This window comes from Bos javanicus, chromosome 21 (assembly GCF_032452875.1).
Source record: "Bos javanicus breed banteng chromosome 21, ARS-OSU_banteng_1.0, whole genome shotgun sequence".
Classification (NCBI taxonomy): domain Eukaryota; kingdom Metazoa; phylum Chordata; class Mammalia; order Artiodactyla; family Bovidae; genus Bos; species Bos javanicus.
Genome location: NC_083888.1, coordinates 56,182,445 through 56,326,623, shown reverse-complemented (window position 1 = coordinate 56,326,623; position 144,179 = coordinate 56,182,445). Strand labels below are relative to the sequence as shown.

At 41.1% G+C, this 144,179-nt stretch overlaps 3 protein-coding genes and 1 long non-coding RNA gene across 12 annotated transcripts; 2 read left to right on the top strand and 2 right to left on the bottom strand.

The window, feature by feature from the left end:
- Nucleotides 1–50,091: 50,091 nt before the first annotated feature.
- Nucleotides 50,092–82,216, bottom strand: CPSF2 (cleavage and polyadenylation specific factor 2). Of its 2 annotated transcripts, XM_061395125.1 has the most exons (17): nt 82,038–82,216; nt 81,126–81,244; nt 78,694–78,755; nt 73,999–74,181; nt 72,754–72,913; nt 72,564–72,669; nt 71,426–71,555; nt 69,107–69,222; nt 67,514–67,701; nt 66,559–66,849; nt 57,756–57,856; nt 57,207–57,407; nt 54,620–54,772; nt 53,684–53,909; nt 52,960–53,259; nt 51,660–51,794; nt 50,092–51,271 (listed from the first exon to the last, which is right to left on the bottom strand). In XM_061395125.1, the coding sequence occupies exons 4-17, from the start codon at nt 74,145–74,147 to the stop codon at nt 51,179–51,181; spliced, it is 2,349 nt and encodes a 782-aa protein (XP_061251109.1). In that variant the 5' UTR covers nt 74,148–74,181; nt 78,694–78,755; nt 81,126–81,244; nt 82,038–82,216; the 3' UTR covers nt 50,092–51,178. The 2 variants fall into 2 exon arrangements, with proteins under 2 accessions (XP_061251109.1, XP_061251108.1); XM_061395124.1 differs by lacking the exon at nt 81,126–81,244.
- A 206-nt stretch (nt 82,217–82,422) lies between these two features.
- Nucleotides 82,423–89,456, top strand: NDUFB1 (NADH:ubiquinone oxidoreductase subunit B1). Its single transcript, XM_061395135.1, has 3 exons — nt 82,423–82,530; nt 88,254–88,398; nt 89,340–89,456. The coding sequence occupies exons 2-3, from the start codon at nt 88,259–88,261 to the stop codon at nt 89,374–89,376; spliced, it is 177 nt and encodes a 58-aa protein (XP_061251119.1). The 5' UTR covers nt 82,423–82,530; nt 88,254–88,258; the 3' UTR covers nt 89,377–89,456.
- Nucleotides 89,457–96,596: 7,140 nt separating this feature from the next.
- ATXN3 (ataxin 3) lies at nt 96,597–134,247 on the top strand. Of its 8 annotated transcripts, none has more exons than XM_061395126.1 (11): nt 96,597–96,754; nt 101,614–101,778; nt 102,007–102,051; nt 103,556–103,641; nt 104,063–104,129; nt 106,787–106,874; nt 114,351–114,483; nt 114,832–114,998; nt 116,638–116,734; nt 124,787–124,884; nt 130,020–134,247. In XM_061395126.1, exons 1-11 carry the CDS (start codon nt 96,692–96,694, stop codon nt 130,106–130,108), a joined length of 1,098 nt encoding a protein of 365 aa, XP_061251110.1. In that variant the 5' UTR covers nt 96,597–96,691; the 3' UTR covers nt 130,109–134,247. The 8 variants fall into 8 exon arrangements, with proteins under 8 accessions (XP_061251110.1, XP_061251113.1, XP_061251115.1 ...); XM_061395129.1 differs by lacking the exon at nt 130,020–134,247 and adding an exon at nt 117,957–118,010 and having other exon boundaries at nt 124,787–124,876; XM_061395131.1 differs by lacking the exons at nt 124,787–124,884; nt 130,020–134,247 and adding exons at nt 117,271–117,327; nt 117,957–118,010 and having other exon boundaries at nt 96,598–96,754.
- LOC133234504 (uncharacterized) lies at nt 123,560–135,531 on the bottom strand. Its single transcript, XR_009732158.1, has 3 exons — nt 135,412–135,531; nt 129,958–130,076; nt 123,560–123,788 (listed from the first exon to the last, which is right to left on the bottom strand). It is a non-coding gene; the product is annotated as an uncharacterized LOC133234504 (long non-coding RNA).
- Between the last annotated feature and the right edge of the window lie 8,648 nt (nt 135,532–144,179).

Genomic DNA, 144,179 nt, shown 5'->3' with positions numbered 1-144,179 from the left:
CTCTTTTCAAGTCTTTGCTCAACAATGGCATGGTAAGGGAGACCCACCCCGAATCCTCCTCCTTACAGTTCCAACACCCACCTACACCCCCCTCCCCAGCACTTTCAAGCCTCTTAGCTTTCTTTGTATTTTTCAGGTACATAACCCCTTCTAGGATGCTCTACAGTGTCTATATTTGGTATTTTATTGTCTGTTTCCCCTGCCTGTAAAATGGAGATTCCACAGGGAATGTCTGACTGTTTTGGTTTTTGTTCATGGATATACAGGGCTTCCCATGTGGTCCAGTGATAAAGAATCCGCCTGCCACTGCAGGAGATGCAAGAGACACAGGTTCAATCCCTGGGTTGGGAAGACCCCCTGGAGTAGGAAGTGGCAACCCACTCCAGTATTCTTGCCCGAAAAATTCCACGGACAGAGGAGTCTGGCAGGCCACAGTTCATAGGGTCACAAAGAGTCAGACGCGACTGAGCACACAGCACACACACACACATGAATATATCCCCATACCTAGAACAGTTCCTGACCCGTTAGTCATTCATTCATTCAACAAAAATTTACTGCGTGTCTACAATGTTGGCAGGCACTGTCTAAGCACACAAGCACACACTTCATCCACATTCCTTGCCTTTTTTCCCCTCTCCCTTACCTAGCCTCTGGCTCACAGCTGCCCAAACCCCCTGGGCTCTTGACGCCCTGCACTGCCACCCCAGAGTGCCAGCCTTCCAGCCCTGGCAGGAGCTCTGCTCTTTATTGTGGCTGGGATGACGGCGAGGGCCGGTGAACCCCTTCCGTGTGGCATGATCACAGAGGAGCCTCTCCTGACCGCTTCCCGCCACTGTATGAAGCTGGGCTCTTTGAAGCCAGAGTTTGCGGGTTGGCTCATTTTTAAACAATGATACGGTTTACACATTCAGCACTTCTACATGGGGCCCTGAGCAGCTGCTCCAGCCAGCTTCCTTCCAGCTCTCTCTGATAAATCAACTACTAAGCCAACAACTTCTTTCGGTTCACCAAGAACTTAGGCTAATCTCACCTCGGAGACACGCTTCATCAGAACGTGACAAGACCATGACGGCAGACGTTTGAGAGAGTTTCTCTGCATTATCTCTGAGGCACGATGGATTACGGAGTTGACCAGAGAGTCTCCTGTAACTTTCCCTCAGGCTCCTGGAAATGTAGCTGGACATAAGTCAAAAAGAAAAAAGATAAATCTCTACATGCAAACTACCCTGGTTCTAGCAGGCATGTTGCATCTGTCACTTTTTAAAAGCAGGGGAGCTGCTCATAGAGATGTGGGGCTTGTGTTTGCTAAACCCTGAAGGCAGCAAGTGCTCCCAAAGGGGATTGAGATAATAGGTTCTGGGCCTTGTCTCATCTGAAGCTTTATTGAAGTGAGTTGGAAACCCTGTGGGTCAGTACAGCACAGGTGTTAAAACTATGGTGAGTCATGGACATTTCTAGTGCCTTTCTGGGTGGGACGAGACACCCAAGGTTTGGTATCCTCATTCTTCTCTGCTTCCAAGATACGGAGGGAAGAACAATGGCATGGGGTATTCTGGGAGGCCCCATTGCATCTATGGATGAAAGATACTGCTTCAATTAGCACATGGAGGTTTGGGATTCTCCTTAGTCAGGAGGCAAGAAGACAAAAGGAAAGGAAAGGTGTGGCTGGAGAGAACGAGGGGGTGTGGGGTGCCGCCCACTGCCCTCAGAGTACAGAGGGCCCCCACCTGAGGTGCCCCCGTGCTGATGATGTGTCTTCCATAGGACCTCAGAGAGCAAGAGACAGAGCCTGGGGGAGCTTCTGGGATCTGGGAGTGCAGCCCCCAATGTTGGGTGCAACGCAACTGTTACGATTGTCAACTACAAATTGGCACCTGCCAAGAGCATTGCCAACAACTGAACAACAAGGGCATTTTGCTGTCCGCCTCTATGGAGATTGAACCCCACACTGTGGGAGTTCAGGGTGGAGTGAGGCACTCTGTGCTCCAGAGAATCTGGTGGGACAGGTCTTGAGCTAGTTGGATATTTTGGGGGACGGATTTTATGATCCAAATCCTTGCATCTCTTCATACCTAGAGAAGCACTAAATCCCTTCATGGTGACATCAGATCCTCCTGACTAGGAGAGAACCTCTTGTAAAGTAAGAGTTTGACTGCACTGAATTCCCCCTTCACCAAAATCTTATATATTGACCTCCCCTCGCTGCCTCTTTGGAGCACTCTCTCTCTTGCAGTTATCTGAGATTCTGCCTCCCAGGCTACAGCCCTCAGTTCAGTTCAGTCGCTCAGCCGTGTCCAACTCTTTGCAACCCCGTGGACTGCAGCACATCAGGCCTCCCTGTCTGTCACCAACTCCTGGAGCTTGCTCAAACACATGTCCATCGGGTCAGTGATGCCATCCAACCTGTTGTCCCCTTCTCCTCCTGCCTTCAATCTTTCCCAGCATCAGGGTCTTTTCCAATGAGTCAGTTCTTTGCATCAGGTGGCCAAAGTATTGGCGTTTCAGCTTCAGCATCAGTCCTTCCAGTGACCTCATTTTGCCCCAAATAAAACTCGACCCTCAACTCTCAAGTGGTGCATCTTTTTTCAGTTGACATGATAATTTGTGACAGAAATCTCTCCAAGGCGCCCCCCCTCCCCCCGTCTAACCACCACAAGTATGATGTGGAAGGACCCTTGACAGGTTGAGGTTTGCCGTCAGGAGTCAGCTGCAAGCTTCAGGTTTCAAACCAATAGTATCTGAGGTTTCCTCCGCCAGTCAGAACACAGCTCAAGTAAGGGCCCTCCCCCACTCTCCCCGCTCAAAGGCACCTGCACTTTCATGAGCCCTCTTCTAGGGTTTGGCCACTCCCAGGTCCCTCTGCTGAAGCTGAAACTCCAACACTTTGGCCACCTGATGCGAAGAACTGACTCATTTGAAAAGACCCTGATGCTGGGAAAGATTGAAGGCGGGAGGAGAAGGGGATGACAGAGAATGAGACGGTTGGATGGCATCACTGATTCACTGGACATGAGTTCTAACAAGCTCCGGGAGATGGTGAAGGACAGGGAAGCCTGGTGCGCTGCAGTCCATGGGGTCGCAGAGTCGAATACGACTGAGCGATTGAACTGAGGTCCCTCTGGGGCCTGTGAAACTAGTCTTCCCTGACGGCAGGGGGGAGGGAGTGCAGCGCTTCCTCGCGCAGCAGAGCCCTGCAGGATTCCACCCGCAGTGGGGCAGCGAGCGGCCCTCTCCTAGGCTCACCGCAGGCATCTAACTAGCACCGCTGATGCCCTTCGGCTCTGCTGCTCTGCGGCTCCCTCTAGCTCTCAGCCCCGCGGGGTCAGGCCAAGGAGTCCCTCAGAGAGACTCCAACCCTGTGTCCTTTTCTGCTCAGGAGCCCCGTGCAAGAAATCCTCCAGCTGCAAAGCTTCGTATTTGTCATTCTTGATTCCGCCCACTGGTTCACTGCTCTAGCTGAGAGGTAGCTTAGCCACAGCCACAGGCACACAGATTTTCAGCTTCTTGGTCTCTTAAGCCAGTCGTTCTGTCATTGGGTTAGAAGTGCCTGCAAAGTGTGGGGAGCGAGGGAGGTGGCCCAGAGCTCTAGGGCTATGTGTGGCCTTGGGCTGTGTCCTGTACACCTGTACCCTCACCCTGGCCTACCCTTGCTGATCCTGGCTAAGGGCCCTGGGCTATGTGTCCTGTGCTTCCATCGTCTTTGTCTCTTGTCCTTGGCACTGCCTTTCTGGCTTTGACCTTGGCTTCCCCTTGAGAGTTTTCTGGCTTCCACCCAACACACTGTGGGTGTGCTGTGTTCAGCAGATGCTCCTCCCGGCTCAGCCTGGTCCCAACACCCTCTAATTCCTCCACCCTTCACTTGCTGTGGGTGGTGCTCGGGCTGGGCACCACAAGTAGGAAAAGAAAATGTTCTTAAACTTAGCAACCTGGGCTCGAGCAGAAGGGGAAGAACTGAAACAGGTGTTATATAAATCTTAGCTACATCTCCTGGGGCAGAAAGGTATGGAGAAAAAAAAAATGGGTGGATGCATGGTTTATATGGATGTAGCTTTAATGTAATCTAGAATGCAAACGCCTCAGGAGAGATGTTCATAAGTAAGTAAGTGTTAGTCACTCTGTCGTGTCTGACTCTGCAATCGCATGGACCGTAGCCAAGCTCCTCTGTCCGTGGAATTCTCCAGGCAAGAGTACTGGAGTGGGTTGCCATTCCCTTCTCCAGGGGATCTTACCGACACAGAGATCAAACCCAGGTCTCTCACATTGCAGGCAGATTCTTTACCATCTGAGCCACAGGGAAGCTTTAATGTAATGTACAATGCAAACATCTCAGGAGAGATGTTCATGGTCCAGTTTAATTGGATAAATGGACTGGGCGGGGATAAGGGCTGGGTCTAGACCTGCCCATGGTGGGGTGGTGAGAACAAAGACTGGGGCTAGGCTAGGAGAAGGAATCCGTAGTGAGTGTTAGGAAAAAAAGCTCTCTTATACTCAACAAAGCCAATGATACTTGATGGGAACAGTGATTAGCAGTCAATAGTAGTCCAGATAAAGAGAGGGTGGAAGGATCAGTGTGATGTTAATGGAGAATCCAGGTACAGGGAATAGCTAACAACCCAACAGGTGGGGTGGGTGATATAATCTGGTGATCGTTCCTAAGGGTTGAGATTGAGTTAAGGTATGGTGAGTTTCCTGGAGAAGGAAATGGCAACCCACTCCAGTATTCTTGCCTGGAGAATTCCATAGACAGAGAAACCAGGGGGGCTACAGTCCACGAAGCCACAAAGAACTTGACCAGACTAAGCAACTAATACACACATGATGGGTTTCACCGAGTTGGGCATGGGATGCTTCAAGTTCTGCTCAAAGGTCAGCATTTGAAACAGACTAGGCATCACCGACTCAATGGACATGAGTTTCAGCAAACTCTGGGAGATAGTGAAGGACAGGAAACCCTGGCGTGCTGCCGCCCATGGGGTTGCAGAGTCAGACATGACTTAGCAACTGAACAACAACAATTAACATAAATGCATGGGCTTCCCTGGTAGCTCAGCTGGTAAAGAATCTGCCTGCAATGCAGGAGACCCTGGTTCAATTCCTGGGTCAGGAAGATCCGATGGAGAAGGGATAGTCTGTCCACTCCATTATTCTTGGGCTTCCTTGATGCTTCAGCTGGTAAAGAATCTGCCTGCAATATGTTAGACAATAGGAAGTGAAGATCATGCCTACCACAGAGGGCACATCTGTGGTCATCATTAGAGCTGTTCCCCATTAGTGCTGACCTGCTTTCCAGGCACTTGGTAGGATTTCACATCCCCACTTCCTCTGGGGTCAGGAGAGTCGTGTGGGTTGCTCATGCCGATGAAACCCACAGGGCGTGTGTCCTTCCAGGAGGAAGCTTTAAGAACAGGTGAGCTGTTCACTCCACCCTCTTCCCTTCACGGCTGCAGTGTCCCATAAGCACATGTCAAGATGGAGCCTCCACCAGCCTGAGTCCCTGAGTGGACACATAAGCAGAACCCTCTGCTGACACATGACCAGAAATAAATTTCATCTGTGTTAAACCACTCAGATTTGGGGGTTGCTACTGCAGTACAATGTAACCTAGCCCACCCATTGGACACTCTGTGCGTGAATCAGTGTGATGATGACTAACGAGTTTTCCCTCATTAGCAAGGGAATTTTGAAATTCCCCTCAGAATTTCAAGAATTTCTGAGTCCTTTGCCAGCCTTATGTGGTTAAAGGAAGAACCACCAAGAAGCAACTCCCCATGCCTGAGTTTTCCCACTTCATTGAAAAATAAGTGAAAGTGTTAGTCCTTCAGTCATGTCTGACTCTTTGTGACCCCATAGCCTATGTCGCCCACCAGGCACCTCTGTCCATGGAATTCTCCAGGCAGGAATACTGGGGTAGGTAGCCATTCCCTTCTCCAGGGGATCTTCCTGACCCAGGGATCAAAGCCAGGTCTCCTGAATTGCAGGCAGATTCTTTACCATTTGAGCCACCAGGGAAAGCCCCCACTTCATCGAGGAATCATACAGTCTCCATTAGCCTCATCAAGACAGCATTCAGTGGTGGCCACCTAGTTACTCATGGTCCGAGGAATGGAGAGCAGCCTGGTTCAGGCAGAAGCATGGATGGAAAGAGCTTTGGCTGCATGCCTGGTCCTAGGGCTAGACACAGCCAATACACCACTCTTAAAGGGGGACAATGACACTGGTTGATTCCAGTTGGTGTCACCCTCTTAGAAGAGAGGTCATCCCAAGAGGATCTGTCAGGTCAGGAAGCAGTGTTGGGGTTTAGAGGGTTCATGGAGCAGAACTGGGAAGCAATCTCCCTGCGTTCCTGTTTCCTCACCTGGAAAATGGCACGGTGCTGATCCACTGGGTCCTCCTCCACACTGAACACTGCGCCAGGCCCTGGGGATACAGACAGACATGTCACAGCGTCTGTCCTCAAGGATCTCACGTCTAGCACGCCACTGCACAAGATGCATGGCAAATGGTTACCGGTCTGCAAGAAGACACACTGCCTAGATCAGCTGACTTTTTTTATAGTAAGACTTTCTCAATAAAGGAAGCTGGGGGTTGATATACAAATTCTTCGTTGTGAATGGTAATGGTTTGTGACGCTGATTCATTGGCTGCGCCTTGAACACGACTGTCTAGAAGTTGTGAGACTCACTCTAAAAGGTAAGCAGCAGTGAAAGCATACTGCTGGTTTAGCGATGGCAGATCTGTGGGTGTCCCTCCCCCATCCCCTCGGCACTGGCCATTCTAGAGGCCATGCTGACGATTCCTTCCTTTGAGCACTTATGATGTTCCACCTGAGGGATTTCTTTGAGGGCCAGTGTGAAGGGAAGACACAGGTGCTGAGAGCTGATGCCCCTGGGAGCAACCCTTGGTCAGTGAAAGGGATTTGGAGTAGAAGAACCCAGCTTTTTGTCCCTTGAATGGGACAATTCTGTCGCATGCTCTATACTCTCAGAGGTCCCCAGCCAGACTACACTCCAGTTGCCCATGGTGGTAACCTACTGGTTACAAACTGCATCTTCTCTCCTTCCCCTCCTTCTCCCCATCCAGATTCTGCTTGCAGCGCTGCCTGAGATCACCTTCCAGTTAACTATGTGCCTTCACAATTCTTATCTCAGGATCTGCTTCTGCCGGAGCCTTAGGAGACACCGTGCTAAGTTAATGATCCCAGGAAACAAATGTGCTTTAGAAGCACTTTGGAGGAAGCAAGAAAATGCTCTTAGAGCTTCTGCTGTCTCCTGGAGTCCTTTCCTGCTTCCCATCACTCACCACTCAGAGGTGCCCACAGGCAGTAATAATTCTTCGGGTAAAGTTTGTATTTTATTAACTTTAAGGAGGCAGTGGAGTAGGATGGAAAGAATATCAGCTCTGGACTCCAGAACAGAACTCCAAACCTCTTCCTCTCCCCTGAGATGTCACCACTTCCCCAGTTGCCCAAGCCCCAGCCCTGAGGCCAACCCTGATTTATCCCTTTTCCACACCCTGCGCATATAATCCCTTAGTAAGTCCTGTTGCTTGTGGCTTGGGAACCTGGTTGGAATCTGTTCAGCCTTCTCCAGGCCACCCCCTAATTCTAAGCCTAAGGCTGCACCAATGGCCTCCCAACTTGTCTTGCTGCCTCCACTGCTATCCCTTACTATCCAATTCTCAGACAACATCCAGAGAGACCTAGCAAAAATGTAAATCAAAGGGACTCCCCCACTGGTCCAGTGGTTAAGACTGCCTGCCAATGCAGGGGGCTTGAGTTCAATCCCTGGTCGGGAAACTAGGGTCCCACATGCCTCAGGGTGTGGCCCAAGAAATTTTTTTATGTAAATCAGATAACGTTTTCCCATGCTTGAACTCTTTCAGTGACTCCTCATCTCAATCAGAATAATATCCAAACTCTTTGTAAGGCCCTACAAGACCCTACAGTAGCTGATTCCTGCTTCTCTCCAAAGTTAGCCTCCTCCATTCCTTCTGGAGCTCCAGTCACAGAGGTCTCCTTTCAGCTTCTCAAATGTCCCCAGCTCTTTGCTGCCTCAGGGCCTTTGCACATGTTGCTCCCTCTGCCTGGAGGCCCCTCCCTGGGTCCCCACATGGCAACAGCAGCTCTTTCCTGTCTGTCAAGGTTTAGTTCAAATGTGACTCCTCTAAAAAGCACTCCCCAGTTACCCTATCTCAGATGTTCACTCCCCCTCCAACACACACCAGGAACCCAATTACTTTCTACCATATCACCCTGTTTATGACCTTTTTAGTAATCATCACTAATACAAAATAACATTCCTTGGGACTTCCCTGATGGTCCAGTAGGTAAGACTGTGTGCTCCCAGTGCAGGGGGCCTGGGGTCTGACCCCTGGTTGGGGAACTAGATCCCAGTCCCACAACTAAGAGTCTGCATGCCACATGGAAGAAGTCCACGTGCCACAGTGAAAATCCCACAAGCACAACTGAGACTCACCACGAACAAAATAAATAAAATAACCTTGCTTATTGGTTCACTTCTTTAAGGCCAGCCTCCCCTACTGGAATGGAACTTTCATGAAAGCCCAGATTTGTCTGTCTCCTCTGCACTGCCTTCCCAGTCCCTGGAGAGACTGGGAAGAGTGCTCTATAAATTTTCTGAATTCACAACAGACTAGACTTCTGCCTCTGTTACTTAGTATGTGACTTTGTGCACATAACCCTAACCCTCTAAGCCTCAGTATCTCTTCACAGATCACAGCCACGTCGTGGCAAAGGGGCTTGTGTAACTCAGTGAAGCTATGAGCTATGCCGTGCAGGGCTGCCCAAGATGGACAGGTCATAGCGAAGAGTTCTGACAGAACATGGTCCACTGGACAGGGGAATGGCAAACCACTCCAGTATTCTTGCCATGAGAACCCCAAGAACAGTATGAAAAGGCAAAAATATATGACACCGGAAGATGACCCCCCCAGGTTGGTAGGTGTCCAGTATGCTACTGGGAAAGAGTGGAGGGCAATTACTAATAGCTCCAGAAAGAATGAAGTGGCTGGGCCAACGCAGAAATGACACTCAGTTGTGAATGTGTCTGGTGGTGAAAGTCTGATGCTGCAAAGAACAACATTGCATAGGCTGAGCAAACTCTGAGAGAGAGTGAGGGACAGGGAAGCCTGGCATGCTGCACTCCCTGGGGTCACAAAGAGTTGGACATGACTTAGTGACTGAACACCACCACCAACAAAAACAAAAAGCTTCAGTTTCCTCAAATGTATGATGGAGATAAAATGGTAATGACCTTTAAAAGGCTCCTAACACAGGTTTACACACTGGAGAATTTGGAAAATGCTGGTTTATTTGTTTCTGCCAGAATACTTTGAGTTGTACACAGCAAAAGTTCCAACTATGAGAGGAGTAAACAGCAGGAAAGGAAAGTGGAAAGTGTTAATCGCTCAGTCGTGTCTGACTCTGCAACCCTGTGGACTGTAGCCCGCCAGGCTCCTCTGTCCAAGGGATTTTCCAGGCAAGAATACTGGCAGGTTGCCATTTCCTTCTCCATGGGATCTTCCCGACCCAGGGATCAAACCCAGGTCTCCTGAATTGCAGGCAGATTCTTTACCATCTGAGCCACCTGGGAAGCCTGTAAACAGTAGGGGTTTCGTTATTTCACATAATTCACCTACTTGAGGGAAAGTTCAGTGTTGGTTCTCAGTGACATCATCAAGGACCCAGACCCTTTTTTCATCTTTCCTCAGCATATAGCTTGGCCCTAGGCTTGGCCTTATGGTTACGATTGGCTGCCACACTTCCAACATCACATTTAGATGTGACAACAGCTGGCTAGAGGAGAAGAGCATTCCCATCCATGAATCTCCTTTCATTAGGAAAGAATACCTTCATTTCAGCTCAGTTCAGTCTCTCAATCGTGTCCGACTCTTTGGGACCCCATGAATCGCAGCACGCCAGGCCTCCCTGTCCATCACCAACTCCTGGAGTTCACTCAGATTCACGGCCATCGAGTCAGTGATGCCATCCAGCCATCTCATCCTCTGTCGTCCCCTTCTCCTCCTGTCCCCAATCTCTCCCAGCATCAGAGTCTTTTCCAATGAGTCAACTCTTCGCATGAGGTGGCCAAAGTACTGGAGTTTCAGCTTCAGCATCATTCCCTCCAAAAAAAATCCCAGGGCTGATCTCCTTCAGGATGGACTGGTTGGATCTCCTTGCAGTCCAAGGGACTCTCAAGAGTCTTCTCCAACACCACAGTTCAAAAGCATCAATTCTTCGGCGCTCAGCCTTCTTCACAGTCCAACTCTCACATCCATATGTGACCACAGGAAAAACCATAGCCTTGACTAGATGGATCTTTGTTGGCAAAGTAACGTCTCTGCTCTTCAATATGCTGTCTAGGTTGGTCATAACTTTTCTTCCAAGGAGTAAGCGTCTTTTAATCTCATGGCTGCAGTCACCATCTGCAGTGATTTTGGAGCCCCAAAAAATAAAGTCTGACACTGTTTTCACTGTTTCCCCATCTATTTCCCATGAAGTGATGGGACCGGATGCCATGATCTTTGTTTTCTGAATGTTGAGCTTTAAGCCAACTTTTTCACTCTCCTCTTTCACTTTCATCAAGAGGCTTTTTAATTCCTCTTCTTAGAAAACACCAAAAAAGTCCTCTTGATGGTCCTGTTGGCCAGAACTGGAGCAGACGCCCTACTCTCACACGTCTGGCCATTTCATCCTCTTTGTGGGAGGAGAGGAAGCAGGGTGGAGAGTGGTTGGTGGGCTGATATGCATCCCAGAGGGCTCCTGTCCCTCCCTTCTCTTTCCTCTCAGCTCTGCAGGTGTTTTCTTTTCCCAAGGTGCCCTCCCAGGCTTGGATGGTTTTGATTTAGGGAGTCCATACCTCTCAGCTGTGTTATTCTCTGTTAGAAAAGAATGGCCGGCAGGTGGTGTTTCTAGGCGTGTGGCTGTTTCGAGGCAGAGATCCAGGATGTGCTGAGGGTTTGTAAGAAGTAGATAGAAAGATATCCAGAGATTGCTGGAAGTGGGAGGAAGACGAGGTGCTGAGCAGCCTGGGAGGGTCAGCAAAGGCTGAGGCCAAGGGAATAGGGCAAGAGGACAGAGGGGAAGTAAAGGCTTCTATTTCAAAACCTCAACTTGACCTCTACTCTTCTTCCTCAGCCCACTCTGACCCCCCCACCTCCTCCTTCCTGTTCTGTCAGGACACTGACGCTACTCAGAACTCCAGAGCACACATTCTGGGCACACAGAACTTCCCATCTGTGTGCCCAGGATGGGGGTGTTCCCATGCCCCGCCTCCAGTTCTCTGGGGATCTGGCTGCTCCTTAGCCAAAAAAGACACTCCTGGCTGAAATCGCTCATGGTGCCCAAGGGCCCAGATGGCATCCCAGTGTGGGCAGGGCTGAGAATGGCTGGAGCCAAGGGGAAACCCAGAGCTCCCCACTCTCATGGTGGAGAGGACACAATTGTCGGGCGCAGTTATTGACCCACCCCAGACCGCCTGGCTCTGGATCCTGGGGGCAGTGTTCAGGCACCACCTCAAGAGCTGCCACGTTGTGATGAAGACTTTGTCCCTGGTCGATCAGGGCTCGAAACCCTATTTTCATATTTACTAGCTACGTTGGACATGACTGAAGCGACTTAGCAGCAGCAGCAGCAGCTAGGTGGACATTTGTCATTCCTTTTGGCCCCGAGCATCTGGACTCCCTCAGTTGATGGTGAATCCACACCTGAAATGCTGAATGTGCCAGAGATTCCCAGACCCCCCTGCCTCCCTTGCTGCTAAGGTACAGGCACATGACCTGGGCCCCATGTATTCCATCCATTCAGCTTATGGATTAAGTCATGTTTTGCTTGAAAGCCTGAGGTGCTTTCTATTTTTTTTTTAACTGGACACTCACTGGGGCTAAGCTCAGAGTCCAGTCTGAATCTAGGCATTTCTCATGGCATGCAGTCTCAAAGCTAGATCCTCTGGCCTTCCCAATGATCCCCCGCTTTTATCAGATTTATTGCAGTACATTTTTTGCAGCTTTATTGAGACATCAGTTGATGTCTATCAGTGTGTAGACTTCAAGTGTACAATGTGATGATTTGATACACACGAATATATTGCAAAACATTTACTACAATAAGGTTAATTAATCCTTCACCTCACATAATTACCTGTTTTTTGCCATTGTTGTTATTATGGTGGGAACTTTAAAGCTTTACTCTCATAGCAGTTTTGAAGTACACAGTATAGTATTATTAACGTAATCACCACACTGCACTTTAGACCCCCAGAATTTTTTCACCTTACACCTGGAGGTTTGTAACCTGTGACCTACATCTCCTCATTTTCCCCACCCCTCAGTGGTCGGCAATCCCCTTCCTACTCTCTGTTTCTATAGGCTGATGTTTTTAAATTCCACGTACAAATGAGATCATACAGTATTTGTCTTTCTCTGACTTTCACTTAGCAAAATGCAGTCACATCCCATCCATGTTGTCATAAATAGCAGAATTCCCTTCCTTTTTATGGCTGAATAATACACCACTGTGTGTGTGTCTTCTTTATCTAGTCTTCCGTCTGTGGACATTTAGGTTGTTTCCAGGTCTTGGTTACTATAACTAATGCTGCTGTGAACAGGAGGCTACAGATATCTCTTAGAGATAGTGATTTCATTTTCTTCAGATATATACCCAGAAGAGGGTTGGGTACCACAGACCATATGGGAGTTCTATTTTTAATTTTCTGAGCAACCTCCATACTGTTTTCCACAGTGGCTGCACCAAGTCACCTTCCCACCAACTCTGTACAAGGGTTCTCTTTTCTCCACATCCTTGCCAGCATTTGTTAGCTCTCATCTTTTTGAAAATAGCCACTGTAACATGTGTGAGGTGATATCTCACTGTGGTTTTGACTTGCATTTCCCTTGCAGATGGTGACTGCAGCCATGACATTAAAAGACGCTTACTCCTTGGAAGGAAAGTTATGACCAACCTAGACAGCATATTCAAAAGCAGAGACATTACTTTGCCAACAAAGGTCCGTCTAGGTTTTTCCAGTAGGCTATGGTTTTTCCAGTAGTCATGTATGGATGTGAGAGTTGGACTGTGAAGAAAGCTGAGCACCGAAGAACTGATGCTTTTGAACTGTGGTGTTGGAGAAGACTCTTGAGAGTCCCTTGGACTGCAAGGAGATCCAACCAGTCCATTCTGAAGGAGATCAGCCCAGGGATTTCTTTGGAAGGAATGATGCTAAAGCTGAAACTCCAGTGCTTTGGCCACCTCATGCGAAGGGTTGACTCATTGGAAAAGACTCTGATGCTGGGAGGGATTGGGGGCAGGAAGAGAAGGGGATGACAGAGGATGAGATGGCTGGATGGCATCACCGACTTGATGGACATGATTTTGAGTGAACTCTGGGAGTTGGTGATGGACAGGGAGGCCTGGTGTGCTGTGATTCATGGGGTTGCAAAGAGTCAGACACGACTGAGCGACTGAACTGAACTGAACTGAATGATTAGTAATGTTGAGCACCTTTTTACGTGCTTGTTGGCAGTTTATATTGGGGTATATTTCATATACCTTATTCACACAGTTCTATGAATTTTGGCAAAAGTATACATTTGCATAACCATTTCCTTAATCAAGATAGAGAATATTTCCTTTATGCTCCAAAATTCACATGTGCCCCCCAGTTTGGCCAGTCCCTTCGCCTACCTTCACACCCTACCAATGACTGACCTGATTTATTTTCCCTGTTGTTTGGCCATTTCTAGAATGTCATATAAATGGAATCCTAGCATATGCTGCCTTTTAAATCTGGCTTCTTTTACGGGGCATAAGTCATCCATGTTGCTGCATATAAAGGAGTTTGTTGCTTTCTACTGCTGTGGAAAAAAAAAAGTGTTAGTCACTCAGTCATGTCTGACTCTTTCAACCCCGTGGACTGTAGCCTGCCAGGCTCTTTTGTCCATGGAATTCCCCAGACAAGAATACTGGAGTGGGTTGCCATTCCCTTCTCCAGGGGATCTTCCTGACCCAGGGATTGAACCCAGGGTTCCTACATTGCAGGCAGATTCTTTACCATCTGAGCCACAAGGATCATATTCTATTTTACGGATGCATCAGAAGTTGTTAGTTGATTCACCAGTTAACGGATATTTGGGCTGTTTTCTGTTTGGGGTGGTTATGAATCAAGCTGCTATAAACTTTCACATAAAGATTTTTGTGTGGACATATCTCCTTTTCCTTTGGATAAACACAAAGGAGCTGAATTGCCAAGTCATATGGTACCTATTTGTTTCATTTTATAAAAGACTGCCAAAACTATTTTACGAAGTGGCAGTACCAGTTTGCATTACCAGCAGCTTCTACCAGCAACACATAAAGGTTCTGCTTGCGCCACATCCTCACCAGCATTTGATATTGTCAGGTTTTTCAAACTTGAGACATTTCAATAGGTGTTTAGTGGTATTTTGGAGAAGGAAATGGCAACCCACTCCAGTATTCTTGCCTGGAGAATCCCATGGATGGAGAAGCCTGGTAGGCTACAGTCCATGGGTTGCAAAGAGTCGGACACAACTGAGCGACTTCACTTACTTACTTACTTACTTAGTGGTATTTAGTTGTGGTTTGAATTTCCATTTACTTAATTATAAGTGTGTGCTTGTTCATACTGTTCATGGGGTTCTCAAGGCAAGAATACTGAAGTGGTTTGCCATTGCCTTCTCCAGTGGAAGAAAAGTATGAACAGTATGAAAAGGCAAAAAGATACGACACTGAAAGAGGAACTTATGTGCCCAATATGCTACTGGAGAAGAGTGGAGAAATAACCCCAAAAAGAAGGAAGAGACGGAGCCAAAGTGAAAACAATGCCCAGTTGTGGATGTGACTGGTGACAGAAGCAAGGTCCGATGCTATAAAGAGCAATATTGCATAGGAACCTGGAATGTTAGGTCCACGAATCAAGGTAAATTGAAGTGGTCAAACAGGAGTTGGCAAGAGTGACCATCAACACTTTTGGAATCAGGGAACTAAAATGGACTGGAATGGGTGAATTTAACTCAGATGACCATTATATCTACTACTGTGGTCAGGAATCCCTTAGAAGAAATGGAGTAGCCATCAGAGTCAACAAGAGTCTGAAATGTAGTACTTGGCTGCAATCTCAAAAATGACAGAATAATCTCTGTTTGTTTCCAAGGCAAACAATTCTATATCACAATAATCCGAGTCTATGCTCCAACCAGTAATGCTGAGGAAGCTGAACAGTTCTATGAAGACCTATAAGACCTTCCAGAACTGACACACAAAAAAGATGTCCTTTTCATTATAGAAGACTGGAATGCAAAAGTAGGAAATCAAGACATACCTGGAGTAACAGGCAAATTTGGCCTTTGAGTACAGAATGAAGCAGGGCAAAGGCTAATAGACTTTTGCCAAGAGAATGCACTGGTCATAGCAAACACCCTCTTCCAACAACACAAGACTCTACACATGGACATCACCAGATGGTTAGTATTGAAATCACATTGATTATATTCTTTGCAGCCAAACATGGAGAAGCTCTATACAGTCAGCAAAAACAAGACCAGGAGCTGACTGTGGCTCAGATCATGAACTCCTTATTGCCAAATTTAGACTTAAATTGAAGAAAGTAGGGAAAACCACTAGGCCATTCAGGTATGACCTAAATCAAATCCCTTACAATTATACAGTGGAAATGAGAAATAGATTCAAGGCATTAGATCTGACAGAGTGCCTGAAGAACTATGGACAGAGGTTCATGACATTGTACAGGAGGCAGTGATCAAGGCCATCCCCAAGAAAAAGAAATGCAAAATGTCAAAATGGTTGTCTGAGGAGGCCTTACAAATAGCTGAGAAAAGAAGAGAAGCTAAAGGCAAAGGAGAAAATGAAAGATATACCCATCTGAATGCAGAGTTCCAGAGAATAGCAAGGAGAGATAAGAAAGCCTTCCTCAATGATCAATGCAAAGAAATAGAGGAAAACTATAGAATGGGAAAGACTAGAGATCTCTTCAAGAAAATCAGAGATACCAAGGGAACATTTCATGCAAAGATGGGCACAATAAAGGACAGAAATGGTATGGACCTAACAGAAGCAGAAGATATTAAGAAGAGGTGGCAAGAATACACAGAAGAACTGTACAAAGAAGATCTCAGTGACCCAGATAACCATGATGGTGTGACCACTCACCTAGAGCCAGACATCCTGGAATGTGGAGTCAAGTGAGCCTTAGGAAGCATCACTACGAACAAAGCTAGTGGAGGTGATGGAATTCCAGTTGATGTATTTCAAATTCTAAAAGATGGTGCTGTAAAAGTGCTGCACTCAATATGCCAGCAAATTTGGAAAACTCAGCAGTGGCCACAGGACTGGAAAAAGTCAGTTTTCATTCCAATCCCAAAGAAGGGCAATGCCAAAGAATGTTCAAACTACTGCACAATTGCACTCATCTCACACGCTAGCAAAGTAATGCTCAAAATTCTCCAAGCCAGGCTTCAACAGTTCGTGAACCATGAACTTCCAGATGTTCAAGCTGAATTTAGGCAGAGAAACCAGAGATCAAATTGCCAACATCTGTTGGATCATTGAAAAAGCAAGAGAGTTCCAGAAAAACACCTACTTCTGGTTTATTGATTATGCCAAATACTTTGTGTGGATCACAACAAATTGTGGAAAATACTTAAAGAAACGGGAATACCAGATCACCTGACCTGCCTCCTGAGAAATCTGTATGCAGGTCAGGAAGCAGCAGTTAGAACTGGACAAGGAACAATAGACCGGTTCCAAGTCGGGAAAGGAATATGTCTAGGCTGTATATTGTCACCTTGCTTATTTAACCTATATGCAGTGTACATGATGCGAAATGCCAGGCTGGATGAAGCACAAGCTGGAATCAAGAATGCCAAGAGAAATATCAATAACTTCAGATATGCAGATGACACCATCCTTTTGGCAGAAAGTGAAGAACCAAAGAACTTCTTGATGAAAGTGAAAGAGGAGAATGAAAAATTTGGCTTAAAACTCAACATTCAGAAAACTAAGATCATGACATCTGGTCCCATCACTTCATGGCAAATAGATGGGGAAACAATGGAAACAGCAAGAGGCTTTATTTTCAGGGTCTCCAAAATCACTGCTGATGGTGACACACCCGTGAAATTAAAAGACACTTGCTCCTTGGAAGAAAAGCTATGACCAACCTAGACAGCATATTAAATAGCAAAGACATTACTTTGCCAACAAAGGTCTATCTAGTCAAAGCTGTAGTTTTTCCAGTAGTCATGTTTGGATGTGAGAGTTGGACTATAAAGAAAGCTGAGCACTGAAGAATTGATGCTCTTGAACTGTGGAGAAGAGTTGGAGAAGACTCTTGCAAGACTACAAGGAGATCAAACCAGTCAATCCTAAAGGAAATCAATCCTGAATATTCATTGGAAGGAGTGAAGCTGAAGCTGAAACTCCAATACTTTGGCCACCTGATGCAAAGAACTGACTCCTTGGAAAAGACCCTGATGCTGGGGAAGATTGAAGGCAGCAGGAGAAGGGGACGACAGAGAATGAGACGGTTGGATGGCATCACCGACTTGATGGACGTGAGTTTTCACAAGCTCTGGGAGTTGGTGATGGACAGGGAAGCCTGGCGTGCCACAGTCCATGGGTCACAAGAGTCCGACATGACTGAGTGACTGAACTGAACTGAAGTGCATGCTAAGTCACTTCAGTCATGTCCGACTCTTTGTGACCCCATGGACTGTAGCCCGCCAGGCTCCTCTGTTCATGTGATTCTCCAGTCAAGAATACTGGAGTGAGTTGTCGTGCCCTCCTCCAGGGGATATCTTCCCAACCCAGGAATTGAACCCATGCGTCTCATGTCTCCTGCCCTGGCAGGCAGGTTCTTTACTGCTAGCACCACTGGGAAGCCAATTATAACTACTATTAAGCATCTTTCCATGTGATTATTTGTCATTCATATATTTCTTTGGTGAAGTGTTCAGATAATTTGCTAATTTTTTAAATTGGCTTATTTTCTTATTGTGTTTTAAGAGTTTTTAAAATGTAGTCCAGTTACTAGTCCTTTATTAGATTTATGTTCTGCAAATATTTTCTCCCAGTCTGTGGCTTGTCTTTTCACTTCTTAAGTGTTTTTCAAAGAGCAGAAGTTTTTAACTTGGATGAAGGTCATGTTATTTTTTCTTTTACAATTTATACTTTTGCGTCCTATGAAATATTTCCTTTACCCAAAGTAGCAAAGACTTTCTTCTGTTTCTGTTTTCTTCTAGAAGTTTTATATTAGCTTTTACACTTAGGGCTACAACTCATGTCAAATTACTTTTTGTATATGCTATAGATTGAGGGTTTGGGGGGTTTGGTTTTGTTTTTGTATATAGATATCCAATAGCCCCATTTGTTAAAAAGACAATCTTTCTCCAATGAATTGCTATGGTATCTGTATAAAAAATCAATTGATTTATGTATGGGCCTATATCTGGATTCTGTTTTCTGTCCTGTTTATCTATCATCCTTTCATGAATAGCACACTGTATTGATTACTATAATAAAGCTTGAAATCAGGTAGTATGAGCCCTACAGTATTATTCTTTATCAAAATTGTTTTGACCAATTTAAGTCCTTTATTTTTCCATATAAATATTAGAATCAGCTTGTCAATTTCTCAAAGGAGCCTGCTGGGAGTTTGATTGGGATTGCATTGAATCTGGAGATCAATTTATGGAGAACTGGCATCTTGACAATATTGAGTCTTTTCATCCAGGAACAAAATATATCTCATTTATCTAAGTTTTCTTAGATTTCTCTCATCAATATTTTATAGTTTTCAGCTTAGAAACCTTACATGTTACTTATCCCTAAGTATTTCATGGTTTTGGTGCTACTGTATTTAAAAATTAATTTTCATTTCCCTTTGGGCCTTCCTATCACACAAAGATGCAATGAATAAATAGATAATTGATAGTAATTGACCTTGTAGCCTGCTTTCTTGCTAAACTCATTGCTAGATCTAACAGTGTCTTTATAAATTTTTTGGGCTTTTCTATGTGGGCCGTACTGCCTACAGTTTTATTTCTTCCTTATCCTTATGCCTTTTATTTCTTTTCCTGGCCTTGTTGTGCTGACTAATATGTTGACTAGGAGTGAAGAGAGCAGATATCCTTGACTTTTCCCCTAGACTTTGGGGGAAAGTGTTCAATCTCTCACCATTAAATATAATGTTAGCTGTAGATTTTTTGTAGATGCTCTTTGTTAAGGTGAGAAAGGTCCCATTTATTCCTAGTTTGCTGAGAGTTTTTACCAAGAACAGGTGCCCAATGACCTTTTAATAAATTTCTTTTCTGCTTAAATCAGCTTGCATTGGTTTATGTTGCAAATAGCAGCCCTGACATATACTAGCCTTGCAACCTTGGGCAAATTCCTTAACATCATCTGACCCAGAATTTTAATAAAATCCTGATGATGAAAACATAAGTCTTTTTAACTTTACCTCCTAAAGAAAATAGCCATGATAATCTTCAAGGCTATCTACTGTGTTGTAGAAAAACCTTGAGGTTAAGTTTTTGTTTTTCACTAACTCCACCCTCAATAACCTTGCTTATTATATGAAATGATATAAATAACATATACTCATTGTAAAGATCCTGAGCAACTTATTCAAATATAGAGTCAAGGTGACATGGAAGTCACCGTTCTGAGAAAACCACCATTATTCATGACGCTACATAAATAAGACCAGAACATACATGCTATGTTTTCATGGGCATGGGTATCCTCCAGAATGCCAGAACCACCCTTCTCCTCTTCACCATCTCTCGGTACTTGGATTGACTGGGCTCTGCTGGCCTGTTCTCTCACGGGCCTCTTGTCCAGCTGCAATCACACATTTGCTCACTAGAGCTGAGGCCATCTGAACGCTCCTCTGGGCTGGATGTCCACACTGGCTCACTACTGTGACCTGAAGCAGATGCTGTCCGTCAGCTAGGAGCTCAGGTGGGGCTACTGACTAGGGCACCTACATGTGGCCTCATCATGTGCTCGGAGTTCTCAATGCAAGAACAACAGGCTCCAAGAAAAAGCATTCCACGAGCAGTTCCAAAACCCCAGGTTAAACCTGTAAAGCTTCTTACAGCTGAGCTACAGAAGTCCCAGGGCATCACTCTGCCATATTCTAGCACATCATTAAACACAGCCCAGATGCAAAGTGAGGAGAAATAGACCCTCTCACCCCATTTCAATGGGAAGATTAGCAAAGAATTTATGGCCACCATTTTTAATTTACCACATTTATTAAACAATAAATATATATTGAGCACCTACTGCCAGCCAAGGGCTAAAGTACTGCGGATACAGGAGGGATGGGACAGAGCTCTTGTTCTTCTGAAACTTACTTTCTAGTGTGGGGACACAGACAATAGACAAGCCATCAAAGAAGTAAAGCTAAACAAAAAATGTTCAAATTAATTACATCAATACAGTAAATGATAGCCCTCTTTCTCTAAAGTCCTGGGAGCTTTATCAGTCCTTGGCTTTAGGCACACTCGCTGTCTCACTGTATCTCACTGTGTGTACTGTTTGCCGAACCCATGGTAGGCAAGACACAAGCTAAGAGGCTGGAAGAAAACTCAAGGAGCCGTAGGAACTGCAGATGCATTTATTCTCTCCTGGCTGGCGCAACAGCAGACCTGAACTGACCTGACCTCAAGGGTTTTCCAGGTGGAATTTATATATGCTTACAAAACAAAAGTAGCCCGTGGCCAAGCGAGTACCTCGTGACGCACAAACACAGAGCTATAAGTGATTCTCAGCTGTTCAGTCACGCAGTTGTGTCCAACTCTTTGCAACCCCATGGACTGCAGCACCCCAGCCTTCCCTGTCCATCACCAACTCCCGGAGTTTGCTCAAAGTCATGTCCATCATGTCGGTGATGCCATCCAACAATCTCATCCTCTGTCGTCCCCTTCTCCTGCCTTCAATCTTTCCCAGCGTCAGGGTCTTTTCTAATGAGTCAGTTCTTTGCATCAGGTGGCCAAAGTATTGGAGCTTCAGCTTCAGCAATCAGTCCTTCCAATGGATATTTAGGACTGAATATTCTCAGCTGTTACATAATCATTATTCAAAAAACATGGGGCGAGGGCAAGAGGGCATGGGGCAAGAGAGCCTGACCACGCAATCTTGACTAATTTGCTCTTTCCCTACACTTGCCTTTGTGCTTTGGGTTTCAGGTGTTACTTTTTTTTTTTTTAATATGTATTTATTTAACCAACTGCACCAGGTCTTAGCTGCAGCATGTGAACCCTAGTTGCAGGATGTGGGGTCTTAGTTCCCCAAGCATGGATCGAACCCAGGCCCCCTGTGTTGGGAGTGTGGAGCCTTAGCCACTGGATCACCAGGGAGGTTCTAGGTGTTACTATTACAGTGAAGGGCCAGGCTGTTTCCATCTTAACCATCTCTGAGGGTTGCGTGTGGAGCAACATTCAAAAGTGACTATACAGCAGGTGGTTAAGAACGTGGGGGCTTTCAAGCTGGATGTTGTGGGTTCAGATCTCACCTCTACCAACCCTCTCACTGTGCAGCCTCAGCAAATAACTGAATTTCTCTATCCTCTGTCTTGCACATCACTAAACTGAGGAACCAGGGCCGGTAATGGAACCTACCTCCTCGAGTTGCTATGAGGACTAACACTTGAGAGCCTTGCATAACAGTGGCACATAGTAGGTGCTTTATCAGCATATGTTGCATGAATGGACATCTCAGGCCTCTGATGGTCCAGCCACTCTCCCACCCACAGAGGAGCAGGCTCCACGGTGCTTGTTCATACAGAGGCTGTGAGTGGTGGTGGTGAGAGGTCCTGGCACTTCAGGACACCCAAGCAGACATTCCCCTCAGGGGCTGCTCTCTCACCCCTTAGGTCAGCGCCAGGAAGGCCTCCGGGTATGCACTTAGCCCTCTTTGTTCTCCATGGCCACTGTGTGGCCTGTGACGGGCCCTTACCCTCGTGGGCCTCAGCATCCCGGCCTTTGAACCGAGGTACCAGCACCCCCTGCCTTCCAGGGCTCATGACATGCTGTGTTCCTGAACCCGGCCACTCTGTGGTTAAGCTGGGTGGCTTACCTCGTGTGCTTTCCAGCCCAGGCTAAGTAGGCTAATGCCAGCCTGGGAAGATTATTTGCGGGGAATTAGAGCAGGAGAGAGTAGGATTAGGACACACTTCTGACCAATGGCTCATCTATCGCCGCCATCTGCAATGGGCTGGTGCCGCCTCTAGCTGAGAGCCGGCACTGATGGGCGAAGGGTCTCTTATGAGCTGGAGAAGCAGCTCGAGGAAACACCAGAGCCTTTGGGGGTGATGCCCTACTCCCACCGCCCCCTCACAGGGGACCTGCTGCACCGGTTCTACAGGGGGTGGCTGGGAACAAGGACCCCGAGTAGATGCCTGTCCTGTCACTCACCGTGCGACCCAGGTGAGCCACCTGGCCTTCCTGGGCCTCTGTTTCCTCACCTGTAAGATGAGAGTGGGCTTCCCCGGTGGCTCAGCAGTAAAGAATTGGCCTGAAATGCAGGAGCCGCAGGAGATGCAGGTTCCATCCCTGGGTAGGGAAGATCCCCTAGAGGAGGGCATGGCAATCCATTCCAATATACTCACCTGGAGAATCCCATGGACAGAGGTGCCTGGCGGGCTACCGTCCACGGGGTCGCACAGAGTCGCATACAACTGAAGCGACTGAGCACGCTTGCACACAAGATGCGAGTGCGGGGCCTACAACCACTCAGCCGTCCTTATTCTCAGCCACCAACTGCCCATCCTCTGCAGAACTGATGCACCTGGTCTCCTACCTGCCTCTAATGCTTGAGAAAGCATTCAAATTGGAAGAGAGGGGGTGTGAGGAGGGAAAAGCAACTAGGGGCTCCCAGGGGGTCTGAAGGCAACAACAGCAGAGAAGAAGGTGAAACTGACCCTCACAGGGAGACAGAACTCAATGCGGAATGAATGAATAAGGAACGAATGAGTGAAACGGTAACTGTGATTCATATACAGGACAATTAAAGGGCAACAGTTTCCTCCAAAGGACACGGAAATTATATGACTCAATTTGCTTCTGCAGGCCAATTATCCCCATAAAATGGATACAATCAGAATTATTCATATACTAAATATGAACAGTAGCCCTTATTGAGCAGTTACCAGACATTGCTCTTTGTGTTTTACAACTATAACCTCATTTAATCCTCCCAACAATACAAAGTAGATAATATCATAACCCCCAATCTACAGATGGGGAAACTGAGGCACAGAAACGTCCAAGGCTAACCCAGCTGTCTTGCTTCAGAGCCCGTGGGCTAACATTCCCCAGGTTCACCTCGTAGCAGCCAGAAGGGCTCTTAGGTCAGAGCAAGCCTTGGCCACATGTCCCTGAGGTATGTACTGTTTACCTGAGACCCGCCCCGGTCACCCCTTCTGGGGAAAGAGTTCTCCACACTGAGTAAGACAGAAGGGCTAAGCTTCGGACTCCCCAGCTTGTCCAGTTAGAAACCCTCGGGTTCCCCCGTGTCCTGCACCAGCTCTGCCAGGCACCAGGTTCGTAATCCAACTGCTCGCTGCCTGAAACCCAGGCCACGATGCTCCCTCCCAGTCACCAGCGGAGTCAGGGCTGTGGGGCAGGGCGGCCTGCCCCATCCCTTCCCCGACCCTTCCTGGTCTGGGCCACACACAGGCCTGGACTTACGCAAGGATCCTTACGCCACCTCCTGCAGAACATTTCCTCAAGATGAAGTCACTTCGCTTAACAACTGAAGTGACCTAGCACACACAAAATGTGGGAAAACGTGCTTCTTGGAATTGATGAAATATGATATAATCCTCATTTAATAGATTAAAAAATCAGTACCTTGGTTGGTTATGCATTCAAGGTCACATGGAAAGTGAGGACGAGTGGTTTTCAAGACCTGTTCTGACAACAGATCCTACTTGTTTCCAATCCACTATGTGACCCACCCCACCGAGAGGTCGTGGAAGGACAGAAGATGAAAGGACCAGCCTTGCAGAGAGAGACGCACATGGATCAGCAACAGATAGCTCATGGGATCAAACTTAGCCTCGTGCCCCTTAAGGATGCTCTAATTGCAGTGAACACAGAACGTCACAGGAAGGCCTGTCCCTGTGCAGAGGGCAGGGCAGGGCAGGGAAAGGGCAGGTGAGCCCCAGCGAAGGGAGTGAAGAAGGAGGGTGAAGACCCCGAATCTCAGCCCTCCTGCTCATCACCTGGGTGGTCGCTGCCCTGAATCCATTAACAGAAGAGGAAACCATTTCTGAGGCAGACTGTCAACAAAATAGGTGTTGAATAACAATCGCACTTTGAAAATTGTGAAGCACTCTATGAATTAAATTTCCTAATACTACAAGTCAAAATACATACGCCCAGGCTGCTGGGCAGTCTCATCTCAGCATCCTACCTTCAAAAGAAACCTCAATAGGAACTGGAAAGCAATTTAAATCTTCATTTATGCTAATCCCTGGTAAAATTCTGAAAAGAGATTCAACATCTCTCTTGCTTATTCTGTGTGATACAATGTGAATCTCTTATAGCATGGCCTTAGTAGCTGCCTGGAAACAGAATTCAGACTTCAAATTCAGTCTGTCTTCCTCCCTCCCCTTTTCCTCCCTGAGGGGGGCGGTGTGGTGGTGGGCGGGGGTGGGGGTGGGGGTGGAGAGAGAAAGCCTAGCCCACAATGGCCTTTCTCTTTTCTTCAATTCCTCCTATTTCAGTGGCGGTAGTTTAGTCACTAAGTTGTATCCGACTCTTGCAACCCCATGGACTATATCCTGCCAGGCTCCTCTGTCCATGGGATTCTCCAGGCAACAAAACTGGAGTGGGTTTCCATTTCCTTCTCCAGGGGATCTTTCTGACCCAGGAATCAAACCCAGGTCTCCTGCATTGCAGACAGATTCTTTACCGACTGAGCTACAAGGGAAGCTCCATATTTCAGTATCTACCCCTTTTCTCTTGTATGCCTGTTTGGAAATAACTCAGTCTACATGTTCTTTGCCCTTCAAAATTCTGCACCCCATCATCATTAGCACACCAACTCCCCCAGACCCAGAAGCTGCCCATATAGCAAAGGATGGGTTCCTCTTGTGGGTGAGGGTATGAGGAACATGGTAATATTTTTTCTGGCATATAATAACCATCAGTGACCTCTCTGGGGCTTCCCTGGTGACTCAGCAGTACAGAATCTGCCTGCAAGGCAGGAGCCGCAGGAGATGTGGGTTCGATCTCTGACCCCTGGGTTGGGAACATCCCCTGGAGGAGGGCATGGCAACCCACTTCATATTCTTACGTGGAGAATTCCATGGACAGAGGAGCCTGGCAAGCTACAGTCCATAGGGTCACAAAAAGACACAACTGCTGTGACTTAATACACACGCATGCGTGACCTCTTCACCTATCACATAGCAGCTATTGGATTCGTGATTGGCAAGTAAATATATTGCAAAGGATAAGTTCTCCTGATGACTAAGCTATTAGAATATATGCACAAATATGTGTCAAGATTCTCTCCCCCAATTATCCATCAAAAAAAGGAGTTGCCTTAGGTCCTTACAAAATGTAGCATGTTACAGGAAGCTCTCTTCTTTAAAACATTAAAATACTGTTTTGAGAAGACATATTGGTCTGGAAAAATAAAAATCAGTCAGAGCTAATTAGGGACGCCTCTAAAGATCCTGATAGAAACACCTTCTGATCACCTGACAGAAGCAATAAAAAAGGAGAGAGACACTTACCGCAGATTTGTGAGGGGAAGGCCGTCACAGTTATGAAATGTGGTTCTTAAAAAAGCTTTTTTAAAGCTGCTAAAGAGCAGTGCATCCAGCAGGGCTGGGCGCCAGCCGGGTCCCCACCAGTGTGGCATCCTGGATGCTCTGTGCACTTCTCTTGGGCTTTCACACCTGACTCAGCATGGTCCTGGGGGAATGAGCTCACCAGAGAGCCTCCCCTGAGGTCTTTTTTAAGATATTTTTGATGTGGACCATTTTTAAAGTCTATATTGAATATATTATAATATTTCTTCTGTTTTATGTTTTGGTTTTTTGACCACTAGGCATGTGGGATCTTGCCTCCCTGACTGAGGATTGAACCTGCTCCCAAGGCATTAGAACGGGAAGTCTTAACCACTGGACTGCTAGAGAAGTCCCATCTGCTGACGTCTGGCAGCCCCCGCACTCCCTCTCTGTGGGGGGCAGAACAACAGCTTTGAGATGTCCACCTCCTAATCCCCAGAATCCATGAATATGGTACCTGACATGGCAAAAGGGTCATTGCAGGTGTGATGAAGGGTTCTGAGATGGGGAGATTATCCAAGTGGACCCGATGTCATCATAAGGGGCCTTACAAGGGAGAGGCAGGAAAAGAAGATGCGGCAGCAAAACTGAGGTTGGTGTGATGCAACGTAGCTGTAGACCATGGGCCCAGAATGCAGCAACTTCTAGAAGCCAGGAAAGGCAAGGAAACAGACTGTCCCCCTCAAGCCTCTAGAAGGAATACAGCCCTGCCAGCTCCTTGACAGTGAGAGAGACCCTGTCAAATTTTGACCTCTAGAACACTAAAATAATAAACTTGTTATTTGAAGGGGGAAAAAGGCAATGCATTTAGTACTTACGATGCAGAGGTTATGCATATATGTCCACAGGAGGAATTGTTTCCTGTGTTTCCAATGACAGCATCACATATAGTTTCAAAAGAGGTTGCATCTCTACTGACATGGGCTGAGGTGGTAAACTGGAGGAAGACTCAGACGAATGAGGATAGAGATCCAGATGCCAACCAACCTCCAGCAGAGCTTGGATGAAATTGCTCCATGAAACACGAGAGTGGAAAAGAGCCAATTTCTAAATTCATATATCCTTTTATATAATGTGTGACTTTTAGATAGGAGGTTACATTAAAACGTTGAATCTTATAAATACTCGACTGTTTTCTTTCTTTCTCTAAAAGTTTACATATTCAAGTTGGCCAAAAAGATTGGCCTTTGTTCATTTCTTTGGTTGGTTGGTTGGCTGACTGGTTTTCTTTGAGGATGTTTTAAATATTTTCATTGGGAAAATGGGAAATTGCTTTCTATTTAGAGTTCCATATATGAATTGGGCATATATGGGCATAATAAGGAACAGAATGAATGAGCCTAGAGACTATATTTTAGTGTGAAGGGAACTGAAACCTGCACTTACCTACAGTTTCGGGATAACGGCTCCATATTCGTGACTTGAAGAGCAGTCGCTGAAACATTTGAGACACACAACAGCCAGGTGAGCCTCTTACCTTTGTCAGTGGAAGCATGAGGCTGGGAATTCCTTCTCTTTGCAAGACCTACAGGAGACTTTATTGGAGGGGGAGGGAAAGGTAAATTCAACTAGTGATCTTTTCTCATTAGGTCTTTTTTTTTTTTTTAATATAAGAATGTTGTTATTGCTTAATACTTGGATGAGTTCTAGGTATTTGCAGGTATTAGTAACCAAGACACTTTTTAAAATTTTTATTGGAATAGAGTTGGTTTACAATGTTGTGTTAGTTTCCTGTGTACAGCAAAGTGACTCAGTTATACACAGACATGTATCTGCTCTTTCTTCAGATTCTTTTCCCATATGGGCCACTGCAGAGTATTGAGTAGGGTTCCTTGTGCTGTACAGTAGGTCCTTGTTAGTCATCTGTTTTAGGTACAGTAATGTGTGTGTGTCAATCCCGATCTTTCAATTTATCCCTCACTCATGCCTTGGAAACAATGGTTTGTTTGCTGTATCTGTAACTCTATTTCTGTTTTGCGGATAAGTTCATTTGTACTTGTACTTTAGATTTCACACATAAGCAGTATCTATGATATTTGTCTTTCTCTGACTTACTTCACTCTGTATGACAGTCTCCAGGCCCATCCATGTTGCTGCAGGTGCCATTATTTCATTCTTTTCCATGGCTGAGTAATACTCCCTTGTGTATATACGCTATATCTTCTTTATCCCTTCATCTGTCGATGGATATTTAGGTTGCGTCCATGTCTTGGCTATCATAAACAGTGCTGCAGTGAACATCAGGGTGCACGTATCTTTTCAGATATTAGGAGCAGGATTGTTGGACCACTGGTTTGGTTTCGTTGCTGAGCCATGTCTGACTCTTGCAACTCCATGGACTGTAGCCTGCAGGCTCCTCTGTCCAGGGGATTTCCCAGGCAAGAATACTGGAGTGGGTTGCATTTCCTTATCCAGGGGATCTTCCCAACCCAGGGATCAAAACTGGGTCTCCCACATTGCATGTGGTCTCCTGCATTGCAGGCAGATTCTTTACCGACTGAGCCACCAGGGAAGCCAGGATTTTTGGATCATATGGGAGCTCTATTTTTAGTTTTTTAGGGAACCTTCATACTGTTCTCCATAATGGATGTACCAGTTTACATTCCCACCAACAGTGTGGCAGGGTTCCCTCATCAGAGATTGATTCTAAAGAGAAAATGTCCCAGCTGTGACATGAAAGCCCTGGCTTTCCCAGAGTTCTTCAGAGAAGAGTGGGACAGAGCAGAAAGAAGAGAGTAATGACCCCCTCCAGTGGAGGCCTGAGATCCCTGTTTGCCTTCAAAGATGTAACTAATGACAATTTACCCCTTTCAGTTCAATGTCTAAAGAATTTTCCAGATCAAGCATTAGCAAATTCTAATCCAACCTACCCCTTACCTCTTTCCAGCAATTCATCATTTTCCTTATCATTAAGGAACTTTTAGAAATCCAAACCCAATTTGCTTTCCTCTCCACAGGGACTGGTTAGTGCTTCTCTGGATGACAAGAAGCAAAAAAGAAAAAAATTTGAAGGGAAATTGTGGTCCTGTTTTGAAAAACTAAAATAAGAAAAATCAAGGAAAATCTCAGATTTAGCAACATTTCCACTCAGAATTCCCTAAAGAATCTTGATTCAAGGGAAGAGTTAACTAAAAATTAGTTAGTGGCACAGTTGTGTAGTGTTGTGATTTTCTTTGATCCCCCCAGCAGCCCTTTGAAGTAAGCAGGGCAAGTATTATCTCCAGTTTGGAGATCAGAGAAGATTTAGGTTTAGAGAAAGATGAGACCTAACAAGTATTTGTGCAGTTCTCACAGTTGTTTGGTCCTATGGGGTATGCCCTCTTTAATTAAAACCCTTCTCATGCAAGTTTCAGAAAAGCCAGCTCAAACCAGTTTAAACAAATGAACAAAGCCAAGAAAGGGAATCCATTGGTTCATATAAGAAGTTCAAGGGGTTTTCAGCTCTCTCCACCCCCACCCCCACTTGAGCCTGCTCAGACCCTGTGGTCTCTTCCCTCGATATCCTCTGTCTGCCTTTTGTCTGTGGCAAAACTTTAGCCAAACAATAAGTTCAGAGAAGTGAGAAAATGCAGAAATAAAGGAAAATAGTTAAATAAGACCAAATATAATGATGATAGTTTAGTCATTAAAGCAAAGTAAGTCTAGGACATTCAGTTCCTCCTCAAGGGCTATAGATGATATTCTGAGCCATATCCTGTGAGCTGCCTTATACTGAAACCCCCACCAGTGGAAGAAGTTAGCTACATGGTGATCAGACTGTAGCCATGACATGTTCTATTGCTAAGTTGTGTCCAACTCTTTGCAGCATGCCAGGCTTCCCTATCCTTCACTAATATCCATGACATAAGCTGTCACAGTTCTAAGAACTGGCCTCAAAGAAATGGGAATTAACCAACCCTGGAACTAAAGGTTAACTGTACTTAAAAGAATCAAGATAATGCTGACTAGCCCACCACATGACTAATTTCAAGATGACAGTCAGAGCTGAATGTGAACACACACCCCAGGTTACTGGCCTCTGAAATAAAGCAAATTTTCCTTTCCACCAACCTTGCCTCTTTGATGGCTTTAGAGCAGCCAGGAGCCAGACTCCATTTTTTGTTTCTCTCTCTCTCTCCCTCTCCAACCCCAGAAGGAGTGAGCTCCTTCTGTTTCCAACTTTATCGTTCTTTTGTATTGGCTTCATTCGCAGGCAGGCTGTTCCCCAAGGAGCAGAGATGACCATCCCCAGGGTCAGATGTTGCCAGTTTAGCAGTCCAGTGGGAAGTAAGGTCCTTTCCCATCACTGTTTCAGTAAGTCTGGTGCTGGACCTCTTTGGCCTGGCCAAGTCCCATTTGCAACTGGGGCTCTGCGTTGCACCAGTTGCTCCTTGGGGTGTGGTCATCCCCCTTCCAGTCACATGACAGGAGCCAAGGAGAGGATACATTTCTTACAGGCAAACCCGGTGCTGTAACCAGCAGGACGGGGGGTGGCTGCTGGGTAGACAGAGCCTACAGAAGTCTGTTCCATTCAGCAGTCTCATCATTCGGCTGAGAAAATCAAGTACCGAGGCATTGTCTTGACTTGTAGCCAGATCCCAGACTCCAGACGCCATGACCTCTTTGCATATTGGTGGAGACAAATCCATCAACATGCCTTTAAGTGGGTGAACTAATACTGGAACTTGGTCCATCTGCTGTTTGGCGCAAAGCTCATGTTCATGGCCAGAAATACGAGCTTATATCCATCCTACTATTCTTCATATTGTTAGCTCATCTTCCACCACCCAGTAAAGCAACCAGCCATTTAGAGAGAATATATTCTCAGGTCCAGACTAAGTCAATGGTCAAACTTTTTCATGCTCTTCCCTTAGATCTGCTAGGAGACAACAGGAAAGCCAGCCAGGTCCCAGCCTCCATTTCTTCCTGGAGTTGGCCCTGCCTGACTCCTGCTCCCCAGCTAGTAGGAGGAGTTCAGTAGTGTTTATCCTAATCCTCCTGCTTATCTCCTTGTCTCCATCACTCTGCTTGTGGGTATCTATTCAATAAGTGTGTGTGCTAAGTTGCTTCAGTCATGACTCTTTGTGACCCTATGGATTGTAACCCACCAAGCAAGGGATTCTCCAGGTAAGAATACTGGAGTGGGTTGTTTTGCCCTCCTCAAGGGGATCTTCCTGACCCAGGGGTCGAACCAGTATCTCTGATGTCTCTTGCATCAGCATGCAGGTGAGTTCTTTACCACTAGTGCCACCTGGGGGGCCCAGATCTACTCAATACATCTCTGATCTATTTAAGGGATTGTTGTGCATGTGTTCTTAAACATACAACCATTTAATGAGCACCAGAGAATTGATGCTTTCAAATTGTGGTATTGGAGAAGACTCTCAAGAGTCCCTTGGACTGCAAGGAGATCAAACCCCTCAATCCTAAAGGAAATCAACCCTGAGTATTCATTGGAAGGACTTATGCTGAAGGTGAAGCTCCAAAACTTTGGCTCACCTGATGGGAAGAGCCAATTCCCCAATGCTGGGAAAGACTGAAGGCAAAAGGAGAAGGGGGCAGCAGAGGATGACATGATTGGATGGCATTACCGACCCAATAGACATGAATCTGAGCAAACTCCAGGAGACAGTGGAGGACAGGAAAGCCTGGCTGGAATGCTGTAGTCTATGGGATCACAAAGAGTTGGACATGACTTAGCAATGGAACAACAGCAATTTAATGCCAGGAATGGCACCTTATTTCTTTTTTCCTGAGTGACTAGTCCAGCACCCTGCATGTGGTTGGCTTTTCATAAATGATTCTGACTTGCACTAGCCCTACTTCGGGGGTATCTTAAAGATGAACAGTCAATAGACTAAGAGAAGAAGTTAATGATAGGCATTACTCATTTCTCTAAATTTTCTGACCACAGATTTTTCCAGAAGCCACAGATCGCTCCAGAGTGGATGGGAACAATTCCATAAGCATTATATGGGGTATGAATTGCTCCTAGGGTTATTTTTCTAATCAAAGCACCTTTCAGTTGCATTACAGTGTATTTTTTAGAAAAATAATTTCTCCAAATCATGTCCTTTCTTAGCCTAATTCCTCCCAATAAAAAGCCCCTCTTTCATATTTCTTTCCATTCTTTGAGGCCCTCATTTTTTTCTATAGATAGATATAGATGAATTAAATATATTTCATTTCCCTCAAATTTTAATGTGTCTCCTTTAGATTCTGTCCCCTAGTTCAGGCTGAGAATAGGGAGTTAGAATATCCAGAGCATTAAAGATTTATCACCTCCATCGTTCTTTATGGGACTTCTCTTATTTCTAAGGAATATCTCATTTGCTTAGGTTATTTTGCAAAGGAAAAAGGAATTAATATTTTCTGAAGCTCTGCATGAGTTTTCAAAAATCTGTTGGATGGTGAGTTTTTAATAACTCCAACTAATTACCCTTTTTAAGATTAGATGTTAGGTAGAAGATTTTAGGTTTCCCTCCATTGAAAACTACTAATAAAACCAATTTATTATGAACAAAATGTGGTTTCAATATGAACATACCTCCAGGGGATAGCCATTTGTACAAGAAAGATTTTCTGCAATTCAGGTTTGAGGAGATCTACAGTAAATCCTTTCAACAAAGGGATGTCGGTCGGAAGTACTAAAATTACGTGAGTTTTCCCCTTGGCTGAGAGCAATGAGCTGAATTAATGTGATATTTGTTTTCTACCCACTGGGTTCTAATGGTAATGAGAATGAGCGGGGCGGGGGGGGGGGGGGGTTGCTGGTGGACGATGAGAGCTATGGGGATCAGAAGGGCTTCGTTTGCCAGGTCTTGCTTTTATTACCTCTTCCCCACAGTGCCCTGGATCTAAAAAACCCCAGAATCTCACACCCTAAGCACCATACTATGCTTACTTGAGTGGTAAAATCACCATGTAGGCAGGGTCTTGTAAATTATCCTGACTAATTCCACCCCAGGTCCATTTTACAATAAACTGAGGATCACAGAGGACCAGAGACTTGGTCAGGGTCCCCGAGAAAGTGACAATACCCATCTTTCCAAATCTCTAGTTAGTGTTCTTCCTGCACTGAGACTCATTGGTCCTCACTCATCATGCTTTGTCATCCATTCTGGGAGGCCAAGCCGAGGACAAGACCCAAAATACTCACACCAAACCAAATGTACCTGTTTTTAAACATGTTGCCTGAAACCACACTTGACATCAGAACTAGTCCAGCCTGTAGCATTGTTCAAGGGCAGTGAATCATATGGTGGAAATGAAGTGGGCCTCGATGGATGGACAGGGGTCCATGCACTGCAAAAGTGGACAAAGGAAGGGCAATGGAAAGCAAGGGCAGTGATGTTTCAGGAGAGACACTTCCACACAGCCTCTCTCCTTCCTGCTCTTCCTCCTCCTCCCCTATCCCCTCCCCTGCTGCCTCTCTGCAGCTCCTGTGTATAGTGCCCTGAGGATTGCTGATGAAAGGGGAGGTGGGAATTTTCCTGTGACATCCACAAAACTGTCCTTTTGGACTGAGTACTCACTGAGGCAAAAGAAACAAGTTAGTGAAATTATAAGCTGAAAACTGGGAAATTTTTCATCTTCAGTGCAGACCGGGGATAGAATCTTCCCTCAGCCATCTGCATAAATGATTTCACAAAAATGTAGTCATATATTATTCTGCAACTTATTTTTGCCATTTTAATTAATGTGAACATCTTTCCAGATCAGTAGGTATATCAGTGTTGTTGTTGTTCAGTCGCTAAGTCATGTCTGACTCTTTGCGACCCCATGGACTGCAGCATGCCAGGCTACCCTGTCCTTCACTATCTCCTGGAGTTTGCTCAAATTCATGTCCATTGAGTCCAACCATCTCATCCTCTGTTGCCCCCTTCTTCTCCTGCTCCCTCATTGATACATATCAGTCAAAATTATTTTTTTAAATGGTGCTAAATATTCCCTGGTGGCTCAAATGGTAAAGAATCCGCCTGCAATGTGGGCAACCTGGGTTCGATCCCTGAGTTGGGAAGATCCCCTGGAAAAGGGAACAGCTACCCACTCCAGTATTCTGGCCTGGAGAATGCCATGGACAGAGGAGTCTGGCTGGCTATAGTCCATGGGGTTGCAAAGAATGGAACACAACTGAGCCACACACACATACACACACACATTCCACAAGCTTCCCTAGTGGTTCAGTGGTAAAGAACCTGCCTGCTAATGCAGGAGAATCGGGTTTGATCCCTGGGTCAGGAAAGATCCTCTGGAGAATGAAATGGCAACCCACCCCAGTATTATTGCCTAGAAAATCCCAGACAGAGGAACCTGACCAGCTATAGTCCACGGGGTTGCAAAAGAGTCAGACACAACTTGGCAACTAAGCAACGGCAAAAAAAAACATGCCATGGTGTGGGGACCTCCCTGGTGGTCCAGTGGTCCAGAAGGGGAAACGGGTTCGATTCCTGGTTGGGAACCAAGATCCCACAGGCCACAGGGTAGCTGAGCTCTTGCGCTGCAACTGCGGAGCCTGTAGGTTCTGGAGCCAGCGCCACAACTAGAGAGTCCGTGAGCCACAACAAAAGATCCGGCATGACACAACTAAGACCCCACGTACTGAAACTAAGACCCGATGCAGCCAAATAAATAAATTTTTTAAAAAATTTCACAGTGTGGATACATGGTGATCAACTCAATCTCTCCCTTTTCATGGATGTTCAGTGTTAATCAGATTTGCTATTGCAAAAAACAAAGAATGCAGTGATAAAGCGCTTAGGCCTGTGCCTGTGGTAGACACACCAAATGTCAGGCTCCCTGGCTTCCTTGGCTATTGGTGACTTCGCAACCAGAAATGGAATTAGAATGGGAGTCCAAGTTAACAACTCCAAAAACCCACTAATCATTTTGTACAACTTTGCTTCCTGAGTTTGTGGGTATGTCTTACTTTTTGAATTTGCGTTTGACACTAGTCCTTTCCCTAATTTATTTCACAGGACATCTTGGGAACAACTCTAACAGCAGCAGAAAAATGCTTCAAAAGTGCTGTGGAAATATTTAGAACAGGGGGAACATCACATGATCACAGATTAAATGTCAAATTTAAGACGACCACTGCTTCTATTTTGAAATAGTGATGAGGAAAGACAGCTGAAGTCCTGGGAATAAACGGATCCTGAAGTTTCAACCCAAGGGACAGAGAAACATGGAGGTTTTCTACTCTGAAAGACAGGAAATACCCTTGCCTTGTTTTATTAGTATCTTCACATCCCTTCAGTCCGTACTACTCTTTCCTTCTTTCACGAATATCTGTTTTTTGCCACATTGATCGGATAGGCCTACAATTTTAAGTCAACCTTTTGAAGCTCTAATCCTAAGTGTAGACTTTGGAATACTTAAAAAATATAGATCCACATCCTGGCCGCAGTTGTTTACAAGTGATTGATACCTGGGAAATTCTTAGCCTGAGTCTTCACTTTGTCATTTGTAAAGTGGGGATAACTTAGATCTGACACCGGCTGCTGCAAGAGTTAAGTAGAAGTAATGATGAGCAAGTGTGTGGTACACAGTAAGAGTTAATAATAGTCCTCTTCATTCTGGGTCAGCAGCTCAATGGAAACACAGATCGTTTCTTTCCCTAGTGTATTAAACAGCGTACTATGTACTTTATTGTTATAGCTTATAATTTATTTCTGTTGTCCATCAGTTTTGTAGGATTGCCAAAAGGAGTTAATCCTTTCTGAGCACTTGGGAGCTAAATACTTATATCAACCCCATTTTTCAGGAAACCAAAGTCATGAGATGAAGAACTCACCCAAGACTAAAGCATTGCTGCTTCTAGGAGTGGCTGCTAGACGCTGATGTCTGTGGACAAGTTTTGTACAATTGCTCATGTGCTCTTTTTCCCACTGTGACACATATTTTTAATAATTATTAGTTTATAATACGGTAATGAAGAGAATAAAAGTTTTTAACAAATCTTTTAAAAATTTCCTTCTGTCTACCCCAGAATGATCAAGGTCAAATGTGATCTATAAGTTTTGAGAGTGAAACCTTGAGGGTGAAAAAAGCAGCAAGAGAAGGAAAGATTGACATAGATAATTACAGGGAAGACGCTGGCACTGGAAGCGAATTCTTCGAACAGTTACGTTTGAGGGTTGGTGGTGGGTATATTACTGACACTCTCACTTAGTTGTGAAATGTTGAAGACTTATTTTGCTTCTCCAAAGAAAGAGAGCTGGATATAAAGCTACCCTCCTCTGGGCCTCATTCAGATATCAGTGTCTTTTAAAAGTGATACTTAGGCTGTTTGTAATTATGTGCTAGTATGAATATCACCATGAAGCATGACTTGATGAATAAATCTGTTTGCATTTCAGATTATGGAGAAAAATTGGAAACCATCCAAAAACTGGGAAGAGCTAAGTAAATAATGATACAGCCGTATGATGGAATATTTGCAGCCATGAAAATATGTTTACAAACATAGGAAATTTTTCTCTAGAGACAAATGCAAAATTGTACACATAATTACATAAACATTGTTGAGAAGGATGGAAAGGGGCCAAAATGATAAAAGTACTACATTTAGTATGGGCCTTCTTGTTTCTTTATGCTTTTCTATACTCTCTAAATTTCCTATAATGTGCATTTATTACTTATTAGAGGGGAAAGTTTAAAAGGGGGAAGAGGGAAAATGTTTACTGAACTAGGTGTGATTTCAGCAGTAGAATGACATACCAGGCATATCAGAATCTTTATAGCTCAGCTGGTAAAGAATCCGCCTGCAAGGCAGGAGACCCCGGTTCAATTCCTAGGTCAGGAAGATCCCCTGGAAAAGGGAAAGGCTACCCACTCCAGTACTCTGGCCTGGAGAATTCCATGGACTGTAATAGTCCATGGGGTCACAAAGAGTCAGACACAACTGAGCCACTTTCACTTTCACTTCTCTCAAAGAGTGTCTTAGTAATTAAAAAGTTCATGAGTCTATTAATAGTATGGCCCTTAGTCATTACTTTTTCTGGCAGCTATCTTTATACTCAGCTTACTGTCCAGTGAAATCTAGCATTCTAGGCTAGGCTTTTTCTCTCCATTACATATTTGTGCCATTGCTTTGGAAAGACAGATGGAATTTCATTTTCTCAGGTTCTACCATAGTCCAAACTTACCAGGATGCTTTCGGGTATCAATGTTGTCTTCTCATTCAAGAGTTATTTCGTTGGGTGGCAGGTTATTTGCAATTGTCTTAACCTACCACCAATATCCTCAACCAGAAAATTTATAAAAATGTCATGTAAGGTAAGATGGGGATATGCACGTGTGCTTAAGTGGATTAGTCACATCTGACTCTTTTCGACCCCAAGGACTGTTTTGCTACCCCAGGCTCCTCTGTTCACAGAATTTTTCAGGCAAGAATACTGGAGTGGGTTGCCAATTCCTACTTCAGGGGATCTTCCCCACCCAGGGATCTTCCCCACCGGTGCTTCTGGCATCTCCTACATTGACAGGTGGACTCTTTACCACTGTGCTACCTGGGAAGGCCACCTGGCAAGACGAGGACAGAGCCTGCCAATTCAGACCTCCATGAGTCCATCAATGGCCAGCCTTTAGAAATGACCTCGGACAAACCCACTTGACTAAACCTAAACCCAACCCCCATTTCTCTGTCTTATCCATAAAGATCTTATGGGAAAGTGTTAGATGGCTTTTTGAAATCAGTATATGCCGGGAGCCGGCATATTGCATATTGAGTGCATATTGCATATTGAGTGCAGCACTTTCCACAGCATCATCTTTCAGGACCTGGAATAGCTCAACTGGAATTCTATCACTGCCGGGAGGCAGCGTGAGGAACTCCGCCCATGACAAAGGTCGTGAGGAAGGAGGCTCGGCATACGCAAAGGCGGGATCGAGCTTCAGGAGTCCCCCTGGAAATTCTCACCGAGCATCTAGCCCCAAAACCAGAGTCTGCCTACTTTCTGCTTTGTGCTTTCACCTACACCTATGACTTTACGGGGGGCTGTCCCCCACTACCTCTCTCTGAAAAAAGAGTTAGCTTACAGTTCCAGTTAATAATTCCTGGGTGTGACAGTGTTTAACCTACAAACTCCTTTGGAAATCCTCTAGCCTGCCTGAATAGGTTTTTCTGGCCACATGTGATTGTTCCTAGCCTCCCAACTGTGAGAGGCAGGAGATGTTCTAAACTGTCTAAACACAGATTCTTTTGAGTAGTTAAAAGATTGATTAGAAATTGTATTGGTGAAGGGATTTTCACTTGTTGGGCCAATGTTTGCTGCTAAGTTTCCATATCCCTTACCTGCTGTGTCCCTGGCAGTGTATTGATTAATATAATTGGTGTAAGTAGTAGCTTTAATGTTTGTAACCTGGGACCCTTGAGTTAATTCTTTTTCTTGTTATAGCCCACCACACCTTTGCTCTGTAGGAATGCAACTTTATCTAATGTTTTTGGAGGGTGGCGCTTGACTTATCACCTTTACAGAAAAATAAGTTTTCTGAAGAAAGGGTCTTAAAAATGTTAACAGGCCTCCGGGCCAGAAGGTGATGCAAATCACCTAAGCTTTTGCATATGACAAGTTTGCAGGAAGAAAGCCTGGCTTGCTGCATGACTCTACCCCTTCCCCCGTTATCCTCTATGCATAACTTAAGGTATAAAAACTACTTTGGAAAATAAAGTGCGGGCCTTGTTCACCGAAGCTTGGTCTCACCATGTCGTTCTTTCTCTTACCTTCTGGCTGAATTTTTCAGCCTCTTTTCTCCACTGAATTTCCTCACTTAGCTATCCTTATTCTATTACTCTTTATATCCTTAATTAACATTTAATTAAGCAGTTGTTTCCTGATCTTCGCCTACGCCATCTCTCCTTCGAATACCCTGGATCAGCCGGGGCTGGACCCCGGCAAGTATATAAGCATTTCTAGAAAAATATGTTCCAAGATTCTCAAGCAGCCTGTGGATTTTCTCATTTTGACCCAGAGAAGACTTTTCTGTAATTCTATGGGGAATAGCATAAAGTCAGCAGTAAAGACAAAAGATTCCGTATTTAGATCAATGCATTATCACTTTGATCAAATCAGAAAATCTGCTGCATTTAAACTGTCTTAGAAAAGTCTGAAGATAAAAATGTCTTTGATCTACATTAGGTCATATGGTGAAAATTCCACTGTTATTTAAAGTAAACTGTAATACATTCAAAGTTACTTTAAAGGACCCTTATCTAGAAGCTAAAAGGATAAATATTAGAGCACTTTTATAGATCGAGTGGTAAAAGCACCCAGTTCACTATTGATCAGCCATGTGGCTTTGAATAAACCACTTAGACCCCCGAGAGTCAGTTTCTTTTTGTGAAGATGAGGTGATACCCAGCCTTTGCTGCTGCTGCTAAGTCGCTTCAGTCGTGTCTGACTCTGTGCGACCCCAGAGACAGCAGCCCACCAGGCTCCCCTGTCCCTGGGATTCTCCAGGCAAGAATACTGGAGTGGGTTGTCATTTCCTTCTCCAATACAGGAAAGTGAAAAGTGAAAGTGAAGTTGCTCAGTCTTGTCCTGACTCCTAGCGACCCCATGGACTGCAGCCTACCAGGCTCCTCCTTCCATAGCATTCTCCAGCCAAGAGTACTGGAGTAGGGTTCCACTGCCCTCTCCAATCTTGGGCTAACTGAATACTAATCAACCGGAGTCAGATGACTGTGTGTGTGAAGTTGTTCCGTCATGTCCGACTCTTTGCGATCCTGTGGACTGTAGCCTACCAGGCTCCTCCATCCATGGAATTTTCCAGGCAAGAGTACTGGAGTAGGGTACCATTTCCTTCTCCAACCCAGCCTTTAGGGTTATAATAAAGATTGAATGAGGCGATGGATGTAAAAGTGGCACTGAATAATTATGTAGTGAGGTGCTTACCATGTGCCAGACACTCCATGTGCTTTCAAGGTTCACATCATTTAATCCTCATGCAACCCTAGGTGATGGTACTTTTACCATCCCCATATATTTGAAGTGCTAAGATTTAAAGGACAGCAAGGAGATCAACTAAAGGAAATCAACTCTGAATATTCATTAGAACTGATGCTGAAGCTGAAGCTCCAATACTTTGGCCATCTGATGTGAAGAGCTGATTCATTGGAAAACACCCTGATGCTAGAAAAGACTGAGGGAAGAAAAAGGGGGAGACAAAGGATTAGATGGTTGGATGGCATCACCAACTCAATGAGCATGAGTTTGAGCAAATTCCAGGAGATAGTGAAGGACAGGGAAGCCTGGTGTTCCAGTCCATGGGGTTTCAAAGAGTCAGAGATGACTCAGCAATTGAACAAGACTTAAAGGAACAGGCCCAATCCACACAGAGGTACCCCAAAACTAAAGAACTCTAATGATGTGTCAAAACTAGTATACACTGTAACGCCTATTACATGTGAAAATTGGGAGCCTGACAACAGGCCATAAGCTTCAGTTTCCACATCTGTAAAATGGGGTTAATAACAGTATCTGTTCTGCCCATGGTAATTGGGATTGAATGAGACATGCACGCAAAGTAGTACGTTGGCCAAAATGTTCATTTGGCTTTTCCCATAACATCTTATGGCAAAACCCACTTTTTTGCCAAAAAACGAACTTTTTGCCCAACCCAATACTTGGTACAATACTTGGTACAGAGAAAATACTGAGTATCAGCTACTAGGCAGAGGCTCAGTTATTATTATTATTATTTTTAGTGAAACAGCACCTGAGCAATGATTCCCATTAGGTGAACCAAATCTCTAAAATAGAAATAATTATGGCCATAATCTCCATTTTCCATGGGTAGGATTAAGTTCTCATAAGTATTATACAGGTTCCCACACTTGTTATGGAACTGCTGGACTCCATCTTGAACCTACTAAGAAATCACTTGTCCAGGGGCATGATATTATTCCTCCCACTCCAAGCTGTTAAGAAGGAAGAATAACTGACTGTTTAATAAAAGAACATCTCGGCACTCAATAGAGTGAACTTGGTCCTGACACTCCTAAAGCTTAAGAGTTAAGGGGGTGGATGATCCAAATGATGAACTGACAGGCAAAGTTTTTTGCAAGGACAGTTATAAAATAATATTAACACAAAACTTAAGATCTTTAACGGCTGTGTTTAGATCAGACGGCACTTTGGATGGTGATCACCACTGTGTGTATCGTCCCGCCATACCTGTCACTCCCTTGAGACTGGGTTTCCACCTTCTTTGTTTTCATATTCTCCCCTAACCCCACTCCACAGTGATCATTACTTTGACTTAATCCTAGAAAATAATGAGGAAAATATTGTAGCAAAATAACAAAGACAAACACCCAAAGACTATCAAGTTCCGTGCAAAGTAGAAACCTTTGGAAACTGTGCCATTTCACCATTGCTGGACCATCACGTGAACTGGGACAGAACACCAGTTGAGGCACTGCCATCTGAGCCAATGGGGTTCAGTTGGCAGGGGTTGCCACGGATCGAGGAATGGAAAGAATCCCCCTCGTTTTGACAGCCGTGTGCAGGGGGCTTCAAGCAAAGCAGCCAGCTGTGTGGTCAAAAATTGATTAATCACAGGGATGTGAACAAGTAAGTGACTGTACAGAAGATTAGGGCTTCCCTGGTAGCTTAGCTGGTAAAGAATCCACCTGCAATGCAGGAGACCCTGGTTCGATTGCCGTGTTGGGAAGATCCCCTGGAGAAGGGATAGGCTACCCACTCCAGTATTCTTGGGCTTCGCTGGTGGCTCAGATGATAAAGAATCCTCCTGCAATGCGGGAGACCTGGGTTTGATCCCTGGGTCAGGAAGATCCTCTGGAGAAGGGTATGGCAACCCAGTCCAATATTCTTGCCTGGAGAACTCCATGGACAGAGGAGCCTGGCAGGCTACAGTCCATGGGGTCACAAAGAGTCAAACACAACTGAAGCAACTGAGCACAAAGGAGGTACAAATGCAAAGAGAGGGAAAGCTAGAATAAATCTCGTGGAGTAGAAGTGGAACTGGATGTAGATCAGTGTGAACTTGTGGTCTTTAACACAGAGAGATGAATGATGAGGAAACAGGCAGAGAGGGAGGTATTTCCTAACTGTACACTGAGAGGATTTGCAGGAGTGATGGCACCGTGACAACACATCGCCCAAATCTTGGCTCTAAATGACATTCTCCACGGGAGTGAACCAGGACTCCAGAAAAACGGCGATGCCAGGACTGCAGTAATGAAAATTCAAGATGGAGCCTGAAACATCGTAATAAAGTGCTCAAAGAGCCATGGGGATGTGCAGCCATTAAGGAAGGAAGTATAGAAACTCCTCAAAAAATTAGAAACACGATTACCACATGACCCAGCAACCTCCCTGGATATCTATCCGAGACTTGAAAGCAGGATCTCAAAAGAGGTATCTGTACACCCACGTTCATGCCAGCATGATTCACAAGAACCCAGGGGTGGAAGCAACCCAAATGTTCAAAGACAAATGAATGAATGCAGAACATGTGGCAAAGCCATACAATGAAATATTATGCGGCCTTTAAAAGGATGGAAATCCTGTCACATGCTACATGGATGAAACTTGAGGATAGTGTGCTGAGTCAAATAAGGACAAAAGGACAAATACTGTATGGTTCCACTCATTAAGTACCTAGAGCAATCAAAATCATAGAAACAGGAAGTAGGGAAGTGATTGCCAAAGGCTGGGGGATTGGCAGGGGGAGGCAGGAAACGAAATTAGTGTTCAGTGGGTACAGAGTTTCAGTGTTGCAGGATGAAAATGGTCAGTATCTACTGCACAATCATGTGAATGCACTCAACACTACTGAACCTGAAACTTAAAAAAGGTCAACATACTGAATTTAATGTTTTTTTAACCACCAAAAAAAAAAAGAACCCGAGACTATGTCAAAAGAGCACAGAAGCCAGCTTGAAAATTAGTGAGAGCACTGTGTAGAATCAAAATGAATCATGATCGTTTATAGATTACAAAAGAGAATCCGTGTTCCACAATGACATAAACAAAGAATAAACAAATGGAGGTGAAGAGAAAGTGCTTACACTAGAATGCCAAGTAAACACAGAAGCCACAGTTTAATTAGAAAATCACCATTTTGGCAAGAACGTATTCAGATAAGAATCATCCATAGATGCTAAAGCTAGAGGACAAATATTTATAAAGAACAGGATATTGACAGAGTCTCAAAGTAGCTCCCCACAAAACACTGACTGTGGAGAAACCTTGGAAACATACCCAACTGTGAAAAGTTAACATCACCAGTACTGGGAAAAACTGACTCTTATGTGCTTTCTTATATTATACAGAGAACACAGCCTCATTTACTTCTCTGGTATTCCCGTCAAAAACCTGTACCCTGAATCTAGTCATGAAGAAACATCAGACAAATTCAAAGGAAGGGCTATTTACAAAGCAACCGGCCAGCACTCTTCAGATATGTCAAGGTCATAAAACAAAACAAATTTATGAAAAGGAAAAACTGAGGAAGTCCTCCAGATCTGAGGAAGATTGAAGGGAAAACATAACTAAACACATGTATCATCCTGGACTGGGCCCTAGACCATAAAGGAAAGGATTATTATAAAGACATTTTGGACCAATTCGTGACATGTGAATGGGGTCTGCAGATTAAATGGTAGAATTTTATCAATACTGTTTTCCTGACTTTGATTTGAAGTACTGTAGTTAGGTAGAAGAGTCCTTGCCTTAAAGGAAAAGACTTACTATCAAGCGGTTCAAAAAATAGTATATATGTGTGGGGTTTTCCACAAGTCATGTAGGGATGTGACAGTTGGACCATAAAGAAGGCTGAGCATCAAAAAATTGATGTTTTTGAACTGTGGCATTGGAGAAGACTCTTGAGAGTCTGTCCCTTGGACTGCAAGGAAATCAAACCAGTCAATCCTAAAGGAAATCAATCCAGAATACTCATTGTAAGGACTGATGCTGAAGTCGAAACTCCAATACTTTGGCCACCAGGTGCGAACAGCTGATTCATTAGAAAAAGACTCTGATGCTGGGAAAGACAGAAGGCAGGAGAAGGGGGCAACAGAGGATGAGATGGCATCATTGACTCGATGGACACGAGTTTGAGCAATTTCTGGGAGATAGTGATGGACAGGGAAGCCTTGTGTGCTGCAGTCCATGGGGTTGCAGAGTCAGACACAACTGAACAACTATACATATGTGTGTGTGTGTAGAAAGATAAATAAATATGGCAAAAATGTTAACAGGGGATACTAGCAGAAGGCTATAAAGGATCTTTTAAACTATCTGTGTAATTTTTCAGTCAGTTTAAAATTATTTCAAAATAATAAGTGAAAAAATAAGACACACACAAGTGGTCTTTGACCTACTGGGAATTTATTACTCTGGTTTTTATACTACAAAAATCTCTGCTTAATGAGTAAAAAAAAACTATTCAAAAGAATAGTTGAAATAAATGTGAAGGAAGCTTTTCTTAATGGGCAATAATGTAGATATAAGATTCTGCTTAATAGTTAAAAATGCACAATGTTCTGAATCTTTCAAATTGCCAACATCCTCTGGATCACTGAAAAAGCAAGAGAGTTCCAGAAAAACATCTATTTCTGCTTTATTGACTATGCCAAAGCCTTTGACTGTGTGGATCACAATAAACTGTGGAAAATTCTGAAAGAGATGGGAATACCAGACCACCTGACCTGCCTCTTGAGAAACCTGTATGTAGGTCAGGAAGCAACAGTTAGAACTGGACATGGAACAACAGACTGGTTCCAAATAGGAAAAGGAGTACGTCAAGGCTGTATATTGTCACCCTGCTTATTTAACTTCTATGCAGAGTACATCATGAGAAACGCTGGGCTGGATAAAGCACAAGCTGGAATCAAGATTGCTGGGAGAAATATCAATAACCTCAGATATACAGATGACACCACCCTTATGGCAGAAAGTGAAGAACTAAAGAGACTCTTGATGAAAGTGAAAGAGGAGAGTTGAAAAAGTTGGCTTAAAGCTCAACATTCAGAAAACAAAGATCATGGCATCCAGTCCCATCACTTCATGGCAAATAGATGGGGAAATAGTATCAGACTTTATTTTGGGGGGCTCCCAAATCACAGCAGATGGTGACTGCAGCCATGAAATTAAAAGAGTCCTACTCCTTGGAAGGAATGTTATGACCAACCTAGACAGCATATTAAAAAGCAAAGACATTCCTTTGCCAACAAAGGTCCATCTAGTCAAAACTACGGTTTTTCCAGTGGTCATGTATGGATGTGAGAGTTGGACTATAAAGAAAGCTGAGTGCCGAAGAATTGATGCTTTTGAACCGTGGTGTTGGAGAAGACTCTTGAGAGTCCCTTGGACTGCACGGAGATCCAACCAGTCCATCCTAAAGGTAATCAGTCCTGAATGTTCATTGGAAGGACTGATGTTGAAGCTGAAACTCCAATATTTTGGCCACGTGATGCGAAGAGCTGATTCATCTGAAAAGACCCTGATGCTGGGAAAGATTGAGGGAGGGAGGAGAAGGGGATGACAGAGGATGAGATGGTTGGATGGCATCACCGACTCAGTGGGCATGAGTTTGAGTAAACTCCAGGAGTTGGTGATGGACAGGGAAGCTTGGTGTGCTGCAGTCCATGGGGTTGCAGAGTTGGACACAACAGAGCGACTGAACTGAACTGAACTGAATTTTTCTCATTAGACATATTCTTTCTTCCTACAATATGTCTGTCTCCTTAAAAAAAAATTACATATGGGAGATATTGAGAAACCTTGAGAATTTAAATCTTGTACATCTAGGTTAAAGTAATATTTTTCTTATAACAAGATTTCCATAATCTCATCAGAGACATACATCCTTTGATACTTAAGTATGAAATTTAACCCAAATCATGAGTATCTTTATGATTTGTGGTATATTTCCCTACTTTTATTTCAATTATAATTTGGTATTTAATAGCTAACTCTTTAATATAAAAAATCTTCTATGATAGCAAATGTCTGTCTATAAAAGAAAGGTTTAAATATTTGCAGGGGTGGGGATCATTTAGAGTCAAATGGTAATGGCATATGTTGGGCCAAGGCCACCGTGTGTTTCTGAAATAAATCACATCTCTCATAAGCTCGGTACACGAATCTGAAGAGAAATGAGAGGTCCAAAAATAAACAAGGACCGCAGCAGCACCCTTAGAATAAAACCAGCTTCCCAGAGAGACTTGTTTCCAATGAACAATTAATAGTGCCTTTTGCTAGTGGTGAAGAACCCGCCTGCCAAAGCAGGAGAGATGTAAGAGACGCAGGTTCGATCCCTGGGTCGGGAAGATTCCCCTGGAGGAGGGCATGGCAACTCACTCTAGTACTCTTGCCTGGAGAATCCCATGGACAGAGGAGCCTGGTGGGCTACAATCCATGGGGTCCCAAAGAGTCGGACACGACTGAGTGACTTTCACTTTCAAAAAAAATTACAATTGTGACAGGGAGGAAAAAAGGAAATACATATGATAAATTGGATACTGAACATTAAAAATAACTTCAGAAAGTGATGTAGTATATCCTTATGAATCCTTTGTATATTCTCCACTTGAAATTATCACTCAGTATCAAGTCTGAGTAGGATCCACGGAATCTAGTAACAATTTCACAAAAGAAGCACATATACTTGCGGTTCTCTTCAACAATGAGGAGAGATGCAAAACTCTCCAAACTTGTACTATTTTGCTCCTCGAAATCACATTTTAACTTCAAGAACTAAAATGAAATGGGCTTGAGTAATGAAGGAAAAAGCACCAAAAAACTAGAGCTGTGTGGGTGTGTGTGTGGGATGGGGGAGGTAGGCATAGAGATGGATGGGAGAGAGAAACAAAGATACCCTCAATTTCAGCAAAGTCCTCCATGTTTATTTTGACAATCTGGGGTATTTTCTCATAAACACAATTAAGGTGGTTAGAGTGAGAAAGAGCACAAGAAGGAGAAAAACCTTCCCTTGATCCTCACCCAGGCAGCAGATCTGAAGGTTCCTTCTCTAGTTCCATGTATACATATCCATCCACTCTGTAGATGCCACATGGCTGGATAAACAAGGGATTGGGGTGGTGGGGAGCAACCACCACCCAAACAAACAAGCAAACAATCGACCTCTCAATCACCAACCACTATTTACACCCTTTGACTTAAGTGGTAATGAGTTCATCAGTATTTAAAGGACAATAACCTTATTTTATCTAAACCTCTAGAACCTTAAAACCAAAGAAAAGTACAGGATGTGACATTTACCCTTTCTGTCCCCACCCTATCTGCACCCCCACACACCCCCCCTCACCCCACCTTTACTGGCCATCACACAGGATGGAAGCAGTCCTCTCTGAGCAGACTATTGTTCATGCTGTTCTTACAGCAAATAAAGTGAACATATTCCCCCCAAGCAAAGTGAATATAACTAAGGAACCAGAGCAGTACAGCAGTGCAGGAAAAAAAAAAGTAGTTGAAATTTACAGCTTGAAATCTCAGACTGCAGAATTCATCTAGTTCAACACAATTATTTTAGTATTGAATTAGTGGATTCTATAAGGATTGTAGATTCATTTAGTATCAAATGAATAAACTCTATGAAGGCTAGGTTCCAATTCCACCTCTGTCTCTGACTAGCTACCTATCTTAAGCAAATCCCTTCCCTTCCACAGGCCCATTCATTCAACATTGAAATAAGTGTGTCGAACTAGATGAATTCTACAGTCCCACTCAGGCTTAATGTTCTAAGACTTTAAGTTACAAATTCCAACTACCTTTTTTCCCTTTTAAAAGTGAGAGGGCTTTTTTTGCAGAGATTGATAAGCTGATTCTAAAATCCATATGAAAATGCTAGGGAACCAGAATAGCCCAAATGATCTTGAAAGAGAAAAAAGTTGGAGGATGTACACTTGCTGACTTAAAACCCTGATACAGTTACAGTATTGAAAACAGTGTGGTACTGGCATACAGATAGATGTGGGTAGAGGAACAGATCAGTGAAACAGAACTAAGACTCTAGGAAGAAAGTCATACATTCATGGGCAGCTGACTTCCAACAAAGATGGCAAGAAAAGTTAATGAGGAAATAGTCTTTCAACAAATGACGCCAGCACTACTGGGTATTCAAGTGCAAAAGAATGAAATCGGACCCTTAGCTCACATCATATGTAAAAGTTAACTCAAAATGAATCAAAGACTTAAATATAAGAACTATATTTAACCACAAAACTCTCAGGAAAGAAATAGGCATAAATTTTTGTGACAATGGATGAAGCAATGGCTTTCTAAGATACAACACCAATAGTACAAGGAACTAAAAAGTAAAAAGATACATTAGACTTCATCAAAATTTAAAAGTTTTGTGTTTCAAAGGACACCATCAAGAGAGGGGAAAAAATGTCTACAAATGGGAAAAAATATTTGCAAGTCACATATGTTAAGGATTTAGTATCCAGAATACATTTAAAAAAATAAAAAACTCTTTACCTCAACAATAAAAAGATAAATAACCCAATTTAAAAATAGGCAAAGGATCTGAACAGATACATACCTACAAAAGATAAATGGCCAATAAGAACAAGAAAAGAAGCTCAAAATCATCAGTCATTAGAGAAATGGAAATCAAAACCACAATGAGATACCTCTTCATACACAGTAAAATTGCTAAAGTAAGATAATGGTTCATCAGTGCTGCCAAGGTCATGGAGAAACTGGAATCCTCATACACTGCTGGGAGGAATGGAAAATGGTGCAGCCACTGTGGAGAATAGTCTGGCAATTTTTCAAATGGTTACACAGAGTTACCATATGATCCAGCCCTTCTACTTTTAGGTATATGCCTCTCTAGACTGAAAACATGTGCCCATACAAGAACTTGTACACAAATATTCATTCAGAGCAGCATTATTCATTATAGCCAAAAAGTAGAAACAAACCAAATGCCTCTCAACGGATGAATGGACTAAAGCAAAATGTGGTGCATCCACATGGAGTATTATTCAGCCACAAAAAGCATATTGACACATGCTACACCACTGATGAATCCTAAAAGTTATGCCAAGAGTCAGACACAGAAAAACACACACTGTATGATTCCATTTTTTTGAACTATCAAGAATAAGTAAATTCACAAAGACAGAAAACAGATTAATGGTTGCCCAGAGTTGAGACGTGAGAATGGGGAGTGACTGCTAACGAATATGACCTTTCTTTTTGGGGTGATGAAGTGTTCTGGAATTAAGACAGTGGCAATGGTTGCATAACTCTGTAAATACACTAAAAAAAAAACCCCAATGAATGTAACTTTAAAAAAGTGAATTTTAAAGTGAATTGTTATCTAAGAAAAATTTTTACAGGCAAAGGCCCTCCTTAGAAAATTGATTTCCTCACTTCTGTTTCAGGCCACCTACTGGTTCATGAAAATAAAAAAATCTGTAATATTTGACATTTATAATCCCATTGACACGAATTACAGAATAAAATTTCTTTTTAACCAAATTATTTATAGATATCAACTGACGGTCCACTGTATTTAGTCTTCTTCTGAAAAATGATAATCTGAAAGTTCTCTGAGCTCATGATTTATCTCAGAGTCCTTTTTAAAATTTACATTCTTCTTAAGCAACTGAGACTGAACAAATATCTTCATTTTAGAGATTTTAGTAATACTGTCATCTAGAAACAGGTGAAAACCTTGCTCCTGCATTGACACTAGTTAGCACAGCAATCTTCAAGCAGTGCTTTAACATTTAATTCCCATTCACAGGACAATAGAAAGGCAAAGCAAGAAATGATTTTTCAATACCAGTACTGCAATGTAATATGTATAACCTGATGCTTTAAGCCATCAAACAAGTGCAGACTTTCTTTTCCCTGGAATATAAATAGAATTCTAGGCTTACTCTATTCAGCAGTAAGAGCTGAAGTGATTTTTTTTCAGAGCTCTACAAAAAAAAATACCCTTTATCTTTACCACCTGTAACATTATTTTGTATATCTGGTTTTCAGTACCAGAAGGCTATAAACTTTGCATGAGCAATCTAACCCACAGTAAGAGCTCTCTAAGCCTTAGAAATAGAATGAACTATTAATTCTTGTCTAATATCAGTGGGTTGTACTATGCATAGTTCCATATAAGTTAAACAAGAAGACTGATTCTTCTAAAAATGCTGAAGTGTACAGAGAGGAGGGGTTAAATAATTAAGAAGTAAAGATCAAGGTCTGTCATGATTAAGCTACATTCTAAAAAAAGCACCAACAGATTACAACAGGGTGACATGATTTTCATTTTTAAGTTCAATGGAAATTGCATGTACTGTTTTTACTCTTAAGCACAAGTGGTTTACACTGTATCGAGGCTGCTGGCCCCAAGAAAGACATGAACATAGAAAGGATGGTCTTGTCCAACTTCAGTATTATTTTTGTAGCAATATGTATAAAACTCAACCACTGTTTGGGCAACCTTAGGAGAAAGCAAGCCTAAGAGATGAACACATTTACACCTCTTAATTATACTGTTACCTTATAAAAATGTAAAGTTCAACATTTGCTCCTCTGAAAGCAAAGCACTGAACAGTCTCCAATACAGTAACCAAGCTGTGAGTTAAGATGTGTTTAAACGTAGGCAAGACCTTTAAGACTAAGAGTTTTCTTCAATTACATATATCCAAATGACAGTGTTATAATTCAAATTGAACAACAATAACAGGAACAAAATCTTGATAAAGTAAGAAATGGGGGAAATAAAAACTGACTTCTGAACCAAATGTATCCCATCTCATGGAAGAGTGAATCACTGGGAAGCATGCCACGGAGAAGAGAAGCTCCATGTGAAGAAAATGCATACAGGAATTTAAGTTACAGCACGTACTCTTGGTTTTTCTGTTTTTTAAATACATAGGCTTCAAAAAACTGATTTATCAGTTTGTTTTTTTTATAGCACATCTTTTTAAAAGAAATTCCTACTTTTCATTCCAGAAAATATAAGAAACAGTTTGCAAGAATTCATGCAAACATGCTTCTCTAAGGCCATGAACAGGTTTGCTAAGTTGCATTGTTTAATTCAAGTAAAAGCCCTTCTAAAATAAGGGGTCTGTAAAGGAAGCCAGTTACCTTCAACTCCAAGGCCTGTGCACTTGTAAGGATCTCTGACACTCTGAAAGCCAAAAGGCAGCATGCTCATTTGAGCATTAGCAATATGGTTTCTATTTACACTTTTAAAAATCAAGTGGATGTTAAGTTTTTCTGGCAGATTCTTTTTATATGTTACAAAACAAAAAAGCAAAAGCTTAGAATAAGAATCCTTTTTTCTTAGAAAGGTCAAACAGATACGTTTTGACATCATGTCCTTTACACAATGGCATACTGTTCATATAAAAGGTCTCTTATCCTATAAAAGTCTTGACAAAGGCAGCCTTCTAATCCAATGCGTCCAGTTTCCGTCTAGAAACCAAGTAGAAAAAAAAAGTTCTTTAGTACATCTTCTACCCGTTAATATGCAGACATGATAACCAAAACATATTAACTAGGTTACTTTATGATTGATTAGGAAGTGACTGTTCTGATTCACAGAATATGAACATAATATTCTAGTCATGAATTTTACATAGACACATAAATGTCAGAAGATTCAAATAATAAAAATCTACAATAAAATTATATACCACATCTTTGACAGTCCCTTTTAAAAGCCTTCAAGGTCATCATGATAAATTTAATTTACTGAGCTCCAGTTTGTAAAATTAACTCAATCAAGAATTACAGAATTCAAAATAACAAAATACCAGAAGTATTTGTTCACTCAGTCCTTCCTTACTAAAAACACACTTACTCTACGGACTGCCACTTGATTGTTGCAAACGAGCACGCCTCCTACGAATTCAGCTTGGATCCCCTCCCGTAAAAGAACTTGTTTGAAGTCTGACAGTCTTGGTTCATTCATAAAAACCGACTGATGTCCAGGAACCTGAAGTAAGGTTAAAGGGAAAAGAATTTCAAACAGAACACTAGACACAGAGTTGTACTGAATAAAGGGAAGTAACACATGATCTCAAAGCTACTTTCTATTATCCCCTGAATTCCTTTGACAGATCATTTCAAGTCTATAAATCACATTCCCAGTTGTTATTCTGAGTTTTACCTCCTTATTTAACATTACAAAGCCCTTCACATTTTCTGGATGTTTCACAATCAAGTTTATTAGTCATGCCTCATAATAACAGAAAGACGTTTGATAATGTTATGCTCTTCACTCACCCACTTGCCAAAGGGGGTCAACAAGAGTGCCAGTAGGCAGAACTGAACTGAAATTTCATTTTCCAGATCCCAGTCCTTTGTATATAGTTCAGAGGATAACTGTCCCTGACCCCGCTTCCACTGTCCTTCCCCCTCACTGTGGATGCGGTGGACACCGTGGGTTTTAGAATCAAAGGCAAGTGGTTCAACGTAATGCCGCTGCTTTGACGTTGTTTTGGAGAGTGCCAGCTTTGGCACAGAGAGGAAAGTTCCTAATTCCTTCCTGCAATTTCAAGAGTTGTGCTAGAGGGGATCTGATGAAAGAGGCCATCTCTTCATTCCTTATTGCATAGAAGGGCTAAAGACATCACGGGACAGTCGTTTAAGACTCTGATCATGTGCTTTTAATATTACCATACGTTAAACTATTTTACAGCTCTGCCAGTTAACTAGATATCTCTTGAGAACACGTGAACAAAATACCAAACTAAAACTATATCTCTACTAAATAAAACATTTCTAACTATATCAAAAACAAAAGTGGTTCAACTGAAGAGGCAACATAGAAAAATGGAATTATAAATCTCCTAACTATAATAGAAGTAGACAGGTGACACTCCCAACCATCAAACTTAACATTTAAAAATCTATTCTGGAAAAAGCAAATCATGGAACAATTATGTGTCTTAGAAGATTTGCTGAAGGGTTCTCTACTATCGCTATTCTCTAGCCGTGGAGGACACACGAGCACAAGCACAGGAACGTTATCTTTAGTAATTTTTTTAAAACTTCAAAATGAGTCTACATATGACACATTTTAAATGGTTCAAAACATAGAAGGAAAATTCAAAGGGTAAATTAAGGGAGAGAGAAGAAGCAGCACATGCTTTTTTTACCTCATGAGGTGGTAAGGGTTCCAGAGTAGGAATGATCTCACTTTCTTCACCTGTTTCTTTCTCATCGTCTCCGAACAGACTTTTCATGGCCTTCTGCTGTGCTATGACACTAGAATCTGAAGGCGCATCCACCTGCATTTCAGAGTCTTCTCCATCATCCTTTAGTTCGCCTTCTTCTAAAATAACTCCTGTGTCCACTTTGGAAACTCTCATGTCTAAGACACCGTCTATCCAAGCTAGTTCAGCATCTTTTGCCTTACAAAACTGAAGGGAGCTGACAAGTGAATCTTTTAATCTCACCTAGATATGATGCAAAGGGGAAAAAGAGAAATAAAGCCCACAGAGTATAACTTGACAATTAAATATGACCTATTATTATAATTTTCTAACTTTAGTACTGTGTATTAAAGTTTAAAAATCTCTCACTCATCTGATCTTCACTGTAACTGGTAATGACCCAATGACCCATAAGATCATTAGGGCCCCGTCTACTTTCCAAAGTAAAGGTTCTTAACTTCGACTGCACACTGGGACCACATGGCTAATTTTCTTTTCTACTGATGCCAGGGTCCTACCTCCAGTGATTCTAATGTAACTGGTGAGACTAAGATGAAAACATTGAACCCCCTTGACTCCCCAGAGCTCTCCTGATGTGGAGCTGAGGTTGGAAACCACCAATAATCTCGGCCCCTAGGACTTGCTGCTTGAAGGCCAGCATGCTTACCTGGTAGATGTGAGTTTCACTAGTGGCATCGACTGTCTCGTGCAGCTTTGGCATGTATACTTTAATATCTTTCCCACCAAATGCACGACAGCACTCTGCAAGATCCTGACTGGCTTCTGGTGGTCCATGGACAATGATTAACTGGCGTGGTTTCATCTGATTGATGATTTTTTTAATGGAATCCCCATCAGAGCGTCCTTCATAGTCTATGTAAGTAACCCTGGCCCTGTAATTAAATGATTATTCAAGTTTCCTTTTCTGGTAAGTTCATTCTAAAATTAGGTTTTTAATAGCTTTTATCATCAGGAAAGAAATGTATCAACATGTAGCATGAGGATTTGAGGAATATACCGTGTTATATTGTTAACATGTATTATTAAGCTCTTAGCTATATTCAAGAATGTATACTAAATGATACTACTAGACAAATAAGCCACTCTGCTCTCTGATAACTTAAAAAATATATATATTCCAAAATGATAATTTGCTGCTGTTAACTGCACTAGCAGAAAGGGGGAAAAAAGGTTCACAATGGGTATTTTTAAGACACAGTGGTGTTTTTAAGATATTAGTGCCCTAGAGGTAATTGAGTTAAGGTGTTTATTTTACTGAACAAGCTCTTAGAAAAATTAAACTTGTGAATTACACAAGTTCACCTGCTACTCAACTTACTAAAAACACCAGAAAGAATGTTTCTTCATATAAATGTACAATGTGAAGTTTAACCCCCTCCTCACCACCAATTCACTTTGGCATTCCAGTATCATTAATAAAGGGAAAAACTCCCATATATCACAAGAAGAAAAAAATTAACTAAGCACAAACTTGCTAGTGAACATTCAGAAATATAACCTCTGAAACAATGTCAATTATATAATTCAAGTACTTGAAATTTTACTTTGTAATCCATTTGCAAAATGCAATAAAAGCACTTACTTTATTTCAATAGATTCTGTTGTAGAAATACACTTAGTAGGAACATCAGATAAATCCTGATCCATGGGTTCATCTCCATTTGTCAGGCCAGACTCTAATTTGCTTTTTTCTTCTTCAGTAGCTTGAAGTTCTGGCACTAAGAAATCCTCTGGTCTAAATAATAAGCCTCTAATTAGAAGTAGTAACAAGCAAGCTAGTATTATTTAATATATACAACCAATTAGTAGATGGCACAATTTTTAGACTCCTCACATATCTCAAGATTCAAATATACATTTGATCCAAAGTCAGTGCAACTTCACAATTTCAGTAATCGAATGACAGCATGTATTAGGTTCTTTAAGTACACTTTAAAACACACCATGTGAGGAGCGAAAAGGCCCTACCTAGACAGGCCATTCAGAGACCTTAGTGGCTGCCGCAAGTACTACTGCAACCTGGCCTTCCTTTGTTCCAGTAATTCATTTTCTCAATTTCTGTGGTTTCTCTTGCCAATTTCCAGTCTCACAAATCTCAGGTCTCCTTTAGTTTCCCTAAGATGCCCCCTCACCCATTATTCCTTCCCTGCCTGATGAAAGCAGAGGACTCTCCATTTTTGCTTATTACAGAGAAGACCAAGACACAAATCATTAGCTCCCTCAAAAGCCCTCACTTTTATTTCAACAAACTACTAGCACATTTATTTTTGAGTATCAGAGAGAGTTCTATGTTAAAATTAAAAGGCAAACTTTTTTTTTTAAAACATTCTGTCTAATCTCAGTATTTATCATGCCCTAGCCCCAAATCCCCTCACACTCCTCTCTGACAATCCAGGCCTCTACCACCAGCACCCAGACTGCTGCAGGAGCCCAGTATCTTTGACTGTAACCCACAGAGCAACTGTAGCGCATTGCCAACTGTAATCCACACAACGATGGCAGGCAGCAACCACCTAACATGCATTTACTGCGAGTCAGGTGCTATGCTCAGTGCCTTAAACGCACAACCTATTTTATTCTTGCCTCCATTTTTAAGATAAGAAAATTGAAGCTAAAGAGCCCTGTCCATATGCTAAACAGACTGGCACTAATTAAGTGAAGCGGTGAGCAAACTCTCCAACACTGTTTAGATTGTCAGCTTTTTTCCCTACTACTTTAGAGGGCCAAATAAACAGTAGAATTTTCCTAATTAAACCCAAGGATGACCTAAGACCATATGCTCAAGATACCATTAAAGGAGAACAAAGAAGGTACAAGAGAGGGAGGTAACTGTGTTGGGGTGGCGGGGGAGAAGAGGGAAGCTTTCCAGGAGTTTGTGAGGCCAGACTCAGCAGCCTGAAAGCCTGGGGTGGGACGGTGGAGCACGGCTGAAGGAAAGAAATGTGTAAATGCATGACATGAAAAAGCTGAGTAGCCATGAAGACCAAGATGGGTGGGGTTGAGGGGCAGTCAGAGGGAGGCCAGGAGGGAGGGGATATATGTTTACATGTAGCAGACTCGCTTAATTATACTGCAGAAACTAACAGAACATTGTAAAGCAATTATACTCCAATTAAGAAAAAAAGAAAAGGCTGAGCAGAAGGAAACTGAGAGAAGGCTGGTACCACCAGAATGGAGAACACACACTGCTGCTGCTGCTGCTAAGTCGCTTCAGTCGTGTCCGACTCTTAGCGACCCCATGGACTGCAGCCCACCAGGCTCCTCCATCCATGGGATTTTCCAGGCAAGAGTACTGGAGTGGGGTGCCATTGCCTTCTCCGAACACACACTAGTGTAACAGAAATATAGAGAAATATAATAGGAAAGTAGGGAGAGACCAAACTGTGAAAGACGTTGTGCACTATGCTAAGGCAATCTGACATTTACTGATCTTTATTCAGGACAACAGTGTTTTTAAGTTTGTGATTCGAACATGTGATTTCAGTTGTTTTTCTAACGGTGTAGATAGATTTTTCCACGGTTCCACTCATGGTATCTCCTATTCCTCTTATAACTAAAACAGGTATGCAATACTTGAAACATAACCCATTTCCGCAACTTAACATAACTCCAGCTGTCAGAAGCTCCTCCTGTCATACGTCTTTTTCCAACGCATGTCCCTTGTGCACGTGCTGAATCACTTCGGTCATATCCAGCTCTTTGCAACCCTATGGATCACAGCCTGCCAGGCTCCTCTGTCCATAGGATTCTCCAGGCAAGAATACCGCAGTGAGTTGCCATGCCCTCCTCCAGGGGATCTTTCCACCCAGGGATCGTACGCACATCTCTTGGGTCTCCTGCATTGGTGTTCTTTGCCACCAGCGCCACCTGGGAAGCCCTGCATGTCCCTTACCTCTCTTTTTAAGTGGGGAGAGGGGAAAGAGTAGTGGTCATCTTTTTAAAACATTTCACATACCTAAGTAATAAAATTATCAGTTCTCCTTTAATGGTAACTTTCTAGATGTTCCTCAACCTTACATTTTAAATTAAAAGTCTTCTGTATCTTTCAAGCTGAGATACTCAGAAACTACATACATGATAACCAGAAGGACCAAATTCATTGAGCTCAAATGACAACACAGTTACTACCTCCAATCTAGAAGCAAGAAAAGCTTGTTTTGCTCACGTACTTGATGATTTCTCCATATTCATCCCATTTAATTCTTTCTTCTGGGGCAGGAAACATAGGATAAGACTTTTTAGCCTGTTTGAAGAAACTTCCTTTACGACTGCCTTCGCCTTTCATCATCAGGTCATGCTTGGTCTTATGCGCTGATGGCTGGTCAATGTCTTCCTCAGCGTCACTCTCATCACTGGAATCTATGTCCGCCCTAAGGGAGTTTGTGAAAAGGTAGAGATCAGCAAGTCCCCAAATGATTTTTAATTAATATTTATAAAATTATTCTTAAATTAAAAGTCAATGTTAATTCAATGCTAATGACAGTATTATTGGACTGCTATTTTGTGAAATATAGTGTAAACTGCCAATTGATTACAGGCCAACTAATAAATACATGCTAACATTAGCGCTGAAAAGAATTTAGAATTTAGCACCACTGGAAAGATGTATTAAAAGCAATAAAGTCAAAAGAAAATTTAAATATTTTCAATTAAACATTTTTGTGTAGAAACACGTTCTCAAATTATAAAAACTTCTAATCTGCCTGAAAACAACTTACTCTTTTGACTGCTCGAGCTTTTTAGCAGCTTCTTTCTTTAGTTTCTCTTTTTCCAAGTATTCTTCAAGTTCTTTCCCTTCAAGTTTCACACGTTTCCGCAACTACAGAAAAATAGCAGATGAAAGGAAGTATTAATACGAGGAGGTTAAGGCGGTGGGGTGTGAGAAATACATTACATCTCTAAATTGCTTCATCATCTTTAAACTAAATTTTCCTCTGAAATATTCAAGTTTCTATTATGTGCAATCACAGGTCCTATTTAGATTAGTACTAAAATTGAGCTGTCACATTTCTAGGATGGGTTTAATTTAAATCAAACTGGTTAAAAATCACCAATCAGGCAAAGAAAATACAGAAAAGTATTTTTATAACTTGGTGTAGGTGAGAGCTACAAATGACACAAAACTGAAAAGAAAAGGTGAATAAATATGGTAACGAGGGGAAAAAAACTCTGATATTCTAATCTCATGAAATGAAAAGAAACGGAGAAAATTATCTGCAGCACTATTTGACTATCAGAAGCTACTTTTTCCTAAGAGCTCTTCCAAATATGTTAAGGAAAAGATGGTCAACACATAAAACAGGACAAAATGATACACAAGCACTTTATAAAATAAGAAAAATGATTCATAGCCATGAAAACATATCCAATTTTACTAATAATTTTTGTTGTTGTTGTTTATTTGCTAAGTCATGTCCAACTCTTTGCAACCCATGGACTGTAGCCCACCAGGATTCTCTGGCCATGGGATTCTCCAGGCAAGAATACTTCAGTGGGTTTCCATTTCCTTCTCCAGGGGATTTTCCCAACCCAAGGATCAAACCTGCATTTCCTGCACTGGCAGGTGGATTCTCTACCACTTGACCCAAATGATATTTGAAAAATGCAAAAATTTTTAATATAAAACCATCTTTTAATTTATGAAATTAGCTATAGTAATTACTAATAGGGAAAGGTTACTTCCATCCACTAGGGGAAAATTACAACGACTATGTTAGAAAGCAATTTGTCAACATCTAAAACTAAAAATGTACCTATCCTTTTAACACAGCACTTCTAGGAAGTTATCTACTGAAACGATCACACACACGTGAGGGGAAAAAAAGTACATGGCAGCAATGTTTACAAGACTGAAAAACCGGACACAACGTTAAAATCCATCAGCATGGAATGATCTAATCAGTAGTCCTCAAATCTTCTGATCTCTTTTTATTTTTTTTTCTCTTTAGCCCCAGACCTTATTATTTGAATATTTGGAACACTCATTCTATACATGGGCTTCCCTGGTGGCTCAGAGGGTAAAGAATCCACCTGCACTATGGGAGACCTGGGTTCGAACCCTGGGTTGGGAAGATCTCCTGGAGGTGGGCATGGCAACCCACTCCTGTATTCCTGCCTGGAGAATCCCCATGGACAAAGGAGCCTGCTGGGCTACAGTGCACGGGGCTGCAAAGAGTCAGACATGACTGAGCGACTAAGCATAGCACAGCACATTCTATACACACATTTTATTTTCTTGCAAAACTCCACACAGCACATTCTATACACACATTTTAATTTCTTGCAAAACTCCATATTCCATATTGCTATGTCGTATCACTCTCCATTTTATGCCACCATCCCATCAAGAAGTATCTCCCCAAATCATGATCTGCCTGACTGTGTGTTGTTGTTGCTGTTGTTGCTAAGTTGTGTCTGACTCTTTGCAACCCCCTGGACTGTAGCCCATCAGGCTCCTCTGACTGTGAGATTTCCCAGGCAAGAATACTAGAAGGGGTTGCCATTTCCTTCTCCAAGCATCTCTTTTTAAACTCCTAAAAATTACTGAGAAGCCTGAAGAACTTTTGTTTTTTGTAGGTTATATTTATTCATATTTTACCATATCAGAAATTAAAACTGAGAGATTTTTAAAAATTTATTTGTTCATTAAAAATAAAATCACTCATATCATGTTAATGTTAACATCATTTTTCACAAAAGATGATAGTTTCCAAAGCAAGAAAAAAAATAGTAAAAAGTATGGCATTATTTTATATTTTTGCAAGTCTCTTTAATATCTAGCTCAATAGAAGACAGTTGGATTCTCACATTCTGCTTCTTGCCATATATCGTTTTGGTTAAAGTAAGTATATTTAGAAAATCCAGCCTCACACAGATGAATAGCTGGAAAGATTTTTAAATAGCCTTTTCATGAATATTCTTCTTTGATATTACATTAAAACTCAAAAAGTGGTGGTTTCTTAAAGGCTAGTTGTAATGTGGAATCTTTAATCATACCCATAACTTCTGTACTTTGTTACAGTAAAATTTACTGATTGATCTTACATTTTGACTGGACTTTTTACTTGTACATTACTTTGCAACTTCATGCATTAGATATTTGGAAAATATTAGTTCATTAAGTCACACAGTTAAGTTCATTAACTTATGAATATTAGTTCATAAATTACACAATATTATACAAATTTGACAATATTTTTAAAAATCAACATTTGCAAATAACACTACCATCTCACCAGAAAAGTGATGTTGTCAATCTGACAATGACAGGCTAAGTTTTCCAAAATGCTAATTTTCACTTTAAAGTTTCAGTTTTATCAGACTGAGGCAAGAAATGCTATCAATTGTTTTCCTTAGAGTCACAAGCTCAATTATTCTTTTTTGGGAAAATATTTGCCAAATACACAAGTCTGAATAACCACGTCATTTCAAGTAAAACTGGTGTTCCAGGAAATAAAGTAGCTAGTTTAACTCAACAACCCAAGCAACTACCCAAGTGATTTCTTCAAGACAAACATCATATTGGGTTGGCCAAAAAAAGTCATTTGGGTTTCCTGTACGATGTTAGGGAAAAACTCAAATAAACTCTTGGCCAACCTAGTATGTAACACAAGTGCTTCTGTATACTTCCCATCTTGACACCAAGATTATTTTAAGAAGTTTTTTTTAAAAGGATTTAATAAAGTTATAACTTTATTAAAGTTGAATAAAAGTTTGTAAGTTGAATAAAAGTAAATAACTTTTACTGCTTCATCAAGGATATTCTTAACTGCAACTTTATTTGAATGACAAGTGTATGGTGATGAAAAATGCAGTGATTAACCTGCTTGATGCCACAGGCTTGATTTACGCTAAGGCACCAGCACTCTACCCACCACTGCTTTCACAGGAAAAGACAAATAACATCTTAATATCACCATGAAAAACAACTGGTGGACTCCATAGAAGGGTCTCGGGTAGCCCCCAGGGGTCCTTGCACCATGCTTTTGGGAACCACTGGATTAAATAATCAAAGTACGTATACATAACGTATTACTAAAGAATCACTAGAAATAATTCAATCACTTATTCAAGAACATTTTAAAGTTTATTATACCAAGTATTGAATAAGGTAAATCTGTAGCAACCTTCATTATTCAAAAATATGTGGAAAATTTGGTCCCATTTCTTTTAAAAAAAATCATGTAGATATTTGTATGTGAATAGAAAAAAAAATCTAGAACATACATGCTTCAAAAATATCAAGTCTTGACAACAAATGCAATGTGTCATCCTGGATGGGATTCCAAACAAAAAGGAAAGGCCACAGTTGGAGCAATTACCAAGAGTCAAGTGGGGTCAGTGGATGAAACAGTATTAATATCAACAGTATGATATCAGTGCTTATTTCCTTATTTCAAGTGATGTATCATAAATATACAGTCTTACAGGAGCATGTCCTCATTTCTAGGTATTGCATACTGCTGTGTCTAGAGGTAATGATGGAATATCTGCAGCTTACTTTCAAAAAAGTATCTCATACTGTGTCTGTATGCGAGAAGGCAATGGCACCCCACTCCAGTACTCTTGCCTGGAAAAATCCCATGGACGGAGGAGCCTGGAAGGCTGCAGTCCATGGGGTCGCTAAGAGTCGGACACGACTGAGCGACTTCACTTTCACTTTTCACTTTCATGCATTGGAGAAGGAAATGGCAACCCACTCCAGTGTTCTTGCCTGGAGAATCCCAGGGACGGGGAGCCTGGTAGGCTGCAGTCCATGGGGTCGCGCAGAGTCAGACACGACTGAAGCGACTTAGCAGCAGCAGCACTGTGTCTGTATGTGTATGAAGAAGTCATAAGGCAAAGCCAATAAAATGCTGACAACTGGGAAATCTGGGTATACTATTTTTTACAACTTTTCTGTTAACTTTCAAATTATTTTACAATAAAAAGTAACAAAAAAATTAAACCAAATCAAGTGATTCTACTATGTAGGATGAAAGAGTGATTTACATGTTACCTCTGGCATCTCACATTTACCTAGCAGTATACTTGAATGTAAGTTAAATTTAGAAAAATATCATTATTTTCCTGTAGTACACACTAGGCAATTTACACAGCTGTCTGTTTTAACCACAAATAAACTTGAACAAAACATTTACCCCATGATTTAGCTTATACCTACTGCTATAATAAATTTTACTTTCCATCTTATTTTCACATAAGATAGCTGAAATTAACGGCTAAATTCAATAGCAGATTTCTAGGATAATCAACCCTAAGCTTTTTTCTTCCTAGTTCTTCACTGGATTGTCTCCAAATTATTCCTTTTTCTTAATCAAATCTACTCCAATTCATTAATCCTTATTCATTTACTGTTTTTGCTCTTTTTAAATGCATAAGATTTGACTCTAGAGAAGGATAAATGTAGATGAAAAAAAAAACATAGAGTAAACTCTTATCTAACATGATCAGAAGCCTGGTTTATTACATATTCACTCATCTGGTGTTTCATGAATTTAACCTACACATTTACTGAGGACCTTCCATGTACTAGTGGATATAAAAAAACAAGATCCCTTTCTCATGAAAAAATATTCGATAGTAATGACACTAGTAATGTGATAGGTTGGCAACTGAGTAGTAGACTGGTAGTCAGAGGCCTACCTGAGGAGGTGGCCTTTCAACTGAGACTTGAGTAAAGGAGTAAACAAGTGCAAAGCTGTGAAGGAACATGAGAGGCAGAAGGAGCCCCTGATGCAGTGAAGCAGTGTGGAGCATAAAGAAAGCAGAATGAGATACGGTCAGAAAAGTGGACGGAGATCAGGTCAGTGGGATCTTGCAACCCTGGGAAAGGAGTCTGGAGTTTTTTTCAAAGAGAAGGAAGTCACCAGAGGGTTCAAGCAAGGGAGTGACACGAAATGATAAATTTTTAAAAGATGCCTTTGGGGGTTGTTCAATGGTAACAGAGCTTGGGTTTTACAAGCTGAAAAGTTTTAGAGGTCTGTTGCACACCAGTGTTCACACAGTTAACACTCCTGTGCTGGACTCCTAAAAGTGGTTCAGATGGTAAATTTCATGTTATGTAGTTTTAAAATGATAAGAGAGAGAGAGAAACAGAGAGAAAGGAAAAGACATGTCTTTGGCTGCTACGAGAATAAAGCATTTAAGGGAGCATAAAAGTAAAAACAGTGACATCAATTAGGAAACCACTGCACAGCCCAGGCAAGACCCTTACCATGACAGGAGTGGAGCTGGAGAAAGACAGACAGATTTAGGATATATCTGGAAGTCAAGTCAATAGGAATTGCTCCTGGATTGGACATGGGTAATGACAGAAAATTCCCAAGTGGCGCCAGTGGTAAAGAAACCACCTGCCAATGCAGGAGACTCAAGAGACACAGGTTCCACCCTTGGGTCGAGGAGATCCACTGGAGGAGGAAATGACAACCCACTCCAGTATTCTCACCTGGAAAATTTCATAGACAGAGGAGCCTGCCAGGCTATACTCAAAGGGGTCGCAAAGAGTCAGACACGACTAAGCAACTAACACACACACAATGAGAGAAAAGGAATTGAAAATAAATTTTAATAGTCTATGTATTGGAAGTCTGGAAAGTGGTTACCCTTGGAAAGATAGGGAGGATGAGGAAGGGGGCACCTGGGAGAATTGGTAATAGTTTATTTCTGATCTGGGTATAAGCTAGAACAGGTGTGTTCAATCTGTGAAAATTTATCATGCTGTTTGCTTACAATACACAAACTTTATATTATATGTATGTATTATATGTCAATGAATGTTTTAAAATTATCTATACTTAGAGCTTGAGTAAGTACGTGGAAAGTGCTGCTATTCCATGAGATGAGGAAGACTCAGAAAAGAACAAGCTTGGGAACGGGGGACAAGCAACAGTAAAAATTACTTTGGATGTGATAAAGGAAAGAGGTGATAGATAATGGAGAGAAAAAGGATAACCACAGAAGAAATATCCCTAACAAGGTGAGAGGGCAAAGACCCTAGACGTATTACTTACCAGAATATTAAAAACCTAAAACATTTTCAAGTTTTAGCTCAGAATGTCATTTTCTTTTTCAAACTTAAATCACTTTTCATAGTCTTTTACTAATTCTTCAAATGGCATACCAGCCTTCATTGTATTTCCAGTAATTAATATTTTCAAATTTAGTATTTCATATCTGATGAAACTGTTTTAAGTTTTGAACTTTGTATTTTCTTTTAACTTTGTATTTCTAAGCTATTAAATAGCCCAAAAGATAGTGCACATTTTACTTTGATATGCCTGCTCTGAATCTTTCCTCAACAATTCTGCTTTTATAGTGAATGTATATCAGATTTTAGTTACTATTTATGCTTTTCTTAAGCAGAGTTAGGGACACAACTGAAGTGACTTAGCATGCATGCACTAAGCAGAGTTAAAGACTAAGATACCCTTACCATTTATTTAGCTTTTCACAAACTAAACATTCCTTAAAATCACTGCTATGAAGACAAAATAAACAGTAATCACCTAAAAGTGTGCACAAGAATGGCTGCTATTAACCATTCAGTATCCATTCGCTTCAGTCATGTTCAACTCTTTGCAGCCCCACAGACTATAGCCCACCAGCGTCCTCTGTCCATGGGATTTTCTAGGCAAGAATACTGGAGTGGGTTGCCATTTCCTTCTCCAGGAATCAAATTAGCATCTCCTGCATTGGTAAGCAGATTCTTTACCACTAGCGCTACCTGGGAAGCCTTACAAATCATATTAGTTTTGAAAAATTGGCAGATTCGATGTGTTGGTTACTAAGCAAAATGATCTCTTGGCTTTTGGGTTGTTTGGCTAAATGTTGCTCCCATAACAGGAGACAAGGCTGCAATGTGGATGCAGGACAGGTTAGGCTATTTAGTGAGGAGAAGGTAAGAAAATTCCTCCCTGACTGCTTCTACTTCTCAGTTAAGTTTGAAACAAGGTCATGTGCTACAGGTGAGGGCTGAGATGGGCTGTAAGATATTCATGGAGAAAGAAGGTACTGTCTTCCTGGAGAATGGGAGAAGCATTATCCCACAGAATGTGGAGTGCTGGTGCTGGGTGCCTGTCTGACGTGTGAGGTCAATAATGTGAAGGGAAACCTGTCCACACAGTGTATTTAACTCCAGTAACATCAGATTGCTTGAGTATAGGCATGAATTAAGCAAATGGTTTAACTAGAGTCTGCTAGGCAAGTACAATAAACAGAAAGAAGGGTAAAAGAGTTAAATATCTTGTAACAATATCTTGTAACAATCTACAATGGAAAAGAATCTGAGAAAAAAAATATATATACATATGTAAAACTGAATCACTTTGAATCATTGTAAATCACACTATACTTCAAATAAATAAATAAAAAGAAAGGTGTCTGCAAAATAATGCTGGACCATTGACCAGAAGATACAGCAATGAGGACTAAGTAGAAGTGATGAGGTTCATGAATTCAAAGTCCCAGTGGGACCAAAGCATTGTTGGCATGGGAGTACCAGAGATAGTCAGCTATGAGACCAGAGTGGTCTGCCTGAAGGAGAAATCTGTAGATTATAACAAGGTTAAAGGTATGACCATGGGAGTGGACTGCAGGATCATGGGAAGAGATGGCTGAGGTGGAGTGGAAGAAAAAAATTAAGAAATAAAGTGTCGGGACTTCTCAGGTGGCTCAGTGGTAAAGAATCCATCCACCAATGTAGGAGACAGAGGAGATAGGGGTTCGATCCCTGGGTCAGGAAGATCCCCTGGAGGAGGAAATGGCAATCAACTCTAGTATTCTTGCCTGGGAAATCCCGTGGACAGAGGAGCCTGGGGGGCTACAGTCCACAGGGTCACAAAGATATAAAGTGTTATCAATTTTAAAAAGAAAAGAAATAAAGTATCAAGGAACTGAGAGGGCCAAGGAACTGGATAAATCATACATATGGATGCTAAAGTCATCACGAATGGAGTCCTGAGCGTGAGTGGACAGGAAGGCCGTGAACAGGAAGGCCGTGAACAGGAAGGCCGTGAACCAGGGTCTAAAGTCACCAATGAAGGACAATGACCAAGAGAATAGTACGTGTCTGGAACAAGAAGAGGTCAGCTTATTTTCAATTCTGATGGCATGAGCTACAGAGGGAAAGGAAATAGCTTGAAAGCTACAATGCAGAACAAGGACACCTATGCCACTCAAATACATGAAGCAGGAAAGAGAAGGCTACTGGAAAAAGAAATCTTAAGAAATAGCTAGATTTCAATTATGGGAAGAATGTGAAAGGAATTTTTCAGAGTGAGAATACAGTATATATGCATACTCTCTGGGTATGGTTCCAGACGGTACCATGGAAGGGTTCGATACTGAGAACTTCCAATTAAGGAGCTCTGAAATGTGTGCTGTTAAAGCCCCTCTACTGTCAGCCTGATAAAAATCCTGGAACAACTCCAGGTTTTATTTTTGGTCACTGACTGTTACAAACATCATGCATAACGTATCCCGCAAACAATTTCAAGATAAGGTTCACACACAAGCGCTTACCTCTATTTCTGTAACTTTTTCAGAAGGATTATCAATTAGGAAACGTGCCAAAGTCCCAGGAGTAGTTCTGTAAGTCAGAATGATCGAGTTTTTAGGGTCCTGGCACCACTGAATAAAGAGATCCCTTGAAAATCCACATTCCAGGTCAGGTTGGCTGGCAAGTACAACTTTAGGGCTAGGTACTCGAGCCAAGTCAGAAAGACCATGACATAGAGAGAGATGACGAAACTGAAATGGATTATTTCTTTTGTCTTCAAAACACCTCATCAACTTATCACTCATCCATTCAACCTAATAATGGGGGGAAAAGATGGCAATAATTAGAAAATACTGCATTATAACTTGAATGTATTCTACAATAGTTTAGGAGTTCAAGTTCCATCTTAAGTCTTTTTTTCCACCAATGGTTGCTTAAATTTGTACCATGCTGACAAGTAGCTTATTGTCTGTTTCTATTCCCCAACAAATCTTCTCAGAGAAATGTTCATCCCTAAAAATCTGTAATTTTACACGTTTCAGTTATGTCACCTTAAATCTTATTCAGAAGGTAGTATATAAGTTCTAAATGAATATCTTACCCAAGACATTGCTATTTCAAGAAAAAGAGCTTATTCAAAAGGAAGAGAAAAATGAATTCTAACATTTAGAGTCTATGAGGTGGGTTCTATTTCTGTCCCTATTTTACAGATCGTGATACTATGCATTAGAGAAGCAACTTACCCAATCTGTAAAAGGGGAACAAAAACAGAACCTACTTCCTAGGATATTTAAGGATTAAGTGAAATAATACATGTAAAGAATACATAACAGTAAGTGGCTGATTTTTAGTTTATATCATCATTATCATCATCAACCTCAACAGAAAAAGAAAATTCAAAGAGCATTTAAGACACTGTTTTCCATAAATCCAATTTCTGCAGCAAACTTCTTTATTACACACCACATGAGAACAAACCTGGGACTTGGAGAACTCCACCACATTGTAGCTGACATTATTGAGGAGCGCCAACGAGTAAACACCCAATCCAGCGTCTTTAGTTCTCCAAATCTGATCTAGGAGTTGAGCAAGTTCCAGAACTCTGCCTGCAGTGTCCACGGCTATTAATACATTTCCATCACCTCGAAGTGTTTCCAGGACATTTGCTAGAAAACAAGAATGTAAAATCCCAATAGGACATACCAATATCTTGCTATGAGAGTAAAGATAACTTTTATCTTCATGTTTTCACTATTAAGACTATGGTTTATAACAATGCCATTAACTGTTTTTTTTTAATTGAAAAATTATAAATCATGGTTTCTAACCCTTTCCACCCATAGTACACACAGAAGATGACATTTGTATAATGTATTGGGAAAATTGGGCTAACAGGCCAAATGCAATCAGCTTTGTGTTTCCAGGTCACTCTGGTCTCACCTGCCTCACCTCACCTCTCACCTCCATGAATTTCATTATGAAACATAATTCCCAAGTTTATACACACACACTTATACTTTAATACATACATGCTTTATATGTATGTGTGCGTATAGAATAAAAGACAAATTAACATTCCTTCTTACAATAAAAGACTTTCCAGATGAAAATCTGCTTGGAACTAGTCAAATCAAACTCTAGCAAAAATAAACAACAACAACAACAAAAATCCAAGAATTGAAAATTGTCTTAGAGTAACATAGTATATAAGTCATACTTTTTAAGTAGATAAATGAAGGTGGTGGTTTCAAACACGTTGAAATTGGAATCCGATTTACCCTGTTGAATTCCAATGCAGCTTTCAAAAACAGAATAAAAGATAAAAGGGCTCAAGCCAGAGCAGAAGCAACCAGGGATGGCCTGGATGCATCTCTTTAGAACCAAGACTACTGTGCTGCTGCTGCTGCTAAGTCACTTCAGTCGTGTCCGACTTTGTGCGACCCCATAGAGCCCAACAGGCTCCCCCGTCCCTGGGATTCTCTGGGCAAGAACACTGGAGTGGGTTGCCGTTTCCTTCTCCAATGCATGAAAGTGAAAAAATAAAGTGAAGGCGCTCAGTCGTGTCCGACTCCTAGCGACCCCATGGACTGCAGCCCACCAGGCCCCTCCGTCCATGGGATTTTCCAGGCAAGAGTACTGGAGTGGGGTGCCATTGCCTACTGTATTAGCGTATAAAACACCCAAACACCAAAGTCACAGACTACCCACGCCCTCATTTATCTCCTTCATTCATTTTTCTGAGTATAAGTATTTTTCTAGTATTTATATGATATCTTTATATGTTGTGATGTTTGCTAGACATCAAAGTATGTTGTCTGACGTTTAATGAGGACAAGGAAAGCTAGCTATATGCTGAATAACAGGAAGAAACCAACCTTTATGCCTATCCCAAGAAAGTTAAATTCAAACCAACAAAAGCACCTTTTTGTAAAAATATTGATATGGTTACAAAATATTCTTTCAAAAATACTAGAGTTAGCCAATCTCTTATGACAAGAAAAATGTCCAACAGCCATTCATACTACCATGCACCTCCACAGCTCTGTAGAAAGGATCATAAGCAATACATACTCAGAAGCTGCTCGTCTCTTTGCTTTCTCCTGGGCTGCACATAAGTAGCATTAAATGAGTCTGTGATAAGTAAGGAGGGTCTGCTTAGCATTTCCAGGGAACATCCATTTAAGTGGCTATAAGGAAGTTGAAGAACAGGAATACTTTGTATCACTTCAAATAAACAACAGCTTTTCTTACCAAAAAAAAAAAAAACCCAAAAAACCTTTTTCTAAGGTTTTTTTCCTCTTCTAACTATAACAGTTTACATGCTCACTGATAAGAAAATCTAGTACATTCAGAAAAGTAAAACTAAGTTCTTCCAGAGTACCATCACCCAAAGATAATCACCATAGTATTTTGGTATATATCCTTCTAAGTACATATTTCTCTATGCATATATCTGTGTATGTATTTTACTAAAGTGGTATCTCATGTAGATGATTATATATCCAGTTTATACCCTAGTTTTCTCCCATGACATTAAAACCATTTTCTAAATCTAATTTTTAATAATTATAAAAGCCTTCTGTGTGTGTATACAATAAATATTTGGTCATTTCCCTTTATTGATACTTAGGTTACTTTTTTTTGTCATTATAAATAATCTCTCAAAGAAAACTTTTACAAAAAGCTTCTGTTGCATTTCTAATTGTTTCTTTAGGACACATTCCTAGAAATGTTTTTACTAAAATATAAAATATTGCTAAATGGCTTTCCAGAAAGGTTTGACCCTTTTGAGAAAGCTCTCCCTTTTCCAGAAAGGTTCAACCAGAAACAGTGACCAACTCATGAAATTATTCCCAGAAGAACATTACCATTTAAAAGCAATTTTAACGGTATTTAATTCTAAAAAATCATTATCATTTAAATTTTCTCTTTTTTGACTTTATAACTTTTGTCCATTTTGCAACTGGTGTCTTTCTGTTTGATTAATACCTGGTCTTATAAATAAGTCTTTGATCAACTTTATGGAAATATTTTCCCTAGTTTATAGGTCTTTTAATTTAGGTCTTTTTAAAATTTTTTATTTATTTATTTTTGGCTCTGCTGGGTCTTCACTGTTGCACGGGCTTTCTTCCTCTAGTTGCAGGGAGTGAGGCCTACTCTCTAATTGCAGTGCACAGGTTCTCACTGCTATGGCTTCTCTTCGCTGCGGAGCACGGGCTCTAGGGCACATGAGCTTCCATAGCTGCGAGAAGTGGGCTCCGTAGTTGCAGCTCCTGGGCTCTAGAGCACAGGCTCAGTAGTTGTGGTGCACGGGCTTAGTTGCTCCGTGGCCTGTGGGATCTTCCCGAATCAGGGATTGACCCTGTGTCTCCTAATTGGCAGGCGGATTCTTTACACTGAGCCTCCAGGGAAGCCCTGACTTAGTTTATTGTTTCAGACATTTTGAACGTATATGTAATCAAATGAAGCAGAGTCTTTCTTTATAACTTGGTCCATTTCCTTTCTGCTTACCGAAGTCTTCCAAATCAAGAGATCAGACTCGCCAGTATTGTTCCTTTTCTATTTAATTCTAATCCACCTGAAATTTATCTTATTAAGTGATAAAAAAGACATAAAATGAGGTTTTTCCCAAAATGTTCGAATATCATTCACTCAAATACCCATCTTTTCTCATTAACCTGTAATTACAAGAGCCTAAAATTCAACATATTAGTCTTAAATGTTTCTTAATATGATATAAAAGATCTTAAGGATACTATATACTAATATAAAAGTTATGTACTTAATGTACAAAAATTACAAAAGAAATCAAAACAATCTTACAGAAATGCTGTAAGTACAAAATGAAGTTTTCAAATGAAACTATTGTGTCCCCTTTTACGTTGACTTCCCTGATAGCTCAGTTGATAATCCACCTGCAATGCAGGAGACTCCAGTTCAATTCCTGGGTCAGGAAGATCCACTGGAGAAGGGACAGGCTACCCACTCTTCTAAAGGAAGTCTGACTTTAAATCATTATATTAGATGGTATTAATGAATTTTATCAAAAATTAAAAAAAAAACCCACCCGCAAAGTTCCTCTAAATAACAAGTCAAGAATATATAAAATATAATTTAATGCATAAAAATTAATCTCCTATGCAACATCTCCAGAGAGATACTTCTTTTATAGAGTAGATATTTGCATGTAAATTTCAAAACAATATCTTTTATCTCATATCAAACTTTTTCCTTACAATGCAAATACTTTAAGTAACTTTGAAAACATTCATTACTTGGTACTTTTAAATTGCTCTAGATTTCTAGTTTAAAGAAAACTGTTTTTAAATTTCCCTCCAAACAATGAAGCAAGACCAGCATTTCCATTAGCTTTTATCCTGATATACCTACATCTCCCTCTTGTGGTTGAAGTCAACTGCATAAACAATTTCTTCTTCTCCATCTTTGACTATTTTCCATATTGTTCCACCTATCATATGACCAGCTGGCAGAGGTGTGATAGACAAGCCATGTCCTTTGCCTAGGTCAACAAGATAATGACAATACTCAGATTTCTTATTATAAGTCCAAAGAAAAGTTATTTATTATTAGCTATTCTTTAATAAGTAACATGTACAATGATACAAAATTCCAAAGTAAAAAGGCATACAGTGAAATGCAAGTCTCACCCTCCAGTCCCCCAGTCATACCTTCATGGAGGCACCTTATAATTTTATTATGCATCCGTGCATAATATTTGTGCTTGAAAAATAAAAGGCCAGAGATTGCCACTACTATTCAATAACTTAGTATGAACTAATAAACTTTACTACTCATATTGCGCACATAAATTATGAAGTGTTTCCATCTTTGCTAATCTCTAAATTGACAATTCAAATCTCATTATGGTAAAGAATATATCCTATAGAACACTAAGTACCAGCCAAAGTGCTGTTACTTCCTGGCTAAACTTCAGAGTCCATTTGTGCACCATTCTTTCATATTTATGGTATCGTATTTAGGAAAATATTTAAATAGTTGTTCTACAGATGATAAATACATATTTAGGGACATATATATATGTGTGTATATATATATATGACCTCCTGTCCTAATTAAGTGACAAGCTTTTTTCATGTTAAATTCTAGGATTCAGTCATGTTCTACTCTGTGCTGCCCCAGCACTTCACTCACTCCCCTCACTCCATTTGGTCACCTGAGCTCCTTCTTCTCCTCAGCCTCACTGTAGCTCTTTGGACGAGAATCTGACCATGTTACCTTCGTGCACTATATACAGTAATCACTAAGTAAGTCTTCCTAAATTAAACGTGAAAAGGAGGCCTGAGCTGTTAACATTTTATTAGAATTTAGCCTGGAATATTTTAAAATTCAGATGATTTTGGGGAAGTTCACAGTTCCCTCTGAAAAAATGCTGATTTTCTATTCTTCAGACAATAGTGCCTATAATATTTACTACAAATTTCCCTTGTACTTTTCAGTAGTTCAAACACCATTTGTCCAATTATTTGCTACTGGAACCATGTTTTACCTTTCAAATTCACAATCTGAGAGAATTTTAACTGTTGTATCTTATCAAAGGCTGCATCCACATCATCTAGGGTAAAGAGTGTAAAATCTTCTGTATTGTGTCGGGACTAAAAAAAAAAAATACAAATAAAAGGTTAAAAATGATCACTGCAAGGGTGTTAAAACAGTTGTTTTTTAATTGCTTAAATTACCTGATAAAGGTCATACATGAACATCTGTCCCATTTTATAAACGGGAATGGTTGCATAGATGGCGCAGTTCAGACCCAACTTTCCAACAGCATAGGGGAGGGCGCCAAGATGGAGAGGGTCGGGATGAGACAGCAAGACCGCATCGATCTGGTGAACGTGCCTAGGACGCAAGCAAGACGACTATTACTGAGTCTTGTTCCTAAAGGAACAGGCAGGATACTCAAAATTAATTTGCGGTTCTCATTCCTCTCAGTATTCTGAGCTGAAGACTATGATGGGGTAAAAAGAGCGAAAGTGAAAGTGAAATCTCTCAGTCGTGTCTGACTCTTTGAGACCCCAAGCTCAACTGAGAGCTAAAATTACGTTACCTGTGAATTTCAATTAGTACTACCCCTGTCCTCATAGAGATCAAAACTGTGGTATGAGATGCACATAAATATACAGTGTCTAGACACGTTTTTTAAAAAAAGGAAGGAAAACAGTAGACACTACACATAAACTGATTTCAAGAGTCTATCTCATATACTATTAAAGTTCAAGAACTCAGGATTTAAGAAACTGTTAAGAAAAGGACATTTAAAAGGCCACATATTTATTATGGATTTTTGTCTCAGCTTTTTAGCATAATGACTGACAGTATATTCATGATAGTGTAACTTCAGTCAATGAATAATATATTCTCATTAACAAAAGAAATAAGAAAAAAATGTTTTGCTGTAAGTTCTAAGTTTTTTCAATATTTAAGTTCTCGTTCATTCCATAATTAGTACAATACTGCTAACACAACTAAATCTTTCTTTGATGGATTAGATCCTTTTGAATCTCATGGGCTTTATTCTAAGCACCAATTCTCAAATGTCTAAGCATCAAAAGATTAAAAGAAAATAAGCTAATTTGATCTGACTGAAGAACTTTTACAAGTACAGTTTTCCTCTCTTCAAATTCTTATAAACTTAATTTTGCTCTTTTCTAAAATTAGGGTGCAAAAATTTCTACTGAGATCCATTTATCCAGTAACAATTAACTTAAGATTTTGCTGACATTCAATAAACACAGCTTACAAGTCAATCAAAACTACGCAAATAAAAAGTCATTATTTGGTTCTTCAGTTTAAATAAAACTGTTTTACTTTCAACTAAAATTTTAGAGCAAAACAGCAAACACTGTGTAACATCAAAATAGTATTACAGCGTGGAAAAGAGAAGCTGATTTACTAAAAGTGTAGACATATTAACAGTAACTTACTTCCTCAGGGAATCGATAATATCCATAGAAAAGTGCTCATCCCAGCCACAGTCCAATAAAAATCTAAACTCGTCGACTTGGAGAAGATAGCAAAGAGCAGATTCTTCTTGGACCCCAGAAAGGGTAGTTAATTTGATAATAGATGTCATTTTTTTCGGTCTAACAACAACAATCCAAAAAGTTCTTTCAACAGAAATAAAAACACAGTTAAACATAAAAACAGAGTCATTTTAAAGACCTATTTCCATCATTGCTAAGTGTGAAGGTACAAACATAATCTTACACCCTCTGTAAGTCCTTCAGTGGCCCACCCCAATGTGGTTTGATGAAAAGTAGCAGGTTTTGGAATCAGACTGACCGCTATTTGAATCTATACTTATATTGTTCTGAGCAGGTTAGCTAAATTTTCCCTCACTTATGAATCCTATAAAATATGAATATTAATATATACATTAAAAGGATGTTGGAAGATTTTAAATAATGTATAAATTACCTAGAATGGAGACTACCAAGTTTCTCAATAAATAAATGTAGCGTACTAAACTAGTGAACTTATTCTTCAAGGTGCATTTGCTCCTCCTTTATTTTGCTCTGAGATGGCAAGTTTATGTGTCTTTCTCTACTACTAAACCAGTGATCCTTAAATAAAGAACCGCTTGACAATGTGATAAAAAGCTATGGATCTTTCCTGCTCCCCTCAGTCCTTAAAAAAACAAAAAGGTCCATATACACGTAGCAATTCACATATTTTTCAGGGAATTTTGTTAAGAAGCCTTGCACTGGAATGTGAGCAACTGGAAAACAATTGTAGTACCTTATAGTTTGCACTTCCTGAAGAGAATCTGACACATAGTAGGTGTTCAAAACATATCTGATGGAATACAGTTGGGATACTTACTACGTATTTCAAGAAGATACAACATAAAAACATCTGTTGGGATTTAGGACCCAGAATTGTGTGCTACTATATAGATGTTATTAAAAACATTCATTAGCAAAGCACAACTCCACAGCAAGATTTCAGATCTTAGGTTCTTAAAATAAACTTGCCTTTTCTGATTAACTATGCAAGTAAGAGAACTATTCATTCACAGTTCTTTATCCTTAAGAGTGCTTAGAAGAAAAGGGGATGTTGGAAGATTCAGAAGTTTTCTAAGTTATTAGACCTCCCTCTAATTAATGTGCCTTTTCATTACTGTTAATGTTACTCTATAGTATCTATTATTAAAATTATTATTATGTGAAAAAAAAAGAGAGAGAAGGTCATTGCACATCTGATGATCCTTCAACATCTGCCCAAGGTCATATCAACAAATTAAGGTAAAGTGCCCAGCTTTCTTAACAGACTGTCACCACATCTCCCATCCTTCGGTCACAGCCAAAGACCCAAGACTCAGGTTGTCCATCATCACCGAAGTCCACCTGGTGGGACCAATTCACTACCTCTTCTGCCTTCCGAATCCTTTCAGTATTCCCCCTGGAACCATTACTCACAGAGAACTTCACCCTCTTCTCCGAAGGTTTTCCTCATCTGCAAATCTTGACAGAAACCTAGCTCTTCTCAAATGATACTGTATCTCCTCCAGCCTTCTCAAGAGGCCTTTTTTCTCCTGGATTCCCTGACCTCAAAAGCAGGAAGCATGTGCTCCCTGATCATCACTGCAGCCTCCAGTCCATGTCTTCTCCTTCCGGGAAACACTCGAGTCCCGCTGAACTCGTGCTGCCCAGCCAGCTCGCTGTGAGCCTTTCCGGTCCTTCCCCATTAATGGAGGACTTTAGTTCCTGACTCAGTCTTCCTCTGAGGAGCTGCACTACTGAACTCTTCTCTCCTTGACCTTCTCAACTCCATTAGTCTTCTTTTCACTTCAGCCACCCAGCACCACAGTCACAACCATGACCTTATCATGACCAATAAACTGTAGCACTTTCAAAATTTCACTTTCAACGATCTCCCTGTCTCACTCCCACCATCCCTACTCCAGAATTCCCACTGCAAAAACCCTTTGGCCTCACTGTATTTACTGACTACTTTTTCACTGTCCATGACCACCTCCTGTCTCCACTTAAGTTATATGGATCCACGAGCCATCTTGATTATTTTGCAAATACTCAAGTGTTTTGCAGCTCTAGTCCTTCTTTGTGTAAGTCTGGCAAAATCCTAACCCTCACTCACTCCAATCATGTACCTTGTTTTTTCTAGCAGCTCAATGCTGCCAGAGGGGGAAAAAGCCAGTCACACAACTATGCTATTTGCTCTTTAAATTCATGGCCAAAGATCTCAAACAGGCGCTATGTCCTACCTACCAATCTGATTTTTCTTAGTAGGTTGACTTTCCATCTGAGACCATCATTTCACATCTCTTCTCTGCTCAAGCATCACACATCCTTCCCTCCACCCTACTAGGTTGATAATCTCACCTCATTCCTCAATTAGAAGACAAAAATAATCAGACAGTAACTCCACATTTTCCAGATACCACAGCTATTACATTAACCTATCTGCACATACACTGTTGTGTCTCCCATCATTCAGAACAAATAGCCCAGCTCTCATTCAAGGCCAATCCTGTGTGTGTGCTCCGAACCCCACTCCTGTTTATCTTCTCCATAACTTCTTCAGTCATCCCCTCCTTCTGCATCACCAATGAATCACCGATGTACCATTCCCATTAGCATACAAAGATCCTCTAGAATTTCTCAACTTAAAAGAACCCTCTCTCAATCCTACAGTCCCCTGCAACTGCTTTATTGCTTCTACACTCTCCATTCACAACAAAATTTCTCAGAATATTTGTCCACAGACCTGTCTCTACTTTCTTATCTCCCATTCAAATCACTGAATCTGATGTCTTTCCCCACCATATCACTAGAAGCTTTCATGAAGGTCTCTGACAAACCTCTATACAACTGAAGCCAATGGACATTTCTGTGGTCCCAACGTACTGGAAATTGTAGCAGCATTCAACAAAATTAACAGCTCCATCCTCCCAGAAACACCTTCCTCTGTTCCTCTGGGTCAACCCTCTCCTGATTTTCCTTATATCTAACTGGCCATTCCTCATGCTCCTTAATTAATTCCTCCTTCTCCCCCAGCCTCTACATGAGGCAGTGCTTTTCTGCAGGACTTTCTCTTTTCTAGGTAATTTTACAGTCTTAAGAGCTTTAAGATCATCTGATCTCTGATGGCATCATCCTTGATCTTTTACTTGTTTTTCACATCTAATCCATCAGTAAATCCTGCCTTTTTACCTCTATAATATTTCTCAAGCATAATTTCTCATATATTTCCTTCTATCTCTACTGTCACCAAGATTTCTAACTAGTCTGAGTTACTGTTTTCCCTACCTCAAATTCATTCTTTCAGAGACATTTTCTGACCACCCTAAAGTCCACCCCCACCTCAACTACATCCTATAATTTGTATTTTCCTTCTATTTTCTTCAAAATACATAGTAGCCACCTGTACTTGCTGCTTATTTGCTCACTTTGTCCAACCCCTTATCTCCTTTTAACCCCTACACCAGAAAAGGACCCATGAAAGTAGAGACTTTTGTCTATTTTGATTATAATTATATGCCAGCACCCCTACAGTGCCTAACACATAGTGGTGGTCAATAAGTGCTTCTTAAATGAATAAATGAAGATGGCTAGTATTAAATGAGCTTAGTGCTATTTCCACACCAGTAACAGCTGCCTTTTCGTACTGTTCACGGAGTGCTCAAGGCAAGAACAATGAAGTGGTTTGCCATTCCCTTCTCCAGTGGACCACGTTTTGTCAGAACTCTCCACCATGACCCGTCCGTCTTGGGTGGCCCTACACGGCATGGCTTATAGTTTTATTGAGTTAGACAAGGCTGTGGTCCATGTGATCAGATTGGTTAGTTGTCTGTGATTGTGGTTTTCATTCTGTCTGCCCTCTGATGGAGATGGAAGCTTCCTGATGGGAGAGACTGACTGAGGGGGAAACTGGGGGAAAGAGAGGATGAGATGGTTGGATGGCATCACTGACTCAATGGACAAGAGTTTGAGTAAGCTCTGGGAGTTGGTGATGGACAGGGAAGCCTGGCCTGCTGCAGTCCACGGGGTCGCCAAAAGTCAGACACGACTGAGCGACTGAACTGAACAGCTACCTATTTATATGCACTTCCTTTGGTTTTGGGAGAGCTCTCTGAACACAGGACTAGGTTTGATCTATGTTTGTACCCTTACCATATGAGCATGGCTTACACAGTGGATGTTTGACAACCACTGTTGCTAAAACAAACTGAAATTAAAAATACATTGACTTAGTGTGTTCCTATTTTTAAGGTATGAGAAATACAAAGATACTAATTCTCTATTTGAAGAAACGTATTTATAAATACATTTTTAAATAGGACTTGGATCTCCCTGTCAAAAAGCTCCATGTACCACAATTATAATAATGGCCTAAGAGAAACTCTTTTCCAACTTAAATCTACTTTACTCTCCCACTTTCTTTATTTAGATTATGACATGAAAATACAAAGTATCTTACAGATAGAACCGAATGAGCTCATTTATAACTTTTGCAGACAAACCCAGATTGCATGAGAAGATATTTCATGAAATAGATATTTTCTTTTTCATGAAAAAGAAATTTCATGAAAAGATATTTTTATTATAATTGCTTATACTATAATAAAGCTGTATCTTTATTACACAGTCTTTACTTACTGATATCTCAGTTGTATTTGGGATGAAACACAATGAATTCAAAGGAAGACTTCTTTATATATCTAAAAAATAAAGAAATAAGAGTCTCATGAATGTGGTATGATGATTTACTTCTGTTTTTAATTTTGGTGTTTAACTTCTATGTCTTCTCCTAAGGTAAAGACAGTGAACAGCAGCAAGTACAATAATATATGGTCCTTTAAAAAAAAATCCTGGAAATAAGATTTTTAAAACTGACATTAATTTATGTTATTGAGAATCAAAAAAGAGGTGGGATCTTAAATTATTCATTAAGAACTGGTAGGCCATGGGTAAAAAGAGATAAAGAGAAAAGGTATTCAAAACAAGGGAAAAACATGATCAAAAGCACAAAACAAAAACTTTCCAGTAACAATACTAGCCTGGCACAATTTCATGGAAGCAAAAAATGAAAAAGTTTTAATGAATAGAAAAAGGTCAGCTAATGAAAGGCCTTGGAAACTTTGGACCTAATTATAATTGCTAAAGAGAAGAGGCAACAGAGACATTTTAAGGTCATCACTTTCATGCATTGGAGAAGGAAATGGCAACCCACTCCAGTTTTCTTGCCTGGAGAATCCCAGGGGCAGGAGAGCCTGGTGGGCTGCCGTCTATGGGGTCACACAGAGTCGGACACGACTGAAGTGACTTAGCAGCAGCAGCAGTAATCAAGTAAGATAATATGATACAGGTAGTTCTATATTTTAAAAAAACTAGCTGGTATACATGACTGATTAGATAAAGAAGACAGAGAATGCAGGGAGATTTAAAAAAAAAAAAAAGGAGAGTATTTAGCAGCCCACTTCCTCCTTTCAAACTTACTGGTTCTGTTTTGAGACTAACTTTCTTTAGCCCCACATGTACCTTATACCTATGACACAGAATTCACTGGTTGTTATTTAAGTAACCAAGACTTGAAACTCTACATGTTCGACTGCTTCCTTTACTTCTTGGACTATTAGACTTTAGCAACTCCTGATTATTTCCCCCTTAGAATACTTTTGTACATTTATTCTTCTCTTTCCATTCATATTGCAAGCACCCTTACACAGGGTCTCACTACCTTAGAGTTTCTCTTTGCCTGCAGCCTTTCCTTCCTTCACCTCAACATAAACCTTACTGCTGATTAATCTTCCAAAACACCCCTGAATATGATCCCTTGCTGAAAAATCTCTGAAGGCTTGTTTAAAAAAACAAAACCTGAACACCTTAACAGGTAACGGAGGGCGTCAGCAAGCTGCCCTGAGATCACCACTATCATCATTTAAAAGCCCAGCTCAAATCTAACATCCTCACTAATCCCTGTATCATTAGTCTAGACTAGAACAGCTCTGTCCAACAAAAATATCATGCAAGCCACAAGCGTAATTAAAATTTTTTCACAGTCACACTGAAGTTTGTGAAGTTAATTTTATTTTACTTAACCCAATATTTCCAAAATATTATCATTTCAACATGTAGTCATTATTAAGACATTAATGAGTTTTGGTACTAACTCATTGTATTTTATGATTACAACACCTCTCAATTCAAACCAACCACAATTTCAAGTGCACAACAGCTACAGGTAGCTAGTGGCTACTGTAATAGCCCAAGTCTAGACTCTAAAATCAATGCTTTGGACTGTGCTTTGCCACTCCTAAAGTGCAAGCTCACATCATACTATTTTTACATTCATGTCTTAGACTTGATTTTAATGGTATCACCAACCACTTAATCTCCCAGACTAAAAATTAAGTCACCCTCTGACCACCAAATTGGCTCCCATCAGTTAAACCCTATTTGGCATTTCAGAAGTCTCTCTGACATCCTTTACTCTCCTGCCTCAGCAGAGGCACCCATTGCCTTACCTGAATAACTGCAATTTCCTCTCATCTAGTTTTTCTGTTCCAAATTGATTCTCCACAAAGCAATCAGACCGACCATCCTAAAAAACAAATATCTTTGCGCCTCTTTCTTGTGATTTCCAGCTAAATACTTCCTTGGAAAGTCTGAACACCTTGCTTGGAAAGCAAGGTCCTTCCCAAGTTTACCTTAATCTCCCTCTTGCTTCAGCAACCACCCCTGCACTGCATGCTCAAGGCTGCTTTCTCCTGCTCTCCCTAAGTAAGCCAAAACTTCTCCAGTCTCCGCATCGCTGTACTGTATCCAGGGATGACCTTTTCCTGATTTTAGTACTTTCCTTTTGACCCTTAATGACCCAGTTCAACTGAAAGCTATTTTGGTGTCTCCAGGCGATGTTCTTCATTTTTAGTTAACACAAGTGGGCACAAAGAATATATGTTCAAAGAATATATGTTGAATGGATGTTAAATGAATGGGGAAAGAGTAAAATGAATCTTTTTTTTTATCGCCAATGCCAAGCACAGGGCTCAAAGCAACACAAATGTGTACTGAACGGACTGAATCCTCACCATATAAATTCCTTCTGGGCGGGGATTGCTGACCATTTCACCTCAATTATCTGTCACAGTCACTCGTTCTCAATAAGGGCTGCATATGCTGATGGCAACAAAGGGGAACCATGCAAAATCTAAGGGAAAACGAAAGAGTCTGGGTTAGCTCTGGAGCTCGAGTGAGAAAAGTCTCCTCTTGGTCAGTTCCGGGAGAGCACTAGTTTCATAAAAGGCTCCAAGAGCTTCTAAAATTAAAAAAAAAAAAAAAAAAAATCAGAGCACGGGCAATTGATAACGCACGTTCGCCTGGTCACAGGAAGCCAGACCTGCCGGAGTTAAAATTATTCTGACCTCCTGTTTACCGTTGAGAATGTATATAGAGTGATGATGCCGGAAGCGCGCAAAGGCTATGCAGGGATAGGGGGAGGGTTCGGGAAGGGGGTTGCGGAGACTGTTTTAAGAGCATGGTAACGTCCTCAAGGTCTGTGGAGTCGATTAACTAAAAAGAACACCTATTTTGTGCCCAGTAGCTTCGTGGTCTCTCAGTACGAGACAACGGGAAGACCCAGAGGAAGGGGGCTGAAAACAAGTTAACCAAAAGGCTAAGGAACCGAAGCTGGAGTCGGATTAACTCCTCCAGCATCGAGACTGAAAAGGAGGCGGAAAACGGCAGAAAGGAGGAAAGGAGAGCTTGGGAGTGAATCGTAGGAACTGCCATGAAAGATAGGGAGCTTTGGATCCACGGAGAAGTCACTGTCTTTCCCAAGCTGAGGACTTCCGCCGGGGACGACCCGGACGGTCGCAGCCGAAGTCCTGGGGGGCACGTCCCCGCGCAGAGACCCGGGCGGAGTCGGAGCCGGGCTCTCCCCGAGGGCCGAGACGCCCCCTCCCCCATCCAAAGGCGCACAGCTTTCTTCCGCCCCCACTTGCCTCATAAGTCCTGCCCCAAAGCGGTCCACTGCCCTTCCCAACCCCCTAATCGAATCCACGTTCAAGAGCGAGAAAAGCTGACGTTGGTTCAGCAGCGCCGGTGAAGATCAACCAAGAGAAGCCCCGCAATGGCCGCCGCCATTTTGAAACTGAGGGCGACCCCGCGGAGGCGGGGAGACACAGGGTGATACCATCTTCCAGGGTCGGGGGGGGGGGAGCACAAAACTGGAGGAAGAGGGTGGCGCTTACACCGAGTCTTGTTACCTGGGGCCGAAGTTTCACTTCTCAAGGATTCATAACGTGTTGAAGCTAAAATAAATATGAGAAGAGTCGAGCAGTCAAAGGAAGAAGAAATATGATTTCCCGGAGCCACCCCTCTCACGGACCGGACGCGGCTAATGGTGGGTCCCGAGGCCGCCGCTTCCGCCGGCGCGAGTGGCTACGCTCGCCGCTGTCCTTGGTCGTGGGGTCGTTGTTGGCTCCGAGGCCGCAGGTGGGTCTGGGGTCCAGGGCGGTCGAAGCGGGGAGACTCGCCGTTGTGCAGGCGGGGAGGGTGTACCTCTAGGAAAGCGCTCGGCGGCGGCTTGTGCACCGGGGTTGGGCTGGTCTGGGCCTCCTCGGGGCTGGGACGGCTTCCTAAGGCTTCTGGGCGAAGAAGACCGAGAAAGGAAAGTAGCAGACTTTCGGGTGGGCGGCTGCGCTCATGCTTCCCGCCTGGCGCTTTTGGGAAAGAGTATTCTGAGGTTGTCCTAACTGGAAAACATCTTTAGATGTTACGGGACCGGAGGCGAACCGGCCGGGATCAAAGCTCCCAGACTGAGGGATCACAGCTCCCGGGCTATACAGCCTGGAAGGGGCATTTTCTCCGCTGCTGCTGCTGCTGCTGCTGCTAAGTCGCTTCAGTCGTGTCCAACTCTGTGCGACCCCATAGACGGCAGCCCACCAGGCTCCCCCGTCCCTGGGATTCTCCAGGCAAGAACACTGGAGTGGGTTGCCATTTTCTTCTACAATGCATGAAAGGAAAAAGTGAAAGTGAAGTCGCTCGGTCGTGTCCGACTCGTAGCGACCCCATGGACTGCAGCCCTCCAGGCTCCTCCGTCCATGGGATTTTCCAGGCAAGAATACTGGAGTGGGGTGCCGTTGCCTTCTCCAGCTTCTCCGCTAGCATTTCTGATTCGTCCAAGTTTCAGAGTTCTGTCTTCCTCGTTATTCAGGATTGGAAACTAACCTTACTCTCTTTTAAGCCTCAAACCCTCCTGAGCCGCCAAGCCCCAAAATACACACTTTTTTAAAATGTTGTTTTTAACAAAGTAATTTCGTTCTTGATTTCTGGAGTGTACATGTCATTCAGTCGAGGTTCCGGACCTCAAAGAGTTCAGTTTCTCCTTCCATCCAGAACTGATTTTTTTTATAGGTTAAGTCGACCCTTTGGATCAATACACATAAATTGCTGTCAGGACTAATGTCTAACCATCTATATTTTTCCTGTGTGAATTTAGGAGGACTCACAAAAATCACACCATATACAATTTTCTTTATAGATGTTAAGTGGGAAAAATTGGGTTGAAAGAAAAGGTAATAAGGCAAATATTTTATCGTGCTTCACAGATAATGCACTTTTTACAAACTGAAGGTGTGTGGCAACCTTTATTTTGCACTGGGAAACCAAAAAATTCTCGTGACTCACTTTATCTCTATATTCGCTTTATTGCAGTGGTCTGGAACGACACTTGTAATATCTCAAATTATGCTTTGAGTGGGGAAAATGAGATAAAGCCAAGAGTAAGATTAATATACATGTTGACCTTTATACTTACTGTAAAAGACAGAAAAGCATGAATAAAGAGCATGGACCAAGGAACCAGACTGCCTGGGTATTAATCACAGTTCTGGCACTTACTACATCTGTGACCTTAGACAACTTGATTGTCCCTGGACTTCCTCATCTGAAAAAAGTATTCCTGCTTCGCTGGGGACATGGCATTAGTTAATACATGTATAGTAATATAAGAATTACATGAAATGGAGATTATGAAAAGCAGTTAAGAACCATGCCTGACAGAGAGTGCTCTAAAAGTCAGCTTTTTCTAAAAGTAGGGAGAAAATTTTGGATAATTTTGGCATCAGAGGATACATGATTCAGTTCCCTGAGTTAAGAAGATGAAAAACCATTTAGGTTTCTTTTTTTTTCTCTCTCTTTTTTTCAGGAATACCATAGCTACTCTCAATTCTGAAGTAGAAGCAAAATTTTTCTTGAGAGTCTTCATATAAAGAAGACACTAGTAATATGTTTAGTGCCCTTGAGGGCACCTATGTGGATGTCACTCTTTATCCAAACCTAGACTTGTCTCATTCGGAGAAGGCAGTGGCGACCCACTCCAGTACTCTTGCCTGGAAAATCCCATGGACAGAGGCGCCTGGTAGGCTGCCGTTCATGGGGTCGCTAAGAGTTGGACACGACTGAGCGACTTCACTGACTGAGTGACTTCACTTCCACGCATTGGAGAAGGAAATGGCAACCCGCTCCAGTGTTCTTGCCTGGAGAATCCCAAGGGCAGCGGAGCCTGGTGGGCTGCCATCTATGGGGTCACACACAGTCGGACACGACAGAAGCGACTTAGCAGCAGCAGCAGCAGCAGACTTGTCTTATTAGAGACTGTCCCAGATGCTCACTGCCCTTCGTCCATTAAATAGAACCATCTTATGGTCTTGGGCCTGTGACCATGAACCTGTCTACACTGCTCCTCCTATCCCTTCTCAAGGGGATCATTCTAGCTCACTTTCTTTAAAAAGTTATTTTTTAACTGAAGAATAATTGCTTTCAAGAATTATGTTGGTTTCTACCAAACATCTAGCTCACTTTTTATGTTCATCAATCTTTGTCTTTCCAGGTCATCCACTTGCAGTGACATATTTAGGACAAATTTTATGTTCAGTATCACTGGTCCCAAAGCCCATTATGTAGTAGACTGTGCAGTTGCCTCTGGGAGTAAAATTTGCCATTTTTCTCTCAGGGATGGAAATCGCTTCCATCATGGTGAAACTAAAAGTTTCTCAGTCATGTCCTACTCTTCAACCCCACGGATTTTACAGTCCATGGAATTCTCCAGAATACTGGAGTGGGTAGCCTTTCCCTTCTCCAGGGGATCTTCCCAACCCAGGATTCTAACCAGGGTCTCCTATATTGCAGGCGGATTCTTTACCAACTGAGCTATCAGGGAAGTCCATCATGGTGATTGACTCCAACTCTGGGTTCTAAATGTACAGAATCCTTTTATCTGTCACTCCTACTGCCTTATCTGTAGAGTCTCTTTGAGAATCTGTATTAAGCAAGAGCCCGTGGGGCGTGGTTCATCTTTTCTTGTCAGGGTAAAGGCAGAGAGAAATGTCTGCTGGCCCTGTTGCTGCTAAGTTACTTCAGTCGTGTCCGACTCTGTGCGACCCCATAGACAGCAGCCCACCAGGCTCCACCGTCCCTGGGATTCTCAGGCAGGAACACTAGAGTGGGTTGCCATTTCCTTCTCCAGTGCATGAAAGTGAAAAGTGAAAGGGAGGTCACTCAGTCGGGTCCGACTGTTAGCGACTCCATGGACTGCAGCCCACCAGGCTCCTCCGTCCATGGGATTTTCCAGGCAAGAGTACTGGAGTGGGGTGCCATTGCTGGCCCTATTAGAAGAGTGCAAACAGTAATGGCATTAGCCCACAGGTGGCCATGGGCTGAAGTCTTGGACCCGAGAATCAGCAATTACTTTTTTTGTTGGTTCAGTGTTGTGGTGTTGTTCAGTCGCTAAGTTGTATCCGACTCTTTCCAACCCCCTGGGCTGCAGCACACGAGGGTTCCCCATCCTTCACTATCTCCTGGTTGTTGAGTCACTCAGTCATGTCTGACTCTTTGTGACGCCATGGCCTGCAACCCACCAGGCTTTCCTGTCCTCACCAACTCCCGAAGCTTGCGCAAACCCACGTCCATTGAGTCGGTGATGCCATCCAACCATCTGATCCTCTGTCATCCCCTTCTCCCACCTTCAGTCTTTCCCAGCATCAGGGTCTTTTCCAGTCAGTTCTTCACATCAGGTGGCCAAAGTATTGGAGCTTCAGCTTCAGTATCAGTCCTACCAATGAGTATTCAGGACTGATTTCCTTTAGGATTGACTGGTTGGATTTCCTTGCAGTCCAAGGGACTCTCAAGAGTCTTCTCCAACACCACAGTTCAAAAGTATCAATTCTTAGGTGCTCAGCCTTCTTTATGGTCCAACTCTCACAGCCATACATGACTGCTGGAAAACCATAGCTTTGACTAGACAGACCTTTGTCAGCAAAGTAATGTCTCTGCCTTTTAATATGCTGTCTAGGTTGGTCAAATTGTTGACATTGTTGGTCAACAATGGCAACCCACTCCAGTGTTCTTACCTGGAGAATCCCAGGGATGGGGGAGCCTGGTGGGCTGCCGTCTATGGGATCACACAGAGTCGGACACGACTGAAGTGACTTAGCAGCAGCAAAGATCTGAATGCAAATAATGTTACTTAGGGGAGGTACAATGCTAAGAAAACCACCGCCTTCTAGGAATAAGGTCATGTTGCTTAGACCTCTGATATTCAGACTGGAATCTGCTGTGTGTAATATTATACTCTATGAAAGCAGTGTATAATAGTTGTGTGACTTTTAACTTCATGTCTGTTTCCTAACCCAGTGCCTCTAGTGAGTAAACTTTGAGAAATAATTAGAATGTGTGTGAGAACCAGTTTTTAGGAGAGGCAGGAATCCAGTCTACATAATCCTAGAACAGTTGAGTGCTAAGATTAGAAAGCACAGCTTCTTCCCAAACACAGCTAAGCCCTTTTATTAGCAGTAATGTATTCTCTTTCTGGGATGCTGCCATGTCTTCTCAGACATTATACAGGATTTATTCATTATAGATTCATGTGCATACATATGTATTTCATCTTTAGATCCAAATTTTTACAGAAAATTGATGATTCAGCTATGTTTCCATTGAATTAGTGCAGATTTATTTTCCATGTGATGACTTCTAGTTCTTCCATAAAGATGTCATCCTCTTCTGCCTTTTGGAAACTCTTTAAACACTGTTTTTTAAACTGGGTCTTTGTTGTGTATGTGGGCTTCCTCTGGTTATGGCGAGCAGAGGCTACTCTTCATTGCGGTATACAGGCTGCTCCGTGCGGTGGCTTCTCTTGTTGCAGAGCACAGACTCTTGGCACACAGGCTTCAGTAGTTGCAACACATGGGCTCAGTAGTTATGGCACACAGGCTTAGTCGCTCTGCAGCATGTGGGATTTTCCCAAACCAGAGATCAAACCCGTGTACCCTGCACTGGCAAGCAGATTCTTAACCACTGGACCACCAGGGAAGCCCTGGAAACTCTTAAAAAGTTAACAAGTCTTAAGTACCATAAATGGCAATGTCAATTTGGGGAAGGGTCTCTATGAGAGGCATTTCAATATGATGGAAGGATCTATGCCTTTGGGATGAACCTGTGTTTGAATTCCAGCTTTATATGTAATACCTATTTGGGTTAAACTGTTTTCTTATCTGTAAAATAAGAGTAATAATTTTTCATGTTATATATTGGACTATGTGATGGCTCTGGTAACCTAGTAGTCACTCTACAAGAGTAAGTTCCCTTCTCTCCATATCTTTTGTAGAGTTATTTAATTGATATTCAGATCTACTGTGACATTATTCAGTATGGTTCTTAAGAAAATTTCTCATGTTTTCATTTCCTTTCTAAAATTAGTTTTAAAAAATAGGTTTCAATAATTATAGCTTTAAAGAATTCTGCTTCTGACAATATTATTATATCAGTTTTAAAATTGTGAGCTATGCTAAATCTAAAAATATTTTACATGTGTAAAAGTTTTAAATCAATACTAGGAGGGTGAAAATACTTAGCTTTTGCAGGTAGAATGTTTTAATACTCTCTCCATTCCTGTGATATATCAGATCACTGGTGAAACTTGAAATAAAATTAATAAATTGACTTTAGTGCAGTGTAATTTTCATACTCATTGTCACCTATGTAATCTTCATTAAGTAGATTTTTAAGTAATGTACTACCTTCTGAAGAGGCTTATTATGCTTTTAAGATCTATCTCCTATATTTAGAGCTATCTTCCTGTTTCAGGTATGATTTGAAAGATATTTCAAAAGTGGCTATATTTCAGAGGGTTATTTTTTTGTTTTGTTTTAATATAGCATTCATGATGAACTTACTTCAGGTTGTGCGTGACCACTGGGTACATGTACTTGTCCCTATGGGATTTGTCTTTGGATATTATCTGGACAGAAAGAATGATGAAAAGCTAACTGCCTTCCGGAACAAGAGTCTGTTATATAAAAGGTTAGTTCTTGTATTTTTTTAAACCAACAGTCAGCTTTTGGAAGTACTCTTCTTAATATTATTTGTGCCAAAAATAAACAGAAGGGGTAATTCCCACTCCTCCAAGGATTTAGTGATACTGTTTTGTAGTCTTGTTTGTTGTTTAGCCCTTATATAAAGCAATATGATTACTTTTGCAGTGTAAACAAGTCTTTAGTTTCTGAACAGGCTATTTCAGATCTTTGAAAATCTTTTATTTCAAGGTACATTGTAATGTACAAACAGTTTTATACCATCTCATCAAAGCCTATTCTGTATGCAGCTTTAACATATATTATCATATACTGTCTGACTTAGTCCATGATGTAGCTGAAATCAACAGCACTAATGGCTTGAGGCACTGGTCTAAGCAACACTCCTCAAGAGCTTTAGGCAGGATGGTTGGGTGATCAGATAGCAACTGGCAGCCGCCTTGTCCCATTGTGTCTCTGGAGATGGCTTATTTGGCAGCAGACTTAGAGTTAGCAAGACAGGGAATCCACCACTGGCTCTGATTTCCGGAAGGAGGAGGCTCACAGGACAAGAGAATCGAGCAGCAGCCACAGGAGGTGTATAGAGGAGGTTCACAGTTAGGGATTTCGAGACAGATAAAATGAGCTAGAAAGAGTCTAAAACATTAAATGAAGTCACTGAGAGGATAATTGCTTTCATATAGACTAATGAGAAATTACAGTTAAAAAAAAATTACATTTTAATCTGGAAAAATGAAATTGAAGAGGTGGTAAAAGGTTTAAAATCACAAGAGAATAGAATGAATATTCTCAATCTAATAAAATATTTTGAATGGGTCAGTGTAATACAGTATAAAACACCAAATTCATATTCTCATGACTTTCCGTTTTATTCCTTCATAAAAATTGTCTTTACACTTTTGCTTCTCCTTTTTTTTTCTTTCTATGCAGGGAATTGAAACCTAATGAAGAAGTCACCTGGAAGTAATGGCTACAGCTGAATTACAGAATGTTCACTTTTTTAAAATTATAATAGAAATAAAAACACTCATTATTTAATTTGAAGAATTTAAAGTGTGATCCTTTTTGTGCTGAAATAATCTCTCCCATTTCAATAACAGATGTGGTGATTAAAAAATGGTCACCGAATCATAGCCCAACTATTCAGAATTTTTTTTCAAACCTTGTGCTTCAAAGGATCTCTAAAAAGAATATGGTAGGATTAATTTTCTAAAAATCAATAACCAAAAATTTTAGTGACCTTGGGGTTAGCAAAGATTCTTAAATATAACATATAAAGCATGCACCAGTTTTTAAAACCAAGACATACTTTATCAAAATTAAAAACTTTTGCTCTTTAAAAGACACCATTCAGGGGACTTTCCTGGGGGTTCAGTAGTTAAGATTGTTAGGTAGTTAGAATAGGAAACAGGAGTCCAAAATGGCGGTGGCTAAAAGACAAGGAAGGAAAAAGCCAGCGAAAATAGAACAAAGGAAGGTCTGAGGACCTGAGTGAGGACCTCAGGTAGAACAAACAGCACTCCTGGCTAGCCCAATTTACATAGGGCCGGCCCGGGGGGGAGGAAAAAAACATATAAAAAGAGGAGCCAAAGCACTCTCTTTCTCTGTCTCCCGGTGCTCTCCCCCACTCTCTTCTCTTCGTGTCTTTGGGTCAGCATGCCCTCACGCCTCGAGGATGGATTCTCTTGCTATTTTCTAAATAAAACACAGCTGTAGCATGGAGCTGTATGTAACACTGATTTGTCTAAGAGCTATAACACAGTCTGTCCAAGACCCGAGAGCTGTGATGCGCCAAGGGCTTTAATGTCCATCACTCCAAATCTTTGTTGTGACGAGACAGAACCAAGGAGCATACACTTGCCTGACAAGATTCTGTGATTCCAATGTAGGAGACATGGGTTCAATCCCTAGTCAGGGAACTAGGACCCCACATGCCATGCAGTGTGGCAAAAATGTTTTTAAAAGACACTTAAAGGGAGAAGGAAAGGGTGGGAGGTATGGAGATAGTAACATGGAAACATACATTACCTTATGTAAAATAGATAGCCAATGGGAATTTGCTGTATGACTCAGGGAACTCAAACTGGGGCTCAATAACAACCTAGAGAGGCGTGGAAGCGATGTTCAGGTGGGAGGGGACATGGGTAAACCTATGGCTGATTCATGTTAATGTTTAGTAGAAACCAATGCGATACTGCAAAGTAATTATCCTTCCATTAAAAAGAAAAAAAAAACACAAGATAGTGAAAATGCAGCCACAGATTAGGAGAAACTATTTGCAAAACATACACAACAAAGAACTTATATTTAGAATATGTAAAGAACTCATAACCAAATTTTTAAAAAGCAAAAGATTTTTAACAGGTACTTCACTGAAAAAGGGATATGAGAATGGCAGATATGCACATGAAAAGATGCTCAAAATCAGAAGTCATTAGGGAAATGCGAATGAAAGCCACAGCAAGAAATCACTGCACATCTATTAGAATGGTTAGAATTAAGGAGACTGATCTTATCAAGTGTTTGCAAGGGTGTGGAGCAACTGGAACTCACACTGCTGGCAGGAATGGAAAATGTAACTGCTAGGAGTTGTACCACTTTAGAAAACAGTGGAGCAGTTTCAAGATAAACATACACCTACCATCTGATCCAGCCATTCTTCTCTGAGGTATTTACCCAGAAGAAATGCATACATGCCAAAAGAAAGCATATATCCACACAAAGATGTCTACACGAGTGTTCATAGCAGCTCTATTTGTAAAAGCCAAAAATTACCGAGAACCCAGATACCCATCAACAAAGGGATAAATTGTATTAATGGAATACTACTCTGCAATAAAAAGGAATGGTCTATTGATATAATATAGATGAATTTCTGAATGAAAAAGCCGACCAAAAGACACATTTGTACAGAACATTAGAAACTGCAGAACGTTAGAAACTGCAGACTAATCTAGAATAACAAAGCAGGTCAGCGGCTGCCAGGGAGTGAGTGGGCTCCAGGAAAGAGCTGGAGAAAAGGATTATGTATGGGCATGAATAAATGGGTACAGTATGTTCGTAGTCATGATTGTGCTTATGGTTTCTTCTCTGTATACACACACATATGTCATCTGTTATATCCAACTACCTCTTTTTGGAAAGCAAATTTTGCTTTTGGTAAGATTGGATTTAGGGGAAGTGAAATTACAATGAAATGATAGTCTCGTCACATTCTTTTCAGAACTCAGGACATTTATGCTGATACATACATTTTAAAATGTCACATATTAAAAATTCTGTTAAACTATTTGGTTAGAGGAACAAAATACAGACCAGTTTAAAAGAGTCAGTGCTCAAGAAGATCTATCCTTGTGCAATCTAACTTGTTAACATGATTTCAATGAAGTAGATTTAGAGAAAAGTTGAGCTATCCAAGGTGACAGAGGTTTCCTGGAAGTACGTCTGTTCCATCTCCTCTGTCTCCAAGAACTCTTTCTTGATTTAACTCAGTAACCTCTCCCTCTTCCTACTGAACTCTTGTAATACTTTGTGCCCCCCAAAATGCTTGCATTTATTCACTACTTTGCACCAACTCTGATATAAAGAGTAAGACTCCTCTGACCTTCAAAAGATGATAGTTCAGTAGCATATGAATTAGTCCAGTATGTTGTAATGAGAGTTTTAAAGTAGGCAGGTGCCAGGTATAGTGATGGCACAAAGGACTTTCTCAGAGGATTTCCAGAAGTCAAGGGAAGCTGGTGTGACTGGAGCAGAGGGAATTCTGGGAGATAAAACCAGACAGGTGTTTGGTCTGGATCATAAAGAACTTTTTAAACCAGCAACAGGAAGCCATTGAAAGATTTCAAATACAGTAACTTTGTGTAATTATTTATGTAAAGATTCCTCCCAATATAAGCTCTGTGAAAGTGAAACTGTTTGTCTCTTTCATGATTATAGTTCCAGTGCCTGATATATATTCACATTCCATTTGTTAAGAGAAATACTGGTGAGGTTTGCATTCTTGAAAGATCACTGGCAGCACTATGAGTTAACATATGAAAACTGGAATTAGAAGACCGATTCAGAGATCCTGGGACTGGACTACAGAAGAGACTAAGAGGGCAAAGCAGTAGCAATGCAGACAGGAAAGACACATGAACACACAGCATTTGAGGACTGATTGGAACAAAAGGTGACATGGAAAAATGGGGAGGGGAAAGAATCAGAAATGATTTTCAGATACTAGCTTCATTAGTTCATCGGAAAGACATTGACCACAAGATACATAAAGTCAAATAAGTCATGGATCCTTGCCATTTATGGGCTTCTCAGGTGGTTCAATGGTAAAGAATCCTCCTGCCAATGCAAGGAGATGCAGGAGATGTGGGTTCAATCCCTGGGTGAGGAAGATCCCCTGAAGAAAGAAATGGCAACCCACTCCAGTATTCTTGCCTGGAGAATCCCATGGACAGAGGAGCCTTGTAGGCTACAGGCCATAGGGTTGCAAAGAGTCAGACATAACTAAGCAACTGAGCGTGCAAAACACCTGCCATTTACAGGGTATTAGTGAAAACATATGGTCAAACCAACTATTATGATACTGTATAAAAGGTACCAGATATGATACAGATACACACAATAGCTCAGAACAGGGACAGGGACTTCTACATTAGTTGAAGAGGAGGGAACACTTCCTGGAGAGTGTGGACTCTCAGTTTTGATGAACAATATGAGTTATCTTATGAAGGTCAAATTTGGGATGTGCCAAATATCGAGTGGAGTTATCAGATAGGAATTGCAACAAATCTAATACCCAAATCACACATGGCTTCAGTGGAAAGCCAAACCCACAACTTGGATTCTGACTTGCAGGCACTGATTTTTTCATTTTATGCTGCTTGCTATTAATCACATGCTCAATATGTAGGGAACGCCTAATGAAATAATTATTAGTAATTCAACATTACTAAATATTGCCAGGTACTGTTCTACATGCTAAGGATTTGAACAGATCTATACAGTCATTTCGGAGAAGGCAATGGCACCCCACTCCAGTACTCTTGCCTGGAAAATCCCACGGTCAGAGGAGCCTGGTAGGCTGCAGTCCATGGGGTCGCTGAGAGTTGGACACAACTGAGCAACTTCACTTTCACTTTTCACTCTCACGCATTGGAGAAGGAAATGGCAACCCACTCCAGTGTTCTTGCCTGGAGAATCCCAGGGACGGGGGAGCCTGGTGGGCTGCCATCTCTGGTCGCACAGAGTCGGACACGACTGAAGCGACTTAGCAGCAGCAGCAGCAGCAGCATACAGTCATTTGGGAAAGTTTATTAATACATCCTGGTAAGGAATTAATCTGGCTTCCCAGGTGGTGCTAGTGGTAAAGAAGCCTCCTCCAATGCAGGAGACATAAGAGACGTGGGTTTGATCCCTGGGTTGGGAAGATCCCCTGGAGGAGAGCATGGCAACCCACTCCAGTATTCTTGCCTGGAGAATTCCTTGGACAGAGCAGCCTGGCGGGCTACAGTCCATAGGGTCGCAGAGTCAGACATGACTGAAAGGACTGAGCACACACACAAGCAATTAATTACGGTAGAGTTGAATCATGATCCTCCAAAATTCAAATTCATCCAGAACCAAAGACATTACTTGGAAATAGAGCATTTGCCAATATATTTAGTTAAGGATATCAACTCGAAATTACCTTGGATTAGAGTGGAACCTAAATTCAATGATTGGTGTTTTATAAGAGGAGAGGTCACAGAGAGACACAGAAAGAAGAAGGCCATGTAAAGACAGACGCAGAAATTGGAGTTAGGTTGCCACAAGCTAAGGAACACCAGGAGCTACCAGACGCTGAAGGAAGCAAGAAAGAACTTGCCACTAGAGGCTTCAGAAAGAGCAGGGCCCTGCTGATACCTTGGGTTCAGATTTCTGGCCACAAGGACAATGAGAATAAATTTTTGTTTTAAGTCACCAAGTTTGTGGTAATTTGCTACAAAATAGGAAATGAACACAACCACATATTTTTCTGAATTAGTAATGCATTAACTAACTCAAAAATCAAGACTAGAAACTTCACTAGTGGTCCATTGGGTAAGACTCTGTGCTCCTAATGCAGGGGGCCCAGGTTTGATCCCTCGTGCGGGAATTAGATCCCACAGGCCACAACCAAGACCAGGTACAGTCAAGTAAACAAATATTTTAAAAAATCAAGACCCAGATTGTGTACAGTAAAAAGTCTCCATCCCACTCTTACCACCATTTGCCTAGACCCCTTCCCACTCAAACATGTAACCTCTGAGTTTTCTGTATATTCTTCCAGAGTTCTGTAATGCATGTACATGAAAAAATAAAAACAAAAGATGTTTCTCTACACAGACGCATAGTTTCTTAAAAAAAAAAAAAAAACAGAAAAACTGGTTTGTCTATTCTTCACTTCCTGAGACCATGATTTGTTTCCCCAGTTAGGCTACAAAGAACACTATTTCCAATACAAGACTGTGGACTGTACATGCAGAGACACTTGACAAACGATAACCAAATTCTTTACTTGAGCACCTGGTCCTCACAGGCAGTTTCATTTCCTTCCCTCCCACTGCCCCTTGGACATGGACTCACCAAGGTCACCAATGGTCTCTGTAACAACACAATTTAGTGGGCTCTTGTAAGTCCCTATGCTGCTGGACTTCTGGACGGCTAACACTAACTGCTCTTTCAAACATTTCCTTTGCAGGTCCTCCATAACATTACACCCTCCTGCTCTCCTCCCTCCTTAGCTATTCCTTCTCTACCCTCAGGCCTCTGCTAGATCCTCTTCCCAGTTTCTTCCTTTCCCCAAGATGATTATATTCACTTCTGTGGTTTCAGTTCCCTTTTTTTTTTGCCGACAACTCCCCATTCCACAGCCAAACAACATATCTATCTATCCACCCATCCACCTCAACATTGAATATCTCATAGATATTTCACATTCAGCCAATATCTACAAAGCATAAATTCTTTGTCTTTTTCTCCTCTCCAAAGCTTCTCCTCCCAATTACTCCCCACCTCAGTGAATATCCTTCCTGCTACAGTGGCTACCTAGGGCAGAAACCCAGAAGTCTGACCCTAACACTTCTCTCCCTCTCATTCCCCACTCTCTCACCAAGTTTTGTTGAGTCTCCCTACTTGGTGGCTTAGATGGTAAAGAATTTGCCTACAATACTGGAGACATGGGGTTCAAGTCCTGGGTCTAGAAGATCTCCTGGAGAAGGGAATGGCTACCCATGCCAATATTCTTGCCTGGAGGATTCCATGGACAGAGGAGCCCGACAGGCTATAGTTTTTGGGTCACAAAGAGTGGGACATTTTCATATTTTCAGTCTCACTTGCTAATTATCTCTCAAAATGGTCTCTCTCCATCACTAAGTTATGAAGCTAGTCCAAACACTGTCATCTCTCCCAGGATTCCTCTGACAGTAATGGGTCTCTGCTTCCACCAAACTGATCACTCTAAAACACAAACCTGAGTCTGTCTCACCTCCTTGTAAAATCTTTTTATAGCTCCCCATTGCCTGTAAAAAGCACACCTTCCTAGGGTTTCCTTGGTGGTCTATTGGTTAAGACTCCATGCTTCCAATGTAAGGGACTTGGGTTCAATCCCTCGCCTGGGAACTGAGGTCCTACATGCCTGTGGTGCCAAGGAGAAGATTAAAAAAAAAAAAAAAGCACACCTTCCTTAACCTGGTTTCAGGATACAAGACCTGCGCTTATCCTGCTCCTTTAGCTTCCTCCACCACTATCCTAGGCTTTTCACCTCCCTCAATTTATGCTTCCACTTCAGGGCCAGAACACTAACAACTAGTAACAAGGTGTCTGGACTTTGTAGTTGTGCTGTACTATCTTCATGACTCACTTTCCCCGTGTGTAAAATAGGGATAATAATGCCCACATCAAAGTTTGCTGTATTAAATTTCTTAACATATGCAAAGCACTTCCAAGAGTGCCCACCTGCCAGTAAGTCCTGTGTAAATAATAACTCTCATTTTCACACACGTGGTCAGTGTTGAGAGATGCAATGAAAATTTCTGTGGGGGAGGAGAAAGATACTAAATTACCGTAAGCAAATATGATAAAAAGAGAATACAAAGTAAAAGTAGAAAACAAAAAGAACATAGAACCTCAGTGATCCTTATTCAAAACAAATCCCTAGAAGCTTAAGAATCCATCACAATGAGTGGGAAGGGGAGATGATCCTCCATACGGCAGGAGGCGCTGCAGCACTCCCCAGCTTGAGGGGCTAACCCAGGGATGCGAGGATGCGCTACGAAGGTCACGTGCCCCTCATCTACCGCCCCAGTGTTCACGCCTGGTCGCTCCACGTGAGTCGCATTCTCGGAGATTATTGGTCTAGGTGAGGCACGTGGGCAGGGCAGACCGTGGTGGGGCGGGGCGGGGGCGGAGGGGTGGGGCCGGGGGCGGAGCTGGAGGGGGGTGGTTCAGCGCGGGGGCCGTTGGCTCCAGACAAATAAACATGGAGTCCATCTTCCACGAAAAAGTGAGTGTCCACGTTCGGTGGGGAGCTGTCCACGGCGCGGTGGCGGGCGTGGGGCGCGGAAACGCCGCCTCCCGGGGAGCTGGGTGGGGCCCGAAAGGCCCCCATCCAGATCTCGCCGGGCGGGAGGAGCTTCCCCGCGAGGGGAGCTTCACCGCTGTCCCCATTGCACCCCAAGGCCCGTGCCCGAGGATCCGGAGGAGACCCGGTCCGGGGATGTTCAGGAAGCCGGGAGGGGATAAGGGCCGGGCCGGGGGCGCCTCCGGGCACGAGAGAGAGTATGGCTTCTGCGCCTCCCCTCCACTTTGCGTGAAATTTCTTCTGTCCCCCCTCTCTCCGTTTCCCCACATCCTAGCTAGTCACCTCTTGGACATGTCCCTCTATCCTTCCCAACTCCACCCCAGTCTGCCAGTCCTAGTCCTTGGAAGAATTAACTTTGCCTTCTCTGGGCTTCTCAGTTCTATATTGGAATCTCCCATACCCTTAGATCCTTGTCCTGCACTGGGTCCGTAAGCCTCTTGAGGCAGGGACCTTGGCTCGTCCCATGGAGGGCGTGACACTTCAGCGAAGTGAAGTAGGGAACCCGGTGCGCCTCTGCACTGGGAAGTCGTCACAAGAGTTTCTGTTACGAGGTGTTTGGCTTTCGTTTCTTTCGGTAGTGGCATCTTGCCGGATCAGGAGGCCAGCTTTCTTGTTAGGTATTAAGGATGGGCAGGAATAATGTTGTTGTCTGCCTAGCCCATTGTGCTTTGATTCTTCCATGACTATGCACTTGACGATTAATGTTTGTGGCATGTGGATAAACTCGTCTTTTTTCGCATACAATTACCATTTCATTTGAGTGTGAATGAAACCTTCCTCAGGTCGGCATAAACACATATCTTATTTCATAATAGTTTCATGTTTGGAATGAGTTGCTGCTGAGGCTGTTATTTAGTAGGAGCAAAGGGGTTTTGTTCTGTTAAATACTTATATATCCATTTTAAAATGCACACACACAGCAATCAAAGCAATCAGAGACAAAGGAAGTGCAGTATAAATTCAAACAAATTGTTATGGAATGCTTTTCTCTATAGAAAACATTTCAGAAAGTTTTTTTTTTTTTTTGGTGGATGAGGAAGGACTCAGTGTTTGGTTATCACTAATCTTTTCAGTTGGCTGACATATATGAATCCTGGACAAGAGAAATTTAGTTGCTTGGCTAAGGAGATTGGATGAAAAGAACGTTGAGTGGACATATTTTTATGACTAATTTCAGAAGCTTTGGTGTAGGACCAGATGTTTCACATTGAAAACTTTAAATTTTTCCACATCACTTTTTGAGGACCATGCAATGTATTTTTTTTAAAAAACAATATTCATTGGTACCTAGTTTAGATAGATTGCAGTGGAGGTAACCGCTTAATCATGGGATCAGAAGAAGTTGGACACTAGCCTAATGAAAATTCACTTAACTTAGTACAAACTCTGCCTGAGTTTGAATACCACTTCTGCTGTTTGCGGTATCTGGTCACTGTATTAGGTAGCTCTTGAAGTGAAATGGCCTATCTTAATAGAGACTTTTTTGTTGTTATTTGAATTTTTTATTAAGGATAACACGTGTAGGGGCACCCAGATCATAAGAGTACAGCTCAGTGAATTCTCATGAAATGAACACGTGTGTAAATAATACTTACCTCAAGTAATAGAACATTTACCTGCATCCTGTAAGCCCCCTCTATCCTCTTCCAGGATACCAAGTCTCCCTCCACCCCTGCAAGGGTAACCTCTATCCTGATTTCTAACATCATCGATTAATCAGTTTTGTCTGTTTTGAGATTTTGTAAATGGAATCATATAGAGTATACTCTTTTGAGTCTGTCTTGTGTGTGCTGCGATTCATGGGGTCGCAAAGAGTCAGGCAGGACTGAGCGACTGAACTGAACTGTGTTTAACACTGATTGAGTTACCCATTTTGTTGCAGGTAGTTGTAGTTAATTAATTGGTATTGTTATGTTATATAGTTCATTTTCTGTTACATAGTATGTTGTTATATGGTATTTCTTTGTGACTGTAACACAATTTAGCCATACTCCTTGGAGGAGCCTTTGAGTAGTTTCCAGTTTGGTGGCCAATATAATAGGGCTTCCTTGATGGCTCAGATGGTAAAGAATCTGTCTGCAATGCAGGTAGACCCAGGTTCAATCGGTGGGTCAGGAAGATCCCCTGGAGAAGGAAATGGCAACCCACTCCAGTATTCTTGCCTGGAGAATTCCACAGACTGAGGAGCCTGGGAGGCTATAACCCATGGGGTTACAAAGAATCTGGTGGCAACTGAGCAACTCATTGTTACGTAGTATGTTATATAGTATTTCTTTGTGAATATCACACATTTTAGCCATTGGACTGTGAGGAGCATTTGGCTAGTTTCCAGTTTGGGGGCCAGTACAAATAATGCATCTATGAACATTGTTATACATATCTTTTGATGTACATCTGTATGCATTTCTGTTGCTTATGCTATGTACCTAGTGGTGGAATTACTAGATTATAGGGTTGGTATATGTTAAGCTGTAGTAGATACTCCAGATAGCTTTCCAAAGTGGTTATACTAAGTTACACTTTCGTCAGTAATATGGAACAGTTTTGATGTCTCTAATCCTCTCCAACATTTTAGTCATTCTGGAGTGTGTAGTAATAACATACTGTTAATGCTAATATGCATTCCTCTCATAGTTAAATGAAGGTGAGCCCCCTTTTGTGTTTTTTAATCCGTTGGCTATCCTCTTTTGAGTACTTGCTTGTCTTGCCCATTTTTCAATAGAGTATAAGTAGGACATCTGTTCAGTTCAGTCGCTTGGTCGTGTCCAACTCTTTGCGACCCCATGGACTGCAGCGCGCCAGGCCTCCCTGTCCATCACCAACTCCTGGAGTTTAGTCATACTCATGTCCATGAGTCGGTGATGCCATCCAGCCATCTCATCCTCTGTCATCCCTTCTCCCACCTTCAGTTTTCCCCAGCATCAGGGTCTTTCCTTCCAACTTACGTATTATTTGGTGGGAGGTGCTTTCTGGTAGTAGAAATACAGTAGAAGGAAACAGAGGCGCAGGCAAGTCCTCTCTCGCCATCGTAGCCATGATTTGAGGGATAGGTAGCGCCTTCGTTAAGTTCAAGCTTTGTATTCAGCACCAAAATAAGAAGATAAACTTGTCTTAGCCCCCTAGCTCACACTCAGACTGTCTCAATGCTGCATTCTTGAATTTTGTCCCCAGAAAATTAAATCAGGAAAAAGATGTGTCTTACATGGTGTTGGTCTTTGGGGTCAGATCTGTTGTATGACATAGCTCAGAACAAATTGCAGGATGTCAGACAGGCTGGGTTAAAGAATAGACTTTTCTAGGGAAATGGATAACTTAGAGCATCAGGGTTATTAGCAGGAGAAGGTATTCCCCCAACTGTCATCATTCCTTGGTGTCCAGCCCAGCGCTGGGTGCACAGGGAGGGACCTCATCCACCCATGAGTCTCCCTTCTTATAGGGAAACAGGAGAGTAGCATTGTTGAGGGGAGAAGGATGATACTCAGGCTACTTAGTTGAAGGTAGCCTGGGTTTAGGTTTGGGTGCCAGTAGCGTGAGAAAGCCAGTTGCCCAGTGCCCGAAGACCCTGGGGCTTGTAGAAAGTTGTATTCTTCCCACCCCCATAACAGGAAGCCAGTGATCCCATGGAGACTTGAACTTGGATGCTGTCTCCTTGCTGCCTTGTCTAGAAGTGAGCTCCAAGCATGATTTTCTGGACAGTTTTGCTCATTGCACCACAGTGTGTGCCTTATCTTTCTTTAAGAGAACCTCATTTTTGTAGCTACAAGTCTCCATAAACATGGAACAGAATTTGTCTTACTGTGTCAGTTCTTGAGATTCATCTGTTGATGGATTTGAAATTCCATGAACGAACCTTTAAATGTACTCATTAAATGGAGTACGTAAACATCCCATGAATGAACATTTAAATCTTGTTGAAAGAACAAATGTTCTAGGGATTAAATGTTCTTTTCAGAGTTAGTAATTTACCATGGAATCTCCAAAAGTGAATTTATTTAAGCTACTGAAAATGAGGGAGGCTAAATGTTTATTGTAGGAGAAGGTGATGGCACCCTACTCCAGTACTCTTGCCTGGAAAATCCCATAGATGGAGGAACCTGGTGGGCTGCAGTCCATGGGGTTGAGAAGAGTTGGACATGACTGAGCGACTTCACTTTCACGCATTGGAGAAGGAAATGGCAACCCACTCCAGTGTCCTTGCCTGGAGAATCCCAGGGACAGGGGATCCTGGTGGCTGCCATCTATGGGGTTGCACAGAGTTGGACATGACTGAAGTGACTTAGCAGCAGCAGCAGCAGCAAATGTTTATTGTAGAGTAATTTTTAGTAAAATATGAGATTTTATATAGATGATGTTTGTTTAATAGAAATCATTAAGTTTTTGACCATATAACTGATCATATAATTATAGTTTCATTAGTGGTAGAATTATGAAATAAATGTTAGCAAATGAAAATGCCCATACCTGGGTTATTCATGCTTTCTAAAGCTAAAAATGTTTGTGGTTTGGCTGTGTTAAGAAGTTAATGATTACATATCTCTTTGGAGAAGATACTGTACAAATCTGTTTTACAAATCACATTTGAATTTTTTCTTTTGGAAATATTAGCAAGAAGGCTCACTTTGTGCTCAACATTGCTTGAATAACCTACTGCAAGGAGAATACTTCAGCCCTGTGGAATTATCTTCAATTGCACATCAGCTAGATGAGGAAGAGAGGATGAGAATGGCAGAAGGAGGAGTTACTAGTGAAGACTATCGCACATTTTTGCAGGTACCGATTTTAAACTCACTAAATCACGCTTCTCAAAAAATGTGGGTACTATTTAGAAACGGATGAGCTGCTCTTCCAATGGGGATCTGACTTGTTAATTATAACTCAGCTCTTGGCTTTGTAGATGGGAATGCACAAGATGTTATTTTAAATACACACACTAATGACACTTTACCCTTCTCTCCCCACCCTCAATCTCCGCCCCAACCACCTCTCCAAATTCAACAGCAGCCTTCTGGAAATATGGATGACAGTGGCTTTTTCTCTATTCAAGTAAGTAGTCACAAGCATGTGCTAAGTGTTGTTTATATCCCAGGCACTAAACTCAGCGTATGCTTTTCACAGCCTTTCATAGTCACTGTATTGATGTGACCTTCAGAAGTTCTTCCAGTAGGTTGAGTATAAGAGTATAAGATTATCCTTTAGAATACTAGTTTTCTATATAGATAAACATGAGAATTAGGACAGTAGATTCTTCATTTTAGAGAAGGCCTTTTTCAAAGGAGGTTGTTAATTTGAATCTGTATGCTAATAACTGTAATTCCAGTAATTCACAGTATTTCAAAGGCTTCCCTCATGGATCAGTAGTAGAGAATCTTCCTGCCAATGAAGGAGATGCAGGTTTGCTCTGGGTCAGGAAGATCTCCTGGAGAAGGAAATGACAGCCCACTCCAGTATTCTTTCCTGGGAAATCCCATGGACAGAGGGGAACCCTTTGTTAACCTTGCATTTAAATCAGCCTACCAGGATTGAATTCCTTCATTATGGTCTGTGGCTTTCGTCTTTTCCCTTTTTGTGAACTTATCGCTCCCCTTGAATTCTGTGGGTGAATATATATATGACACTCGTGAGATTGATTCTTTCATCTGTGGCTCTTTCATTCCATTCCTAACACCTGTGAGGTGGATCCAGAGTTCTTTAGAACCTCTCTTGGGGGACCTGCAGATATCTCTGTATGTGTTCCCCTGTTCAGTCCTCCTGGACTCGTCAGTCACCAGCATTTGCAGCCAGGGCTTCACTGTGGGTGGTTACAGGTAACAGCTGCTGCCGGGCCCAGAGCAGGGGCCTGAGTGGGCTCAGCGCTGGCCATTTCCTGTTTCTGCACTGCTGCTCTGGGCACCAGTCCACACTTGCCCACTACAGATCGTTCACTTTTTGTCTATACTCATGCCTGGCTCACTTGCTGCTTTGTTGGGTACCTTGGAGGGTAGGTGGTAAATTTTCAAAATTTTTCCTTTTTTTCTCTCACTTTGAAATAATCAGGTTTATCTTTTGGTTTCCTACAAATCACAAACCCACAATAAAAGAAGTTTAGAACTGATGAAAACTTCAGTTTAAATCCTCAGAAATAACTTATTTTAATAGATGTAAACTTATCATTATTCCGTATAGTAAGTTGACTGTCAGTTTTCTAAAGCAGGACTCATAGTAGCCAAATGAATGCAATGGACTTGTTTTAAGAGTAGCACTTACTGGATAGAATATATATCTAGATTTTGGAGGCAGTTCTATCTAGGAATTGTATGGTTCTCATACAATTCCAGAAAATTAGTGTAAAAGGTACTCTTTTAAATGTTATGTCTGTATTGTTATTTATGGATATTTGATGCATATAGTGATATACCCACATGCACACACACACATACACACACGCACATGCACTTTAAAACCCATAGCCTACCGGGGAAATTTATCTATGAACTAAAATTGTTTCTATAACTAACGTGGCTTAACACTACTTATTTGGAATTAAAAAAAAAATTTTTTTTTTTAACAGGTTATAAGCAATGCCTTGAAAGTTTGGGGTTTAGAACTAATCCTGTTTAACAGTCCAGAGTACCAGAGGCTCAGGATTGATCCCATGTAAGATTATTTTGCTTTTCCTATATTTGATTTTTAAATTTATACCTTCTTAAAGGGGAAAAATAAGTCTGGCCTGCTTTGGTTATGATATTTCCCATTTTACCCCCTCAGGTTTTCCTGGTTTGCCTTTTGGGGCTGTCTGTGAACATGTGTCCCCCAAGCCTCCCTGATCCCTCCATGTATGGCAGTGCAGAGCTGATCCTTGAATGGGGTGTGGTGCTGTTGTTTTTGTATGGCATCACCGATCTCTACAGAGATTTATACTGTTTTGTAATTTTTTAAAAATCAGTGATTCTTAAAACTGTAAATATAATCCTAAGTCATCATAGGTTTTGTATAGTATTTTCTAATTGACAAACTAAATGAATATGATTCTAATATTTCAACTTAATATTGCATATGTGCTTTTTCCTGTTTCTAGAAATGAAAGATCATTTATATGCAACTATAAAGAACACTGGTTTACAGTTAGAAAATTAGGAAAACAGGTAACGCTTCTCCTCCTTATCTGTCTTTTTTCTCATTCTGTACCTCATTTGCAACTAAAGTGTAAGGGATTGGTGCCTTAAAGATGAAGAAACACACCAGTAATGTGTACTTGTGGCCTGGTTACAATCTAGATAGATAGGACATAAGTAAAATTCTCTATTTAAGACAAGACAGCCATATTTAGACATAAGTAAGTTTTTATGTGAGAAAGATGTTCTGTCAGCTAAATTCTATTTTTCATAGGTTTGCATTAAGCATAGCAGTGTCACAAAGCCTGAAATAGTGTCCGGTATGAATAAAAATTTTCAGCCATGTTTGCTTTAGCTTAACAAGGTTATTCACATTCCAAATGCCATGTAATACATGTGTCTACATAAATCATTTCTATTAAAAAAAAATGGAATGTGTCTTGAGCATTGAGCAAGGCTTTTATAAGATCAAGAAAAGTACCAAAAGTGTTATTTTTAAAAATAATTACCGGTGATCTTGGTATCAGATCAGATCAGTCGCTCAGTCGTGTCTGACTCTTTGCGACCCCATGAATCGCAGCACACCAGGCCTCCTTGTCCATCACCCAGTACCATTTTTGAGACAACTTTTAATGTCCTTTTTCTCAGAATTTTGATTCTTTGAAAGAGGGTACTGAAAACAGATTAATGAAAAAGAATGAATTATTGATACATGCAACAATGTGGATGAATCTCAAATTAATTATGCTGAGTCAAAGAAACTAGACACAAAATACTATATTCCATAGAAAAGAAAAGAAGAAAGTGAAGTTGCTCAGTTGTATCTGACTCTTTGCAACCTCATGGGCTGTGTGGCCTGCCAGGCTCCTCCGTCTATGAGATTCTCCAGGCAAGAATACTGGAGTGGGTTGCCATTTCGTTCTCCAGGGGATCTCCCAACACAGGGATCGAACCCGAGTCTCCCATACTGCAGGCAGACTCTTTAATGTCTGAGCCACCAGGGGCTCACTATAGTGTTCCATTTATATAAAAGCATAGAAAATGTAAACTAATCTATAATGACAGTGGTTGCCTGGATGAGGGAGGCAAGGAGCAATGGATGAGGATTACAAGGGGCACAGGAGACTTGGCAGTGACAAAAATGTTCACTCTCTTGGTGGTGGTGATGGTTTCATGGGTATGTACATACGTTAAAACTTCAAATTGTACGTTTAATATATGTGCAGTTTACTACATTTCAAGTACACTTAAATACAGCTTTTTTTTTTTTAAACAAGCTAATATGAAACAGAAAAGGAAATCAGGAAAGAGTACATTGAGTTAAATCAATACAAGATAATTCTAAAACGAAAGCCCTACTATTTTAAGTTTGCTGCTTAGAAGCAGCTTCACCTTAAATGGTCCTTCCTGGGTGGCAAAGGGCTAGTAAGTAAGTGTGGTTTGGTGCAGGAGAGACCCACCCAGGTAGGAATCAACTCTGGGAAAAACCAAGGCAGGACTCTCCCAAGTGTGTTTAACCTAGGGGTTTTATTTAAATATTAAAAAATGTGATCAGCTCTTCTTCACTTTCAAGATCTAAAGTCTTAAACTCTGGAATTCCTTTGTATTAATTTGCATGTAAACTTACATTATTATTTTGAGAAATTTTGTAAATTTTATTTCTTCAGAATTGAACTTATGCATTTCACATTATCTTAGACAAACTCAGCTTCCCTGGTAACTCAGATGGTAAAGAATCTACCTGCCGTACAGGAGACCTGGGTTCGATCCCTGGGTTGGGAAGATCCCCTGGAGAAGGGAATGGTGTGCTGGAAATGTCAAATTACGGCTTATCATCTTTGGTTCTAATTTATATTTTTGATTAAAATTGTATTTTTCACTATAGACTCTTGTCTTGAGGCCCCTGTATAAAGAAAAAAATGAGAAAAATATTATCATCTCTGGTAAAATTCACAAAAAGCATCTGGTGATGATGCTGACAGTAACTTCTGAAACTGCTGTGTCTTGTGGGTTAAATTAGGATCCGCGCGAAACAGTGAATAAACAATGTCAGTTCCACGAAGTAGTGGAACTGCTGCTAAGTCGCCGCAGTCGTGTCCGGGACTCTGTGCGACCCCATAGATGGCAGCCCACCAGGCTCCCCCATCCCTGGGATTCTCCAGGCAAGAACACTGGAGTGGGTTGCCATTTCCTTCTCCAATGCCTTCTCCATCCTGGAATGTCTAGCTTTCTCACAATTAAAATATTTTGACCAAAATTAGCGGCAGTGGGAATACTTGGTAGTTGTCATTTTTCTTCCACATCAATATAATGTAATCACATTACATTGTTTTTTGTATAGGGTTTTGTACAGGGTTTTGTTGGACTGTTCCTTTGGAAAAGATTTAATTATGGCTACAATAAGGATACTTCAAAATACTATCAATTTCTTTTCTTTTTTGAAGGGGGGATTTAAAGTTTATGGCTTAAAGCAAACTTTTAAAACATTTAATAGTGATAAAATTGCAACATTTTATTTCAGTTTTTAAAAATTGTATGATTTAATTACTTTTTAAAAATCTTAATTTGACATGTTTTCAGTGTTTAAACACTCTTACTAAGTTTAGATGGGGTATATCAATTCATAGCATGCTAAACTTATTACTTACAATGTGCACTAACTTAAATATTGACAATTTGTTTTCCAGTGGTTCAACTTGAATTCTCTTTTGACGGGTCCAGAATTAATATCAGACACATACCTTGCACTTTTCTTGGCTCAGTTACAACAGGAAGGTAAGTAAAGACTGAACATTTTATGTTATCTTTTGAAGTAGCTAAATGACACTGTCTCACTAGAAGTGAGTATAGCAAATGTGTAGCAACTGTCTCAATAGAAGTGAGTGTGGCTAAATAAAACCTTCTCTTTAGAAGTAAGTGTAGCTAAATAAAACCATCTTTGTAGAAGTAAGTGTAACAATAATGCTTTTGTGGCAGAGGCAGGGAAATAATCTTTGTTTTACATGGTGAGCTTTAGGCTGTGATTTGAATCATCCTGCTCTTTTGGCATTCTTGCTGACACCTGGCCCTCCCCTAATGAGGCTGATCCCTTTGCAGACCTTCTATGTTCTAGCTTTTTTGTCTTCCAGACGCCACATACCATAGAGCCAAGGGGAGGCTTAGGTATTCTTCTTGTTCATCCTTACCCCTTCTAGGTCACTCTTCTTTCCTAAAAACTGCAGCTCCTTTGAAATATATATCACTAGAGTCTACCTCTCACTCTTTTGCAGTCTTTTGAAGTCTGATCTTCCTCCTTTTCCATTGAAGATTTAGGATCTGACTCTGCTTTAGGATCATGGCTCTGCTTCAACTCTTTTCATCATTCTTGGTAATTTCTACGTAAAAAATCAGTCCAATCCAATCTCTTGCTTCTTACTTTCAAAGATCTTTTTTTTTCACTCTTGCTTGCCATTACTAATAACTGTACCTTCAAATTCTAATTATAAGTGTCCTATTCTTAGACTTTTGTCTCCTGTCTTTATACCGTATTCTCTGTTTTTTTCCTTTGTAACAATTCTTTAAACCCTATCACAAGCCTAAACATTCCCCTTAGGTCCTTATTTCCTTACACCTGTTTTCTATAATCATCATTATAATTCATTATCATTCAGTGATTATCATTATAACACAGTGTTGTGCTTCTCAGCTCCTTTCTCTTTCTCCCTCCATCATACTTTTATGACAAAAATCCAAACCCTGGTTAAAATCCAATCTTGGACTTGTCCAGTCCTCCTCCATCAGAGCAGTTGAGCATGGTTAAAGATGCAGTATAAAATATGATCAATTTTGCTTTAAATTTAGGATCATGAATTTCAAATGAGCCTTCAGTGATAGTTGATATCCCTACCATATTCTTGCAGTAAGCTCACCTACCACTTCCAGGATGATGATTGCACAGCTTCTCCCTTCAGACCTCTCACCATCCCCTCCTCTTTCCTGACTTCTAGCTTATGGCTGTCCTTTATATTCTACTATGAAAACAGGAGCAATTAAAAGAGAACCTCCTTGTTCTTCTATCAGCAGATCATCACCCTGATGCTCTCTTCCTGTGCTTTCAGCCTATGAGAGTAGATGAGCTGTTTCCTGCTCTTAACCAAGTCCAGTGTCTCCACTCTGGGGCTAGATCTCAGCTCCGCCCACGTACTCAGGATCTGCTTCTGCTTTTGTTGCTCTACTCTCCTATGTGGGTTCCCTCTTTTATTATTCCTACTGTAGAGAAATAAGCTCTTTCTCTCCATTGATTAAAAAGAAAAAACTTCTTTTAATGCCAGGAAACTCCAGCCGTCTCCCATTTTTACTTTCTCCTTAGAGTCATCTCTAGTGTATTGTCTCCTGTGCATGAACTCGTTGCAGCAACACTGTGATAACCAACATGTCACTGAAAAGCCTCTTCTCAGTGTCTCCGGTGACCTCCACTTTGCCAATGCCAGTATTCAGTTCTCAGTCTTCCTTGACATCATCTTTTTTGAGAGTATAGTTTATATACCCTCCTTTAAAGAGAATGAAACAAAATTTTCTTATCAAAAGTTTCAAACAGGTATAAAAGTATAGAAAACAAATGTGATGGACCCACATGTACCCTTCGCCCAACCTCAACAAATATCTCATGGCCAGTCTTGTTTTACCTATACCCTACCCACTTCTCTTTCCAGTTTATTCTAAGAAAATACTCATCATCTTATCATCATCTTTGTAGATTTTTTAAATTAAAATCTTTAAAAGCAAAGACTCTTTAAAAATATACATATAACCACAATACCCTAATGACATATAAACATTTAATTACAATTCTTTAATAGCACCAACTAGCCAACTCAAATCTCTCATTGCCTGTTGTTTTTTTTTTTTTTTTAAGAGCAGTGATCGCTTAGGTGAACAGTATTTCCTGTTCGTTATCTCCAAAGAAGATAATTTAGCATCAGGACCACAGATGAGGCTTTAGGCACTCAGAACTTCCTGTGGTAAAAGTTTTATGACCGTGGAAAAGGGATAGGGAAAGCTTCTGACACAGACAGCAGAAGAGGGCAGAGAGTGCCCCATCGTTAGTCTTTAGTCAGTTCAGTTGCTCAGTGGTGTCTGACTCTTTGCGACCCCATGGCCTGCGGCACACCAGGCTTCCCTGTCGGAGTTTGCTCAAACTCATGTCCATCGAGTCAGTGATGCCATCCAACCATCTCATACTCTGTTGTCCCTTTCTCCTCCTGCCTTCAATCTTTCCCAGCATCAAGGGTCTTTTCCAGTGAGTCAGTTATTCACATCAGGTGGCCAAAGTATTGGAGTTTCAGCTTCAGCATCAGTCCTTTCAGTGAATATTCAGGACTGATTTCCTTTAGGACTGACTGGTTGGATCTCTTTGCAGTCCAAGGGACTCGCAAGAGTCTTTTCCAGCACTACCACAGTTCAAAAGCATCAATTCTTTGGCACTCAGCTTTCTTTATAGTCCAACTCTCACATCCATTCATGACTACTGGAAACACCATAGCTTTGACTAGATGGACCTTTGTTGGCAAAGCAATGTCTCTGCCTTTAAATATGCTATCTAGGTTGGTCATAGCTTTTCTTCTAAGGAGCAAGCATCTTTTAATTTCGTGGCTACAGTCACCATCTGCAGTGATTTTGGAGCCAAAAAAAAATAAAGACCGTCACTGTTTCCACTATTTCTCCAATTGCCATGAAGTAATGGGACTGGATGCCATGATCTTGGTTTTTTGGATGCTGTTTTAAGTCAGCTTTTTCATTCTTCTCTTTCACTTTCATCAAGAGGCTCTGTAGTTCCTCTTCACTTTCTGCCATAAGAGTGGTGTCATCTGCATATCTGAGGTTATTGATATTTCTCCCAGGAATCTTGATTCCAGCTTGTGCTTCATCCAGCCCGGCTTTTCACATGATGTACTCTGCATATAAGTTAAATAAGCAGGGTGACAATATACAGTCTTGATGTACTCCTTTCCCAATTTGGAACCAGTCTGTTGTTCCATGTCCAGTTCTAACCTTTGCTTCTTACTTGCATACATATTTCTCAGGAATCTGAGAAACTTTGCATACAGGTCAGGTGGTCTGGTATTCCCATCTCTTTAAGAATGTTCCACAGTTTGTTGTGATCCACACAGTCAAAGGCTTTGGCATAGTCAATAAAGCAGAAATAGATGTTTTTCTGGAGCTCTTTTGCTTTTTCGATGATCCAATGGATGTTGGCAATTTGATCTCTGGTTCCTCTGCCTTTTCTAAATCCAGCTTGAGCATCTGGAAGTTCACAGTTCACATACTATTGAAACCTGGCTTGGAGAATTTTGAACATTACTTTGCTAGCGTGTGAGATGAGTGCAAATGAGACTAAAGAAAGTTAGTCTTAGGCAAAATAGATTGTTGTCATAACAACTCAGAGTTTAAGGGGGAAAAATAAGTCTTATGTGACTAAGACAAAGGAATATAGGAAAAAATGTTTGTCCCTTTCACCTCCTCAAGCACCCCGGACCCCTTTCTCCTCCTGGGGAGGAGACTCCTTGTCATCCTACCTAAGAATTAAATTTCTCAGTAGTCTTTTAAAATGTATTCATTCATTTGCTTTTGGATGTGCTGGGCTCACTGCTACTTACAGGCTTTCGCTTTGTGGTGAGCGGGTGCTGCTCTCTAGTTACATTGCGGCCCGTTCTCACTGCAGTGGCTTCCCTTGTTGCAGAGCACAGGCCCTAGGGCATGTGGGCACAGGCGTTGTGGCACATGGGCTCAGTTGCCCCATGGCATGTGGAATCTTCCTGGACCAGAGAGTGAACCTATGTCCCCTGCATTGGCAGGTGAATTCTTTAGCCCTGGGCTACCAGGGAAGTCCTCTAATCTCCTTTTTGATTCTTCTTCTTTTTTTTAATATAGTTAAACCAGGTTGAAATAAGGGTCTTTGATTGCATTGGATTGCTATGTCTCTAAAACCTATCTATTGGTTTCTTCTCTTTATTTTTTTCCTTATTCTTTTGAAGAAAATGGGTCATTTGTTCTGTTTCTCACATTCTGGATTTTGCTTGTTGCATCCTTTTTTTTTCCTCTGAGCCCTTGATGAGCAATAGACTGGTCCTTAGATCTAGAGACTTGATCAGATGTAAGTTGATTTTGGGAGGATAGAAGACTTCATGGATGGTGTGGCACTTAAGGTCCAGTTGTCTCTCTTTTTGTGATTTGAGTAGCTGCTAATAATAAATGCCTAGTCTGTTATTTCATTAATTAGATTTCCATCATTTCTTCATTTATTAGCTGGAGGACTTCTATACAAATAGACTTTCCTTCATCAACTGTTTGGTTATCTTGAAGTATATAGTTCATATAGAAAAAGCAGGATAAATATTTCTTGTCTTTTATCAGTTTTAAATATTTGGTCATAGTATCTTGTCTCCAAAGGTAACCAGTTGGTTTGTTTCTGTAGTGTCATTGTAAACTAATCTGTTAAAATCATAGTTCAGGGCTTCCCTGGTGGCTCAGTCATAAAGAATCTACCTGCCAGTGCAGGAGACACGGGTTCCATCCCTGGTCCAGGAAGGTCCCACATGCCATGGAATAGCTAAGCCTGTGTGCCACAACTATTGAGTCTATGGTCTGGACTTGGAACCACAACTACTGAGCCCATGAGCTGCAACTACTCTATAGCCCATGCTCTAGAGCTGGTTCTCCAGAACAAAAGAAGCCACTGCAATGAGAAGTGTGCACACCACAACTAGAGAGTAGCCTCCCCGCCCAAACTAGAGAAAAGGCCAAGCAGCGACGAAGACCCAGCACAGCCGAAATAAACCATAGTTCATATGTTTTAGTCTCTTGTAATTACTATTGATACTCAATATTGTCACATCTTGGATGAGTGGGAACCTTTTGAACTTGACTCTCAAGCTTTTGAAATGACCACTCTAGCCTTTTGAAGCCCTTTTTAGGTCATATAATAAGAATTTTCAGTCTTGTGTGTTTCCTTCCCTTTAGTAATGGTGATTTGAGAGCACAGTCTGTGCACTGGTATGCTTATTGCTAGTAGGTTGGCTGTCATGTAAGTCTCTCCAGTTTACATGTAGAATCATTATGTTATAACGTTTTTGATTTTATATACTTCTATCTCTTTTCTTTTATGCCTAAAACCTTTATTCCTAACTATATCTTCCCTTTTTGAAATACTGTCTGTACTATTCTTCCAAGCCACTGTGCTCTAGTTTGCTTCATATCATATTGGCTGCTGCTTTCAGATGCCTTTTGTGGATCCTACTCTTTAATCTCTAACTAATGAAGTGACCCAGAGTCAGTCTTGGACAACTTCTTGACTGTGTGCTATCCCATTATTTTAAATATCATCTCTAAGTAAAGTCCATCCGCCAGTAATTCCTTAGACTTTTATCTTTTGCCGGGACATCTACCCCGAACACCAAACCCCTAACTTTCTCATCTCCACTCAGAAGTCCAGAAAGCATTTCAATCTCAATATGTTTACAAAAGACTCTTTTTTTTCTCCCCATACTTGCTGTCCCTCAGACTTTCCATTTTCATAAGCCCCACTCTTCTTGCACATGGTTCCTATATGTTACATTGAGAAGGCAGCCTAGAGTGCTCTTTTTAAATATAATGCACACTGTGGCATACTTTCACTCTTCCCCTTCAGTGGCTTCCTAGCACACTTAGAATGAAATCTGATCTTGCATAAAACCCAAGATTCTTGCAATGTCACCTCTGTAAAGCAGTTTCTGCCCTTCATGATGCTCTTCATGGAACAGCATGGGGAGCTAGCATAGTGTATCCACAACTTAGGAAACAGTTTTACTGGCATAAAGCCTGTTCAACCATCTGAATTCTGAGTATAGTTGTCCTTGTGAAAAAGAGTGTTACGTGTATTATGATTTACTCTTGAGTTTTTTCTGTTAATAGGCCTTTTAATCTTTTTTTATTTCATTTTCTATTAATGCTCATGAAGAATATCTATAATAAGCACCAAAGTTGAAGAAAATTTATGGTAGAAAAACAAAAATTGACCAAAATGACTCAGGTATAGCCCACCCTTATTCAGCTGTTGTATGGAGTCTCCAGCTGGGAAAACCTTGGCTTTCCAGAATTGTATTAATTCAAAAATTACATGAACCACATCTTCAGCACCTTGACTAGAATTTAAGGTATTGGCTTTCCAGGTCCTGTTTTCAGTTAGGAAGGGTGTGTGTCAGGGTCAGCTATTCCCACAGATGACTCATTTTACCCGTATTGCAGATTTTTACACACATCCTCTGATTGTGTCCTCAAACAGCAGAAGGTGCAGCAAAACCTGTTTCACAGTTGAAGAGATCAAGACATAGAGGGTAAAGTGATCAACAGAGGCAGTTAGGAAACAGAAGAGCCAGGACACTAAAACCCGGCTGTCTGAGTGCACACTCCTTGCTCTTTCTCAGTCCTTTCCTTGCCTCTCTGTTGTCACTTAGGGAGTAAACTACTTGGTCAAGCACTGTTTTAGTATGTTTTAAGTATATTTCCATGAAAAGTGGAAGTAAAGTTGCTCAGTCGTGTCCAACTCTTTGCAACCCCGTGGACTATACAGTCCATGGAATGCTCCAGGCCAGAATACTGGAGTGGGTAGTCGTTCCCTTCTCCAGGGGATCTTCCTAACCCAGGGATTGAACCCAGGTTTCCCACATTGCAGGCAGATTCTTTACCAGCTGAGCCACCAGGGAAGCCTCGTACTTAATTATTGCCCCAGTCAGATTCTGCACAAATTATTAAGCATAAATTAGGTATGTTTCCATGTTCTTACTTAATTAGAGCCCTTTTCAGATTCAAATACTTCTCATAGTCCATAAAATGGATATTCCCATTTTACAGGTGAAGAGGCTTAGAGGGACTTCCTAGTTGTCCAGTGGTTAAGAATTTGCCTTGCAATGAAGGGGACATGGGTTTGATTCCTGGTTGGGAAACTATTAATAAGATCCCACATGCCACCGAGCAGCTAAGCCCACATGCCACAACGAAAGATCCAACTAAGACCAATTGAAGAAATTTATATATATGAAAGTGAGGCGTAAAGACCTTACGTAATTTGTCCTGGACCACCCCACTGGTAAGTGTAAGAACCATGATTTGAACCCAGGTCTTCCTCACTCCTTGGTTTGTGGTCTTCCCGCAGTTGTGCTGCCTCTCTGCTATCATTTTCAATCAATTTTGAATCACTTGCTAGCTGTTGTAGATAATTTTTGCCTTTTTTTTTAGGTTACTCTATATTTGTTGTTAAGGGTGATCTGCCAGATTGTGAAGCTGACCAACTTCTACAGATGATCAGGGTCCAACAGATGCATCGACCAAAACTTATTGGAGAAGAATTAGCACAACTTAAAGAACAGAGGTAAAGCTGAGCCTGCAGTGTGGGGTATATGATAGTATTTCATTACAAGAATTAAATTTACATGCTTACATTGAAGATGTGGTCCTTTTATTGTTGGTGGGGTTTTTTTAGACCTTACTGTTTAAGTGTAGCTTATTGGTTTAACCTTGGATCAACTCTGAATTATTTAAGTATACTTCCCAACACAAATTCATATCACAATAGGACCTTTGTATTATTAGACGTTATCTGTAAAAAAAATGTGTAAGTTTTCAACTTACATAAACATCTTTGGTTTATAAATGTCTCTATGTTATAGCTAAAATAGAAGAATGGTCTGCAGTTATTATTTGTGCTTTTATTCTTTAGAGTCCAGAAAACAGATCTAGAACACGTCTTAGAAGTAAATGATGGGACAGGAATGTTAGATGAGGATGAGGAGGAATTGCAGAGGGCTCTGGCACTAAGTCGCCAAGAAATTGACATGGAAGATGAAGAAGCCGATCTCCGCAGGGCCATTCAGCTCAGTATGCAAGGTATGGACATTCTAACACTTACTTTATTTGTTGTTGAAGCAATTGATTTAGATCATTTTTAGTTCTTCTGGAAATTAATAAACTACTGGTAGAAGTTCTTTGACAGTCACTGCAGAAGCAGTAGCTATGTATAATCAGTTATTTTTTAGATATTATTTAATACAAATAACTTTTGGATATTATTTAATACATATAACTTTTTATGACTTGTGTTGTATTAGGACTCGTTATATTTTTATTTCTGGTCATTCAGTTTGGTTATAATACTGTGCAAACACAGTACTAAATGGAGCTAATCATTGCGAGGTCAGTGGACCCTTGCTCAGACCAGCTATTTAAATGCATTCTAGTGGCTATGAAGAAAGGTCTGGACAGAGACTATAAATTGATTTTACAAAACTCTAAAACTTAATGGCTGTGGAACTTTTAGCTTAAGCTTACTTTGGTGGGCTTACTCTTTTAGCCCACCACACTTCTTCCCCCACCCACTCCCACCCTCCTCCCACCCCAGGGAATCCAAGTGGAGGGAAAAGTCTGGGACGTTGCTCAAAGGGGCTTACTTAAAAAGTGTGACAGGTTTTCTTTTTTGGGGGGATTGTTTTGTTTTTGTCTAATGTGAATTTGCCTTCTACTTTCTAATGAAATTACTCATCAGTTGAATTCTTTAAGTATCTAAATAAAATTGAGTTTCTGTTAATACGAAGTTTATCCTTTTTATGCTATATTTTATCCTGAACTGCTCATGCCTCCTGGCCACGTCTGAGTACTCTGTATGGTGCCGAGGCCCATTTTGGATTAGCAGAGTCCTGCTAGGTTAGCCCAGTGGTGGACAGACACAGCCTTATTAGTTCTAGATATTTTTGTGTACTTTACTCTTCTTCCCATGTTATTTCACAATTTGTGCAGAATCTGATTGGAGCAATAATTTAGTAAGAACACGGAAACATACCTAAGTTATGTCAGTATCCAGATGTTTGAAGATAGAGGAATATACAGAGTGGGTTTATTTTACAATCATCCACTTTAAGTTACTTCTAGGAATTCTGTGCCTTTGAAAATGTAGATTGATTTCTGGGACTTCCCTGGTGGTACATTGGTTAAGAATCCTCCTTGCAAAGCAGGGGACATGGGTTCGATCCTTGGTCAAGGAACTGAAATCCCACATGTCTCAGAGCAACTAAGCCCGCAAGCACTACAACTAAGAGGGCCTGTGTGCCTCAAGCAAAGATCCCCCAGGGTGCAAGGAAGATCCCACGTGCCGTAGCTGACTCAATGCAGCCAAATAAATAAATTAATTTATTATTAAAAAGTATAGTTTCATTTCTAATAAGTAAAGAGCAAGCGAGTGTGGTGCTAGCTATTTCTCCTACCAGATGGTCACTGAACTTGCCTCATGGCCACTGTGTCACAAACGGTAGTGGGTTTGGTCGCAGTGGACACAGGTTCGGTTGAACTACCTTATTCTGATTTTCCCCGAACCTTTCAGAGCCTTTCTTACATTTACAGAATGGTGCAGAGTAGTTTTGAGAAGAAAACTTTTTGAAAGCTCCTTCAAAAAAGCTTTGAAAGCTCCTAAGTATAAACACGTCATGACTTGGTAAATAAAACTGCTTTTTGTTGTGTTTTATTTGGTTTTCAGGTACTTCCAGAAATAGATGTCAAGATATCCCACAGACATCGGGTTCACATCCTACTTCAGAAGAGCTACGGAAGAGAAGAGAAGCCTACTTTGAAAAGTAAAGTAGTTGGTACCATATTAAAACTGCATATTTTATATTTACTTTGGCTATTTTGTCTATTTGTATACATATAGCTTTGACCTCGGAGAAGGCAATGGCACCCCACTCCAGTACTCTTGCCTGGAAAATCCATGGACGGAGGAGCCTGATCGGCTGCAGTCCATGGTGTCGCTAAGAGTTGGACATGACTGAGCGACTTCACTTTCACTTTTCACTTTGATGCATTGGAGAAGGAAATGGCAACCCACTCCAGTGTTCTTGCCTGGAGAATCCCAGGGATGGGGAAGCCTGGTGGGCTGCCGTCTATGGGGTCGCACAGAATTGGACACGACTGAAGCGACTTAGCAGCAGCAGCAGCTTTGATTTAACCATTTATTTAGAATTTTCTCCTTTTTTAAAAGACTGGCAGGCACTAGCCTGCCCCTATGAACATTTGAATGTAGTTTTAAAAAATTTGTAGCTAATAAACTGAAATCAAATATAGTTTTAGGAGAAAACTTTGCCTCAGTACTAATTAAATTTTCATGAAATAGGGTGAAGGAAGCCGTGTAAAATTTCAGTCATCAAAAGAAGAATGGAATTGGATCAAGGCAAGAACAAAACCCTGTGGTCCTTTGAATATACTTCTTGGTTATCTGACTAACCCTACAAAGTTCGGTCAATTAATAGGAAAAACACCATTTATCATAGGAGAACGCACTCTCAAATAGAGCTGGTGCTTAACTGCTCTGCTTGTTACCACACCCGGGGAGGGGGGAGGCTACCACAGGCCTGTCAGCATCGGGGGCATAAGAGTAACCGTAAATCTCAACCATCAGCTCCTAGGACCTAACTTTGTGCCCAGCTGTATAAGTGCTCTCAAAATAGAAATTTCACGCATATCGTTATCCTTGCCAGTAACCATCATTCACAGGTCTTCATCCCCTTTTCTCTTTTTTAAAGATAAAACTCCATCTTACCATCACAAGATCTCTAATAGATATTCAGATCCTCTGATCCCAGCTCAGAGAACTAAGGCAGTGGCTGAGTCTGGCCTGTTATTTACTATATTTTATCAATTCTAAGATGCACATATTTTCACATTTCAACATCTCTGCAATTCGGAAGACTCTTACACATCATAATTGGTAGTACTTTAGCTGTATCTAAAATGTTGGCGCATTTTACATTGGATGGTGTAATGAAGATAATATTTACCTTGTTTTCTGTTTTTTTTAAGTCACAACTCAGAAGTATATGAAGGAAAGTTCTGATCAACTGACATCCTCTTAATGTGAGATATTTCTAGTCTTTATTCAGTGATAGATTAATGGATTTAATTCTGTATAAAAATCTCAAAATAGTGCTTATTAGTGCTTGTCACTCCCTTTACAATTTTAAAATTAACTTTTTTATTTTTTAAATATGATAAACTTCAAATTTATGTTCAAGTAGAGAAACTAGCATAAAGAACCCTGATATATCTGTTGCCCACATATAACAAATATCAGCACATTGGCTATTTTGGTTTTTATGCCCCTGTCTCCTGTGCTATTTACTCTTGTTCCCACCCCCGCCCCCACCCCCCTGCAGGGTGGGGATATTTTGTAATAAATCTAAATCATAATATTTCATCTGTATTGATTTTCATGTCTGTCTCTGAGATACATGGTTTTTTCTTAATATCACCAAATGCTTTTGTCACACAATAATAGAATAAAGATCAGATGATAATTATTAATTGTAGTTCTGTAATATCATCAACTAACTAGTCAGTGCTAAAAACAGCTTTCAGTGTTTAACTAGATAAAAAATAATATTTTGGAAAATTTATCTTATGATAAATTTATCATAAGATATCTAAATCTAAAAAAACACAATCCTACCATTAATAACTAATGATATTGTTTTGACAGTCACACTTCTACTCACACAAATGCATGTATATTGTATATCACATGTTCCCATGATTGCAAATATTTTTTGCAAGAGGCTATGTTGTAGTTCATAAAATGTCTGTATCACAATTTATGAACCTACTGATTTTTGCTATTATAATTAATAATGCAATGAGCAATCCTTGTATTAACTTTATGCCTCACATCTCTCATCATTTCTTTTATTTATCCTGAAAATTTCAGATTATTAAGTTAAAATGCAGGAACATTTTTAAAGCCTTGGTAAAGATTTCTAAACTGCTCTCCAAAACAGATTCCAAGTGATACCTCTACCATGCTTCTTTGAGACTTTAGTTTTTTCCAGAATAAACATAGACATACTTTATAGAGAGACTGTTAAATTCACAAGTACATCCAAGAAAAGGAAACCATCTTTAAAGTATACAAACAAATCCCTCTTTTATTAAAGAAAGTCTTTAAGATTTTTGGATTAAAAATGTAGAACTTCCAGTAAATTAAAATTTACAAAGGATAATGCAGTAACTAACATTTCATAATGACTAAGTTATAACAAGCAGAATGCTAGCTATAACTATTGCAGATGTTTTATTCAATGTTGTACCCTTTTAAAAATGTCTGAGTCTCCTTTCTGATTGGGGTTAGTTGATTGGGTAAGAAAGTACAGCGATGGTTCCAGCTTCAGCCTCCTATCCCCTACCTCCGAGTTTGACTTTGAAAATACTGGTGGTAACTTGGGTAGACCTAGAGAATGTTTTACACGGTTAGTTGTTGCTGAGAAGAGTTAAGACCTAACTTCTTGGGGTTGCTTTTTAACTTTGGTTAGCGTTCAGAATCTTGTAGGACTCATGATTGAAGGAACTGAGAAACTAATTTTTGCCTTTCACTAGAATTCCTGATTACTAAACCTAGATGGGTCCTTGTCACAATAGCTTGTATTGTGGAGAACTTGGCTGTAAGGCTGTGGAGCCATTTCTTCCTTCTGATCTTTTCCAAACTTACCCTGGTGCTAATTTGTTATTCATTGAAATTTATAGGTTTTTTTTTTTTTTTTTTCCTGTAGAGTATTTGAAGCTTCATACTTAATGTAGTAGCCACAGTTTAGCCATGGTGTTCATGGATTAAGCGTGAAAATACTGTTGAATGTCTACCTGTTACAAATTTATAGTTTATGAGTAGGTGTTCTTAGCTGATACTTTCATAGCTGTGATATTTTTTCCCAGTGGTAATCTCCAAATCCATGGTACATATAGAACCCTGAACAAAATTCTACTTTATCAGGTATATCATTGTAAAACCTTTGTAACTCCCATATTATGAACATCAAATGAGGCAATGTGTATAAAACTGTTTTGTAAACTGTGAAGTAGCCTACGGATACACTTGGCATTATTAATGCCTTCTCCAGATGTAACTCTGAAATGATGCTGGTTCGTTCTTTCTGTCACTAAAAAAGTGATTCTTAACCAGGAGAGAAACAAGGGACCCATTCCCTTCTCCAGGGGAATCTTCCTGACCCAGGGGTTGAACCTGGATCTCTGCATTGCAGGCAGATTCTTTACCATCTGAGCCACCAGGAAAACCCAATGTTTCCATAGTCATGGGTTACTGTGATTTTTTGATTACCTAATACTTGAACTACCACTTCAGTGGCGTGATGTAGTTTATCAGAGTCTACCTTAAAAAACAGAAACTACTTAGAGATTTTTTAAAATGTTTAACTGGAGGATAATTGCTTTACAGTGTTGTGTTGGTTTCTGCTGTACAACAGTGTGAATCAGCCATAAATATACGTATATCCCCTCCCTCTCAAGCTTCCTTTGGACAAAGTGGAATCAGGATATCGAGTTTAAAAACACACTGCTTTAGCTGTGACCCTAGGACCAGGGAGCTGCCACCACAGTTGCCTAGACATGGGAACCTGCAGTCTGGCCCCCACTGCAGCTGCCAGGAAGCAGGATTGTGGAACTGGTGTCTCCATGGCTTTACTTGCCAGCAGAGACCCACCAAAGCTGCAGGAAGATGACTATACCTCCTCTGCTGTGTAAGTCTCGGGCATGTGTTTAACTGGTAGCCAGACTCCTAGCTTGAAAACAGTCTTAAGACGTGTAGTTTTCAGTTTTCCCGCCTTTCTCATGCTGAAGATATGTTAGAAGGCACAGGGGGAAAGGATGCTGATTTACTGTTTAAACATGTTCCATCTTACAGTGTCCCCACATAGGAAAGGTGTCAAAATACTCTCAAGGCTGGCAGTTGATTTACTTCTCACTTTGAAGTAGAATGAAAGTTATCTCTCCCAAGGCGCTGTCTCACCTATCACTCCCTTGCATTCTGAAGTACTTTCTTGAATGGAGGGGGAGGAGGGCGTGGAGACGATGCGCCAGGAATTCCTCCCACCTCACAGCCTTTTTCGTGTCACATTCCAGAATCAGAGTATGCTTGTGGGAGCCCACTGCCTATGTGTCCCTTGTTGGCCGTGCTCACCAGAACTTGTGCATACATCAGTGTCTGGCTCAGAGGCCAGCAGGGAAAAACTGCAAGTCCCGCTGGCTGAATTTGCCTCGTTGCTCATATTTAAAACACAAGATTAAGAGGGGCCCTAGCAAAAAGCATGCTAGTCTATTCTGTTTTATAGTGTTGTATGTGTTAGTTGCTCAGTCATGTCTGACTCTTTGTGACCCCACGGATTGTAGCCCACCAGGCTCCCCTGTCCATGGGATTTTCCAAGTAAGAATACTGGAGTGGGTAGCCATTTCCTTCTCCAGGGGATCTTCCCGACCCAGGGATTGAACCAGGTGTCCTGCATTGCAGGCAAATGGTTTACCGTTTGAGCTACAAGGGAAGCCTTATTGTGTTACTGGGCATTTAAAAATTCTGCTTCTTCCTGACTTCAGATTATACTACAAAGCTACAGTCATCAAGACAGTATGGTACTGGCACAAAAATAGAAATATAGACCAATGGGACAAAAAAAAAAAAAAAAAGAAAGCCCAGAAATAAACCCATGCACCTATGGGTACCTTATTTTTGACAAAAGAGGCAAGAATATACAATGGGTCAAAGACAGCCTCTTCAGTAAATGGTGCTGGGAAAACTGGACAGCTACATGTAAAAGAATGAAATTATGATACTTCCTAACACCATACACAAACATAAAGTCAAAATGGATTAAAGACCTAAATGTAAGACCAGAAACTATAAAACTCTTACAGTAAAACATAGGCAGAACACTGGATGACATAAATCAAAGCAAGATCCTCTATGACCCACCTCCTAGAATAATGGAAATAAAAACAAAAGTGAAGAAGTGGGACCTGATTAAACTTAAAAGCTTTTGCACAGCAAAGGAAACTGTAAGCAAGGTGAAAAGACAACTTTCAGAATGAGAGAAAATAATAGCAAATCAAACAACTGACAAAGGATTAATTTCCAAAATATACAAGCAGCTCATACAACTCAATACCAGAAAAACAACCCAATCAAAAAGTGGGAAAGAGACCTAAACAGATACTTCTCCAAAGAAGACATACAGATGGCTAACAAACACATGAAAAGATGCTCAACATCACTCATTATCAGATATGCAAATTAAAACCACAATGAGGTACCATTTCACACCAGTCAGAATGGCTGCGATCCAAAAGTCTACAAGCAATAAATGCTGGAGAGGGTGTGGAAAATACGGAACCCTCTTACACTGTTGGTGGGAATGCAAACTAGTACAGCCACTATGGAGAACAGTGTGGAGGTTCCTTAAAAAACTGGAAATAGAACTGCCATACGACCCAGCAATCCCACTGCTGGGCATACACACCGGGGAAACCAGAAGGGAAAGAGACACGTGTACCCCAGTGTTCATCGCAGCACTGTTTATAATAGCCAGGACATGGAAGCAACCTAGATGTCCATCAGCAGATGGATGGATAAGAAAGCTGTGGTACATATACACAATGGAGTACTACTCAGCCATTAAAAAGAATACATTTGAATCAGTTCTAATGAGGTGGATGAAACTGGAGCCTATTATACAGAGTGAAGTAAGCCAGAAAGAAAAACACCAATACAGTATACTAACGTATATATATGGAATTTAGAAAGATGGTAACAACAACCCTGTATGCAAGATAGCAAAAGAGACACTGATGTATAGAACAGTCTTTTGGACTCTATTTGGTGAGGGGGGGATGATTTGGGAGAATGGCATTAAAACATGTATAATACCATGTAAGAAATGAGTCTCCAGTCCAGGTTCGATGCAGGATACAGGAAGCTTGGGGATGGTGCACTGAGATGACCCAGAGGGATGGTATGGGGAGGGAGGTAGAAGGGGGTTCAGGATGGGGAACACGTGTACACCCATGGTGGATGCATGTTGATGTATGGCAAAACCATTACAATATTGTAAAGTAAAAAAATAATAATATAAATAAAAAAGGGAAGGGATATATGTATACCTATGGCTGATTCATGTTGAGGTTTGACAGAAAACAAAATTCTGTAAAGCAATTAACCTTCAATAAAAAAATAAACAGTAAAAAGAGAAATACAGAGGGTGAGGTTGATAAAAAGCCAGAAAGTATCATTCATTATCCCATTAAAGAATTTTGTATTCATAAAAAAATTCGGCTTCCTTTAAAAATCCTTTTATGCATTTTTTTGAAACTATAGCTTCTTACTTAAATTGTCGGCTGTTTATAAGTTTTGTTTCTTAAAAACTTTTAGCATATATATATATATATATATATGTGTGTATATGAAGTAATTTTAAACTGACGTAAAAGCAGAAATAGTTCAGAGTTCCTTATACCCTCCATCCTGAACCACTTTAGAATAACTGACAAACACAATTTCCCATTATATTTCTCAAAACTTAAGTGTATATTTTCTGAGTATAAAGACACCGTCCTACCTATTTACATCATAACCATCATGTTTAAATGTTTTAATGTGTGAATTGTTATGACATGGATTTTCCTTTTGAAAAAAAAAAATACAGGGAGAATTTACTTTAATGCAGCAGGTATTAGTGAAACTTGATGATGCAGTTTAAATGGTTGTTTTCATTTCTGTCATTCATAAAGTATTTGGTGGCAGGCACAGGTGAGGTACTGGAGAAACAAGCAGGATAAGCTTTGTGCTCTCGTTAGTTTGTGATTCTGCAGGGGGAGAGAGGCAAAAGAATATCAGATGATGATAGTTTATACTGAAAATTAGATGAGAGTGTGAGAATGGAAGGTGGCTGCTTTAGCTCAAACAGTCAGGAAATACCCTGTGTCCATGGGCTTCACCAGGCAAGAATACTGGAGTGGGTTGCCATTTCCTCCTTCAAGGGATCTTCCTGACCTGGGGATCAAATCTGGGTCTCCTGCATTACCAGGCAGATTCTTCAGAATCAGAGCCACCAGGGAAGCCTCTGAGGAGACACTGAAGCCTAGATATGAATGATAGGAAGGAGCCAGCCATGGAAGGATCATTTTAATCTGCCCATAATTTGAGATGCTTTATCTTTTCAAAGGTGCTTATTTTCAGTGACTTCTAACAATATTAAGGACCTGTAAACCAACACAGAGTCACTATTTTATTTGCATAAAAATAGTGACTCCATTGGTACAATGTGTTATTTTTATGGTGAAAATACCTATCTGTTAATTTGTCTGATAAATGTGAATTTTCTATCTAGGTTTCCTAGGATCAGCACTGTGATGCTTTTCAGTAATTTATGTCAGACTGATTGCTCTTTTTTTTTTAAATTGAAGTGTAGTTGATTTATAACGTGTTAACTTCAGGTGTACCTCAAAATTGTTGAGATATATGTATGTATATATTCTTTTTCAGATTCTTTTCCATTATAGATTATTATAAGGTATTGAATATAGTTCACTATGCTATACAGTAGGAGCTTGTTATATATTTTATATATAGTAGTATATATCTATTAATCCCAAACTCCTCATTTATCCCCCCACTTTTACCCTTTGGTAATCATAAGTTTGTTTTCATCAGAATGATTGCTCTTGCCTTCTTTGGGGGTGTTCAAGCCAGTGACACTTTTGTTCTGTGGAACCATTTATTTTCCATGGGAATGGTTTTTCTCATGGCATATTTATTCTTAGGTTTTGTTTTTTAAATGTACATTCACTCTTGAATGTTTCAGGCAGCAGCAGCAGCAGCAACAACCAGCTCCGCCAGGACAGCTTACACATCTGTGTGAAAAGTCGAGCACAAGCTCCGAAGCACCTGACCGTGATCTAGGTAGGCCTCCCGACCATACATCACGTTTGTCACCTGCATGCTCTCTTTGACACACAAGCTCCATGGGATTTTTGGCTTTGTAGGCTTTTTTCTCCTCTTTCATTATACTGAAATTCTTGAATGAATTTGTGATCTACTAAACTTTCTTGGATTAAGGAGCTGGCTGACTCCTTAATGTACTTGTGTCCTTAAAACAGTCAATGAATGTTTTGCTTTAAAATTATAAATAGTACTTGCAATGTCACAGTAATTGGTACATTTTCCCAAAGTTTCTCAAAGATAATGAATAATAGTAGGTGGAAAATAAGTTCATTTTACTCCTTGGAAAACTAAAAACACTTGAGTGTAGTTTGCATTACAACGTAGAAGTCTAGAATTACTTATTAGACCTTGGTTTAATAAATAGGTCTTCAATGTTGGCCAGTTATTGGTAGTAGAAACTGAGTGAAAAATAAACTGTATCCAACAAAGAACTTGTAAGTAGGACATAAAAAGAGCTCTCAAAACTAAGAAAACAACTCAAAAAGATGCGCAAAGGATTTGAACACTTTACCAGGTATATGGATGAAAATTGGGCATGGAAATACACTGAACATCACTAGACATTAGGGAAATGCAAACTAAACCCACAATGAGATGCCATTACACACTTGCAAGAAAGACTTAAGAAAATAATTAAATTGACAATACCAAATGCAGGCAAGAATCAGAGCAACTGGGACTCTCATACATTGTTAGTAGGAGTGTAAAATGGTGCAACAACTCTGGAAAACAGTTTAGTATTTTCTTACAAACTTAAATGTACACTTAACCATGGAATCCAGTAGTGCGACTCCTAGTTTCTAACCAAGAGAAAAGAAAATTAGATTCACACAAAAACTTACTGTGAATGCTCTAGATGATTTGTTCATAATAGCCCCAAACAGGAAGCTGCTTAAAGGTTGTTCTTCAGATGGTGAATAGACACATAAACTGTTACATCCAAACAAAGGACTACTATTAGCAATAAAAAGGAATGAACTGGTACTTTTTCTTACACATTCTGCTAAGTACAGCTAACAACCCTGGGCTTTTGTATAAAGCAAATATAAGCCGAATCTGAAAGGCAGAGAGAAGACAAACTGGCTGGGAAGCTCAGGACCAGAGAAAGACAGTGTGGTTAGTAGCCTCGATTTTCTTTTTGCCCCAAGAAAAGCCTACTCTGTGGAGTCATTGATCATAGAGAAAGCAAGGAAATTCCAGAAAAACATCTGCTTGATTGACTGTGTTAAAGTCTTTGACTGTGGGGATCACAGCAAATTGTGGAAAAGTATTAAAAGGATGGGGATACAAGATCATATTACCTGTCTCCTGAGAAACCTGTAAGGAGGCAAAAATATACAATGGAGAAAAGACAATCTGTTTAGCAAGTGGTGCTGGGAAAACTGGTCAGCCACCTGTGAAAGAATGAAACTAGAACACTTTCTAACACCATACACAAAAATAAACTCAAAATGAATTAAAGATCTAAATGTAAGACTGGAAACTATAAAACTCTTAGAGGAAAACATAAGCAGGACACTCTCTGACATAAATCACAGCAAGATCCTGTATGACCCACCTTCCAGAGGAATGGAAATAAAAACAAAAATAAACAAATGGGACCTAATTAAACTGAAAGTTTTTGCACAACTAAGGAAACTATAAGCAAGGTGAAAAGGAAGCCTTCAGAATGGGAGAAAATAATAGCAAACAAAACAACTGACAAAGAATTAATCTCAAAAATGTACAAGCAGCTCATGCAGCTCAATACCAGAAAAATGAACAACCCAATCAAAAAGTGGGCCAAAGAACTAAAGAGACATTTCTCCAAAGAAGACATACAGAGGGCTAAAAAACACATGAAAAGATGCTCAACATCACTCATTATCAGAGAAATGCAAATCAAAACCACAATGTACCATCTCATGCCAGTCAGAATGGCTGCCATTAAAAAGTCTACAGACAATAAATGCTGAGGAGGTTGTAGAGAAGAGGGAACCCTCTTACACTCTTGGTGGGAATGCAAACTGGTACACCTACTATGGAGAACAGTATGCTAAGTCACTTTAGTCGTATCCGACTCTGTGCGACCCCATAGACTGCAGCCCACCAGGCTCTGCCGTCCCTGGGATTCTCCAGGCAAGAACACTGGAGTGGGTTGCCATTTCCTTCTCCAATGCATTAAACTGAAAAGTGAACGTGAAGTCACTCAGTCGTGTCCGACTCTTCACAACCCCATGGACTGCAGCCTACCAGGCTCCTCTGTCCATGGGATTTTCCAGGCAAGAGTGCTGGACTGGGTTGCCATTGCCTTCTCCAGGAGAACAATATGGATATTCCTTAAAAAACTGGAAGTAGAACTGCCATATGACCCAGCAGTTCCACTGTTAGGCATACACAATGAGGAAACCAGAATTGAAAGAGACACATATACCTCAGTGTTCACTGCAGCACTTTACAATAGCTAGAACATGGAAGCAACCTAGATGTCCATCAGCAGACGAACGGATAAGGAAGTTGAGGTACATATACACAATGGGATGTTACACAGCTATAAAAAAAGAATGCATTTGAGTCAGTTCTAATGAGTTGGATGAAACTGGAGCCTATTATACAGAGTAAAGTAAGTCAGAAAGAGAAACACCAGTACAGTATATTAATGCATATATATGGAATTTAGAAAGACAGTAATGATGATCCTATATACAAGGCAGTAAAAGAGACACATGTAAAGAATAGACTTTTGGACTATGTGGGAGAAGGCGAGAGTGGGGTGATTTTGAGAGAACAGAATTGAAGTATGTATATTACCATAGGTAAAAATAGATGACCAGTGCAAGTTCAATGCATGAAGCAGGGTACTCAAAACTGGTGCTCTGGGACAACCCAGAGGGATGGGATAGGGGAGAGAGGTCAGAGGGGGGTTCAGGACGAGGGGACACATGTGCACCATCCCTGATTCATGTCGATGTGTGGCAAAAACCACCACAATATTGTAATTATCCTCCAACTAAAATAATGTAAAAAAACCTAGACAGTGTATTAAAAAGTAGAGATATTACTTTGCTTACAAAGCTATGATTTTTCCAGTAGTCATGCATAGATGTGAGAACTGGACAATAAAAAAGGCTGAGCACCAAAAAATTGATGCCTTTGAACTGTGGTGTTAGAGAAGACTCTTGAGAGTCCCTTGTACAACAAGGAGATCAAACCAGTCAAGCCTAAAGGAAATCAACCCTGAATATTCATTGGAAGGACAGATGCTGAAGCTGAAGCCCCAATACTTTGGCCACTTGATGCGAAGAGCTGACTCACTGGAGAAGACCCTGGTGCTGAGAAAGATTGAAGGCAGAAAGAATAGAGGATGACAGAGAATGAGATGGTTGGATGGCCTCACTGACTCATTGGGCATGGGTTTGACTGGACTCCAGGAGATGGCGAAGGACAGGGAAGCCTGGTGTGGTGCAATCCATGGCATGGCAGAGTCGGACACAACTGAGTGAGTGAACAACAATGGGGAACTGGATCCCACCTGCCACAACTAAGAGTTTCCATGCTGCAAGTAAAAGATACCCCCTGTGCCACCAAAAAAAAAAAGATCCTGCATGCTGCAACTAAAACACAGCATAGCCAAATAAATCTTAAAAAGAACACTAGGAGGAATAAAAATACATGTAAACACAATAGACTTGCCTCTCCTGTTCAGTTTTTTAAAATATGTTTTACGATTGCAGGAAGAATTATAACTGATTTGGTTTTTACTGTAAAATATAGGAAATACTTAAGGCAATTATAATTAGAGGAAAGTAAAGGGAGGTAAGATTTTTAACTTTCATTTGAACTGGTGCAGCCACTCTGAAAAATAATTTGGTAATTTCTATAAAACCTGAATATACAGTAACAATACAGCCATCAGTTATATTCCCATTTAATCCTAGAGAAATTAAAACTTCTATCCATGCAAAAACCTGTACTTGAATGCTCATAGCATCTTTGTCATGATAAAAACTGGAAAAAACAAGTGTGCTACAGTAGGTGAATGGTTAAACCAACTGCAGTACATTCATCCCACGGATACGTCTCAGTATTAAAAAGAAACCAGGAAGTGTACTGCTGGTTCAGTGGTTAAGACTTCTGTGCTTCCACTCCTAGGGGCACAGGTTAGATCATTGGTCAGGGAACTGAGATCCTGCATGGCATGTGGTGTGGAGAAAAGAATTAAAAAAAAAATTTTTTTTTTAACTTTTAAAAAAAAAGAAACCAGTTGTAGATACACGCAGCAGCTTAGATGTATCTCAAGGGCATTATGCTGAGTACAAAAAAATAGATCTCAAAAGATCTCATATGTAGGATTCTAAGTGTGTAGCATTCTAAAAATGACAAATTGATAGAGATGGAAAGCCAGTTAGCAGTTGCCTGCAGTTAAGGAATGTCGGGGGGCAGGGAAGAGAAGTGAGTGTGGATAAAAAGGGGGATTTTGGTGGTACCGTAACAGTTCTCAGTCTGGATTGTGGTGGTGGTGGTGGTGGTTACACAGATCTTCACATACGACAAAATACTATAGATTTAATTATTAGGTGAAATTTAGCCAGTGTACACAGGACCTCTTTGAACTATCTTTGCACCTTCCTGTGCATCAATAATTATTTCTCAAAACAAACTTTTCAGTAATGTATGTATCATTGACAGACACAAAGTTAAACTTTCTTTCCCTTAGCATAATGCTTTTGTTGAAGATGCCATATTCAAAGGTTGCATACACAATGCATGATTGCATTTGTGTTGACATGCAGGAAAAGGCAGAACTGTAGGGCAGAAACCATGTCAGTGGTTGCCTAGACCTAAGGCTTGGGAACTGGCTACGAAGACAGCACGAGGGAGTATTCTGGGTGCATGGGATGGTTCTGTCTGTGTCTGGATGGTGGTAATGGTTACACCACTTGGTATTTGTCAAAACTTGAGGAACTGTCAGAGTGGATTTTACTGTCTGTAGACTTTCAGAATCAACAAAGGAAACTATAGTAGTCAAGTAAACAGTTTCTGAGCGCTTACCTTTTGATGACTTGGGAAATTTTCCAGAACTTTCTAAGAAATATGTGTTTTATCCCCTACAGGTGATTCTATGAGTGAAGAAGACATGCTTCAGGCAGCTGTGACCATGTCTTTAGAAACTGTTAGAAGTAAAACAGAAGGAAAAAAGTAATACCTTTCACAAATCATTTAGATACTCAATCTTTCCAATATTGTCCTGTGTGATTACAGCATAGGGTCCATTTTGGTAATGTGTCAAAGAGAACAGTTTTCAACAGAGGAAAAAAGACTTAGGTGGTTTGCAAACAAAACAATGAGAGGGTGGAGAAATACATCAGTTGTAGGACTAAAAAATGATCCTCCAAACACTAGCCAAAGAGGCATTCAGCAATTAAAGAAATTTAAAATAGTTTTCTAAATGTTCTTTTTTCTTTTTTGAGTGTGCAATATCATATCTAAAATTAGGGCATTTTTCTTGGATCTTTTTGCAGACCAACTAATAACTAGCTCTGGCCACAGAACTTTCCCCACACACCTGGTCTTTTCCTCCTTTCTGCATAGGGAATCGGGCTCACTTTTATCATCTAATAGTTGCTCTTATTTCTCTTTAACCAAATTAACCTTGTAGGACAGTGTCTTCTCTGTTTTGATAATAGCAGCGGTTCCAGGATAAGCTGTTTTCCTTCTGACTGTATCCTGCACTTGGGTTGTTTCTCCTCTTTATTTTCTCTGATCACAGTTTCTCTGTTATCTGGTTTTCATTATTTTCTACTACTCTGTTGAAAGACGGTAATGTTTCTTGAGGTTTTTAAGCCCTCGGAGAAGGGATCATTATTTTATGACTCCAGTGCATTCCTGTACTCTGAAATCAGCTCTACACAAGTATTTGAGAGTAAAAGAGAATTCTGTCATTGTGAGCACATCCGTTGTCAGATGCATTGTGGCTCCCTCCTCAGTTAGGTCAGAACTTTAAGGCGTGTTGTAACCCTCCTTCCTGCACCCTGTTATTTCCTTTTCTTTTGAAATTGAGAAAAATAGGAGGAGCATAGTGTGCAAGCTTCCTTCTGTTACATACAGTGTGTGTAAAACAACACACAGGGCCCACTGTGAACGACAGATGAAATGTGGCCTTCGATTTTAGTAGCAGTTTCATTTTATTTTTGCTCTTGTGACTGGAGCTGTTTACAGTTGAGTTATGAAGTGTGGATGTCTGCTTCTGCTGTACGTCTTTTAGTAGGTAGATCTTGCCAGAGATAACCATTTAGAACATGAAAATAATTTACCAACAAAACTGCATTGAAATTTGTACTGTGACTTGACACTTGGCATCATGTTTAAATAGCTTTGAATTACAGAAGGCACAGTACTTAATGGATTTGTAAATAAGAAAGTCTTTAGTTTTGATAAACATTCTTTAATTGGGATGCAGAGTTTCCTGCTGGGTCATTGCAGTGGGATGATTTTCATGAAAGTTAACCATGTCTCTCTGAAATGGGCCTTTTAGACTCTCCCCTTCCCTCATTCTCCATCCCCCTTTGAAGCCCTTTTGAATGTTGAATTGTTCATTAGCTAAAATTTAAGAAGATTCAGCTGACAACTTAGAAAATTAAAGTATGATATATTGCCATATCCTGGTGTATGGCTACACACATTTTATCAGGGAATTTTTTGATGTAGGATTTATTGCTAACTGAAAAGAGATGAGAAAGTACCTTTTATTTATGATTATGAAATAGCTTTTACTTGGATAGAGACAGGCTTTTTTTAAGTCATTATTTTGTGCCAAGTTAAGTTTTATGAAGTTCCCCTTACATAAAATTAAACAGTTTTATTTTAAAATCTAAAGGTTTCTTTTGAGAATTGAAAATGGTTCAGAAGAATTATAAACTTTTAGAAGTGCAAGGGATGTTGGAGTTTGGTACTACTCCCTGAGATTTACAAATCAAAATATTTTAAGACTGGACATTTCTGTAGTTAACCCAAGTATGCTAGTCATATTTTCCATGGATATTTGACCTGTATCTTTTCTCATTGAAAAAAAATACATTCTTACATTTGAATTGATGAACTACCTGATACAAAAGTGAAAAAGCGAATATACATTAAAAAGTTTTAACCTTGAAAATTTATAAAGTTCTTATATTACACACCCTTGCTAAAGCACTTATAGGAATATAGGACGTTGACCTTCTTTTGTTAGGGTATTTTTTTAAAGCAGGGCTGAGCACACACTGGATATATTTGAATGTGTTTATTTAGTTTGTTGTGAAATTGTTACATTTGGCAGGCAGACTCAGAATCACTAGTAAACTGCCATCTGGTGTGGATTGGCATAAATATTATTGAACATTGATATTCCATTTCTTAATTGATGGGCCAGTATGTAAAGATGCCAATGCTCATAACCACAGTAAGAAAATTATTAAGTTACGCAAAGTTATAGTTTACACAGGTCATACGGTTTACTTTAAACCACCTGCAAGTCAGAAACAATGAAATTCACCGTAACTGTCCTGCTAAGAACTTTTATTTATAGAAAGATTTCCATTCTGTTTTACCAATTGGGAACACCTTAATGTTTAATATTTAAACTATTGGTATCATTTTTCTAATGTATAATTTGTATTACTGGGATAAAATAAGTACCATGGCAATGCTAGTGTTATAAGTGAAGTTTAAACAAGCTTTGGAAATAACACTTTCACACTGATAGATGTCATGGGTTTAATAAGTAGTTATTTATGTTTCAAAAATTCAGAGTAGTTAACATCAAACCTAAACCATCATTAAACATTTTTACCATAATTAACATACAAATACTTCAGTAATGCAAGTAGTTTGAAAAGGCTTCTGCAGGTAAACTGTATTTCACCTCTAAGATCTTGGCCAAATAATTTACGATTCACAGAATATTTAAGGTGCTTTCTTTCTTTAAAACTTAATTTTTCTTAATTGAGGCTTTATTCATGCCATAGTTAATGAAGAAAAACTCCAAACTAGTTGAGGAGCAAAACTACCCATACTCTACATTGTTTCATTTGATGTTAAGTCAAGTAAAGTAAGTTTTATGCCAGTAAGAGCCTAAGACATTTCAATGTCTGCATGTTTGATACTGTTTTCAAATAGTATCACACTAGTGCCAAGATTTACTAAATGTCTTAAAATTGGCCCATCTGGAGGTGTACAAATGCAAAAAAGATGATTCTCAGTGCACAAGCAAAAATGTAATGATGGTAATTGAAATTGCCTAGATTGAAAAATAAATCTTAAATGTTTTAAATTCTTAAGAGGATTCAATCTTTAACATTGATGACTTCCTATTAGAAACTTTATCTGCAATTGGAGCAACCTATGGCCACTACTTTCAAAGTTAATTGTTGCAGCTGGGCCCTGACAAGTATGGAGATATTACAGATGTGATCTTAATTAAGAAAAATCAGGTTGGATTAATTATTTCAGCAGTATAAGTAAGTTTTCATATTTTCAAAATAAAAACTTTGCTTCATTTCTGGTCCCTTTGTAACCAGCATCTTTTGTTAAAGAAATGAATGAACTTGTATTGTTTTTTAAATACACAACATATTTTTGTTTCATTTTGCTTTCATGAATGAAAATATTGACATGGTTGTTTAATTCTTGAATTTTGATTTTTTTTTTTTTTTGTTCAAGAAAATGTCTGCTATTTTAATTTTTTTTGCAAAATGGTCTGGCATTTTAAAAAATTAATGCTACTAACCACATCGAAATTATTGCAATTGGCATGTTTAATTATCATAGTATGTCAATAAATGTTTTAAGACTATGGATTCATAAGACAGGGAGTAGAAAGCATTTGTGAAACATATTTGGAAATTCCTGATTTGTTTAGGAAGCACTTCACTTGTCTCTTGCATAGTTCAAAAGTGAATATTTTCAGGAATTTTTTAGAGAGGAAAACATACATTTGAATGTGATTATCTAATTTCTACAACACTGGACTAGTAGGAATGCATTTTTAAAAATTACTGTTCTGTATAAGTAACCTTTGAAATTCAAGTAAAGAATTAAAAGCATCCTTTTGGCCACGACACAGGTGCACTGTGGCAGTGCCATTTGCTCAGGACCCAGCTCTGCAGCCCTTGTGTGTGCGCTCTTCTCTCTGAGCTGTCTTGCCCTTAATACACACACAGGCCTTCCTGTCTGGTCCTTAGAAAAGCCGGGCTTCCAAAGCACTGTTGAACACTGAGGATACTGTTGTTAATGTGGATGGTCGATGAGTTGTATTTTAAATATCAAAGATTATTAAATAAAGATAATGTTTGCTTTTTTTTACTTCTGTTTGTATTTATTGTTCAGTTCATAGCTTTGCCTTCAAAGTGTGGTTGGAGCATTTACACCACTGAGAGCTTTTCAGAAATGCTAAGTTTCAGGCCACACTCCCACCTACAGAAACAGAACCTGCATTTTTAACAAGATCCCCAGGAGATTCCCACACAGAGTGAATGTGAGAAGCATTGTTTTATGGACGTGGTGATAAATGAAGCTGGCTAGGGCCCACTGATAATTCCGTTCCAACCAACGGTTACCAGAGGGACCACTGTTATTGGATCCTCTGATCTTTTCTGAGAGGCTAAGAATTCCATAATTTTATTTGAAATCTGATTTTTAAATGTTGGCTTGATTTTTTTTTCCCCCACCCTGAGAGCCAAACAAAGCATACTAGTAACAGTTTTTAAGAGTGCTATTCTTCCTCACTGAACTCCGGACACCGGCCTCTAACAATTGGAATCCACCTGGTTCAGGGTTATAGGATCCTCAGGTTTTATAATGACGGCTATCCATTTTAGCTTTAATTAGGGCTGGGCACAAATCTTGAAACAAAAATTTCCACTTGATGACAGGCGACCGTCTTTTTAGTGTAACTCGGTAGCCAAATGGCTCTGATCTCATCAACATCGCCTATGGGCCCTATGAAACTTACTTGTTGATTTGAAGGCACATTTTATGTCAGCTAAAAGCTTTTCAAAGGTTAGGGAAATTTGGGGTTGTCCTTATTCTGAAGATTTGCATGTTTGGGGATCCTTTTAACCATTTTGTGCCTGCCAGGCTCAATGCTCATCATTTTACAGGTAATCTGAGCCCAGCTGAGCTTTTCAGCCTGTACTCTTGACAGTTCCCCTTAAGGCACAGTGGAGCTGGCAGGCCTTATTTTAGGTCTTCGAAGAAACCAGGTTCTTTCTCACCGCCAGGCATCCTCACACTCCCCTTGCTCTTTCACCTTTGCCCTTTTGACATCCTTGTCCCACAAGATCATTGGCCACCTCTGCTATGAGGACTTTCTCTTTCAATTGACCACCACTCTTCATTGGACCTTGTTCTCTCGAGATTGTTCCCGTTCTCCCTGGATCAGAACCTCCCTCCGCTCCCCCCGCCAAAAAAAACCTTTGTCTCGTGAACTATAAGAGAAAAGCAATTCTGTATCATTCATTCACTCACTCAAGAAGACCTGTGTGCATTCCTGGCATGATTCTCGGTGCTTGGAACAGAGCCATGAATCAGACACTCTGCTCCGCTGCTGCTTCCATTCTGATTGGCCATGAGGCAGAGGAAACATTTAAATGACTGACTGTGACTTCATAACATGTTAAGGGCTGTGCTTGTTCTGTGAGATACAAAGACAAAACAGGATGATGTGAGAGCGTGTGACTGGGATGGAGGGCCTTTTCAGACTGGGTTCAAGGAAGGCCTCTGTGGAGGTGCCTTTCAGACACCAGGAAAATGAGGCAGCCGTGCAAGGGTGTGGTGCCACTCTACCTGCCTGAGGAAACAGCAAGCACAGCAACTGAGGTGGGGGTGGCCGCTTGTCTCTGAAGAACACAGAAGGCTGGAGAGACAGGCAGGTAGTGCCCAAAAGCTGGAGTGTATAACATGTTAACAGAAGTCTAGAAAGTGTAGCCAAATAGTTCGGTGTAATAGAATGTAAATACAATCCAAACTTATCTTTGTAAAGCTGTACATAAGATTTTTGTTATGAAATGCAGTATTGCCTCACAAATTGATTGCTTCTCTGAGGTGCCCACCAGTGTTTTTGGGGAGAAGCTTCGAGAACAAGTTGAGGAGTGGCTGTCCTATGAGACTGGAGAGATTCCCCGAAAGAATGTGGATGTCATGAAGGAGGCAATGGTTCAGGCAGAGGAAGCGGCTGCTGAGTTTACCAGGAAGCTCGAGAAACAGGAGAAGAAACGCTTGAAGAAGGAAAAGAAAAGGCTGGCTGTGATTGCCCTGGCTTCTTCAGAAAATAGCAGTGCCCCGGAGGAGTGTGAGGAGACAAGCGAAAGACCCAAAAAGAAGAAAAGGCAAAAGCCCCAGGAGGTTCTTCAGGAGAATGGAAGACCCTTCTGTCTCTTTTTCCAAACCCAAGAAAAAGAAATCTTTTTCCAAGGAAGAGCTAGTTAGTAGTGATCTTGAAGAGACAGCTGGTACTGGAAGTCTTCCCAAGAGGAAGAAATCTTTTCCCAAAGAGGAACCAGTTACTGACCCTGATGAGTCAGAAAACAAGAGGGTCCCCAAGAAAAAGCGGAAATTGTCTTCCAAGGAGGAGCCACTCAGCAGTGGACCTGAAGAGGCTGCTGCCAGCAAGAGCAGCGGCTCCAAGAAAAAGAAAAAGCTCCGAAAGCTATCCCAGGAAAGTTAGAATGGACATCTTCCTAGTGGGGCATAACTTAACACAGGTATTCCCCATCCCATCCCCTAGAGCCCAATAAAAATAAAAACAAAAACAAAAAAAGATTTTTGTTACGTACAAAAGCCAACCCTCCCTCCCAGTCACACATTACCATATTATCCTGTTTTGTCTTCATATCTCACAGAGCAAGCATAGCCCTTAACATCTTATGAAGTCATGGTCAGTCATTTAAATGTTTCCTCTGCCTCACGGCCAATCAGAATGGAAGCAGCAGCGGAGCAGAGTGTCTGATTCATGGCTCTGTTCCAAGCACCCAGAATCATGCCGGGAATGCACACAGGTCTTCTTGAGTGAGTGAATAAATGATACTGAATTGTTTTTCTCTCATAGTTGTTGAGACAAAGGCTTTATTTTTGGTGGGGGTGGGGGGCATTCTGACCTAGCGAGAATAGGAATGCAAAAATCTTATGTACAGCCTTACAAAGTAAGTTTGGATTGTATTTACATTTTATTACACCAAACAGTCTGGCTCTGCTTTCTAGACTTCTCTAAAATATCCCAAGCTGCTTTAAAAAAAAATTTTTTTTTAAACACCGTTAACTACATCTTTGACTAAAGAGCATCCCAGGCCAGTGTCCACCTTCTTATTGTTATTGCTGTTCAGTTGCTAAGTTGTGTCCAACTCTTCGGGACTGCAACATGCCAGGCTTCCCTCTCCTTCAGTATCTCCTGGGGTTTCTTCAAATTCATGTCTGTTGAGTCAGTGATGCTACCTAACCATCTCATCCTCTGCTGTCCCCTTCTGCTTTCAGTCTTCCCCAGCATCAGGGTCTTTTCCAATGAGTCAGCTCTTCATGTTGGGTGGCCAAAGTATTGGAGCTTCAGCATCGGTCTGTCAAATGAGGACTAACTGTTTGGATCTTCTTGCAGTCCAAGGGACTCTCAAGAGCCTTCTCCAGCACAATTTGAAAGCATCCATTCTGTGGCACTCAGCCTTCTTTATCCAACTCTCATATCTGTACATGACTACTGGAAAAACCATATCTTTGACTATATGAACCTTTGTAGGCAAAGAGATGTCTCTGCTTTTTAATATGCTGTCTAGGTTTGTCATAGCTTTCCTTCCAAGTGTCCACCTTAAGCAACCCAAAAACCTGAATTTTTAATACTACAAGTATACTGCTATCTCAGATCAGAATTTCTGGAAAGGCTCCCATTTACCACTTGTGCATTTTGTTTTCCTTCGCATCTTACATTTATGCAATATTTTTCATCAATATCAGAAACTACATTTCAGTTTAGAAAACTTAGCATGGTATTTTGTTTGTGAATCCACATTGTCAATTGTAGTGATTCATATCTGAGTAGTTCCTTTTTGTCTTTCTCAGCCACTTACTTCTAGTCCAGGACACCATCATATCACATATAAGCATGTGCCATAACATCGTACCTGTTCACCTGGACTTTGGCCGCTCTGATTTGGAACTAGTCTTCCCAAAGCTGCTTAGTTCTGTCACTCCAATTGCCTTTAAGTGAGCCTTCATTAATTTCTGTCAACATGTTGTAGGGAATGATGATGTGTAAATATTGGAAAGGATGATGCCTAATTAATTATTTGCTGATATGACTGTATGCCTACAGAACATAAGAAAATTAATTGAAAAGCTACTGAAACTGATGAAGGAGGTCAATAAGTCAACAAAAAACCTATAGCTTGTTTGTATACCAGCAATAGCATGTTAGAAAACAAGATGCAGCAGTACCAAGCCTAACAATGTCTAATCCCTGAAACACCAGATGAGTCGTAGTTTCCAAGCAAAGGTAAGTGGAACGGCCCTTTTTTCAGCCTTCAGCAAATACTGTCACACAGGCTCCGGACAGCTCTGCTGGTGACCAGAGTCCTGCTGAGTCTCTCAGAAAATAGATCAGAGGGATCTGATCCCATGTTGTCTCTGTCTCCGTTGCATTCCTGCCCTCTCAAAATAAGATACAGTTTCTCCAAAAGCTGTATTTCTATTCTGCACGGGGAGAGCTCTGTCTCCAACATGGAAACCTTCTCAGGGCCAAGGCAGATTTAGTTTTTTTTTTTTGACCAATCATCTCAAATGTCTTTCCAGGGCTTCCAGTTAAGTACAGAGGATTTCTGTGTGATTCCACATATATGAAGTACTTAGGCTGATCAAATACATAGAGACAGGAAATAGGATGTGGTTGCCAGGGGCTGGGTGGAACAATACGGAATAAGGACTTACTGTTTAATGGGTACAGAGTTTCAATTTAGGAAGATGAAAAAAGTCCTGGAGATGGATGGTGATGTCTGCCCAACAATGTGCATGAACTTAATGCAACCAGATTGTATACTGTAAGATGGTAAATATTACGTCAATTTTATCACAAAAAATACATAGGATGGACTTCCCTGGTGGTGCAGTGGGTGAGAATCTGCCTGCCAGTGCAGGAGACACAGGCTCAATCCCTGGTCTGGGAAGATTCCACATGCAGCAGAGCAACAAAGTCCACACACCACAGCTGCTGCGCCCACGTGCGGCAACCACCAAAGCCCGAGCACCTAGAGCCCGTGCTCTGCAACAGAAGAAGCCAGGGCAACGAGAAGCCCAAGTGTCACAGTGAAGAGTAGCCCCCACTCCCACAACGAGAAAAAGCCCTTGCAAAGCCATGAAGATCCAGTGCAGCCAAAAAACAAAAATTATATGGGATTGATTACTGCATTTACTTCCTTCCAAAATCCCACCTAAATTAAAGGGAAAAAAAAAAAAAAAACCACCTCAGGTACAGAGAGACCAGCAGAAGAGGTGAATTCATTGAATTAGATTTGACCATCATAGAAAAACCTAATATAACAATGACTTTACATGCTACAAGTCTTCAGGAAATGTAGAGATTGCCAATCCAGGGGTGATAGGGTCACACCATGTCAGGAATCTGTTTTCTGTATTCTCACGTTACATACATGGCTTCCTTTGCTAATGTCAACTCATGGATCCAGGACAGCTGCTGTGGTGCCCACAATTACTTCTGCATCTCAGCAATCAAGAAGCAAAAGAAGGGTGGAAAAAGGCCACATGCCCTGTCTTTAAGGTTACCTCCTTGAAGTTGCATACATCACTTCCACTTCTTCGACATGGGCCAGAAGTGAATCACAAGACCACTCCTAGCTTCAAGGTGGTTTTCATTCTGGGTAGTCATGAGTCTTAGCTTGGGCACCCTTGAGACAGACCTTGAGATAAGGGAAAACTATTTTTCAAAAAGTGCTCTCAGGAAAAAAAAATGCTCTCAGGAAGGAATGGAACAGGTGTAGGGGAGTGGGAAAGTGAGATAAGAAAAGGAGGTCAAGCAAGCTTGTAAGAGTAAACAGAGCCTCAATCCTGCGGACAGGTCCAGAGGCAGTGTAGTTCCATCTTAGAGATGCTCCACGGTGGGCGTGGGAGTTGTGCCACTTTAACATGCTACTGAACAAGGTTGTGTTTTCGCACTTTTGGGCACAAGCAACGTGGGCTCTGGCAGTCCAAAGGCAGCCCTCTGCCAAAGAGAAACAGGTGCTGACTTTTGGGAGTAAAAGTACCCCAAGAACAGGTCGTGCACAAAACCGGTAAAGGGATGATGGGATCAGGAGGAACACTGGCACCTTCTGTCGTGCCATAGGTCCAGGTAAAAAGTGAGGATTCAAGCACTGTGTGAAAGGGGAGAACAGACTTTGGGGAACAATTAACAGTCACTGCTATCTGAGGCGGGGGCTTCCCTGGCTGCTCAGACAGTAAAGAATCTGCAATGCAGGAGATGTGGGTTTGATCCCTGGGTCAGGAAGATCCCCTGGAGAAAGGAATGTCTACCCACTCCAGTATTCTTGCCTGAAGAACCCCATGGACAGAGGAGCCTGGGGGGATCCAGTCCATGGGGTCGCAAAGAGTCAGACACGACTGACTAACACTTTCACTTTCTTTCACCATTTGAGGTGATAGGAGATGTGAACTTTTTTTTTTTTTTTTTGAAGATGGAAAGGGGATACAGGAATGAGCAGAGCTGGGGGAGCTGCATAGTAAGTATTAAACAGAAGGATGTCCAACAGCACAGAGGACAGGGAGCAACAACTGTCTTGGAAGGTAGGGGTGAGACGTGGACTGAAATCAGGAGGATTGGTTAAAAATACTTGAAAAACAGCTGTTTCCCTAGAGAGGGGACATTCATCAATAAAAAAAAAATTAAATAATTTGTAGAACTGAAAGATACAGTTTTAAAAAGGGTTTGCTAAGTGCCCAGCACAATGAGTGAAACAACAAACAAACCCACCCAGGGCACATCCTTATTAACTTCAGAGCATCATAGACAATAACAGCCTACAGCTTCCAGAAGGAAAAACAAGGCCCAGAGAACAGGTCAGAGGAGAGTGGAGCAGGGAACAGAGGACTCTGGGTAGAAGAGTCTAAGCAAATAATAGAATTCTTGATGCCTTCTTGAAAACAGAATTAGGAGCATGTTTTACAATTCTGTTGCTAACTTTTAGAAGGATTAGTGATTCTGTAATAAACAGAAAAGGGCTTCCCAGGTGGTGCTAGTGGTAAAGAACCTGCCTGCCAATGCAGGAGACATAAGAGATATGGGTTTCATCCCTGGGTGAGGAAGATCCCCTGAAGGAGGGCTGCTGCTGCTGCGGCGGCGGCGGCGTTGCTTCAGTCATGTCCGACTCTGTGCGACCCCATAGACGGCAGCCAACCAGGCTTCCCCTCCCTGGGATTCTCCAGGCAAGAACATTGGAGTGGGTTGCCATTTCCTTCTCCAATGCATGAAAGTGAAAAGTGAAAGTGAAGTCGCTCAGTCGTGAAGGAGGGCATGGCTACCTAACTCCAGTATTCTTGCCTGGAGAATCCCATGGACGGAAGAGCCTAGTGGGCTACAGTCCATGGGGTCACAAAGAGTCAGACATAACTGAAGCGACTTAGCACACATGGGGTAACAGAAAATTATGCAAATCTAAAAGATGGAATTTGTTAACTTCAGGAAGAACAGGTTGAAAAATAAAGGAAATGTAATCTTAGTACACCATGTGGCTCAGCCAATGAACAACACTTATGTAGGCATATAAGGTAAACTTCTATTTGAATTTTTAATTGGTAAATTAAAATTTTAATTTTACCAATAATTATGATGTCATTCTACTGGGAGCTCAGAAGGAAGGGAAATAGAGACAGGTGGTAATATATAAGAGTTCTAATCTTTTATTTTCTGTAATTGAGAGTAGGTAGGTAATGTCAAAAATGAGAAAATAATGAGAAAATGGCAATATAAGGATCATATTTAGAAATCGAGAGGGAAAGATCAGACTAATATTTTTAAATTCTACTCTAAAAAGTCATTTTTTTCTTTACATAAACATAAAAAAATGGGTTCTTTTCTTTTTGTATAAATAAACCCATTTGGATGGTTTCTTCAGAACAAAGAGACTGCTTTCCCTAGAGAAGTGTTGATGATGCTGCCTCTTGAGAAATGGAAACCAGTTTGCAGTTGATAGCATTTTTTGGTTAGTTTTTTTTAAAAAGAATCTTCTATCTGTTGAGGTTACAAAAATCCTAGGTTCAGAATTTCAACTGGGCAGCCTAGCCCCACCACAGGGAGCCATTCAGGTTCTTGGGCTGTGTCTGGTGTGCCTGCTGTAGCTGGGCTTGTTTTGTTACTCATTAAGTGATGATGAACAGCCTTATTCGCTATAGGGGATTTTGGTAGGAAAAGGAGAGGGTCATCAGCCCAAGCTTCATCAAATTTGTACGACTTTTGTAGGGTAAAAAAATGTCAAACGTATGCAAAAATAAATGACTCCCCTATGTACCCATCAGAGGATAAGATGGCTGGATGGCATCACTGATGCAATGGGCATGAAGTTGGGGAAACTTTGGGAAATGGTGAGGGACAGGGAGGCCCGGTGTGCTACAGTCCATGGGCTTGCAAAGAGTTGGACACGACTGGGCGACTGAACAGCAACAAGAACAACATGTACCCATCACCCAGCATCAATAATGACCAAGTCCTGACAATTCTTGATTCATCCACCCTGTCCCCATTTTTTTTAAGCACATCCCAAACATCACATCATGCTATATGTGTGTGTGTATCAGTCCCTCAGTCCTGTCTGACTCTTTGTGACCCTGTGGACTGTAGCCTGCCAGGCTCCTCTGTCTATGGAATTCTCCAGGCAAGAATACTGGAATGGGTAACCATTCTCTTCTCCAGAGGATATTCCTGACCCAGGGATGGAAGCTAGGTCTCCTGCATTGCAGGCAGATTCTTTAGCATCTGAGCCACCAGGGAAGTCCATCATGCTGTATATATCAGAATCATACTTTAAGTTTCTTGGACCATAGTCCATCACACTGAAAACAATCCTCGATAAAGAGGATTTTAGACATAGCTTTTATGTTAATACCTTAATACATAATACAAAGGCATGTGTTTTGTTTTCTGCATTAACTGTAATATCTTTATGGCATGACATGAATTTATAAATGACACTCCAGAGAATTTACACCTCTAGGAAATAAGAGCTTGATTTACACCAAACTTTTCACTGTTATACAGGAACCCATTGAGGTTCTAAGTTCATGTGACTCCTTTTCTCTAAACAATTCTTCATTCTACTCTGAATAAAAACTAGAGTTCTTACACCCAATTATCAGGTCCTATATGACCTGCTCTCCCCTATTTGAACTTCTTGATCCTCACTGGTTATTGCCTTTCTCCAGCCCACTCTGCTCCAGCCATCCTTGCCTTTTTGCTAACCCTCTAACCTGGCAAGAATTCTCCTGCCTCAGAACCTTTGCATCAGCTGTTTCTTTTGCCTGGACTGCTCTTTCCCAGATACCCGTCTCACTCTCTTATTTCCTTCAAGTCTCTGTTCAAATATCACCTTACCAGGGAGTTCTGACCACTTTCGACAACATTTACAAGCATGCTCTCTCCCCTACATCCCTTCCATACCATTCTTACCCTGTTTAATAGTGTTATTTCCCCCACAGCAGTCATCATCATGTAATACTTAATACATTTTCTCATCAGTTCCTTCCCAGTAGAATGCAAGCTCCATGAGATCAGGGACTTTGTGTATGTTTTTTCTCCTGCTATATCCCCAGTGCCCAGAATAATTTATTGTTGTTGTTCAGTCACTCAGTCGTGTCCAACTCTTTGCGACCCCATGGAGTGTAGCAAGCCAGGCTCCTCTGTCTTCCACTATCATCTGGAGTTTGCTGAAATTCATGTCCATGGAGTCAGTGATGCTATTAACCAACTCATCGTCTGCCCATGAATAACTTGCAGGTCACCTTTATGTCATCATTTTAAAACTTTACACTTAAAATAGAACTCACCATGTACAGGCACTGTTCCAAGCACTTAAAAATACAATTTTATTTAATCCTGCAAAAAACCCCACCCTGTAGGCAATATTATTTATCATTCCCCAACTTACAAATAGGAAACTGGTATACATAGAAGTTAAGTAACCTACCCAAGGTCACACAGCTAATAAAGATCTAGGCAGTCAGACCCCAGTGTCTGCACATCTAACCCCTGG

Coding starts and splice junctions, on each gene's coding strand:
- CPSF2 (XM_061395125.1), bottom strand. CDS start 74,147: ATGACATCTATTATCAAATTAACTACCCTTTCTGGGGTCCAAGAAGAA. Junction 69,223..71,425: donor TTCAACCACAAGAGGGAGAT/GTAGGTATATCA, acceptor ACTTCCTTATAG/CCACTTAAATGGATGTTCCC. Junction 66,850..67,513: donor TGGAGTTCTCCAAGTCCCAG/GTTTGTTCTCAT, acceptor CCCCATTATTAG/GTTGAATGGATGAGTGATAA.
- ATXN3 (XM_061395126.1), top strand. CDS start 96,692: ATGCGCTACGAAGGTCACGTGCCCCTCATCTACCGCCCCAGTGTTCAC. Junction 96,755..101,613: donor TTCACGCCTGGTCGCTCCAC/GTGAGTCGCATT, acceptor TGGAAATATTAG/CAAGAAGGCTCACTTTGTGC. Junction 116,735..124,786: donor AGAGAAGCCTACTTTGAAAA/GTAAAGTAGTTG, acceptor TGAATGTTTCAG/GCAGCAGCAGCAGCAGCAAC.
- NDUFB1 (XM_061395135.1), top strand. CDS start 88,259: ATGATGAACTTACTTCAGGTTGTGCGTGACCACTGGGTACATGTACTT. Junction 88,399..89,339: donor AAGAGTCTGTTATATAAAAG/GTTAGTTCTTGT, acceptor CTTTCTATGCAG/GGAATTGAAACCTAATGAAG.